Genomic DNA, 105,218 nt, shown 5'->3' with positions numbered 1-105,218 from the left:
CGTTGAGCATCCAGGGACAAAGTTGAAAGTTAAAGCACAAATGGACTTGATTCTGGCTCAGGATGTCAAAAACTACAAGAAGAGCTTCCATATGTACATAGAAGACAAAAGGATGACTAGGGAAAATGCGCACCCACTGGTCAGTGAGGTGGGAGACCCAGTGACCCAGGCCATGGAAAAGGCTGAGGTACCAAATACCTTCTCTGCCTCAGCCTTTACTAGCAAGATGAGCCTTCAGGAATCCCAGAGACCAGGGGGAAGGTCAGAGCAAGGAAGATGTACCCTTGGTGGAGGAGCATCAGGTCAGAGAATACTTAGACAAACTGAACATCTGGAAGTTCATGGGCCTTGATGGGATGCACTCGTGTGCTGATGTCATTGTGAGGCCACTCTTGGATAATCTTTGATCAATTGTGGTTGGGAGAAGTGCCTGAAGACTAAAGGAAAGCAAATGTCACTGCTATTTTCGAGAAGCGTGAGAAGGAGCACCCAGGGACCTACAGGCCAGTCAGCCTCACCTGGATCTCTGAGAAGGTGATGGAGCAGCTAATCCTGGAGAACATTTCCAGGCACATTAAGGACAAATAAATATCAGTAGTCAGCATGACTTCATCAAGGGGAAGTCGTGCTTGGCCAACTTGGTAAACTCCTGTGATGAAGTGACTGACCTGTTAGATGAGGGGAGAGCAGTGAATATTATCTACCTGGACTTCATTAAGACCCTTTTATACTGTCTCCTGTAAGATCCTTATAGACAAGCTGTTGATGCACGGGCTGGGTAAGCAGACAGTGAGATCAGTTGAAAACTGGCTGAATGGCTGGGCCCAGAGCGTAGTGATCAGTGGCATGAAGTAGTGTTGGAGGCCCTTAACTAGTGGTATACCCCAGCGGTCAATACTGAGTCCAGTCCTGTTCAACATCTTCATTAATGATCTGTATGATGGAGCAGAAGGTACCCTCAGCAAGTTTGCAGATGACACCAAACCAGGAGGAGTAGCTGATAGACCAGAGGGTCATGCTGCCACCCAGAGAGACCACAACAGCCTGGAGAAATGGGCTGACAGGGACATTATAGAGTTCAATGAGGAAAAGTGCAAAGTCCTGCACCTGGGAGGAACAACCCGAGGCACCAGTACATGCTGAGGGCCAACGAGCTGGAAAGCAGCTTGGCAGAAAAGATCCTGGTGGGCGCCAGGTTAAACATGACCCAGCAACGTGCCCTTGCAGAAAAGAAAGTGAATGGGATCATGGGCTGCATTGGACAAAATATGGACAGCAGGTTGAGGGAGGTGATCCTCCTCCTCTGCTCTACCTGGAGTGCTGTGTCCAGTGCTGGGCTGCCCAGTACAAGAGAGACGTGGACATGCTGGAGAGAGTCTAAAGAAGGGCCATGAAGATGATGAAGGGACTGGAGCATCTTTCCTCTGAGGAAAGGCTGGGAGAGCTGGGACTCTTCAGCAGAGAAGGCTCAGGGGGAATCTGGTCGATGTATACACATACCTGAAGGGAGGCTGCAAAGAGGAGGGAGCCAGGCCTTTCCAGTGGTGCCCGTTGACAGGACCAGAGGCAACGGGCACAAGCTGATACACAGGAGGTTCTCTCTGAACATGAGGAAAAACTTTTTTACTGTGAGGTCACCCAAGCGTCGGCCCAGGTTGCTCAGGGCATCCTTGGAGATTTCAAAAGCTGTCTGGACACGGTTCTGGGCAACAGGCTCTAGGTGGCCCTGCTTGGGCAGGGGGAATGGACCAGATGACCTTTGGAGGTCCCTTCCAGCCTCAACCATTCTGTGATTCTTCCTTGAGGTGATGTTGCTATACCAGTTGACACATACCATAACGTTTCTGTAATCAAGTTTGTCAGCTCTTCAAACTTGAAATGATTATATACGTATACATATATATATATATAAAAGGAGAAGGACATCATTTTGATGTGTTTCAACCGTGCCTTCATCGGTGGTTCTTTGCCATGAAAGACTACTGAGATGAAAGTGCTTCTTGTGGAATTATATTTCTTATGTTCCTGGGGGAAGGAGGAAGTATTTAAAGAAATTCTTATCACTTCATCTAACTGCATCCAGTAAACAACTTTTTTTTAAGTTTGCTGTGTTTAAGAATATTGAACAGTAAAAGCTGCTACCTTGAGCTTAATGTAGGCTTGTTTTAAAATACAGAGAAGGCTATTTTCTTCAAAGCTGGTGTTCGAAATGGAAAACATTTTGGTAAATATAAGATATTCAAAACAGCTGCTAAATTCACCAAAAAATAGGAAAAGAGCCTGCTTTTATAGCTCAAGGTTGTTCATTTCTCGTCTTAAACAGAGTAAGATGCATTTGTAATACTGTGCAATGTAACTACACCTCTTATGATAAAAATCAGAAAACTTCTTGCTCTGTAACTGGTGACACAGGGAAACTGTATAAAATAAGGGGGAGAGGGATGTGTGAATAAAATATTATTACCATCTATTTATCAAAATGGAAAGAAAGCACTGTTTTCACCTGAAAATAAGTTCCGCAGCGATAGCTCATAAGAGGAGCATGGGTACAGGTAAGAAGATGGGCCACAGAAACAGAATGTGAATTAACTTGTGTCCCATGTCATTTTGACATCAGGCAACAAACCCAGATGTTTTCCCAGATGTGTTCCCAGTCCCAGCTTTGCCCAGAGAACTGAGATGCAATACCTGTTTCTAAAAGTTGCACTAAAATGTAATTTTCAGTTAAGGTTTAGCTATATACTTACTAGTGGCAAATTCGTTTTAGTAAGAGTGAATCATGCCTCCCAGTGAAATGGTTCAGGTATTTCCACTAATTGTTTGTACCCAAATGTTTTCTTAATCTTTGAATGTTATGATTTAGACACCCTATATCTTTGAGTGCAAAACTTTGTATTGACTAATCCTGTATGTTTACTGAGCCCGTTTGAGATTATACCATGGCAGCAAGATACAAAGTCTGAACTAGACTTCATTTGCACATCCGTGAATCAATAGAACTGAAAGGGCACGTAACGGAGGTTACATATAGATCAGTCGTGCTGTTATTTTTATAATACTGGAAAGGTTTATGGTGCTTCAGGGGTAGATGAAGTCAGCTAGTACTACTCCAAGGAGCTTAGAATCCTAATTAGATACTATGAAGCTAGAAATACCTGTCAAGAATTGCCTGAAGAGGTCCTCTTCCATAAAAGAATCATGCCAGGATGCAGTAACAGACATGCTCTGCAAAGAGAAACTTTGTCATGTGCATTGGGTGCCTTAAATCCCAGTGAGAGCAGTTCCGCTCCTGGGCCGACAAAGAGCGTTCAGAGATGGCAGGACTTGCTATTCAGGTGCAAAAGTTCACAAGAATACAGACTTGTTGGAGTATTCAGGCTGGTTTTTTTGGGGGAGGATGCACTACTGTGCATACAGCTGTGTGCAAAAACCAAAAAGTAGAAGGAACAGGATCCTAGTAATTGACATGAATTTCTTGACCTTCCCTGAGTGCATTCTTAGATTATTTTTGCAGTATTCGCTCATCGTCTTTGTCAGTTTGTGTTGATGTTGCTTTGTACACTGACAACCGATCGAGCTCGTGGCTGAGGTAACGTCTCACAAAGGTCCACAAGCAAATCAGCGAAACACAGATTCTTGTGTGTCCCTCAGAATCCAGGCTTTGAGGCCCAAGGATCCCTCAAGATACCTCATGTGTTAAGAGCCAATGTTGCTTTTGGAAAGGGCGTTAATGGTTACCTCTTGCTGTAGTGAAGGATCTGGTTGCATAAATATGTCCAGAAGTAATGCTGCTAAGGTATTTGCAGGAAGCCTACGACAGAAGATTTGGAATAAATCTAAGTGCCTTTTCACTGTTCCTTCCCTTGCCTAGTTCCACGACAAAATACATTTCAGGTTATCAACAACTTGGACCTGGATTTCTAGACAAAAGCTCAAAGGGTTAGGGAGGGCTCTCAGATGTACAGTGGCAGACCTTTGATTTTCTTGAGTGCTTCATGTAACCTCTCTGTTGAGACAGATCTTGGTGGCTTGAACGTTGACATTTTGTGTGTTAAATATTTGCAAGAACAAAGAGTTGTTAGGACCAATTCCTTCCTGAACCGCCTTGTATGAGAGGCCTTTTTTCCCTTTTTTTCCCCCCCATCCAGATATTTTAGCTTTTCCTAGCCCCTTTTCCGGCCCTGTGTTGGACCTAAGGAAGCCCACCTGATGTGGCTGCCAAGATGAGTCAGCAGAAGAGCTCTTTATCTCCCCACATGGTCCGAACGTCTGACACTTCCAGGGAAGAGGAATAGTTGCTTAGACATTGGAATTTCCTTTGCTGCAGTCAAGAGAGGTGAGCTGGGGATTAGATAAGATTGAAAGAACATTCTTGTGGGGAGTCATCTGCTAAAATGCCAGAAATTCAGTGTGAAGAGAAGAGCATAAATAAAACTAGGGTCACTTTTCCCTAATTCCAGAACATGTCAAGAAAAGAATTTATACCTTTGTGTATATGTATTTAGGCTGCACTGTGTCTGCAATCTAATTCAAGATAATACAGAGAGAGCAAAAATAGAAGCCAAGTCACATCCATGAAAAACTCTGGCACGTTTAGCAGACAAGACAGTTCCTAGCTTCAAGAAACATGAAGACTTGAGTAATATTTTTTGCATGCACTCACTATATTGGCAAGCAGTACATGTGAAAATCCCCATTGTTGAGAAATCTAAATTCCCTCTTGCCTTAAAATATCTGTGCTCAGTATAAGATGGCTTATGACCTTTTCATAAGAGAAAAAAAGCATTATACTGAATAATAATTGCAGTAGTTCAGTGAGGGTTTTGTCTGGAAAAAGCACAGCTCTAGGCCAAAGTAAACTCCGGCAAAATCAAGATAAGCTGGTGGAAGTGGCTTTTTTTCATGTAAATTGGTAGCATGCTCCAGACAAAGCCATCTTTTCCTGTATGTAGGATGGAAATAGTGCTTCCCACTTTGGGGGGATGTCAGGAGAACGAATCCAGGGAGTGTGAGGCAGCCAGGGCCATGTTCAGACGGCTTGTACCTGTCACAACTCCATCTCTCCATTGTCTGAGGAATCACGTCTGAGCAGTGTGAATCACTCATGACTAATTTGAGTGCAGTAGTTATAACTCCTAAATTAAGCTCCCTGAGTAGGGAGTGTGAACACACCTTCAGACGTTACAGTAACGGGAGGGCCGTCTAATTATCTTAAGAGCCTGTATTTCGCCAGAGATTTCTTTAGGAGAGGACTGGGCTGCTTATAGCCCGTTTTCTTGCTTCTCTTCTAATTCATCATCTTGTTTTCATCCGCTCTAAAGGCCCATTTTCCCACTAGTATTAAAAAAAGTGACACACCAGCCATATATTTGTTGCAGGCTGACAATTCCCAAATTCTGGGAAACTTTGTCCATACATAAAAAGCAATGGTTAACATAACCCTACCAGCTAAACCCCTGGCAGGAGACACATGTCATGCAGCAAAAGAGTTCTGCTGTTGCAGCTTGAATAATTTCCTCAAATGGAGTGAGCAGTAGTAACATATGGCCTTTTTTTCCAGTGTAACTCCATGTATTGCTGAAGTTTTTCTTTGCAGAGCCATGCTGGTCAGGATAAGGAAGCAAACCGAACTGCCTGGAGGCTTCTCAGTGGCATCAGCACACCGAAAGTTGGGGCTCCAGGGAGAGGAGCCAGAGCTGGACCAAATGGTGAGGGCAAACCCCAAATCCCCTGCATGTTCTGCATTTGCTGCCGCTGCTGTCCTGGTGGGGTGGCAAGAGTCAGTGACAGTCACTGGTGGGAAAGCACACCTCTCTGGCAGGGCTCCGGTAGAGCTCTACCTTAAATATTTTGTCCCAGGTCCCACAGAATGCCTGAATCAGGTGAACCACTCTTATCGGTGAGGAGAGGGAAGGGCTGGTATTTCCAGCTAACACAGCCATGCAAGCAGGAAGGAGCTTCTGGGCTAGCGAGCGTTAAACTGTCAAAAACGTTGCTTGTAGCTGCATCGCTGCTCACTGCATGCAGGAGGGTGCTACTCTGCAAAAAAAAAGAAAAAAAATCCAGTTTTACTGAAATAGCTCCGTCCTCGCTAGACGTGCTTTGCAGGATGGCACACTGCTATTCCGGTACTGATAAAGCCATCCTGTCGTGCAGACAGCCTTAATGCTGCTGCTATTCATTCTCTTCTGTAGAAGGGCAATCACAATATTTCTGTTCCCTCACCCTTTATCTTCATCCTGAGAGCCAGAGATGTCAGATCCAACCTGGGGAAGCTGCCGGATCCCCCAGGTTTGCCTGTCAATTCGGCTCTGCATCCGTCGCTCCACAATGAGCCTCCCACTGAGGGCGGCTGTGGGGGAAGGTAGACTGTGACCTTGTGTAGCGAGGAACGGCTTAGCCGTGCTTTATTGTTTAGTACCTTATTGTTGCTTTCAGGATTGCTCTGTAAGAAAGTAAGTTCCCTTTTAGGGCCATCTCTGCTTCTGCCCTTTGTTTCTCTTCCTTCCTTATTTTCCTGTCTCTGAATGTAGCGACATGCGTGATTTATACCAGTGCAAATCCTATTGCGTTGACGTAGAAGGATCTGCAGCTGCTGGTGTTACCCTGACTGGTGAACTGCTCAATGGCTTGGACTCCTCCTAGAGCCTGGAGTTATTTTGCACTAGAGTAAGTTACTCAGCAGCGGTCGCTGCCCTGTTCCTCTCTCAGTGTCCATGATTTTGTTGTCATGTGGAGTCATGCTCGCTTGCAGCCAGGCTCCACTCCTTTGTGTCCATGTGCTCCAGAAAATATATCTAACATAGTTTTCTAGTTAGTTCAATGCCCTTCTTAGCCACACTGCTTTCATCTGGTCCTGGTTTCCTTATCCTCTGAGGAGAGGAATAAGCACAAGCCCTTATTTCTCAGCAAAATCGCTTTGACCATGTACAAAGATGCTACTATAGCAATAACTGAGCAGAGCTATAAGCAGGATGGCACTTAGAGAAGAACAGGCAGGAGGAGTCAAAGCTGGCCTGCAAGAAGGCTGAAAACAACCCTGATTCAGGCGCAGCTGCTCTCCCCGCCAGTCAGACCCCTGCCCAGTGTGGGCTTCCCTTCCCTGTGCTGCACACACATTCCCAGTCGCATCAGGTTAAAACGCAGACAGCTTGCTCTGGAAATGGGGTTACACAAATCCAGGCGTGCCATGGCTGCATTACAAAACATGTGATGTATTCTGATCCCGTGAAGAACACATTTAGACAACAGAGTAAATCAGTAATCAATAAAAATTCTAGACACATTTTCTGTTCAGTATGTCTCATCAAGGCCTTTTGTTGTTGTTTTAATCAGGAGAACTTTAGCAAGGCTTTTTATTTTTGGTCTGTATGAGTTTGGAAAAGGTGCCTTTTTTCAGCAACCTTTATCTGTGCTCTCTCCCAATCTGTTACCAAAACCCATATTCCAGCAATATACAAATTCCTGAAAGCAGTGCCCGGCACAGTACAACGTTCGGGCACTAAAAATTAACTTGAAAATGGCTTCAAATGCATTGCAAACCAGCATTAATTGCACAATGAACCTGGAGGGTGCCATGAGGCAATGGTTGGTTGATGCCAGCTAGAGTCAGCAGCAAACAAGTGACAGCAAGACTGCCTTTTCCCCTTTCCCAAGTTGGAAAACTTGGAAAAGGCACCTGAAGTGTCAGGGGGTGCTGCTCCCGCGACTAGGGGTAACGTGTATTTGTTGGGTTGCTCTTAGCCTGCTGTGTTGAAGGGCCTGCAAAAGTTAAAACACTCACATTGGCTTATTCACATTGACGGCAGCATGTAAATCATGCCTTCTACCAGGATGTCAAGGGGACAGGATCTGGAATATACTTGTGCACTTACTATACCTCTTGCCCAGAGCATTGGTGGTTCTTGCTTAGGACATGATGCCTGAAGGTGGCTGAGGGCATCTCAGACTGCTCTGACTCTCCTTTTAACTACCAGTAGCCACCTCATGTTCTTTTAAATGCTAGGAAGATGACATCTTTTTGGAAAATAAAATGTCCATATTGGATGAAGCTGAAAGTCTGCTCAGCCCAGCGTGCAGACTCCAACACAACGTCCAATAGGAGCCATAAACGCAGCAGCCAAAAGTGGGTTTGTAGGGAAGACCACAGCAGACAGCAGGCGTGTGATGATGCTTTCCTGAATACCCTGTAATTATCCAGCCCTTGTGTAGTGCAAATCACAAAGTGCTTCTCAGCACAAGACCTGAGATGTTAAGTCACAACCTCACCCAAGGAAGGAGCCTCTTGTTAATGGATTGTCCTGGAGGTGAGTGGTTTGAAACTCTGCAAGCTGGGGAGGAGCCCGGTTACCCCATGTTCTGGCCAAAAACTGCAAGTGCAGAGCCAAAGCATAAATAAATAAACCGTGCGGGCAACACAGAAGAGGCATCACCACAGCATTTCCACCTCAAAGCAGTAGCGGTCAGCTGTGACCTGTGCAGCTTTCCAGAAAACATCGTTCACTCTGCAGTCCATTCCCAAGGGAATCTTTGGAAAAAGGTATTTAATAATAGCAGAGAGAATAACTGTTTTGATCCCCATTCCTGGAAAACAGGCAAAGGCATATAGCACTTGTGCAGTAATTTCAGAGTCTTTGGAAAGACTTGAGAAATATTCACGTAATTGACTGAAAAGTCCAGATTGGCACCAAGAAGGGGCTTATCCTCTTCCTCATGCTGGCAGTAGGCTTCATAAAGTGTCATGAGCAATTCATACCAGAAACACAGCTGCAAAACACCAAGGAAAAAGTATGTTCAGCAGTTATGTTGGTTCTGAGGGGAATGAGGGAAGAAAATATGCCTTTTTTTCTTTTTTTCTTTTTTTCTAGATAGAGCCTAAGCCCAGTGTGCACACTGCTTTTTTGTTGTTCAAGAAAAAGACTACAGGATTTGGGAGAAGACTAGAGTTTTCCTCTGAAACACAGAGGTGGAATTCAGGGTAGCATGCATGTGTGTTTTGGCATGATAACATATTTCCCCCTTTTTGATGAATATAAGTTTTTGGCTATAATATCTGCTTCCATGCTTGGTGAGGAGAGAGGCATAGGGATTATAGAGTACTAGAAGAATGAAAGTGAAACAACTTTTGTGTTTGGATGGGGCCTGAGTGTCTGTCAGGAGCAGCAGTACAATTTGGGAACAGTTTTGCAGAGTTGCATGTTTCAGACTCATTCCAGGCTGCAAATCCGTGGCAGAGGTAGCTTTTTTAATTTTTGGTAATTCCTTTTCTAATGCTTTTTGATGGAGCAAGGTCCTACAATTGAAGGCATTTTGCTTTTCAATCTGTTGAGAAAGTAAAACATTCCTAATTCCTGTTCCGAGAAGCTTCGTTGTATGGCCACATCTTTCATGTCAAAAAGGAGCAGGGACAAGAGCCTGCCTTGCAGATTTGCAGAGTGACTGTGGTAGGACACGTAATGCATCCATCTGTCTTGCAAGCCACATAAAACCATCCCTCCTTCACTGACAAGTACCTGTTTTTTTCAATGCATAAGTGAAAACAAACCAAAAACCATGCAAAAAAGAGGGACTTAAATGCAGATACATTTGCATCCTTTTAAAGACATTCATTAGTTGTAGCTAAAAGCTTGTTAAAACTTGGAACCAAAACTGATTATGGCTTTTTTTCCAGTGCAGTCTGAACATGGGCCGCGCAAGGCAAGGGAGGATTCAGCTCCATGGAGCACCTTCTTTCCTGCAGCTGGGAAGGAGCTCATCTTGGTAATGAGTTTCTGGACCCAACATAGAGAACGGTCCCCAGAGAATTGCCTGTACAATGATGCTGAGCCTTCCCCCTGCGGTGCAGGCAGAGGCCAGCCTGGGAGTCAGCTGGAAGTCCGAGTCCTCCTGCCAGCTTCACAAGGGGATGACAAGGGACACCAGCGAGCAGGGACTTACTCCTTCTCCACCACTTTGCTACTATGTGAGGCTGCAGCAGTCAAATTGCGTACGGCACCAGCTTCATTCATTCCCCAAGTGCCGCTCCTCCTGCTCACACCTCCCTCCACAGCAGCTCCTGGGGGGGCCACAGCAATATGCCCAACCACTCATAAAGGCATTATTCTAAACAATGTTTAATAGTCATAAATAGTATTGCATATAAATCCACGGTACCATTTGAATACATTGCTGTTGAAATCTGATTTCTAATGCCTTTAGTGATGTTAATGAAGAAGAAAAAACTGGGTTTTGTAATTGCAGAAAACAAATAGCAATTCTGTCTGCTTTCAGACCTGGGAAAATAGCTACTAGCAACACTATTTGCATTTGCAAGAAGCATTCCTATTTTTTCCAGTATATTCTAATGATTTTTTCTAATCATGGTAACCCCTTCGTAAATATCCTACAGTGTGCCAGCATCATTTTAATCAGCAGGCTTTGGCGGAAGATGAAATATCCAAATTAAGTGGTAAATTTGAGTATCAGGTGTTCTGGGGAATAGGCTGGTTTGGGACAGGGTGACCTTCACAACCACTTTCTGAGATGAGCCCCATAAAAACATTTTTAAAAACCTCTGCAGATGAAAAGAGCTAATGTAGCAGTTCACAGGAGAGGACAAACTCACATGAGATGAAACACAACTTAGCAGATGCTAATTCGCACCTATAAACTACTGTGCACAAAAGCAGCTGGGATTGAATTCCCCGTTCCTTTTTGGCCGTAAAATACAAGACAAAAAATTTGCAGCAATAATGGCTTAATCACCCTTTGAGAAAGGCTCTCAGGAGGAACTGAGCAGGGGCAGGGAGAGGAGACCCAGGATTTAAGTTTAGCAGCAGCACCAAGAGGTCTGGCTACAGATGCCCAGAAAGGTGCTACTGATTCTGCTCTTGTCTCCACCAATATTATGGTAGTGCAAGAGCGTGGTGGAGCACGCTTCTGCTTCAGCAACGAAATGGCATATTATCAGTGAGGAATCTTGCTAAAACCTCGGTCTACTATTATTATTATTGTGTTTGCTCTCTGAGAAACCTATTTTAAGCTTGCCAGCCTCTCCAATGTGCACGCCCAGTGAACGCACTCGACGTTAATCTTAAGTGATGCGTTCCTGGGTGTGCTTTGAGTCTTCACACCCATTTTTACTTGGAAAAGAGCAGGACACTTGAGAGGGTCGAGTTGCAGCCTGCCCCAACCCTTCGCAAAGTTCAGAGGAGTTGCGGTGCTGGGGTTCTTACCTCTGACATGTAGATTGGCTCACCAGCTTCTCCTCCCTCCTGAAATCTGGCTGATTCTGGGCAGCAATCAGTCCTTTCCATTTTTCCTTGTCAAATTCCCTGTAACAGCTTCAGAGCTTAGATGCAAACACCTTTGTTTGAAATGCAAAATGACAGCAGCAGATGCCTTTGTAGACAACAAAAGGCTTGAAGAAGGGCAGAGTAAATAAACAGCAAAAATGAAATATATAATATTGCCACACAGAGAGGAGGTTTCTCTTCAAAACGAAGCAATTAACATGTATGGACTCATTCTATCGGGCTGGGAGGAAGCAGGAGGCACGTTATTTAAATGAATTGCCATGTAGCCCGTGATTATCATTAGGATTCATTCAAACCCAGGCATTCAATAAAGCTTCTGCTCTGCGGCTGGCTCCGGGCTGCCTCTCTATCAGTACCTATTGTTTCATAATCTCGCCATACTCAACTCTTTTTTTATCCCAACCAAGTCTGCCTTGTTTATTACCCACCCCAGTGACTAAGCCGAAGCGTGTTAACAATGCGTGGTTTCATTCGGCTCTTTTTCCTGTGTTAGCTGAAAGAGAGATGTCTTCTCCCCTAACTGCGGAGGATCTCTTCAGCTTTGCGATTTCTGTATTGAAAGCTCGTTTAGGGGAAGGCGCGGGGTTATACATAAATCTGAGAACTCACTGACAGAGCAGATAATTGCTCTTTCCCTCCAAGCATGGCAGAGCCCTCCAAAGCAGCTCTGCACGGGCAAGTTTCCGCACGACAGACGGGAACCTCACACGAGGCTCCGCAGCCACAGGCTCTCTTCCTCCGTCCCAGCCAGATGGTTTCCCTTTGCCAACAGCAGCCCAGCTCAGATGGGCTCTCTGGAGCCAGATCTGGCCATTCCTGGCCATACTCTGCCCAGGCAGCCCCCGCGTGGGGTCTGCAGTCGAGGGGGACGGGGACACGCAGCCGAGGGCAGAGCTTGCCCCTTGCGCAGGCACCACCATCGCATGATTCCCACGGGGGGGAATCACTGTGGGGTGATTCCCCCTCTCCCTTGCAAGAAGATGGGTCTTGTCACAAATATTTCCAGGTTTTTAATTTTTTTTTTTTCTCCCTCTGTTAGGATTCAGAACAAAACTGACGTCTTGTTGTTGCTTTGGGAGCATCGGCCTGACTGAGGGGGAATCTGCCTTCCCAATTGTCAGGGGGAGCAGCCTGGTCATCTCCAAGCAGCCCCAAAGCTTGCATGGCCACCCTGCCTGTGGCACCTCGGTGATGCCCCCCGCATCCACAGCATCCTGTGGCAGGTGAGTTGCAGCACCAGGAATCCCGTCCTTGCCCAAGCCCCGACATGTTTAAATCTTCCTCAGCACCTTCCCTCACCCTTTCTCCTCTTCCATGAATGTCCGTGCATCCCAGCATGGGCTGACAACATCCAGCAGCCAGGCCACCCCACTGCATGGATACACAGACTCACCATTGCTCACCTGTCTCCTTTTGCCAGGAACATGCTGCAAAACCACTCATCCCTCCTGCAGAAAGCAGGCTGCATCATGATAGAATCATAGAATAGTTTGGGTTGGAAGGGACCTTCAAAGGTCGTCTAGTCCAGTCCCCATCTTCCTCATCTTCATCTCTGTGTCCCTCCTAGTGAAACCTCAAAATGGCATTTTCAGGAGGAAATTTGGAGCAACCGTCGGGGTGGATTAAACCGACTGGAGCTGGGTTGTGTTCTGCCTTTCTGCACATTGCGCTTCAAAGATGCACTTTTCACAGGTCAAAACCTCTCCACCCACAACTGAAAGGACAGCACAGCACTAGGTATATCAAATACAAAATGTAACATAAACAAATACATATTTCATGTATGTCTACATAAACAAAAATTATATAGATTATATAAATCTGTATATACACATGTAGAGAATTTATATATGAAACATATTTATACTACATTATAACAAACACAAATACTTCTATACTATGTTCATATATTTACATTTATAAAGATATATTATGGCAACGCAATGTACTTAAGTCACTGCTTTTAGCTCAAATAAGACATTTTTCAGAGTAACCTTTTCCCACATGTCCGAGAAGCCTGTGCCCAGAGGTGGATGACTGTGGTTCCCATAACACTGATGGGGATGGGTCTCAGAGGAGCTTTGACGTGGTGAGTGGGGAGACCTTTAGCAATTGCAGGCCCAGGGCTTTGCTTTAGATCACATCATTTACGTGAGGGGAGAAGGCGCTTCCTCAGCTCAGCCCACTTGCTGGTGCCTGAAGCTGTCCCTCTGCCGATTAGGGTAGCCTTGCGGTAGCTCAGATCTGACCAAGACAGGAGGGAGGACCATGTCCAGTGGGACAAGGAGCTGTGCTCAGCATGATGAACTATTACCCAAAGCAGGTGTTCTGCCCCAGGCCCTCCAGGGTGGGCTTGTCTGGGCTCTTGTCACTGGCTCTTGCTGCTTCTGCTTTCTAAACATGAGGTGCATCGATGCTGTGGCCCAAAGTCTGAACCATCTCCAAGCTTCAGCGGGAGCTTGGGCAGGATTTTGAGGTTCAAAACTCTGGGTTTAGGCTCAGGAGCTGTGGCCTGAGCTAATCACAGCCACTAAATCTTTCTCCGGAGCAGGACTTCGGTGTGGTGCACCTCAAAAGGCACCTTCTACAGCAAAACAACCACTGGGTGCTATGGGACCCCAAAGGGACCTGGGATCATGTGCCATGTGTCATCTGCCCAGATATGCTCGCCTGTGTTAAATCAGCAAAAATGCTGAGTCGTGAGAATCAAAAATAAACCCGGGTACCTAAGAAGGCATTTTACCTTCAGTTTGAGTTACGAGTGGCAGCCAGCTGTGCTAACCCAGCCTTCCCGTCCTAAGGCTGCTAGGGTTAATACAGGCAGATGAACTCCTAAAGAGAGAATGAGAGAGGAAAATACAAGAACCAAAATACCAGTGGTTTGCAATTTCTGTTTTCTGAAGCAAGCAGACATACTAACAATGATGTCTTACGTCTGTACTCCTTTCAGAAGGGAAAAGCCACAATCGAATACTAACAGAAGTGTCTTATCTTCATTGAATGTCGATTTACCCACTCCTCATTTTTTAATCTTTATGCCTTGCTGGTTTTTAAGTTCATATTTTCTGTCATTTCTATGTATAAGCTGTAACTGAATTTCATAGCAGTTAATTCCCCAGGGCATGCAAATTGTGGAAGGGAAGCCCAAGAAATAAGTTCAGGGCATTCCTGAAGATGGGCATTGCACGGCTAATGATTAACCATAATATGTATAATAAGCATGGTGATGGCTATGTTAAGAGTAACATGGCAAACGATAGTGTAAATATTCTTCACTTGGCCTTTTTGCTTTTTGTCTTGATAATCGTTTTGCTCCTTGGAATGTCAGTATTAGAGAAAGAATTAACTAACACAGTAAATTACAAATCCATCAGTGCAAAAGTATTGTGTTCCTGCAATCAGGATGTTAAAAAGATACTAACAACTTCCTAGTTAGTTATTTTAAAAATATTTAAAGTTGCGAATAGGCATTAAATCAAACACTTCAGTGCTAATCAATTGATGTTAGCTTATCCAGGCTTGAAGAGAATTTTCTTCATCAGATGAAACCAGCACTAAGATGCGGCACAGCCAAAGCAGGGGCTGACTGTGGTTTCCGATGCATAACTGATGCCACCGGAGTTCAGCTTTCAGCTTCCCAAATTATTTGCACAATCCCAGCTCCTGTAAGGGCTGAACCTGCCACTCCATGTCCCAACGTTTTTCTTGGGGCTGGCTGGCTCTTGGTGTGAGATCCACAGCCCCACACGCTGCGGCGATGCTCCTGCTGCCTGCACGGACCTGTTGGAGCTCACCTGACCCGGCGTCTTGCGACCTGGCGTGACCCAGCACACCAGCTCAGGCCGTCCGTGCTTCCCCTTCAGACCTGAGCGTTCCCCATTGCCTCCCTTTGCAGTGGGCCACAGCAGTGCCCTTTGGGGACAGGCATGCGGCACCTCACAGCCAACATAGAATCATAAAATCATTTTGGTTGGAAGAGACCCTCAAGATCGTCGAGTCCAACCATTAACCTAACCCAAACCATGTCCCCAAGCACCACGTCTACACACCTTTTAAACTTCTCCAGGGATGGTGACTCCACCACTTCCCTGGGCAGCCTGTTCCAATGCCTGACAACCCTTTCTGTGAAGAATTTTTTCCTAATATTCAATCTAAACCTCCCCTGGTGCAACTTGAGGCCATTTCTTCTCATCCTATCGCTTATTACGTGGGAGAAGAGACCAACACCCTCCATGCTACACCCTCCTTTCAGGTAGTTGCAGACAGCGATCAGGTCTCCCCTCAGCCTCCTTTTGTCCAGGCTGAACAGCCCCAGTTCCCTCAGCTGCTCCTCATAAGACATGATACATCCCAGGCCACCACGCTGGCCCAAAACTGGCTGCCCCAGAGGTCAGCCCTTGTCCTTGGCATGCTGGAGAGGACAGATGGCACCATAAATCCTTGGGGTGGAGATGCCCAGCTCTGGGCTCCAGGGTGCAATGTTCTGTTGCATCCAAGCAACTGTGAATGGGAAGGGACTGGGAGGGCCAGGCACAGGAACAACTAGGACAGCGTGGGGAGGTAGCTGCCACCCCATCAAGAACCAGGTGTTCTCCATAAGCATCAGCCAGGCAAGAGTTGCTCCAGGCTCCCTGTGACAGCAGAAGCTATGGAGACCCTCCTCCAGCTTAAACCAGACTTGCCTCTTCAGTGCAAGCCTGACGGGGATGTAAGGGGTTAAATCCCTGTGACTTGCTCAGACAGAGCATGATTTTTTTTACAGCCCTGCTCTCTCCTCCTCCTTTCTACCCCACAGCCTTAAGATCGCACAGTTTTCTTTCATTTCAACTTGGGTTTATTCAAAATAAACACAATTACTCTCTAGCCAATTTAAACAATTGTCAAATAACCTGCTGTGACCAGGCAGAAAGGAAAAATGTGGGGGAAAAATACCCTGCCCTCCCCTGCCAAGTGGCCTTCCAAAGCAGTATCTGCTCCTCCAGCTGATTACAGGTGTCAGGTTGCCTCAGGATCCCTTGGAGATTTTATAGCATGATCCATCAAGGAAACACATTACACAACCCTGAGCTCATAGATTTATCTGGGCGGCTGCCAGACACATGCACGCAGACGCACAGCCCGGGCCATGGGCGAGGTGACTTTGCTGGAGACCTGGGGTGGGTTTCGTGGTCCTCACCCTGCACAGACCTGCACAGCTGGAGCCTCTGCCCAGACAGAGCTCCTGGCCCTCACAGGGATAAAACCCTGGGCGTTACTTCGGAAGAGGAGGTGACGCTTTTTAGGGCAGCATCTGAGGAAAGATGTTAATCCACAGCAGCGTGGAAGTTCTGGAGAAACCTGGAGATGTTCTCAGCATATAAGAGATAGCATATAGTTATCAGATTTTCTTCTTTTGAGGAGCAGGTATAAAGCCCAAAATGTGATAAAACCATGTTATTTTTGTATAACTTCATTTTTTGCCACCCAGAAGAGGCACAAAAGTGCAACAACTTTTCACCCACGTTTTCTCCCAGAGACACTGATGTTTGCTGTGCAGCAGAAACAACCCTTGTGCTTCAGTGTCTTCCTTGTAAGCCCACCTAAAGTCCAACATTGTCAGCAGTTTACCATGCTCATCGCCAGGAGACAGTGCACTGAAAGTCATGCTGTTGTGAAATCGCTTTGGCACATAATTCAACAAGTGTTGCTGCTCATTTAACCTTTTCATCCTGCATTGCGCCAAGAGCCATGAATGCTTTTAAGATGGTGACTCGCATCCCTCAGCAATTTCCAAGGACACCGTCTTCTCTTTAAAATAATGAATACGTGATTCATGGCAAATAATTTCACCGTTTATATGTGCTTCTTTGCTGGGCTAAGGATATTTTAAAAGTCTTTGGCCCCAGAGTATGTGCATTTGTGCTAAGAGGATGAAGGTGATGGGCACAGCCTGTACCACCCACACTCATTACTCAGGCAGGCTGGTGTGTGGCGGCTAAAGAAGGCAATTTATCTTTAATCTTCCTACTTTCTCCCCAGTTAAAATCAATACCAAAAGCAGAGGGGATGCGCTTGTGATTTGGCTTAAATCTGCTTCTGATCTGGGTAAGCTGAGTCGAGATCAGGCATTTTTATGCCATCGCATGTGGTTTCTTACGTACAACTCTATCATTTCAAGGACAAGTTGAGGAAAGGAAGGTGAGGGAAAATGACATCCCTGCAGTGACAAAGACTGTGTTTCCTGGGAAAACCTGCTATGGGAACCCACCAGAGTTGTCAAAAAAACCCCCATGCCAGCCAAACTCACCATGAAGAAACCAAATGCAACAAAACCAGCCACCAGTGCCCTGAACCTGTTAAATCTAAAGATAAAAGACGATGCTTGAAAAGCAAATTTGGTTCTTTGTTCTCCCCTGTGTTGGATCCCTGCTGCTCAAAAAGAGATTTGTAGGACCAGGGCATGAGTTTTGCTGAATGCCATACTCAAAATACAGTAGATTAGAATGGCAAGCACGTGGGATCTGCCAAGGTGACAAAGAAGGGTCCTGGTGCCACCAAGTGCAGGGCAGATCATGGAGCAGAGCAGACACTCTGCCTTTGGAGCAAAAGTGTAGTTAAAACTCATGGGGCAGCATTTGAAAAGGGATTGACATGACGTTACCCATTATTTTGAGGGGTACATAGGAGAGGAAAGGTGGCAACCAATCTAGGTCTGAAGCAATCTGACTTGCGGCCCCTCCCTCTCTAGCAGCAAGCATCTGCTGTGGGTCCACTCCCAATTTTTGTCTTCCCACAGGTGGGTTAAAAAGCCAATTCCTTGAGCTGTGACAGGGCTGGCACCTTGGGAAGTCACTGCTGTAACAGTCTGGTTCAGACGTACACTTGTGACAGTTATCCAGGATGCTGCTGATGTTTCCCATGCCCATCACCATGGCATCACCATGACTGGTCTTTGCAGAGGTCTTCTGCCAATCTGCCAGAAATGCAACCTGGGCAGCAATTAAGGAGAGATGATGAAAGGCATCTGCCCTCTAATTCATTGTTTCACTTCTTGGCATCCTTTTGGGGAATGAAGTGTAGACACTAAATAAATACTCACTATGAGGGATTCATTGCTGATTTAATGCTATAAGGAACTGTGAAAAACTACAGCTCCAAATAACATGTGTATATTGGTCAAATATATCTAAGACGTGAAGTTTCAATAGCTGCATTCATCTTCCTGAATTGCATTTCTACTAGATTTACGAAATGCATTCGTATTTCATTCTCTCCCTACCAATATGGGTTTCCAATGATCTGCACAGAAATCTTATCATTTCTACCTTAACTGTTAATTGTAAAAGCTAAATGTAAAGGGAAGGCGAAGACTGAGTGGCCTTCTTCCCTCTTCATTATCCACAAGGATTTCCCCTCCAGCTTCAGGACCCCAATGTACATTCCCAGTGCTTGATACTACTAAAAAATGTAACTGTAATTTTTAGCAAATCACCACAAGTACCTTTGTTTGGGACAAACCCCCAAACCTACCTGCTATCAAATCAGATATTTGCATCCAACTGCATCTCAGCCTTCTGAGCCTCTGTGGTAAGCAGAGATGTTTATTCTGGCAGTTTCCCCACAGCAGCCTACGAGGTTTCAGATATAGCAGCCATCAGTCAATGCAGGTTGAGCATATTTGGAGCAGAGAGACCTCCGGCAACTGCTGTCATGGCTGTAAGATTCAATTAAAAAGCACAGTTATCTTTTGTAGCCTGCAGCACTGTTATCTCTTCAAATACAAGGAAGCCCTATTCCTTTTACATTGATGGCAACACTAGGGACTCATCAAGCACGCTCTATACAATATTTTTTTAAAAAATAAAATCTGTAGGACCGACATAATTATCTGAGCTCTCACTTATTACCTGGAATGACAGGAATGAGCTGGTGCCGATTTTCTGCCAGGGAAGGAATTCCCCGCAGCCAGGAGGGCGGCTTTCGGTTTCTCTTCCACTTGGCCTCCCTCTTGTTTCAATCCCGGCTTGCTGAGTGCTGGCAAGGGACGTGGTGATGTGCAGAGTGGAGGGGGACGGCAGCTCAGCGTTTCACAAAGCGAGCAGCACTCCCGACCAGGGGCAAGAGGGAGCAGAGGGCAAGGGTCTGCCCAGGGGCTCTCTGAAGGGGACCCACCCTGGAGTCCCTCCAAATGGTGGCCCCTGCCGCTACTGTTTTTCAAAGTTGACCAAGAAGTCTCACAGGGTTTTGGGGTTTACCACTGTTGTTTTTCCTCCCTGCTTGGTTTTACCTTGGCAGCAGGGGAATACTGAGTTGCGTTGCTGCAGGTTTGCTGGAGGGCTTCTGGGAGGCCCTGGTGGTGTCTTGCTTAGTAGCTGGCTGTGGGCAGGAAAAATAGCCTGGCAAAATTTAAAAAACAAAATAAAACAAAACAAACCCAAAAAACACCTCTCTCCCTTTCTCTCTTTTCCCCCCGGATCAGTTCTCTGACCTGGCTCAGCACCAGTCTGCCAACCACCTGTACTGGTTAGTGGTGGGGACTCTCAGCGAAGCAGAACCAGCCCTTGCGGCTGGGCTGGTAGGGGGGATGCTGCCCTCCCAAAAGGCAGCACCTCCCTCCCCATTGAAATAAATTGGTATAAAACACCAACTTCAGCTAAATTTTAGTAGCCACACCAGGCTGGCTGACACCCAGTTCAACTCAGCCAGATTTTACATCGACTGTGTTGAATCATCATAAAACTATCTGCAACCAAATGCTTACAAAAAGCTCCCTCCTCTCTCAATTACTCCACACTCATATTTTTTATCCATGTTATGTTGTCATCGTCATGCCTTAGCTTAGATAGAGTGTTGCCAACACTCATGCTGTTTGAGGTTGCACTTTAAATCCACTGCAGCTTGACAAGCAGTGAAGTAGGAATTACAGCACTCATTAGTTTTCTTTTGTCCTTCTTCCCCCTCTTTTCTTTCACTTCTTTCTCCTCTCCTCTCCTCTCCTCTCCTTTCCTCTCCTCAAATCTCTCTCCTTTCCTTGACATTTTCCTGCCTCTTCTTGCCTCTGTTTGCTTTTTCTTCTTTCTCCCTTGTCTTGCCTTGCCTTTCTTTGCCTTGCCTTGCCTTTTTCTTGCCTTTCCCTCTTTTCTTTTGCATTGCCTTGCCTTGCCCTTCAGTCCTGTGCCTTGCTTTGCCTTTTTCTTGCCTTGCCCTCTTTTCTTTTGCCTTGCCTTGCCCTTCTGTCCTTTTTCTTGCCTTGCCCTTCTGTCCTTTTTCTTGCCTTGCCCTTTTCCTTGCACGGATGAAGAAAAGCTGAGAAATCCCTGAAGACAAAGTCAAACTCAGGTCTGGCTGAGATCCACATCTGCTGCTGGACACCAGCAGTTGGTGAGTTCACCAGCAGGTGGTTTGGTTGTCCCTGCCCTGGGATGAACATCCATCAGTGGATGCCGGGGACAGGAACAGCAGCCAACTGCAGCCGTGCCTCTGGGATGCAGCTGGACACCCCACGCCAAGCTTGGAGGTGATGGATCCTGATCTCCTCTGGCAGGGCCCCAGCAAGTCCAGCGCAGAGTGTGGCATCACTCCATCCTTGCCACTGAGCCGTGAGGCCTTGGTCACCTCGGCCAAATCTCCTGGGGATGCACCTGGGTGCCCTTGTGCCAGCCAGCCCACGAGAGCAGGGCAAGGAGCTGAAGACACTCGCGTTTCAGCAAGCTCACTCGCAGCTGGTGGGATGCCATTGTAGCAAGTGGTTGTCGTCACTCGCTCTGCTGGTTGCAATAATAAAAAGAGACAATTTAGAGCTGTACAGCTCTGACTGGGAGCGTTTCCCAGCTCCTGGCTCTGCGTGTGCTTCTCAGCCATGCACTGGCTTTGCTCTGTGTCGTGCAAAGCCTGAAGTGCCTCAACCTGTGCGATGTTAAGGGCTCCTGTCTGCAGCTCTGCAGCCTCCTCACTGCTCTGTGTTTCCCTCCATGCTGCTGGGTTCTCTCTAGGCCCTGGGCAGTGGTTTTCCCTTGTCAAACCATGTTGTTCTTGTCTTATTCTTATGGCCCTGTATCTGCAAGCCCTGTTACGACAGGCTCCTGTGAGAAGTGATGGTCATCAGCACAGGAATCCCCTTTCTTTCTCTCCTCTCTTCCTATTCCTGTGTTGTCTTTCTTGGTTTACATTAGGGGACACGACAAAATGTACACACAAAGCTTCACAAGCAACCAGTGTGCCCCATCAGTGTGTACTCCCATCAGCACTAACAGCTTTGAAAGCAGGAACAACAACAGGAAGTCTGAGTGGGTCAAAAAAAAAAAGAAAAATACATGTAGTTACCATGGGAAATTGCGGGGAGGGCACCCATACCACCAGAGAGGATGCCCAGGGGAAGACACTCCTCTGGGGACCTCCTGTTCTTTCTCCTCCCAGCTGGCCACGGGGCCGAGTTTTCCTTTCCCTTCTGTTTCTCTCTTTTTATTTTTGTATCTTTGTCCAAAAGCAGCTATTACCTCTGGAGTCAATGCACGTCACCAGCTCCAGACCCCATGAATAAATCTTCGCATGGGTCCAGGTATCTCAACATCCTCCACACAACATCCTGGGAGAGGCCGTGGGCAGCTGAGCACCAGCCAGCAGGAGAGCACCGCTGGCAAATGGTGCCCATCTTCCCATGGGACATGGTGCCCACCCGCCTCTGACACTCCTGCGTTGGGATCACACAGGGGTGAGCTCCAAGTGTGATGCAGAGCTGAGCAACCAGCATGCGAGGTCCACGTGATACCTGGTGGCCTGTGAGAAGAGGTCTATCCAGGTACAGCCCTGCTGGAGCACCCTTGCCGAACAAAGTCCAGGTCCATCAGAAAGGCAGAGCTGTGAGCAAAGACACTGCCCGTGTAGTTGATTCTTCCTTCATCCTACATTATCTTCAAATACTTAAAGCGGCATCAAAGATGAAAACGAATTCCTGTTCTTAACCAAAACAACTCACAAGGCTTCCTGTTTTGATTAACAGCTCCAGTCCAAAGGGAGGATGCAGGAATATAGAAAACAAGGCTAGGATACATTTTCCTGCCTCCTTCTTCTGTGATGCCATTTCAGTGGTATTTTGCTGGGAAGAGCGATGTCTAATGGGTTCCTGGCGCACGTATCATTAGAAAGCTGTTCAAAAGGATGGATGCAGGACACCCGCTTTAAAAAGTGACAGTGTAAAAATAGCATTCCCTCACTTGACACACCTGACCAAGTAGAGCAGATCTTTACCTGTGTCCAGAAAACAGCCATTTACCTTCATGAGCAAAGCCAAATCCCCGCTCTTCAAGCACGCACCCATATGCTTAGCCTTACACGTGTGTGGTGTCTGGTTTATTCAGTCAAAATAGCAACGCACATCGTTATTTTCAGGATTTGAGAAGCTATTGCCATGGGGACTGATGATCCAAATAGATCCTGAGATCAGATCACAGGAGGTTTTAAAATAAAATTGCCATTTCTGCCAATAATCACGTGAAACCGGCTTCAATGTGTAAGTATAGGCACTCACCGTTTTGATGATTTCTTACAAACTGAAGTTACTGAAACAAGAATATGATATATTTTTCATAACAGCCTGGCGTCAAACGTATAATTATTTGCAGGCTTTAAATATGTAGAACATTTCCTCAAATGAGCAGGAGATAGTGGCAAGAGCCAGCTGTACTTGGTACCAGAAGCATAAATACACATGAATTTTCTTCCATCAAGGCACACAAAGGGAAGTGTCTCTTGTTCCAGATTCACATAGCACCGCATCTGGGACTTTCTTATCTCTACAGCAAAACAAACTATTATATGCATATATATAAACTTATACTGGAGTGGAAATTAAAACTTGTTTCGTGGAACAGAAGTTATTAGAATCTGCCTCTACTTCTGCGTAATCTCTGCAGCAAACTGGTCTCAGGCTGTGCTATTAGCTCTCACAAAGGAAGCAATGTCAGGGCAGGTTAATACTTGGATGTGAGAGCACAAAAGAAAATCCGCCTTTCTAAGGATGCTGTAATCAGAGCTGCATTAACCAGGGACGGAGACAGCCTGCTCTGGGTGGGTGCAGGGAGGTGCCGGTTGCACAACATGCACACAGCGTGGAAATGCACTTTGTATTGCTGGGACTGAGGGGAGTGGTGGGGACCAGAAGCCCCCTCAGATCCACCTCCGTAAATCTTTGCTGTGTCTGTCAAAATTATTTGCATTAAATTGTCTTATACAAAAAGTTCTTAATCTGAGTTGGTGAAATCAGATCAAATCCAAGTGAAGGCTCCCGACAACCTTTAACAATGTGAGCATCAAATACTTTGGTGTCACTGCAATTCCGCTTTGAGATAACTTCTGCTCAACTAATGCCTATATTCTGCAGTGCAGTTGTAAGTCCTGCAGCTCTCAGCGACTGTGTTTGGGAGAAAAAGTGTATTGCTAACACATGCAAAATCTGAAACGGGGCATCATGCTCTGTGATGGTAACGTGCTGGCTATTCACATCTGTACTGGCTAAATACATCTTGCTAATGTGGATTAAACCACCATTTCCCCATCCCTCCATGGATGTTAACGTGTGTCAGTTAATGTGTATCACTCAGTTCCTGTTCAAAACAGCAGCCTCACAGCACCGTGGTGTTTAGGAAGCTGGCAGTACATGGGGCTTCACATTATGACTTAGAGGTGATGAAGGTCACTCCAAACCTGCTCCCAGAGCTCCAAACCTGCAGTTTGGTTACTTCAGAAGTGATCCTCCAGCGCCACCACACCGGAGGCTACAAGAGAAAAGCCGTCTTCTTCCCTCATGTTGCTGGAGTACAGAGATACGTCTGATGTGCATCAAAACTCTCATTGCTTGGGGCTATCAACACAAGGGAGTTTGTGAGCTCAAGCCTGACCCAGCAAACTACCAGTGCTCCAGAGATATTTTAAGTGTTCACTAGAATGAGGTTGTCCTGTATGGATTGCTTTTGGGAGACCAACCAGAGCCCACCAGGTCTCTCCTGGTCCAGTTGTAGCCCTGAGCTGGGTATGCAGGCTGGTTTGCAGAACCTTCAAAGGAGCTTCAATATCTCTGGGGTGGACGGGCCATGGACACGCATCCTGGCAGCCAGCAGGAGTGGGCTGTGACAGCAGAGCTGCACACCCACTGCTGAATCTCACCAACATCAGGCCTGGCCGACATACCCAGCTCTGCATTATCCGTCTCGTGCAAACACTGTGACCACACCGAAATGCTCAGTACCATCACCCCGCTGCAAGTGATGTTGATGAGGTCTGACCACAGAGGATTGCCCCACACTCACCTGCAGTCTTCAAGAAGAGGCCAGAGGCTTCATAGCAGGTGGATCCTCCTCATGCTAGAGCTTACAGGCTGAAATATGTACTGTGGCTGATGACAGTTGTCCCCATGGGCCCAATGGCCATCTCCCCATAGATGGAGAGCAGCAGCCTTCAGCTGGGCCCATGACTCTTGCGAGATGGAGTACAGGGCATTTCGAGTGTCTGACTCTGAGTCCCAGGGCTCTAAAGACAGGCTTTCCCTCGCCTGCTGGGATGCTCTCCACCTTGCTGCAGTCTCCACAGCTTGCACGAAGGCTTTGAGGACTCCTTTTGCTTAGAGGATGCATCGAGACAGGGTTGCCCCAGCAGTGTAATCACAGCCTGGCACTGCTGTGGCTGATGGGCCAGGAGGGACACCTGGGAAGCCACGCACAATCACACAGCCGGCACAAGGCTACCTGCACCTTGCCCCCAGGGTCCTAACATATGGGCTTGCACCACCAAGGATATCACCCAGGAAGATGGACTTTCCCCTTCTCTTTGTCATGACACAGAAGTAAACCTCTCCTGCTCCAGAGGGTGAGGAATGTGGTACCCCAGACCCTGTGACTGGCAAGTTTAAAGGAGATCTTTATTAGCCCTGCAGTTTCCCAAATAAGATGACATTATTTACCTGGTTACAGACTACTTCTGCAGTTATCTCCCTCCCAGACATGCTTGCTTCTCATTGTCTCTGCTACCACATTCTGTGCATCCATAATGAAGAGAAGAAAAAAGCCTCCCAATTATGCCAATTAAATTATCCGCTTTGAAATATAAATTAAGAGAGCCATCCTGCAGACAGTCACTCCCAGGTCCTCAGGGACCTTTCCTGTAACCTGCATTCCTTTGCTTCTGCTTCAGGCACAGCGTAGTCTGTGTCAGAGGCTTCCTGGCCCTTTTTGGCTCTGGACCTGGGCTTCAACTGCTGCATCTCCAGGCTGCCTGTGGTGAAGGCTCTGGGACATGGAGCAGACTGCCTGGAGCTGTTCCCACCAGGAGAACCAGCAAGCCCATCAGGTTTTGTTGTTCATGGCACAGCCCAGCCCAGCCCAACCTCCTGAGCACTTGCATCCCAAGGCAAAAGCCCAGGAGTCTGGTGGACCCATAGCTATGCAAACAGTATCTCAGCAGCTTTACCTGGATCAAAGCTCTGGGCAGGACGATATTCTGGTTCCTGATCACCATCTGACTTAAAATTGGGAAAGCCATCCAGGCCCTGGTGTAAGTCTCTGCGACCCCTCTGGTTCTGCGGCATCCTGGAGCTCAGACTTCGCAGAAAGCGATGTCTTCAGCTCCAGGTGGGTTCCCAGGCCCTGAGCACATCCCCCTCCTCCCGAGGCTTGGGCTGCCTGGGCCCAGGGCCAGCTCTGACAGCGCAGCTGGCTGGCCTTGAATCAAAGAGCTGTTTGGGAACACACTGTGAGGAGCGTCGGTGGGAACTCGCTCCCCTTATCTCGGGAACTGCTCTTAAGCAAGGCTTTTACCCTTTAGTCTCTGCCTGAGCTACATTGCAGCTACGCCTGTACCCGGCCATATAACTTACCAGTCTGGACCCTGACGTGACCCGGGACCTGCCTCATCACTATGGTCTTGTCTGGTGATCGTGCTTTTGGCTGACCTCAGCTACCATCACCCAACCAAGCTCTTCTTGCTTGGGTACTGTGGCAGCGAGCCCTTGACCATGAAGCCCCTACCCCATGCCCACCTTGCTGTCACCCTCAACCCCAGCTCACCTTCTTGTGTGGTGCTGCCCGACAGCAGGAAACAGCAGAAGATGAGGAACTGGTGTGTACTTACAAAGGGGTTTCTTGTGAGAATAGTGGAGGAAGAAAGTGATGCTCTATCCCAGGAGAAGCTTCCCCTAATTCTACTCCCAGTCAAAGTGTGGACAAAAATGCTGAGATAGCAACTTGGCTCAGACTGAACGCAGAAGGCCTATGAATAACCAGAAGTTTTACAGTTCCTCCTTCACTAACAACACCCCCCAGATTCTGGAATTGCTAGCAGACCAGCCAGCTTCTCCCTCAGTGCTTCTGTTCCTGGTCTGCAGATAACGAGGCATTTATAAATCCCAACCCTGGGCTGTTCACTGGTTCTTCCATGGCCAGCCTCACACCAGCTCCTTCACCAGCTCTTTGTGTTGCCCTCAGAAGCGACTTCTCCCAGCAGCAAGGGCAGACCTCTGGGACTGGTCCTGGCACAGACATACTGAGGAGGGTCCTCATTTTGCTGAGCCCCCCACCAGCCTACCCACCTCCTGGCAACCCAGTGCAGCTGTCTGTTTTTGCAAAGTGCCATTGACTGTGCTGCCTATGGGTAGCAGGATATGGTGCACCGCTGCAGAGAGGTATTTAAGACTGCCAGGTCCATTGAGACACTGTTGAAGGACTGAGAAAAGACATCGGAGAGCCAAATTTGATGAGGTACATATCCCCACTGTAGCCAGGGCAGGGTTTCCTTGTGTAGACTATCCTAGCCTGTTGCTGGAGTTTTCTGCCAAAAGAGCAGCTGTTTTCACCCCAGGCTGAAGTCTGACACAAGGCAAACCGCCTCCAGGGTGGGTGACTGGAGAACCCAGACCCTGGCATGGAAGGGACCAAGCAGTAACAGGACAGCCTGGTGACACTCATAACGTACTGCTTTGAAACTGGAAGACCACACTGTAGCCTGAGAGTATTCAGGTGCCAAGTTCGTAGGGATGTGGTTCACTGAGTACTCACTTTCTGCTGTAAATCTCAGGACTATTGTGGGTCTGATCAGAAGCCTGTCTTATTCAGCATTGCATGTCCAAAAGACACCAGCAAATGGATGTTTTAAGAAAAGCATAAGAACAGGAAAAAAAGTGATGCTTTCCCCAGCACTTTTTCAATTTCCAACCATTTTCAGATTAGGAGTTTCCTGACCTGGGGATGTGGATCTTTGTACACAGCAACTTTCCATGGGCTTCTCTTTGACAGACCTAGATTATGTCTCCTTGAGTGCATGTTACCTCTTAGCATTCACGGCATTTGATGTCAGCCTTTGACAAAGCTGGAGTCTTTACCAGGATTTACCTCACATTCATTACTAAGCCTTCATTACCATTTCCTATGAAGACCAATTTTTACTTCAGTGATGGGAGAGAACTGCAAATGTGCATTAATAACTCACCAAAATGATACATGTATCTTAAGGGAAAATGGGTGGCGAGGGCATTGTTTGTAGGGGACTTTGCCTCAGTTTACTTCATGCGTTACTCATCCTTTTTTGTCACAGAGCAATGTCCGATGAGATGCTGGTTGCTGGAGAGCTATACATACAGCAGGAACAGCTGAAGATGATCCAAGCAGGGACCCTGGCTGCGCATGTGTCTGAGCCTGTGCCAGTCACGCTGCCTCTAACAGACACAAGAAAACAAGGTGTGAAAGTTAATGTCTGCTGGAAGTTAGAGAGCATACAAACAGTGGAAAATTTTGTAGGAAAAAGCTTTCTCTCGGTCTGCCATGCCAATGGTAATACATGGTTAAAGCTGCCATGCAAACCAAGCCAGAGATGCTTGGGCATCCCATTTTGAGATGGGCAAGGAAGACACGAGACTCACGAGTGGTTTAGGTTAACTTAATGGCTTGAGTGACAATCCTTGTACCTTTCTATGACGACAAGTCGCACGATTTTACAGTGTGTTCTTGACAGATGGTTTGTAGCCAAGTCAGCAGCAGTGGTTTAAGACGATACCACCTCACCAGCTGCCCCACTCCTCTGCTGGGGAGGTACCCACACCTCCTCCACCCCACAGGTCTTGGCTTCAGCTGCTCGTGGCTGTGAACAGAGAGACTGAGGAGCTGACGTTTTATTTGCCTCTCCTGCCTCGCCTTCTAACATCTGCTAGCAGGGTGGGACTGACAACAGGTAGCATCTTGAAGCACTGCATGTAAATCTCCACAGTCCTTCTTGGAGAGACTGCCAGCAAGAATATGGCTCAGGTTCTTTACATTTCTTTTACATACTGGTTTTCTTGCAGCTGTATTGACTGGTGGATATAGACAAAATCACTGACTGCAGAAGAACAAATGACTGCCTACTACAGGGTGAGTGGCCTCTGACTCTGGAGCTGCAGGTGGTTCCTGAGCTGACCACGTGCACTTCCCAAAATATGGCAATATCACCTGCTGGGTTCATTTTGTCTTGCTGAAGCCAACAGGTCATCCCAAAACCAAGCACGGCTCAATGCTGTTCAGAAATGAGACACCCGAAGAGTTGTTATTGCCTCACATTTTGAAGTATGAAAGATCTCTCCCCCCTATAGCTCTTTAAGCTACGAAGTTTATGTTATTGGGGCACTGAAGGCACCCACTGACCTCGCTGGCTCTAACCAGACTCTTTTTCTCCCCTTCTCTCTTCCCATCACCCAGGAGCCCCATTTCAGCCCAGCCAGTACATGAGCCTGCACATCTGGGCCAGGGCTGCGGTGGAGCTGGAGACCGGCACTGCTGCAGCCTCGCTGGGGCAGGGGGCTGAAATGGAGTACGGGGAGGCTGCGCAGGGTCAGTAAATTCTCCTAGTGGTCTCATGGCCCAAACATATACCTTGCAGGTCTTGATGTGAAGCTCATATAGTGAGGAAGAATGACCACAGTGAACCACATTGTTCGTTCAGTTTTCAAAGCAGTAAAGTACTCATTCCTTATATTTTAATAGTGTCTGTTAATTAAAGTGCCAAAAAGTAGTATTTGCTTAACTACATCAAAACGTTTTCTCTCTGAGTACATGCAAGTTGAATTATCCAGTCAAGAGCTCCACCAAGAAACTTCCATGTTGCTCTAAGAGGTGTTCAGTTCCTGAGTATCTACTAAGACCAAAGAAATGCAATATAGAAACTCTGAAAGGCTTTTACATGGATAGGAAGAAATGGGAAAGAAAAGACATCACCACCGTGGTATCTTTAAATACTATCTAGTGGAATGGGTATAGATTTATGGATTGGTAAATGGAGTTGTCCCAGTCTGGAGACACTTCATTTTTTATTTGCAAGTTTTCCTTTTACCACACAGATTACAAGCTGAACAAACCTCTTTGGTTTGTGGTAATAGCAAGCAACTGCTCCAGAGGACAACTGCAACACCCCTGCCTGCAGGGATCACATCAGCATTGCTCTGGTGTCCTAGCAGGCCAGAGTAAGCCACAGCTGGCAGCTACAGCCACCTTCCCTGGCAGGTAAAGCAATCAGCTACTGAATCTGCTTTAGCAGCTCTCTTGAAGACAGCTGGATCCAATCCTCCTTCAAAAAAGCAAGTGCCAGAGCCTAGAAGCCATCTCTGACATTAATGATCTTGACAAACGCTGGTCACAATAGTCTGCCATTTGGGCTTTGCCTGCTCCTGGCTCCTTCTTCTCTTCCACTGCTAGCAATAATGGTGCAGCACACCCAGACAAAGCCGTTGAGAAAAGACACAGAGGAAAGTGCATTGGGAGCTGAAAATACTTGAATACGAGAGGGGTGGAAATGCTACATTGATCCCTCAGATAACAACATTTGGCACGCAGCTGAATGATAGTGAAGAAGAACATTAGTCTTCCAGATTTTTATTCATCTCCATCAGGCTGCAAGCCTTGTTTTGCCAGAACTGTGAGTTACAAGTTACAGTCATTTGAACGATATAAAGAGGGGCTGGGGGAAAGCAATCAAAAAGCCAAGCTGTCAATTAAAGGGAGTGACTCTGAAAGAGAAAGAGGTCTATGGAAAGCTTATATATAGCTATAAAGGCCTGTTGCAGAACCTGATGCGGTATGTGTTAGATATCAACATTACATGTTTTCATTATTTGGGGGCTTTGGTTTTCTTGGATACTTGTCTTCCAAAGGAATAATACTCTGCTTTATGGAAGGTGTTGGATCACTGCTTACCACTGTCTAGTTACCTCCCCTCCACACATCCTCTCTTCTAGCACGCAAATACCAGGTGCGACCTTGCCGTGCTGTATTTGACCGAACTTGCTGTGCGCAGGTGACTCTCGATCTGGAGGTCCTGGCTCTGTTTGCAGCATATACAACTCCCACCACAGCTGCACTGATGACCCGGGAGAGGGAGGGGTTGCAGTAATTTTGTCAGTTTGGGGACAATTTGTCGGGCTGGCAGAGACCATCCGCGCTCCGCGTTGCGGCAGGCGCGCCAGCCCGGGGACGCACAGGGCTGTCGTGCACACGTGTGGCGCGGCGGGCGCGCTCGCAAAGCGCGGGATTTTCTTCGCAGGTGGGCTCGCTGTTGCAGGGCGCGGGAGCTGAAGGAGGCCTGGGGCTGGATTTGCTGGGTGCTCGTTGTGCGGCGTCTCCCCGGCGCCAGCCAAGGGGCCGGGGAGCTTCCTGCAGGCCGGGGGTGCCGTGAACCCACCGCGGCCCCAGCAGGGTTGATCCCGACGGGGCACGCGAGGCCCCGGAGCCCCTCAGAAGCACGAGGCCGCGGAGGGCCGGCTGCGCGCCGCTGCCGGGGCCTCCCCGCCGCCCTCGGCGTTTCCCGGAGCCCCACAGGGTTCAGCGTTGAGCGGGAACCCCACGGCTCTCGGCCTGCCCGCCCGCCCGGCAGGGCGCGCTCCCGCCCGCTCCACGTGCGAGGCCGCCGCCTCCCGGGACTACACCCCCCAGAATGCAGTGCGGCACCGACATTCCCCCCCCCGGCCCCGCAGGGCTCCCTCCGCCGGTTACGCGGGGCGGGGCGAGGCGGCCGCGCCGCCATTGGCGGGGTCCGCCCGCCGCGTCACGTGGGCCCGCGGCCGCGCTCCCCGTCACTCAGCAACGGCGCGCGCGCTCGGCGCCCCCCCCCGCTTCGCTGCTCTCCCCCCTCCCTTCCCCCCCGCGCGCTCGTCACGGAGCGTCCCGCGTCCCCCCGCCCCCCTCTCCTCCCCCCGCGCCCGCCCCTCGCGCGAGCCGCCGGGAGCCGCCGCCGGAGCCGCCTCACAGGAGCCGCGAGCAGCCGCCGCCGGGAGCCGCCGCCGCCGCCGCCATGGCCGAGAACGCCGCCGCCGCTGCCGCCGGCCTGGAGAACCACCGCATCAAGAGCTTCAAGAACAAGGGCCGCGACGTGGAGGTAGGTGCGGGGCCCCCGGCCGGGCCCGGCCTCCGCCTCCGGCGGGCGAGAGGAGGGGCCGGGGCCTGGCCGCGCTCGCGTCGCCGCCGGCGGGCGGCGGGAAGGAGGGCGGGGAGCGGCCGCCCGGGGCGGGCGGCGGCGGGGAGAACGCCCGCGGGGGATTTTTCTCCTCCGTCATGCGGGCGCGGCCGGCGGGGGGCGAAGGAGGCGGCGGCGGCGGGGGGAAGGGTTGGCGCGGCCGGGCCAAGCGCAAACCCGGCGGGCGGCGGGCGGGCCTCGCCGCGCCCCCTTCACCGCCTCCCCGGCTTGCCGGGCTTCGGGAGGGCCCGCTGGGCCCCGCGCCGGCGGCGGTGCCCGGGCAGGGCCGGCAGGCGGGGGGATGCATCCCGCCCCCCCCCCCCGCGTCCCCTCCTGCCGCAGCGCTCCTCGCTCCCGGCCCAGCTGCCTCCTGTCCTGCCTCCTCCCCGGGCCCCCTCCCCCGTGCGCGGCGGGATCGGGGCTCGGGTGGGGTGGACAATGGTGTCGGCTGCCTTTTGTGCCAGTCCCTCGGGGCGGTAATAGCCCTTCCGCCGGGGCGAGGGGCTGCCCTGCCCGTCCTCCCGTGCCCCGCTGTGCCGCTGCCGCACACGGAGGCCTGTGCTGGTGGTAGGGGCCGCTCCCACACTCTGATCCGCCTTTTTACCGGGTACCGTGCTGGCCCATTTTGCTCCCTGTATTGCCTTAAATCAACCTTTTTTTTTTTTTTTCCTTTCTTTCTTTCTTTTTTAATGCTTGTAGGCACAAAAGTAATCGTCTGCTGGGCGTCTCCAGCTAAATCGGGAAGGAGTGTGGTGCTTATTAAGGCTAATGGAGTATTAGTTTACTCCCCCGAATTTGAGAGACGCTGAGTGATTGGAAGCTTATTCCCTGGAGGTATTCCGAAGGTCTTCTGAATCTGTGTGGCATTACCGGGAACATCTTCAGTTCTAGTCACAATTGAAAAGGGAGGCAATCCCAGATCTTGTGTTTAAGTTTCTGTAATAGGAAAGGAACGGGGAGGGAGTTGTTCTGAAATCAGACTAGGATTGAAAGCTGATTAGGATTCGCTAGGGTGAAAACCTAAATATGTGTCAGATTGCTTTGACTTCACCTGAGGGTGTTTTTCATGCCTCTCTTGATTTTATCACTTAAACTTATTTCTGTGGTCAGTAGGGCTTGATTTTTTGGTCCTTTGAAAGCATATTTTATATCTTAGCAGAAGTCACACCTCTGCTGCTATTGTTTGGGTGGAGACAATTTTATGCAGGTCAGGCTTAGCAGCAGCAGTGTCTTTAAGATGACATTCACGGTGTAAACTAATCTTTATCTTATTTTTTGTTTAACTTGGTGACAGTGAATCTTTCTCACAGAAAATATTGTCTGTAAAGTGTATGATAACTTCAACACTTCTGCCTAACATTAGGAAATGTTAGAAAGTAACTAAAAATTGCCCATCCTTCTGTTTAGCGGTTGCTTTTCAGGGTAAGGAGGAGACGTGGGGGTTTCTTTTTCACCTTCTCATCCAGTGAGGCTCTTCCTACTACTTCTCATTCATTTTGTCCTTGTCTCATCTCTCCATCTTGGTTACTGGCTTTGTTGCTGCTTTCTCAGTTGCTGGCCTGAATCCATCAGAGCTCTAAACAGGGAAAGGTTAGGTATGTACGTGCCTAGTGTGAACTGATCTACCATCCATACTTGCTTATATTATAGCATGCCCGAGATTAGGGGAATTAAATATCTGCCTCTACAGTGGGAAGAAGGGAATTGACTGCCTGAGCTTTACTGAAATTAGTTATACCAGACCAGCTAAGGTAGTTTAGCTCCTGAAGGGGATTAATTATTTTGGAATTGGGTGTTTGCTGTTAGGGAGAAGTATATCCTCTAGGGTTATGTTCCAGTGCGCTGACTGGCTTCTTTTTGTGGCTGAGCCTGAGATCGTTTAGTAGATAGCTCCAACAATGTTGATGTGGTGAAAGGTTTCATCCATGCTTTTGCAAAGGATTAAAATCTAAGCAGCATCTTTCTTTTGGGGGCAACAAACAGATGAAACACAGAACTATGTACAAGTTGTATACACATGGCGATAGGCTAAAATGAAATTTAGATTCATTTAAAGGACTGTACAAGATTAGAAGTGTGTCAGCGTCTTTCAAAATAGCATCATTTGTGTTAAATGTCTGAAGTGTTCTACCAGATCTCCTTTTTGCCTCTTTTCTGATCTGGTACTTATTTAAAAGTTCGTGTTAGAAGTACCCTTCCAGGTAAACTTTAGCTTAACTCTCTAGAAGTAAAACAATATAAGTTCGGTTTATAGTGGAGAATGAAGGAGCACAGCAGTGTTGTATAATTGCCATTACTTACTGTGCTTCTCTTGAGATACTGGTACAGAGACCGACCTACTGATTGGACAAATTGTCTGTATTTAGTGAAAGTTATCAGTTTTCCACAAAATGTTTCTTTTCTAAATCAAATATTATACATAATTCCCAATGGTCAGGAATTAAATACACTTGTTTTGGTCCTTGTGCTACAATAAGGAGTTTTTCATAGAGATCCTTCCTTCGATTTTCTCTGTTTGACTTTGGAAACCAGGAGGCATCAGCGCTATCATTGACATTGATCTACACATTTTGTCTAATTCCACCGAAGATAAAATAAATGGTTAGGATGATGGAGTAATAAATCATGGTCTAAAATATTCCAAGCTGTATGCTCTCAAGTTCAGCTTGAGAACAGTGGCATTTGAGTCACCTTCTGCCTGGAGACAGTCACTGCCTTTAAACTCATCAGGTTTGAATACATTCTTTAGTAATCTTCCTTTGGCTTCTTATAAATACTGATGAGTTATTACTGATCCCCTCTGGGTACAGACTCTTCTGGCAGACCAAAATACTTACTCCTTTAATTTGTAGTTAACTTGGATTTTATTACTAGGTTTCTTATGCCATATACTTGTCTTTGCTTTTTGTTAATACAGTTTTAAGGGAAAGAAAAGATGAGTAAGTATTTTTGGTTTATGTTGAGACAGATCTCAATACCCCATGCAACTTCTCACTATGCTCCTTTTCTGATAGCAAAGAAAAGGATCTGTTGAGCAGGAGTCAAAGCTTCTGAATCCTTGACCTGTGCATTTCATAGTTTCAGGTCTGGGTGTAAGTGTCTTACCTTTTTGTTGGCTTCCTCTCTTAGGGACGTAGGTTGTGTATGTAGAACTGGAATTCTGATTTTGAGGTTGTTAATAATTCCAAAAAGTATTTAGCCTCCAAAAGGGATAATAGGAAAATCAAATGCCAGAAATGAAGCATTACTCAGTTAATATGAGTTTGTGTTCTTGTTTTTATTAGTGAGACTCTTCTATTTTTATAGGTACTGACATGTGATTAACAGCAGACAGAGCTAACCTGAACCTGCAGAGCTGAGCGAAAAGGAGCCAAGACACTAGTGGCTTCATCTGGACAAACAACTGCCAGAACAGTTTCTCTGCGCAACCTTCTCAATTTTATATTCTCCAGAGATGAGAAAGGGCTTTTTAAATTGTCCCATATACGAAGAGAAGGCGTTCCTGTGTTGATCATAGGCATGTAGTCTTAAGTCTCAGTGTGTTTCTTCTAAGTGTATGGCACTGATTATTCCAATACAATTGAGTCTTTACAAGGCAAGACTGAAAAGTTGCAGTCACTTAATTTGTGATAACCCTTGTAACTGCTGTATTTGTTTATGTTGACATCTAAGCTAGACTAGCTTTTGAAAAGAAAGCCTAATTTGAGCCTTCTGATTTTTCTATTTCCAGTTCTTCAGCTTCATTCTTTGCCTAGTAACATCCTTCTTAGACTTTTTTACTCCTCCAACTTATTGGACTAGAAGTGTTGCTTATTCTTTATTGCAATAGCAGTCACCCATATGTTGGCTCATTGTTCTGATGTTTTAGGTGACAAATCAAACAATCCAGCCCATTTCTTTTTGTTGGGATTAGTCAGCATCCCTGACTAAAACTGAGGAAAAATTCTTGATGAATGGAGATGTTATAATTTGTAGGTCTGTCTGCATGACTGTTATTTTTGTGTGTAATGCAATGAGGCTATGTGGTCATATAATTAGCAAAATGCATACTGGATCAATAATAAAGCTCCATGTGCACTCATTTAAAAAAAAAAAAAAAAAGAAAAAAAAAAGCCAAACACCCTCCCCCCTCAAAACAAACACCACACACACACAAAGACCCAAACCAAACACCACCACTACCAAAAAAACTCCACAACCAAATACCAACCAAACAAAAAGACAAAGGCCCAAACCAACAAGAACTAGTGAGGATTTAGTGCATTATAGCCTAAATAACTTTCTGTAAAAACACTTTAATGATGGGGATTAAAATTTCTTTTTTGTCATACCCCTAATCATAAGTCAAGAACACAAGTCCTTGAACTTCTGTTGTTTAGGCCATAGGATTAACCTCCTGAAATTTGTTGAAGGCTATTTACCAAAAGGAGATGTTGCCATTATGTCATCTTTCATCTACTCTTGCTCTGTTTGATTTTAAGCTTCAGAGGTCCTGGCCACTCATGTCTTTTTCCCCAGTTAGAGTTTTTTGGGGGCAATTGGATCACCTTTTGCTCTGTATCACTTTTGGGTCCAGGGACTTTGAAGGATTCATTTTTATTCTGTATCTTTATTCTGACCCCAGATGAAGCAGAAGAAGAAACTGCACATAGCCCAGATCTCAATCATGAGCTCTGGCAGCTTCTGTGTATTTACTGTTGCTGCTTTGCTAACAGTGTGGATCTCGTTCTTGAGGATGCTTGAACTTATTCACATTTTTCTGTCATGCTGCCATGAATTTTTTTGCTAGCAGAAGAGTGTCATTCTGGGAAGCCCAAATCTGTGGTTTCTGGGCATCTGAGAAAGGTATAGGTTGTCTTACAGCCATGTTCCCATCAAAGGCTTATTGCAGTGGAGGTTCCATAGCTGCACAATGTTAAGAATGAGCAGATGTGCTGCTACCAGCTCATTGCCTGATACTGTTCTGTGCACTGACTGGTGTTTTTGCTGTACTCCCCTCAAACACTACATGAAGCAAATAAGGCTTGTAGCAATCCCAGAAAGCCTTTTACTTCCAGATACTTTACAACAACCCAGTTTCTTTCAGGGGCAGACTTTTACAAATTGATCAGCTTTCTGCCTTTCACTTTGTTGGCGCAGGAACTGATACTGGCAAAAGGAAGAGATGGGAGGGAATAGGGCTGGGACAGCTGATTTAGGTTGGTTTGAGCTACTGTAGGCCTGCTGTCTTAACCTCATGGACTCAGTGAATCTCAATAGTTTAAGTGAAAACACAGGTGTCAGGTAGCTTCCTGTTGGGAACTGGATTTAATATAAGATCCAGTACTTTGACACAGAGTTCTTAAGCTCTGACTCCTGCAGCTGCTTTATTGCCCTCTCAGGCCGGTATACTCTTGGGAGAATACAAGTGTATGTTTGTACCTTGGAAAAAATTACGTGGATAAGAAGTAAGAGGTAGATGAGGGAAGCCTCCTCGGTTGCTATTGCTACAGGATTCTCCAAACTTTAGTTAGCCTGCAAGTAGGTAGTACAATGCTGTGAAATGTTTCTGACTCTTGGCAGAAAGCAAACAACTAATAGCTCCACTTAGATATACTGTCTTGTATTTTCCTTGTGAGGTCAAAAATCAATTGAATGTGTTGCATTTTAAAATGTTTAAAGACACAGCTTAGGAAGCCATAGTTGATATCAGAAAACAATTTGGAGATTGCATCTCGTGATGAACATAATCTTCATAAGCTGATTGGTATCTGTGCTTGCTGTATTGAGGCCCAATTATTGCTATTTGTTGTTGTGATATACCGAGCCCTAGCTAATCTTCCTGTAGTTACAGAATCTGTTTTTCTTCATTCTTGTGTATTTGTAACACCACAGCAGTTGCACTGATATCTCTAAAGCTTCTTCTATTAAGGGATTGATTTCTAACTTGTAAACTGTCAAAGTTGGTAGCAGCATAACTGGCATACTAGTTTTGACAGCTCTTTAGCTATTTTCACATAAATTCTTTTAGGTTTTCATAATATTTTGCAATTCCAGCACAAATTCAAGCAGGACGTTTTATCCTCTAAAACTGTGTTATCTGACAAGGCAGCGATTAGGAGGATGTACCAGCTACAAGTGAGTGATCAAATCTATATTTATTGTGAGGTTGGAAGTGGAATTAGGCATCTAATTTATAAGGTTTGGCCAGAAGGAGCAACAAACTGATTGAAGCTGATGGGGCACGTCATCAAGTAGTTAAGACAAATTTCCAAATGAACTGACTTGAAATGAAAAAGAAATCTAAAACCTCTATGTTTTCCAACAGTAGGGTCTATCAGTTGCTTCCAAAATACCCAGCACTGTGATCTCTGATACTGAATTTGTATTCCTGATTAATTCTGTAACAGCAGAATCTCTGGGCTTTGCTTTCCATTTTGCAAAATTTGACATGGGTAGTCAAAAGAGCTAGTTTCTTCCAAGAAGTTAGTCCTGCATCAGAGCTGACAGTGCCTTGGAGTTAAGTAGTTACAAAGCTCTTCATATTTCCTTAATTTTCTGCTCCCTTAGCTTCCTCAGTCAGCCCTTCACATCTGGGGAAGACCAGCACTGGCTCATAGAGATCAGTGTGAAGGGGAGGAGGTACACCTTGTCTTGTGATATTTAACTGTTGGATTATTATCCCTTCGCAGTCAGGTTGACACCATTAAATCTATGGGGGAAGCTCCACATTGTTTCTTCTGGGTCAGCTGACACTCATCTCCTTTCTCAGGTCAAGCAAATGTTACAGTCAGTTTTAAGCTTTATTTTGTGTGTATCTTTAATAAATACAGCAAGTACAAAATAGGAACATATACTGTACAAATAGCAGCAGGAGACAAAATTAATATCTTCCCCATTCACGGACCTATTACTGAATTACTCTGTTCCCCATCTTCTGTCATGTCTGACCAGCTAATGATCTCTTCTTGTGTGTTTTTAACCTTGGTTATTTTCAAATTCAGTAACAGATGGACTTTGGAGGTAGTGATGGAACAGGTGATTTGCAAAATCAGCTTGGAGAAATGGCTTCCTCATTTGTTAGCCCTGAGAGATGTACAGGGTGTTTCAAAAAGGTGGACTCAATTTCAAAGCAGTGTAAGTAAAAAATCGGGTCTGTCTTTTTGAAACACCATGTATTTTAATGAGTGCTTGAGCGTCATTGCAAACCTGCTGGTGTGGAACGTAGTCAAAGCATGTTTGCAGGAGGAGAAGGTGGTCAGACAGGGTGCCAGGGCGAGTTCTGGCCGGGTTTTCAGAGATGCATTAAGGGATTCCTGGCCAGGTGCAGTGTGAGATTTCAGGTTTGCAGTTCTCAGGATGTCCTGGTCCTGGTGTTTTCCTAGTCAACTACAGTGCAAGTCAGAAAGTTGATGGAATTATGCAGAGAGACATTGTAGCTCTCACGCAGGTAAGCTAAGGTCACCCTAACCAGCAGATAATGTCTTTACATGAAGCTTTTTGACATCAGGGTCTCTTGCTTCTTTCCCTGCACACAACTGTTAGATGCAAAGTCAGTGGTAGTGATTTCTCTGCACCAAAAACCTGACTTGCAGCCAAATATAGAAGGCTTTCCACATCAAGAGAGAATCTTGAAATGAGAGAGCCCTGCTAGGAGTCAGCAGGATCCTGTTAACCACTGTTTGTCAGGCATGCAAGGAGAATGTAGGCTGGTAATGGGTAGTGTTCATAACACTGAACAAACAGCAGTGAAGAGCAACCTTCCAGACAAGAAGAGATGTTTAAGGAGCTCTGATACAGGCAGTCAAGGTGATGGCGCCTTCAAGGATCAGGAGCCACCAGTGGCAGTTCAGAATCTAGCAGTACCCTCTCTTCAAGCCCATTGCCGATAGGGATATGGCCCATTATACCTCTGTGGAACCTGTGTTTCAGTGGGCCCTATAGCTGTGAGGTTTGAAGGAGTTTTGTACTGGTTCTTGTCCATCAAAACCGGACTGCTTCTGGTGGTCTAAGTGACTTCATGAGGCTAGCTGATAGCCTTTCTATGGAAGGACATATAAATTGGAATTTTTAGAAACTGAAGGTATCCTCAAGGAGAGAAGTATGATACCCAAAATGTTCAAACAGCAGAAATATGTAATCAGGGCTTATATCATGTTAAAAAGTGAGGTAGAAGCACCTAGATTTCAGGATACTGAAATTATTATATCCGATGGGTTGCTGACAGGGTTCATAAGAGACTGTGGAATGTTGTTGGAGTGTATTTTCTAATTCCTAATGCTCCATCTTCTTCCTGGGTTGTCAGCTGGGTTTGTTGTTTTATCTTGCATCTTGAGCAGAATCATCTCGTCATAGATTTAATTAGACAGCTAGCACATGTTTAATCTTTTTTTGCCTTTTGATTTTATCTTTCAAAGAATAGAAAAAAATCTGATTTCATTTGAGCTGTGTAATATTATACCAAAAAAAACTTGCTGTGATTGAATATAGACTAACTCTGTAGGGACTTGGATTTGTTGTTTTTTCATGGCACCCTGTGAATATATGCAAATTGCAATTATTGTTTCCTATTTTATAGATGGAATAATAGGACTTTTTTCTCACTTCACAGGGAGGTGCTTATAAATACATCATAGAATCATAGAATAGTTATCAGGTACTTTGATACTACAGTTGAAGACTGTTCAAGTATCTGGAAAGGGAGTGTCTTTGTTCAAACATAAATTGCACAAGAAGGTATCTGGCTAGTATTTAGCCTAGAAGGTTTTCTTTTCTTTTTTTTTTTTTTCCTTCCTAGGGGAAACTAATATAAATATCTGGCAAGCTTAAGAGTGTCTGGTCTTCTGTGGCATTTGCCCCAGAAGTCTGTGAGACCTTTTTGACCAAACATTTGATTTCATAATTAGATTCTTGAAAGTGGTTATCTACTATTTTTATAAAAGTTTTTACATTTAAAAGAATTTAAATAAGTTTTTATGCTGATCTAAAAATCAAAATTTTAGTCTGATGTTTGCAGCTAGTTACCATGAATAGTCATTTTAATTTTGCTCTGCTTTTTTCTGGTTTTGTGTCCTGCACACAAGAAAAGACAGTATTTTGGCTCTGAAGTATGGCATTAAAAGTGTATGGTGCATTTGGTTTCTGGTAACATCCGTTAGAAAAAAACTGTACCTATACCTCTGAATTGGGGTATTCTAGACTATAAAAGAGGAAAGGGACTCCTGCTCTTTTGCAATGGCAATCAGCTGTTCTGCTTGAATAGACAGGTTGGTGTACTTTCCTCCCTCACTAAGGGAATGGGAGGGACGCTTGCTTAGAAATTCTAGAAGACAGAAGTGGTGTCATGTCTTAGAGGGACCCAGGAGTCTTATAGGTGCTTTGCTTGTTTTCTCTCAAGGACAGGATAAACTTCTATTTCCAGGAGATTCTAAAGCATCTGCTACACTGTGCAATATGGGAAAATAACTAATATCTTTTTAGTGTTCACACAACTTAATAGAAATTTGTGTACTGGCAAAAGCAGATTTCTGTGACAAAACTGTACCAAGTTTCAAATACTTGTACCTATTTAGAGTGTGTCAAGCCTTAATCTTCGAAGTTTTAAAAAAAGTGTGAATAGGAATCGCTTGTAATTAGGCTGTCTAGGTTATCCACTGTTCTTGGTGCTTATTGGGCATATCACAGTGCCCAGATAAGGCAGAGCTGGCATCATTGTAAAATTCAGTATGGTTTTCTGTTTCTGAAAAGTACAGGGGAAAACAAACAAACAAAACAAAACACCAAAACCAACTTGATAGATTTATCCTTCAGACCAATAGTTTCTTTTGGGCTGTTGCATAAATGACCAAACTCCACAGTGAAGTTCCTTATGGTGGGCCCTTGTCAAAGTGGAGATAGCAGTGGCTGCATTGCCACAGCTCTTTGGAACGCTACATGGACAGGTTCCTTGCCCTGTTAGGACCACAGGACAAATCAAATATTTTGAATTAGTTGGTGATCCTTGCTGCCTGCCTGTTGGTCTGCACAGACCAACTGTTGTGCAGTGATGAGTTAGCTTGGTGTGTTGTGGGATTACCTGGAGACTTCAGTTTGACTTCAGGTGGAGGCCATATGGCTGCATTGTGGTCTTTGGTCTGTTGTCAGTAAAGGTGATTAATGGTGTTAAGATCTACATCTGAATGGAAATGCTGTACAACTTTTGACTAGGTATAATGTCCTTGATTGACACAAGAGCAGTAACTGGAAATCTACTAGATTCTGTCATCCTTCCCCCAGTTGAGTTTTGATGTTGAATAGAGAATTCCAGCTCTTTTATTCTATATTAAAACAGCAGATAACACATTGATTATATCCTGGACTGCTTTGTGTCCTTCAGTATTGGTGCAACTTTTGTTGAATGCAGCCAACTAAATTGCTTCAGGTCTAGTCTCCTGAGGATTGTTTGATATGTCTGTACTTGTAAACTGGGTAATTGGTATACGGAAATTAAAACGTGTGCTCACATCTCACTTCTTAACTGGTAGTAGCTCAGTATGCAGGTTAAACAAATGCATAGAGGATATCAGGACCTAGAAGAATATGCTTACAAAAGAACTGGTATGAAATAAACTTAGCAATTGCTTTTCTGCCAAGATATTTTGGGGCAACAGAAGTAGATAACGTGGATGGGCAGCTTTGTTTGCTTCCATAGGGCTTTCAGATGAGTCAGCACCGTCAGCAACAATAATTGGAGGCTTGTGGCTTTCCATATTGACATGCATGTCTGACTTCAGTGAGTCATTACCCATCACCAAGTAAAAGAATCACAGTGGCTATCTCACGCATCCAGTTTGCTGAGACTAGCCAGGTTTACATAGATACTTGAATTATCTTGCCACAGATTGGCTAACAAAAAGCAGCTGGTATTAATTTCAGGGGCCCCAAACTGGGGATTAAAAAAAAAAAAAATCGTGTGGCAGCTTGAGCTGCAAAAGAACTAGTTTTCCGTCAGTGGCCTTTACTAACCCTGAGGAACACGAGTCCCAGACAGATTATGGCATAAAATACAGTAGCATAAATACTGCACTCTGCTCCTAATGTACTAGTGCTGCATTAAAGATTACAAGCCAGAAGGAAAATTTATAGTATTAAGGTTCTGCAGTACACAGAGAATCTGAACTGAGTCCTATTACTTTCTGCAAAATTATAGAATGTTTCCATAAAAGAGGAGCAAATACCTTTCAGGTCAACCAGTAATCAAATGAAATAACACTCTTGGAGTCTCAGATCAGGCACATTCTAAGTGTATTTGGCTGCTTTGGTAGATCTATGATTCTATGAACTGTTGCTTGTACTGTGGAATCCATGCCCTCTGCCTTCATTTCTAACTGGGTCAGCATAATTTAATATGGAGCTATGATAACAAAGCCAGAGGTGAAGTTGTTCTGACTTTGTAGTCTATATGACTGAAAAAAATCACTGTTTTTCTTAGAAAGCTCCATTTGGAGCTTTATGGGAGTACTTGGTAATTAGGTAAATCTCAGACTTCAGTGTGGGGTAGAAAGGTCTGCCTAGAACATATGCTGGGGGCAAAAAAGGCTGAGTAATAATCCATGATGCTTGTGACTGAAGGAGTAAACCTAGCAAGAAGGGTTAATTTTGGCTAAACATTTGGTTTAGTTTGGCATGGATGTCAAATCTTTTTGCACGTTCAAAAGAAATAGAGGGAATCAGCATGCACAGGATTGTTGATTTTAGTTCTTTCAGTTGTGATTAAGTAGTTGCATTCAGACCATCATGATGCTGCCCCAGAATTTTGATTTAGTAGTCCCAGAATTTTTCCTTCATGTATTGTGATTTGCTTGCAATTCTTGGACTAAGCTATATGCACTTTGAAAGTCTGAACAGGTAGAACATCAGTATCATCTTCTATCAGTGTCCCTTTGTCTCTTTGTTTTTGGCTGAAGCCAACTGTGCCAGAACAATTAGAACAGTGTCATCATTCTGAGCCTCAACTTTATACGTATTAACAAATTGTGTTCCTATGCAAATATGGAATATTTAATTTCTACTGTTAACCGAAGATAGGCAGCTGACAACCTTAATCATCTCAACTATTGTATACAAAAAAGCACTTGAGGGGTTTTTTTCTGCCCCAAACCAGCCCAGCTCCTGAGGCTTCTGCATTTTCATGTGCATTGCAGTATTTCATGCTCATTAAAAGGTGTCAGAGAAGGAATAAGGAAAAAAAGCTAGTAAAGCAATTTCTAGGGAAGAACGGTGTTTACTTCATCAATGCAAACACTTTCTCCTTTTGCTGTGTTGCACCCACACCTATGTTGTAAAGTATTTAAACTATACTCTAGGGAAGGAGGAGTAGTTAGATTTATACAGTCCTAAAATTACATTCGGCCCTTTGAAGGCAATTGTGATGCTGATGTGGCCCCCAGTGAAAATGAGTTTGACACCCTTGCTCTAGAGTATGCTCATATGCAAGAGGGGAGGTATTGGTTAAATCCAGTCCAGCTGTTGGAGCTGGGCCAGATTTTTCTTTCAGTTAGGCAGGTGGAAATAGTCTGGAATTGACTTGCAAATGCTAAGCTCTTTGGGTACTGTATGTGTTTAATCAAGCTACTTTGCTATCCCAGCTACGTATTCAGGGTAGCTCTTTCCTGTAAGCACGTATCATCTGATTTTCTGAGTCCAGTTCCTGTAATGTTGAGAGGCAAGAGCAGAAATAAAGAATTTAAATGACCAGGTATCTTTTAAAGAAGTTTGTAGATGCAGAGAAAGTAGAATCAGTCAGTGAATTTGTTTTCTTTTCCACTTTATAGCTTGTTGTTGTTTAACACCAGTGGGCAACTTAAGCACCACACAGCCGCTTGCTTGCCCCTCTGCCATCCCCCCGCCGTGGGATGGGGGATAGAATCAGAAGAGTAAAAGCAAGAAAACTCATGGGGTTGAGATAAAGACAGTTTAAAAGGTAAAACAAAAGCTGTGCACACAAGCAAAGCAAACCAAGGAATTCATTTACCACTTCCATGGGCATGTAGGTGTTCAACCATCTCCAGGAAAGCCGGGCTCCATCAGGCGTAATGGTTACTTAGGAAGACAAAACACCATCACTCCAAACTTCCCCTCTTCCTTCTTCTTACCTCAGCTTTACATACTGAACATGGCATCATGTGGTATGGAATGTCCCATTGGTCAGTTGGGTCAGCTGTCCCAGCTATGTCCATTTCCAACTTCTTGTGCACCCCCAGCCAACTCGCTGACAGGGCGGTGTGGGGAGCAAAAAAGGCCTTGACTCTGTGTCAGCATGGCTCGGCCAATAATTAAAACATCCCTGTATTATCGACACTGTTTCCAGTACAAATCCAAAACATTGCACTGTACTAGCTACTAGGAAGAAAATCAACTCTGTCCCAGGCAAAACCAGCACAGGAGCTGAACTTAAAAAAGCAACTAAGTGCACATTATAGCAAAGTTCCTGGAAACGTGTCTTGTGTATCCACAGAATAGCCAAAACTGACCTTGGTGTGTGGTGTTTGTCTTGTCAAGGTGAGCCTGGCTTTCCCACTTTGTGAACTGGCTGGAGACTGGTGTGTGCTGGTCGGCCTGCAGGAGAGCAGGGGCAGCCATCGAGCTGCTTGCGGGGCAGCTGGCAGGCCAGCTGTCCTGGCAATATTGGTGTGATGGTTGGCATAAAAACATCTGTTTCTTGTCTCTCCATCTCTGGTGTTATCTGGACTTGCTCCTGTTGCAACGGAAGGGGTGTAAATGTGTTAATTAAAAGATTACACTTCTCAGGTATCCCACTTAATGAGGTGGCTAGTTGGGATGAGCACCACACTGAGCTCCAGATCTCATTGTTACAATGGTAGATAGTTTTTTTTAGCCATTAGATTATGGTTATACTTTAATCTTCCATCTGATACAATTGGTATACCTAAAAATGGTTAAAATGTTTAAAACCTTTGCAGCATTTGGGTTTTTCTTCTGTGCAGAGAATGTACATTATTAAACACCTTGTACATGAAACTTCATTTTTAATTTCATTTAGGAAATCTTTATCCCAGCATAATAAAGGGAAAGTAATGACTTGAGCTTCTCACTAGTTCTATAAGTCACACATTTAAATAGTTTTGGTTTTCCAATTTGTACTGTAACTGGGTATGAAGTAATCTTATTGAGTATCCAGAATTTGTCTCTGAATGTGATATACTTAAGGGACTTTAAAGTGCTTATAATCAATTAAGACTGATTTTTAGATGTTGAGTAGAAATTTCAAATTAACAGAAACCCTAAGACTAGTTCAGATATTTCATTGTGAATGAGATCTAACCTGAATAAAGTAGTACCAGTGTTTTAAATTGTTCTTTCATAAATAGGATTATTCTGACTGCTTTGTCTCAGATAGGAGTTTGTCCTTTGGAATTAGCCTGAGTTTTGTTCTTGTAGTCTTGTATAGCTCTGGTAGGGTTTGTTGGTTTCCTTTGATTTTGTTGTTGTTGTGTCTCCCCTCAGGAAAAACGCTCTATGTTATGTATTGGCTACAGAGGGTTTTGAAAAATGTTATCTTGTTCTGGTGTATGTTAGACAGGTACAGCTGATTGGTTTTGGGATTCCTTGATTTTTTTTTTTTAGTTTAGTTTACAAAAGCTGTATGAGTTGCCTTCCTGGCAGTTAAATGTCTTATGCAGTTAAATGGTTTTTATGTTAAACAAAGGGTCAAGAAGCCAGAGAAGCTTGCTAGACTTAATTATCTCCTTAGAATCTCAGTGCTATTCAAAACTTCAGAGTAATCTTTTTGTTCATTTGCCAGGAAGGTGTGCATGGGCTGTCTTAAGACATAAAGTGGTAGTGTTACAGCAGTGATGCTTGCTCTTTAACATGTAGTGAGCATCTCCTGCACCTTGGTACAGGGTTTCACAAAGGATACTTGTGAAGTATGACATGGTTGAGCCAGAGGGTCCCAAATGTTTAATTACATCAAAACAATTCTTTGAATGTGCTGGCAGTAAGGCTTACTGTTATGCTGATAATTCGGAATTTCACAGGGTTATCTCGAGCCATTGCTTTTTGATATCGAGAGTTTTACGTACAGTTTTTTGTTCTGTCATAAACCAAAACATTTCCCTTCTCCACAGATGCCTTGAAATTGAGCTTTGAGTTTCTTGTCAGCTTCTTCTTGGAAGAGAGATACCAGAGCTGAAACATTGGTCTGATGAGGAAAGCTGTATTCTGTGTCACTTCTGCTCACTGAGAGTGTCAAAGGCAGTTTTACAGAGACTGTGGCATTCTTTGAAACCTTATTTTGGGCATTGACTTGAGGCTTGCTTTGTTTTCAAGGTCAAGTGTCTTTTTTGTCAGCTTAGCATTTTTGTGATTTGTATCACCATGAAAGAAGGTTCCCTTGCAGCCCTTAACACAACAGCCCTAATGTGTGTCGTGATTCTTTTTTTTTTTTTTATGGGCATATGAAATTAATTTCAGTTTTGATACTTTGAGGGAGCTAAGGATCCTTTTTCTTTCAACTGGAAGGCATTGGGGACAGATCTTGGCATGTAATACTTTGTATCTGGTTTTGGAAGAGTATTCAGAATTTCAAGGTAGAAGTGAGAACACTGATTTATCTAACAGCATCTGATAGATTTTTTTTTCTGTTTTATTATATAAAATAACAACATGCAGAGAAACTTGAAATTAGAAATACTGCTGAATACTTCTGACTTGTAACAAGACTTAGGGTACCTGGTGCATTACTGTGGTTATGTCAGCCTGTCAAACACACTGGTAAGTAATTGTTCTTCACAGATGGGGAACTGGGGAGAAGAAATCTCTTGTTACAAAAGCCTTATGAACTTAAGTCTGACTTGAGTCATGTGTAACAATTGAGATGTAATGTTGTAGCACAACTTGGTAGGTGTCGTATGTTCTTGTTTCTCAATAGTACATGCTGACTGATAGTTACTCATTTTTACTTTCTGCACCTTGTGTGTGGTGCAGTAGTACCCTTGTGTTTAGGTGTGGCCTCACAGTTCAGATTTTGCAAGAATAAACTGTCATAATTTTCTGTGATTTGTAGGGTTTTGTCTATGCCAAGTTTTCCCTCTCTGAGATTTGGAGTCTGATTTTTTAATTCAGTGAAACAGTTCAGATTTGTCTTGGGGAGGTAGTTTTGAGATGTGCTGTTTCGGTGTGATGTGAAGTTACTTGTTTGAGTATGTTAAGCTGAGAAGTGACCGCAGTCAGATGCTGTGCATGTCAAACACTCTATTAGATCCGTTGGTAACATCTTGTTAGGCTTCAACTAGTGTAGCATATATAGACTTTAGCAGATGGTTGTCCTCCCAGCCTGAAAGCTGATAATGAATCTGTGGGGTTAAGTTGCAGAATAATTTTGTCTCTTCTCTCTGTTTCAGCTGACCTGTGTTAGCTGGGGAAAATGTTTAACCTTTCTACTACTGTATAAATATCTTGTAAGCAAGCCTGTCAGTTCCCTGCGTGCTGGGGCTTGCAGGTAGTCTAAAAGTGCGGTATTCTGCTTAGAGTGGTAATGCTCCCTTAAAGGAAGGCTCGCAATGGTATTTAAGACTGCTTCCTTTATATACTGTTGGATTATAGTATGTTTACTTTTTCAGAGGCTGTAGGAAGGTCCTGATAACCTGTTGTATTTCTAAAATGCTTCATCTGAAACACAAGCTTTAAACAGCTACCTTTTAAGAAATGCCAAATCGGGACGAAAAATTACTTGGATCATTTTAAGTCTGTCTTTTGGGGAATAAAATTTGGGATTTGCCAGCCCTCCCTGCCCCCTCCCTCCCTCTTCCCCCAACAGATAAGATTAGAAATTGTGCCTATTGGTCTGCAGGTTTTAAAATAAAGCTTACAAAAGCTCAGCAGGAGAGTCCAATATATAGCATGGTGCTATACATATACCTTGATTTTGTGTAATGAAATGAGGTTGAAGCATGTTTTTGATCTTAAGAGTGTGGTCTCTCTAGGCAAAGAGAGCCAAATTGCAGAAATGCAGCAGTTCTTCACTAGTGTAGCAGCTCCTGTGGTAAAGAGAAGATCATGATGGGGAACAGCCTGAATAAATCCCAGTTAAGTAGCAGGCATAAAACTGAGAAATCAGGCCATTGTCAGGTGCATACATGTGTTTTGCATGTACAGTCTATAATTCCAACAATTTATATGTATGAAGTGGATTCCATGGTCTTAAATATATTGGTATGCAATGGTCATCTCATGTTGGGGACATGAAGTGGAACACAAGTATCATCAAGTTAGAAATAGTGTCAGCATACATTTAGCTGAGGGCACTGGTCATGATCCCACCACGGCAACCAAGTTTAACTGCCAGAATGCACCATAGGCTCTTTGGGAACTTCAGTCCCTATACTTGTAGGAAGACTTCGAGTAGTCCTAAGACTGTACTACTGATTATTGGATGATCCTGGTGACCCCGACATGCTGAGTTTTTAAAGATGTCATGCCAGCAGGAAGCTCTGCAAGACCGGGAGACCTTAGTTCAGTTGGGGGCCATACAAAACTCAGCACTTCTGTGAAGTTGAGGTTAAGTGATATCCCCAGTTATCAACCTGCTTGCTCTGTGAATAGAGAAGCAGCTCTGGACTTAATGGTAACTACTGCCTATTCTGTCTTTTAAAGGAGGAAGGAAGAAAAGCAAATGTACCAGAGCTGCTTTGAAAGAGAAACTACATATAAAAAGTTTAAAGGGAAATACAGAAGAACAGCTGAAAGGGTAAAGCCTAGGTAGTATGGAGATTGCCTTAAGATGCATATTAAAGCTCGGAAAATGTATGCTGCTAGTCAGCAAGAACATCCACGTATTTGATAACCTTTTTGAAGAATCTTTCTAAAGAGTGGTAGCTTTGTAAATGAGGAAAAGATGAGAGATTCTTGCACATTAAATTTAAAACCATTATGGAGTAGTCAAATATTTTGAAGAGCAGTTTGATAAAAGCGAAAAACTAGTAAAAAAAATTGAGACAGAATTGCAAGAGGGTAGTATTAGTGGGGCTGAAATAATGGAAGTATGAAACAAAGATAAAACCCTAACTGAGAAGCTGAGTGAATTATTTGCCTTTAGAAAGAAGCTTAGAGTCTTCCCAGAAGAGCCTTTATGGATGGATGACTCTGAGAAACTGTCTTTAGTCAAAGCATTGTTAGAGGAGGTTTTAGAGTAAATTGATGAAGTGAATAGTAATGCCTTGACTGGGACTGTGCTGTATTTGTCTTTTTGTAAATGAAAAATACTAAGCCGTTGAACTGTTGAACACAACATGTAATCTTTCTTAAATCTGCCTTGCTTCCAGAAGAATGGTAGTTGGCAAACGTTATGCTTGTCCCCTAAAAAGCTTCAGGTTTGGTCTGATTTTTCTGCTCAATAGAAAATACTCTAGAGTATTATTACCTAGATGAATGAAAAAATAAATTGTAACTAGGGAGGAAACTTAAAAGTAAATTGTGTCTTGCATCCATTAAATCACTGAGATTTCAAATCTGGCACATACAGTACTGGATTTTGGGGAGAAAATGCTGATAGACACTCAAGTTAACTAATTTGTCATGTATTTGGATACTCCTTAACATTTAAGGTAAGTAGGAATAAAAGATTAGATTTTAGAGTGGAGTGGGGGGGTTGTTCCTAGTGGGAAGTTCCATAAAGGACTTTTGGTGTCTAGCATGTTTGGAATGATCAAGAAAATGAGCTTTTATAGCAGAAATCTAGGACAGCCTTGCTTGGTTTTGCAAAATAACGAGGGGGAAGAAAAGTGTAGTTCTGTTAGATGCTGTAGTGCTAGTGTCCTCTTAATGCAATGAGGACTTGTTTTGTTTAAAGTAGTGTAGTTGATGCTTGTAGATGTAAAAATGAGAATTGTGTCTGTGTTTACTTGACCGAGTTGGTTAATCAAGCAGTGGACAGGAAAACAAGCCTTACATGTTCCTTACTCTCAAATCAAGGTAATAAAATGAATACTGCTATGCAAACTGATTGAGAACAGTGAAGTTAAGGTAGTGGTCTAAGCACTGAAACTACATTCTGTGTAGATTCATGGTATGAAGTTTGCTCATTTTATTTACCTGTGTTTGAGCTTTAGCATGTTTGGTATTTCTTTAGATGGCTGATGGGGAGTGGTGGTGTTTTCTGTGTTCTGCTGGTCTTCACTAAGACTTTATAGTTCAGGGAAGTTATTTGCCCAAACCCAAAAGGAACGTGATAGCAGCAGTGAAGGTCAGTAGCAAGGATAGGACACAGAACGTATTTTGAAGGCTAATTTTAGTTAGCGTGGGTGATCTTTGTAGGCTGCCAGCAGTCATCCAGTCCTGATTTTCTCTGAATTGCATTCTGATGGTACATGTCTTTTCCATTGATTGTGAAATGAATGCAGGGATATTGCCTTTACTAGGCTAAAATTGTTCTTTCTCAAACTTGTGATCTCTTTCAGCTAAGAGGTATAGAAGCACTGTAGGGGATGTGTCTTGAGTGCCCAGTATCTTTAAGAAGCTGAGATGTTTGTGGGCTGGTTTTCCTTTACAGTGTTCAGGCTATAGAACCTAAGTAGACTCAGTGTCACTGTACTTCATTTGCTTTTGCCACAGGCCTTATCGATCTTGTTTGCATTGAGCTTGCATCTTCTGTCACTCATGGTTGACTTTGGCCAGATAACTGGCATGGGTTACGTGTTTAGGTTGTAAAAGTGATCATATGTGAATGCGAGACTGTCTAACCTGTATTTACTGCTTCTTTTGGTGTGCACATATAAGTACTTGAAGAGTCATTCCAGTGAGGCTCCATGGGGAAGTCAGTGTTTTCTGCCTTTGGGATACTTATTGTGGTTGACCTGGAAACAACTGACTCTAAACCAAAACACTTCTTTCTTTACATGCAAATATTTTTTTATTTTTTATTTACAGACTATGAGAAGACACAGAAATGAAGTTACAATTGAATTGCGGAAGGTGAGTCTGCTTTTGTTTGTCAACTGTGTTACTTTGCTAATAGTGCTCTGATGTCCTAGCTAAATATTTTGCTGTAAGCTTTGCTTCATGGCCCCAAACTTATATAGAGAAATTGTAAATTTGTAGATTACTAATTGCAGATTCTAATGTTAGTTTTACTCTCCAAGTCCTTAAGCTCAGTACAGCAGAACAGTACTGCTGTACCCCAGTGTATCGCTTGGAAATAATCCATGTTCAGCTTCTGTACCAGTTCTCATATTATTACAGCGAAGGTGTCATCAGTTTGAATGTTTAAAGTCTCCAATTGGGAAAAGGGAGAGTTCTAGGATTTAGAAAGTGTGGATGTTCGTTTATTTTGTTTTCTGGACATTACTGCTTCTGTGCTGTAGAGGGGAGTTAATTTTAGGGCCAGATTTTGATTATATTGGGTAAATGCCAATATAGCTGGAAAGAACATGACTGCAAGAGGTGATCTAGTTCAGTGCTCTGCCTAAATACAAGATTCGTTACACCCTCACCTTTCATAACACTGCCAACGGCCTTTCTAAGCACCTTGAAGGATTGATTGCTGCTGGAGGATGTTTTCACAAGCTAAACCACTCTTGGGCTATGTGTGTAAAGAGAAAGGGTGAACTTTTATCTGCTTTTGGGTACCTTGAATATATTTGAGGACTGATACTGGCCCCTTCAGCTTTATCCTGTTGAGACAAATTCAGTTCTTCACCCTTTCCTTCGACAATCTGTTTCCTAGATTTGACTTGTTGCTGCTCCTCAGATCCAAATTGCCTGTATCTTTCTGGAAGTGTGGAGGTATGCAGGCCACAGCTGAGGTTTAAATGGGACAGTGAAAAACAATTCTTCACACAGTATTATTTATATTGAGTATGTTGACTTGCACTCAGTCTGTTGTCTGTTACATCCTTCGGACACTTCCTACAGTACTGCAAAGCAAGGGTAGTTGTTTATGTTCTCTATTTGCATAGCTAAATAAATGCAGAAGTTTTAAACATGATTGCTTCTTGTCTTTTGAATTGCCTCTGCTATTCCCAGACTTTCTTAACCTGAATTCTCATTCTGTTTCCCAGTATGCTTCAAGACTTCCCTACCTTGGTATCACCCATGTTTTCTAATAGTTTCGTTAATGACTTGATGGAAGCGTGTGCTTTCAGTATTCTAGTTGTAGGACACATCTCCTTTGGATCTCCCATGTGATGCATATCTCCAGTTTGCCATTTGAACCATTGACAGTCTGGGCCATACTTAGGAGTACACACCCACCCAATTCCATCTAAATTTTCTTTTCAGTACTTGCAAGCTGAGAGAGAAAATGAAAACCTCACTAAAATCAAGGTGAAGTGTTTCTGAATGGAAGTTATGTTGATAAAAATTAGCTTGACTTGTTTTTGAGAAATTTTGTCTGCACTTATCCCCTGATTGTGTAGGAGCTACCAAAAATGTTGTGCGAGTATGTTCTTGGGATCCTTCTGCTCTTCTTGAAAAAGAGACTTTTTTTTTTTTTTCCCAGGTCTTATAGAAAACTTTCTGTATCTCATTACAATAACTATCTGTAAGATTCATCCTGAGACTATAAGAATTAGTTGAGGAAACCTAATTGGACCCAAATGACTGGAAAAAAAATCATAATAACATGAGCATGATGTATCATCTAAAAATTGTTTAATGCTTTCATATTTTCCTAAGCAAAGAAACTGGATGAAGATGTCTGAATGTGTTGTGTAGCTTAAGCTGGCTATGGCCTTACCAGTACTGGCAGATAACCAAGGTGTGGAGAAAGCAACTTTTACATACAGTGGTAGGTGCCAAGTGAAAAAGGAAACTAGCCAGTTTTTTATTAAAATGAGATTCAGGTAATTTTGATCTGAATTATCAACAGCTGAAGTTTATGCTTACATGTTAAAGACCTTCTCTGTTCAGAACTAGTGTGTTGATTCAGTGTAAACTCGCTGTGTAACTGTGAAATCTGCACTGGGAATAATCATTCATAACACTTGGGCAGCCGATGCCTGCTAGCAAAGCCATGCTGTAAAAGATGGCTTAGCTAATGCAGCGTATCCACATACATCTTGTTAAATTGAGACTGCACGCAAGCATGCCAGTGCAGTCTTTGGAGACAGCTTTGCAGTGCAAAGTAAGAATTTTAATTTTAATTTAATTCTCATAATTGGTTTTTGTAACAGGTCACAGTTTCAAGGTCATTTTATTACAGAAGCATGGTGGGGAGCAAGTCATACACTTAAGGAAATGGATTGTTCTTTGTGCAAGGAGTCTTGTATGTGCCATGTGAAAGTGAGGAAGAGGAAGCCTGTGAGCTACTAGTGACTTTTCACTGAAAACTGCACGTGCAAACATCAGTTACACATTTAGAGAAGCCCAAGCACTGAATGTAGGTCAGACTGTAAATCAAGAGTGAACAGCAGCTGCAGAACATTTAAATGCAGGAAGTTGCGTTCTTCTGGAGCGGTTGCTGAACATCTTTCACTGCAGAGAGCAGAAGAAATCTGCTTTACTAAGAGATTCAGCATGCGTCTGAGTTGTTGGTTTGCAGCAGTTGAACTGGTCCTTGTGGGCAACTGGTTTGCTGTGGGAACTCTGTGTCAGATGTGAGGCTGTTGCTTCTGTTAAAGAATTGCGACTGAAATATAAAGGGATATATTTTATTAAGCTTCAGCAGTGGAAAGGATAAGCTGTAATATCATTGCTTCAGTCTTCATCTTCGTGGCTAATGCTGCTACCCTAGCAAGAGTATGCCAAACACAAGAAATGTTTGTGTTGGTGTGACTTTAGTAATCCACCAGTGCCTCTTCAAAACAAAGAGTTATCTTCCCTTTATCCCAGCTATCCAGATGCTGAGTGTGCACCCGGCTTTTGAAGAAACAGGAAAATTGAGCACATTCTCAATCTATTCTGGTGAAACAGTATATAGTAATGGGTTTGTCTTTTGAATATACTGAAGTATAAATATTAAATGAATGGATCTGATGAAGTTGCTTACATCTTTGTTTTGCAAGATGGAATAAATAAAAAAACTCACAGCTTTGAACAGTAGTAAACAATTTCTGCGTGCATTAGCGTGAGGTGTTTATTCTTTTGAGATTACAGACATCAAGGTGCATTTGAAACACATTCTGTGTTTCAAGAATGTATTATCTCTATTCACTATCTTCACACCACACTGCAGCTCTTATTCAGAAAGAAACCTTACTTTTTTTCCTTTTTTTTTGTTTTCCCACTTTTCTCACTATTTGATTAGGATTGAGCTAACAAAGCTATCTATGACATAAAAGGATAGCAGTTATCTGGCAGAATCCTGGCTGAGGCAGGGCTTGGCACTGCGAGCCAGTCAGATGATGCTCCTGGTGGTCAGGTGCCCTTTTCTGATTCAATATTGGCCTTGCTGAACATGTGTTTTACGCATTTTGGGAACAGACCTACTAAACTTCTGGAAAGATGGTCTCCGGCTATATTGTTAGTGCAGCAATGGGCCAAAGCACTTAAAAAGTAGCCATTTCTCTTGCCAGACAGACAAGATAATGATGTCAGTTCTGGTGATGGAGACTGTCTCAGGATTTAAAATTTAAGCTTCTTGGTATAGTGTCTTGGCAAAGTCTGATTTAGAATGTTTAACACTTAATTTTAGCATTACAGAAACCAAAAGGCTGATCTGTTAGCAACAGGGACTCTGGAATTAATTGGCTAACCTAGCTGGTTAGTCTCACTCTAAAGGAGGATGGGGTGAGTGAGTAATGGTTAGGATTCAGTTTAAGGTTCCATACCTAACAAAGCCTGTAACTCGCTTGCTGTGGGAGCCCCTTTTGTTCTGGGAGCTTGGCCTTCGGTGAGGAGGAAACTTGAGCTGGGCAGCTTGTGTGCTTTAAGAAAGGTGGTCAATGCTGTGGTCATTGAGTCAGATGCCACACTTCAAAGGAGGCCCTAACACTCCTAGCCTCAGCAGAAGCAGGGGATCCTGTCCTCCTTTAAGACCTGCTAACTAACTGGAATCCTAAAAACTTCCAGGATCTCTCACAAGGTTTATTTTTTTACTTTCTTGGCAAACTCCACTGCCTCTGAATGCTCATAGACATGAGCTCATGAAAGCTCTAATTGCCAATTAAGTTTGATGCAAGGCAAAGCAATTGTTTGCTAAACAAGTGGTGGATTAAGGAGCCGTGGGCATATGTCTTTTTTACCTGTTTCTGTGGCATACTGTACTTGTTGTCCTTACTCTGATCTTTCTTAAATAAGATGGCTTATATCCACAATAGCACCTAAATAAAGTATTGAGCCTTAAGGAAAGGAGTCTGTCTTCATCTTGCTGGGAGAGCTAGGGTGGGAAAAATATTTTTCTGATTCCCAGGAAGTCTGAAAATGCAAAAAAAAAATTTTAAAGAAGTCCACATTTTCAAGTTAAAAACAGTAAAACTTGCTTTGGTTATGTGTCTTTTGCAGTTGAATGTGAAAGTATAACTTTTCATTCACTGTAAAGTACATTTTTTAGGTCTAAGTCTATCAGCTTCAAAGAAACAGCTATAATCACAGGGAGACTGAAGCACTATTACTATTTTCTTCTGGAGGCTTCTCTATACAGTGTAAGTAGCACAAATTCTTGGGAAAGAGCTTGCATCTACCCTGCCTTGACTGATTCCTCAAAGAAAAAAAAAAAAGACCCTAGGAGGAAAATTTTGTCCTCAATGTATTCTTCTGGAGACTTGGTTGAAAAGGGCTATGAAGAAATTCCTTGGAGAATTGCTTGAATCCATTTTAGTAAGAGCTTGCTTTGGTTAACTTAACCAGCCTCAATCTTTGCAATCTCTGCTTGAGGCCACATACTGGTGTACGTGTACGTGTCTACTTATTTTTAGTCAACCTGCTCATCTTCTGAGAAAGATGTACACTGACCTAACAGGAACATTGTGACTGCTGTCTGTTGTCACAAAAGTGAGTTAGCAGAACTCAGATGTAGAGAACTAGCCCTTGTCTTCCAACTACATATCTGTAGCTGTGCTTTTATCTGAAGAACAGTCTTGGAATCACTTTGATTTGATTGCCTTTGGATGCAAGGGACATAGTTCACTGAGCATGTGGGATGTAATTTTGATATCCATGGATTGTAGGATCATCAGACTGACCTGTTCAGCCTTTTTACAGTTTGGAGGTTTTTTTTAAATCTCTGTAGGTGCTAATCAATTCTAAGACAGTGAGCAGAGACAACTAATAGTCCTTTCCCAACCATTAACGAAACAGAATCTTTCCCAAGGTTCATATCCAAAAGCTGTTACTAAATATACTCAGGCTAGATGGGCCACCTGTGAAAACTTTGATTCGGAGGATATTCAGCAGAGATTTTCAGAGCATCCCTTTACCATGATGAGGTTGGAGTGGTAGGCGTCTTCTTTTTCTTCATGATGGACTGTGGCAGGTGCTATCAGCCCCCAAAACCAAAATTGGACATTACGTGTAAGTGAAACCTAGAAGTTCAGCTCAGTCTGTCACAACCATGGTAGCCTAAAAGAGACATCTGGACAACCTGAATCTGCCTCCATCACTGGCCTGATCCTTTAGTCTTTCCTAGGATGTAAGAACAGATGAAAGAGCTGCTGCTTTTCACCTGTGAATAAAGCTAATGCTGGCTGACACTTCAGTTCCTAATGTTGAGATGTTCTTGAAGTTCTACTCTTTGTCCTCAGAGGACTCAAACGTAAATATCTTAACTTTCATATCAAAAGAACTTCATCCTACTGGTTTCTGAGTTCCTAAACCTCTCCCTAATCTGAAGAGGCATTTAATAATGGCGTTTGTTACCTGAAGGCAAACATTTTCATGCGTATTTCTGTTCTGTTGTGATCTTGAATCTTCCCGACAGAGTTGAGACTCTTCACAGTTATCCCATGTGTCAAATGCTGAAAACCATGTATAAATTTATGCTTAACACCTTTGACCACTCCATTAGCATATCCTATTGGTCATGTGCTGTAGTACTAAGTGGAATGCAGCACAGAGCCAATGGATATCCTCGTTGCCCACAAGGATTCTTCTTCTATTAATCATGTTGTCTTTGAAACTTGTTCGCATTGATAGGAACTTTTTTCAATCCTGTGGCCATCTTCCAAGAAGGTAAACAGGAAGTACCAGGATCTGCAGGATTTGCATATTTACTGTTCATGTAGCCTTACCTTCCCACTGCAAGTGAAGCAAACAATGGGTATCTGTCATCAAAAACTCTCAACAGATCATCACACTGGACAAGAAAGTGCACTCGTGGTATCATTCCTGTTGTTTCTAACCATTCAGCCTTTTTGCCTGGCAAATGTGTCCACATACCTTTTGTTCATACTGAAACCTCTGTAGACAGTTTTAGTAGGATCTCTACCAGAATGTTGACATGCTTATAATCAGCAGTCAGCTGCTGTTCATGAACTTTCAGACTTGGTTGTACATATCATGCATGGTTCAAGCAGTGGTTGAGGATCTTCCCTTTCGAAGGACACCTTCTTATTTTTGTTGGTGACAAGGTCTTAGCCTTCCTCAGGGATTCCAGTCTGAGACCTCTCCCTTTGAAAGGGCTCTCTCACCACGCTTTGAACAGGATGGCTGTATCCAGGTGTGCTCATTTGGTTTCATTTTCACCACAGGAGCCTGCAGAAGAGGCTGGTGCTGTGATTTAGGCAAAAACTTTTGAGTTTGTCACAGTATGGGCATGCCAAGCTGCAAATCGTATTCTGTTACCTCATGCAGGGGGGTGATTTGTCTATCAAATTACTGTATACAGTGGTTTAGCTGTCCAGGAATTGGATGCTTCTCCAAACGAACAGAACTGTTTCAAATAGCCTTAGGGCCACTTCTTAGGACTGGAAGGTTCCGTGAACATTTTGACTTTATAAGAAATGCTAATAAGAATAGCTTTTCCCTAGTAAGAAATTTTAGTGCTTTTCAATAAGTGCTAGCTTCTCTGCTTCAGGCTGCTGTGGAAGCTCCTCTAGGTGTGTTTCTGACAGTTGTTTTTCAGCCCAACCATCTGCAAACAGTGAGTAGCTACAGGAACATTCTTGCTTGCTCATACCTTCCCTGGCTAAGGTCATTTTTTGTGGCGCCACATGACTGACAGCCTGAAGATGTTGCCTGCATTCACAGAAATTCTAGCATCCACTTGTGGTCAATTATGTCCTGTGAAGTTCAGCTGTATCTCCTAAGGAGGGTAAAATATCTTGGTATTAGAATACACCTGCTTACTCATATTTATTTTGGTCAACATTAACATTAGGAAGCATCCTCCTAGGCATGCTCATGTTGCCAAAGGAATTGGATGGTTGTGTATGCAGGTATAAAGTCTCTCTAAGGAGCTATTAACTTGCTTGCTGGAACGAATGAGAACTGGGCTCTTGGTTGGATCAGTTTTGGTGTCTATTATGGCCATTGTTAACAATCAGCTGCAAATAGAAGGCTTTTCAGTGTTGCTGTCTTATGGTGCTGAGATTTCTAATTAGTCTGCAGTTTTCCTCTTGCCAACAGGCCCTGTCCCATAGTGGAATTTAAACCTAGATTATGTATGTTTGGTGGCCAGACTTTGAAACGTTGTTCCTTTGTTATGATTTTCACCCATCAGTGGCCTCCCAGTGGGATGTCTCCGTTCCTGATAGCTGCAGAACAGTTAGTTGGATCCCTGCTTTATTTCACCTCTCAGCATGCTGCTGCCATTAGGAGAACAGTCCTTCAGTATCTGTTCACTTGGGGATTCAAGGGACTCTCCTCCAGGGAAACCGAGTTTTTGTGAGGAATACTGTTTGGAGATACCCACTGCCTCAATGTACGTATGGACAGTTGCTTGAAGGAGAGAGGCAAGTTACTGTTCTCCTACTGTTCTTCTGTAAATATGTGTTCATTTACAACCTGCCCTCCTTTCCTCTTTGTCCAAGTTCCTGAGAGATTTCTGCCAAAAAAGAGTGTTCATCACCAATTCTGTAGCCCCAAGCAGAGGCAATTTGTGCATGCCCCTCTAAATACTACTCAAGCTAATTATTTCAGCTAACAGTACTTGAGTGATTAACTATGAAGTGTGTATCAGATAATGGTTACAGGCAGATAGTCTTTCTGAACATCTTTAGGTGAAGTGGCATGAAATAATCCAGTGCTTTGTCCACTGATATGCTCCAGACTTTCTGCCTGGTGTTTGTGAAAGGTGATTTTCTAACTATTTGGCTCTGAAGGTCATGCAGCTCATTCCTGTCATTCTGGGAGGATACTGTTCAGTCAGCCACAGTGAGACTCTTGATTTGTTCCAGCTATATTCCAGCCACTGCCATCCTGGTATTTTGGGATGTTTGAGAGAGGATCTCAAGATACACCTTCATTCTTGCTCTCTGGAGTAACTGGATACAATAGCCCTTATGTTACATTCTAGTAGAGGCACAACCCTGACAAACACTTATCACTCAGAATGATGTCCCTCGCTGAGGGTGTACTCAGTCTCTTCATCCAGGTCATTGATGAACAGGTCGAACAGGACTGTACCTAACACTGGCCCCTGGGGAACCCCACTAACTACAGGCCTCCAACTAGACTCTGCACCGTTGATCACAACCCTCTGAGCTCTGCCGTCCAGCCAGTTCACGATCCATGTGATTGTGCACTTGTCCAATCCACACTTCCTAAGCCTACCTATGAGTATGTTGTGAGTGACGTAATTCTCCCCAAATATGGAGACAGTTCTGTAAGGTCAGGGGATTCAGTGGTGGGGGAATCTGCTAATACAGTGATGTGAAACACCTAAATGGGAGAATCTACTGTTTGGGCACTTAAAAAGCTTTCTCTTTTTTTAATGACAGAAGAAATGTGAAAATAACAAATGAGATGTGACATTTCCTAACTAGAATTTTGTTTTCAGTAAGTTCAATAAAAATATTTAGTTTGGTCAATTCTTGACTAATCTGTTTCATCATCTGTTGAATCTAAGAATCTGCAAGAGGCCAGCATCTAAAAGACTTTTCTGCAGAAATTTAGAAGTAAAGATCACCTGTCCTTATTGCAAGTTCTTGCAAAACACATAGTTGAGTGCTGCTGATAACTGAAAAAATTATTTGGAAAACAAGTAAATATCACCAACTGAATCTGTGAATAACAATTCTTACAACAAGCATATTACCGAAAACTCTGCAAAGCTGTTCCCTGACTTTTATGAGCATGAGATGTATAAAATCCAACCAAGTACCTCAGGCAGAGCAGAACTGGGAAAACACAGAATCACAGAATGTTAGGGATTGGAAGGGACCTCGAAAGATCATCTAGTCCAATCCCCCTGCCAGAGCAGGAACACCTAGGTGAGGTTACAAAGGAAGGCGTCCAGGCGGGTTTTGAATGTCTCCAGAGAAGGAGACTCCACAACCTCCCTGGGCAGCCTGTTCCAGTGTTCCGTCACCCTCACTGAGAAGAAGTTTCTTCTCAAATTTAAGTGGAACCTCTTGTGTTCCAGCTTGAACCCATTACCCTTTGTCTTACTGTTGGTTGTCACCGAGAAGAGCCTGGCTCCATCCTCGTGACACCCACCCTTTATATATTTATAAACATTGATGAGGTCACCCCTCAGTCTCCTCTTCTCCAAGCTAAAGAGCCCCAGCTCCCTCAGCCTTTCCTCATACGGGAGATGCTCCACTCCCTTCATCATCTTCGTTGCCCTGCGCTGGACTCTCTCCAGCAGTTCCCTATCCTTCTTGAACTGAGGGGCCCAGAACTGGACACAATATTCCAGATGAGGTCTCACCAGGGCAGAGTAGCGGGGGAGGAGAACCTCTCTCGACCTACTAACCACCCCCCTTCTAATACACCCAGGATGCCATTGGCCTTCTTGGCCACAAGGGCACAGTGCTGGCTCATGGTCATCCTGCTGTCCACCAGGACCCCCAGGTCCCTTTCCCCTACACTGCGCTCTAATAGGTCATTCCCCAACCTGTACTGGAACCTGGGGTTGTTCCTGCCCAGATGCAAGACTCTACATTTTCCCTTGTTATATTTCATTAAATTTTTCCCCGCCCAACTCTCTAGCCTGTCCAGAAAACCCTGCCTTGTACCACAGTAGTTTACTGATAATGACAAAGAAACTTGACCCTTCCCAGTAGATGATTTAATACGGATCATTTGACTTGCTCCAGCAGACAACTGGTAATGGTTCTGCACTAAGACCCCAATTCCTTCAGGCCGCACCTTTTCAGTAGTCAGGGAACATCTGTGGGGCCAGTGTGTGCCATCCTCCTAAATAAATATGTACATTCTTGTACATTCATGCATATACTGACTTGCTCACCCCTGTGAACTGTGGTGACACCTCTGGGTGGGAAGAGAAGGACAGTTGACTCAAGACAGGACCTTCCTCTAGCTTCAGTCCCTTGTCCCAAGACTGGCTTGTTTTACCTTGACAGCACAGCTGATCCTGGGGGAGCTGTTCATCCGGGGCGGGCAGGAGGCCCTTCCTCCTTGGGGAGATGCGTGTAGTAGCCCTGCGCTGGAGAAAGCTGACCTGAGCATGAAGAAGGCCTCTGGAAATTTGGTCCAGTTGCTGTAGTTGCCGAAGTATAGGCTACCATTTAGACAAACAGTAGGAAAAGGAATTGTACTTGAGCAAAGCCAGATTGATTTGGTTTGAATGATGTTTCCTCATTAGGGATGTTCCTTTTCCCTAGGTTCCCCACAGCAGAGACTCAGGCACGGATTCCAGAAAATCTTCTAAAATAAATAATTTATTCACAAGGTACAGTGTAGAGCAGCTTGAGCTGGGGGCCTCCTGAAGAGGGACCCTCAACAAAACAAAAACTTGGATGGTTATACCCCCGCAATCCAAGCCCCCACCCCCCCGGCGTGGCACTCCAGGCCAATTGCAAAATTAGTCTGGGGTCTCCCTGTTCTTCATTTTCATCAGGTGGGCTGTCAGTCAAAGTCCTGACCTGCAGCTGAAGAAAAATAAGTTCTTGGCAAACCAAAACATTCTTCTGGTTTGTCTTCTGTTAGACACAGTTCTGTTCCTTTACTTTTTTCCAGGGATGCAGCTCCCCTCATCTTCTAGCCTGAAGACTCTGAGGCCTTTTTATTTAATGAAGCAAAAAGTTTCAAAGGTTCACAGCTTGCAGAAATTATGCAAAGCAAGCTTACCTATGCTAAGTGAATTCTATATAAGCAGTTTCTAAACAAGTTCCACAAGAAGCAGTATACCAAATAATTCATTAAGCTAAGGCAGTCTGTTCCCTAACACTTCTTTGCTTAAAATGGCAGTGCCAAGTACTTAGTGTGGAAAAATGAAATATATTCTAGGTCTTTATGGTGAAAGCATCCTTCAGTGTGTACCTGTCTGATGCAGTTTGTCTGCATAACACTAACTGCCTGCTCATTTCCATCTTCCTTCTCTCCTGTATGGATGTGCTCTGAGTATGCTGCCATTATTAATAAATTGCTTGAGAGGCTTTCAAACTGAGGCTGGAAAAGTTGTTTTAAATTATTTTTAAAATGTCTAAAAAGTAAGCAGGTCCTAGAAATTTTGGACCTCAGGTTGCTCTTTTTTTCTAAAATAAAATAAAATATTGGCAACTCCTTCAAAATGTGATTCTGTTTAGAGGCATTTTTATTTATTACAAGCAAGGCATGATATAGTATCGTCTCTATAATCAGTACTGTTTGGTTGTCAGATAATTGTTTGGAGACTGAAAAGCCTGTGTTTCCTTGCTAGTATATTTGTTTTAGGTGTTAACAGCTATTTTATACACCTTTTTCAATGCTTTTCTTCATTAGAGATTGAAATCTGAATGTGCTTATTAAAAACAGAAATAAAACCACAAAAAGGTGTTTAGCTATATATGTGCTGCATCATAATCTTCAATTGCTTGTTCAGTCTTTGATTGTACCTCTAGACATACCAAGCCAAAGATAAAGTCTAAAATTTAGAAAAGACTGTTTCATGCTTTTGGAATAATAGCTTTAGTGCATTTTAAATTTGTGAAAACATGCATTTGGTTGCACTTGATGATTTGATTCCTTTTTAAATTAGGGCTTTAAGTGTTCAAATATTCTAATTAAGCAAAGTAGAAATGTTAAATGGGTACTTTACCACTGAGAAGGTAGTTTTTTCTTCAGTAGTTCCTTAAAGGAGCTAAGGCTAGAGGATGCTTTATTTTGAGTCAGAAATCAGGCTAACAGTGTGAGTGAGAAATATTTATTACAAGTGTCAATGTACATGGATCGTGCTGCTTTACACACAAGATGAAAATACATGTAATCAGGGAACTTTGAAGTAGGTTTAGCTGAAAACTAATCTGACACTGAAAATAATTTCTGTTATGTGTGGCTAAATGTTATTGTCATGCAGATCTATGTGTATTGTAAATGTCTGTTACAAAATTGATCCCCAGACTGTAAGTTTTAATTGATTCAAATGTCATGGGTTGTCATAGCTCTGTGATTAACAAGCTGACAGATTCTTACAGCTGAAATACTGCAAATTCTATTTGCAGTTACAAATGTCTTTTAAAAAAAAGGCAGTCTTGTCTTAACTTTTATTTTGAAAGGGGCCGTTATATCATCACCCTGTAGTAATAAGCATTAAGTGTCTTTTTTGTCATTCCTTTACAGAACAAAAGAGATGAACATCTTTTGAAAAAAAGAAATGTTCCCCAAGAAGAAAGTTTAGAAGATTCTGATGTTGATGCTGACTTCAAAGCAGTAAGCTCCTTATTTTTAAAACTTTGGTAGCGTCTCAAAACAATGTAAAGTAAAATTATGAACTGATACACTGTTAGAATTAGTTTGGTTGTATTAAATGTTTAAAAATAATATAATTTAGCAACAAAATTACTAAAACTCCTTTTTTTTTCTTTTTAAGCAAAATGTAACACTAGAAGCTATATTGCAGGTATGTTATGTTTAGCTATTTTTTTTATTAGCAGTGTGTATTTTGTGCATTTGTAGGTTTTATTGATAATTTTTTTTTTTTTTTTTTTAGAACGCCACAAGTGACAACCCAGTGATCCAACTGAGTGCTGTCCAGGCTGCAAGGTAAAAATAAAGAATGGCACAGAGATATATTTCCCACATGTTTTTCATTATGAAAGTTACTTATTTACTTTATGTTTAATTTCACAGAAAACTCCTATCCAGTGACAGAAATCCACCTATTGATGACTTAATAAAATCAGGAATTTTACCTATTTTGGTAAAATGCCTAGAAAGGGATGATAAGTAAGTATACTTTTAAAAATGTTCATCTTTACTGAAAATCTGCATACAAAAAACCCCCCTCATTGTTTGAAATTAAACTGAGGATTCATAGCACCATATAATCTGACCCAGTTGATCGCATTCCATGATGATAAACCAGAAATTCTCCAGGAGTATTTATTCTGCCACAGAAATGTCAATTTCGGTTTTAGAGCTTGCATGAGCATATCCAGCTAATGGAGAAAACATTACTAAATTTCTCATTGGTTTCGAATATTTTTAAGAAACCTGTCTCAGACTTACTGCGTGTATTTGTGTGGAGGCAGAGAACATGGCTGGTTATGAACAGGGTACTACGCTTTTCCAGAGCACACTTGTCATCTTTTTCATTAAGGTTATTAGTTTAAGTTTCTAGTTGCTTTTGTTCTCACTGCAAGGTGGGTTTCCTGCTGGCTCTGTGCTGCTCCCTCCTGTGATGGTACAACACAGTGAAAATGCGCTCTCTCATGATTCTGTGTTGGAAAACAAGCTTCAGTAAAGGAGGTAGAGAACACTGAGCATGTAGTTGCAAGAATTTAATGACATGTAAGAAAAATGCCATATTCCACAATTTGTGAGCCCCTTATTCAGATAGATGGAGATTAACACATTTGAGGTAAATGTTTTAGCCTGTCTTTGGTATCAGGCAACCATAAATGTATTTACAGTATTTCCATTTTCAAGGTTATTTCTGCAGCCACAAGGGCTAGAAACTTAAGAATGCAAATTGGCATATTGGGTATAATTTGGTGGTTGCAAAAACATCAAGCGTGAGTAGCTTTTCTTCTAGGTTGTTTAACAAAACAGTTGCTTAGAAGGCAGCTGGCAATAATGTTCAAATCAGGATAGGATTTTAAAATGGATCGTGAATGCCCGTTTGCTCTAGAAGTAGATGGTTCAGTGCTGTGAAGAATTCTTTTAATTTGAATTCTGTCTAGTTTTTGGATGATTTATTGTTAAATAAGCCTTTCAGAATTGAACGCAACATTTTCTGAAGCAGTCTTTTTAATTGTGATTGCTATATAATATTTAGCAGAGGTAAATTCTGCAAAGACTTTGTATAACAGATTGTTAAAGCTGTTTTTCATGTTATAAGGGAAAGCTTATTGCAAGAGGCAGAAAAGAAGGACTGACCTAGAACTAGAATTTTAATGCATTTGATCGTAGAATCTAAAGGTTTATAGATAGCTGCTGACAGGTGCTATTTGTTTTCACAAATCCTTATTTACACATCTTGGGCCCTCCTGTCTATTTCTTTTCCAATTTCATCCCCAATAAAACCTTACAATGCTTTGGAAGCTAATGCACAAAAAAAAGCTTAAAGGAAACAGGTGCGATGGCTATATCCAAAACATAATTGTTAAGATCCAGAAAAGCATGCAAATGAAAAATAAGTCACCTAACAGTAAATATTCTGTGCTCCTCCCAGAGGCTGACACCTTACTGTTATGCTAACCACCATAAGCTGTAAACTCTTTTATAGCTTCTAGAACTTTTAACCTTGATCATGTGCTTGAACACCAGTTTTCATGCAGACTGTTTTACTAAACTGCTGTTGGTGTAGGCAACAGTTGACAGGCATCTTGGAAGAGATGTTCCCCCAGCTTTCGTAATATTTGTGACTGATTTTATCTGCATTTAATAAGTCAGTTTTTATACAGGTATCATGCTGCCTTTTGATACTGATGCTTGATGTTTCCCCTGTCTGTGATGGAGCAGAAAAATGTCTTTATCCCAGTATACCAGCTTACACTGGATGTAGTGGGCCAAGTTTTTAGTAGTTATGGTCAGACATGGTGAATTTATTGAGAAGCCCTAATGGCAGTGAGAGAGTTGCACTTTCTTCACTGAATATGAATGGTATTTGGATCAGTTGAATGTGAAGAGGTCTGTGTTACCCATTAGAGAGGCATAATTAAATTTTATGATGAGGGGTGCTAGAAGTCTTTCATACAGGAGGTAGTTAGTTGACTGGAGCAGTAGTCAGCTTCACTGGTTGATATGTGCTTCAACAAGTATTACTGCTTTTATTTTTTTTAACTACTAATAGGAAGTCAGAATGATGGGTGGTTTACAAAAGGTCATAAAATGTACCATCTTTTTTTTTTTTTCCCCCCCTTCACAGCTTTTCCTCTGAAATGTCCAGGCTTAGTGGGTTTTTTAAAAAAAAAAAAATTAGCCCAGCGGCACTGCTTAAATGTAGAGCGTCTCAGAGTGGATACAGCTATTAATACTGAAATGAACCGTAAAATAATCAGCAGATCATGTTTCAACTTATTACTATATAATTATTTCATTACAGTCCTTCATTACAATTTGAAGCTGCATGGGCATTGACTAACATAGCATCAGGCACTTCTGCACAGACTCAAGCTGTTGTACAGTCTAGTAAGTATTACAATTTGGTTTTTGGAGGGTGGTTGATATTGTGGGTAAAAGGGAAAAAGGGATATTTGGATAACGAATGTTATCCAAATGTTATCAAAACGTTATCAAAACTATTAAAATAAGAAATGCATGTCTGTTGTCTTTTTGAAAAAGTTTCTACGTTACTCTTAAACATTAATGTGTTTGTCACTGACAATTAATATTAAGGCTCCCAGACCTGATTTTCCCATAAAGAAGATAGAGAATGACAGATGATAGGAGTATGACAAAAAATTTTAGTCCTTTCTAATTCTTATTTCTGAAGTGTTGTACCATTAATTTCCCTATGGCTAAAACTTATGTTAGGAAGTAATTCTTTTCTACCCCAAAGGTATGTTCATAAATGTTGTTAAAGTTGTCAATACATATAGTTATGTAAGGCTGCTCATTTAAATACAGATTTAAGAAAATTACCATCCTTTCCTTGACCGTATGATTAATATCTCCTGTGCACACCATGTTTGTTGTGCTGCCTTTGTTTCTTGCATAACCAGCCAGTGAGATTTCCATTGTGAAAAGAGATAGGAAATAAACAGTAAAGTTAATTGAAGATAAATTATTCGAATTACTTCTTCAGGATTTTATATAGAGATTTTCTTTGTATCAGCACGCTTATCTTAAAACAATCACCTTTATGCTAAATACAACAGGAGACTATCTGTAAGCAGATATGTAATAAATCGTCTTGGCTTATTCGCATTCACTGTTTTTATATGAGAAAATGGTGACTTAGTTCGTTAATTTCTTTTTTTTAAGTGTATGAACCTACCTTTCAAATAAAAATGCTGTTTCGTACGTTTTAATAGCTAATGAATTACGTCACTAATTGTTAGATTCTGTATATTTAAAATACTGGAGCAATAGAATAAGAATGCTAATACAAATGATCTTTGAATAAAAATCCAAAACCTTTAAAAAAAAAAATCAACATCTTGAATTTGTTTAAAAAAATCCTGATGTGATTTGGGCAACTCTGGTTTTAGATAGTTTTTCTGGTGTCTAAATAACTTTGAAAATCTATTCCTGAGTTTTTTCATCCTTCCCAGCTTGTTCATTGGTTAGTCGTTATCTTCCTTTTTTAAGTTCCATAGTGTTATCATATTTGAATGAATGAATCTAATGAAAAAGTTTTAAAGATAAAATCTAGAAAAAAAATCTTGTAGTGAATATTAAAAATTAGAATGAAAATATGTACAGCACAGCCAAAAGCGTTGCTGTTACCTGAACAATTACTACAAGTTCAGGCTGGGGTATCTCTCTCCCCAAAATCTGTTTAGCTCATGCTTGAAAAAAAGAAAATATGATAAAATTACTTTAGAGAAGCAAAAAGCATTTTCCCAGCTTTACTCCTCCTAAAGACAAAATGGAAGGAGTTTAGTCTAAAAGTGTCGCTGCTTTGGCTGGGAGATGAGTAAGGGAAAGCGGCCTCTCAGTGCTACTCCCTTCAGATAAGGGATGGTTTGAGGAAACAAAGCAATGGGCCCTTGCAGCTGTAGAAGAGGCTGGTGTGGCCTAAATACAAAAGAAGAAAATAAAAAAATACAAAAGATTGCCTGCTGCAATCAAGAGGGACAGATGGCAATTGGAAGGCCCAGCGAAAGAGGGGAAGTACTATACACACAGAATAGATGTTGGCAGGAGCCAGTGTGGAGCAGAAGTAATTCATTTTTTGAGACAAGGAGATAACCTGCACCTCATGCTTTCTCCAACTGTCCTCCTGCCTGAGTGCTGGTGTGAAATAATTTCATTTGTACTTTTGAAAGCATACCAGGATTGCAATCTCATATAAACTACATACTTGACCCTCCTGTGTGAAATATGTTGAATAAAGGTATGGCTGAAGTGTAATCTCAGTAATCGCTGAGAAGGAAGCTGGAATATTCCACTTCAGCCAATAGAAGTGGGATGATTGTTACAAGAACATTGAGAGTGTTCTTAAGCAACGGTGTGTTGCCGTCACTCCCAACTTGTTATTTGTAGGCAATTGCTGAATTACTCATCTAGGGTGGGGAAGGAATTTTAGGTTGTCTTTATTCTTCATTGCTCTGTATTTTTCAGGAAAATACATGGGTTTTTGGCTCATTATCATGTGTTAAGTTATCAACAGAACATTGATTCGCAGTTGCTCACAAATTGTCTTGCAATTTTTAAAAATTTCTGAAGCTATTTCTGAAGCTATTTTTATGAGAAAAACTACTCTTTCCTTCAACAGTGTATAAAATGATCTATTTTACTTTGCTTAGAAAGGCTATAGGACGAGTATGATCATACATAGATTTTTAAAATTGCTGCAAGAATTACTGTCTTTCAAACAGTTGTCTGAAGGGAAGTAGTGCATGGGAATAGTAGAGGGATGGTTTCTTAGCTCTATTAAATTTATCGAATTCAGCAGAGACTGAGATCTAAAATCAGTACTGCTTCCTTAATCTGGTATGTTGCCTGCGTTGTATAAGAGCAAATTAAAACGTGTCTTAGGAGTGGCAGATGGATCTAAATCTTCACTGCATATGGAAACTAACTATAGCCACCTCTTGGGAGGAGGCTGTTTTCTTAAAGTCAAGATTTGAAGCACGTTTGCACGAGTAGGCATGTCATTCTGTTAGGTATGTATTGTGGTCATGGATAACTGGAAAATGTGAACTTCCAGGACACAAAACCCAGCACCTACATGCTTGAGGCTCTTGCATATCACTTTGAGGAATATGGGGAAATGTTTTAATGTGGGGACCGTTGTTGTTTAAGAGTTGCTTGTTCTCAAATCTATTTTTTCCCCTCTCTAGATAAGTGTAGAAATGTTTAACTGAGGTTTTTTTTATGCTCTTTATAATAGAAGCATGTATTAGGGGTGGTAGAGAAAGTGTTTTGTATTAATCAATTGAAAGTATTGTGCACATACTGCATTCTGGTAAAAACAAATCCAATCTTTGCATTCTGCAGATGCAGTACCCCTCTTCTTGAGACTACTTCATTCACCACACCAGAATGTTTGTGAGCAAGCCGTCTGGGCTCTCGGAAATATTATAGGTAACTCTTGTTGTTATAATGATTTGAATTCAGGGAGCGTTTCATTTTAGAATTTGACTTTTTGAACATTGGCATTATCATATGAGACTATGTTTCCTCTAAATTCTGTGGCTTAATATGATTTTTCACGTGGCTAGAATTACATATGTACATCCTATTTTTTCTAAAGAAATAGTGTCACTTCCTACACAAAATATTAACAGGATAAATTTTGTGGTTTGTAAAATATACATACATATCTGTGCGTATGTATGTTTAATTGAACACGACCTTTTAGTAGTAGAGTATTGGTGAGGAAACATAGAATTTCAGTATCCCAACATGTCATTGCATACATTTCAAGATTTTCCATTTTTAATGTAATTTCTTTTACAACAATTTTCATTTCTGTAGGTGATGGTCCTCAGTGTAGAGATTATGTCATATCACTGGGAGTTGTCAAACCTCTTCTGTCCTTCATCAATCCCTCCATTCCCATCACCTTCCTTCGGAACGTCACATGGGTCATTGTAAATCTCTGCAGGAATAAGGACCCCCCACCGCCTATGGAGACAGTTCAGGAGGTAAATAAAGAATTATGAGACAGATAATTTTTTATACTGTGGGCTAGAGGCCAAATGTTTTACATTGTCACACTATGAATTTATGCATGGTTTTTTTGCCAGTATCTCGTGCCACTTACCAGTTGTTAAATGAAGTAATTTGACCAATTTGATGCTGCTTACCAAGGTTGTAATAAAGATATTTGTAACATCTGAAATGGAGTAAGACTAAAGACTGATGAGCCATATATTTAAATGGACAAAACAAAACATTAACGCACTAGAAAGTGTTAACATACTCAACATTCCATGTTTTTTTTCAAAAAAAGGCTAAGAACATGATATAGAAGTATTCAAATATTATTTTCAGTAAGAGGAAATGTAAGTAAGCTAGTGAATATAGTTTGTTTTGACTAGCTGTGAACATGCAATGTCAAGTCCTCACTTAAGAAGAGAAGCATCTGAAAATCCTTTTAAACTGGTGAACAGAGCAAATGCAGTTTATCGAGTAGGCACAGCTAGTAGACAGACGCTGTTTGGCTAGAACTGTAGTTGTATGTTAAGTTCTTAATTTTTAAGATAAATTCCAAAATGTAGGTAGTTCTTGAAGCCATGTGAAGTATAGTATTGTTTGCAACTAAACTTCAATGAAATTTTAAAAATGAAGCAGAGAATGGGGAAACTTCTACAAATAATAATTACCAAATAAAAAGCCGTGTTCTAAGTAGTCTACTCATAGCTCAGTTTTGTATTTTCTCCATATGTGAATACAAAAAAAAATTTTGCTTTAATCCAGGAGAGTTTCATATATTGATATTAAGCTAATGATTTTTATTATATTGTGTGGTAACAAAGCTTTCAAAATAGCAGGGGGGATGTCTTATCTCAGTTGTTTGCTTGTTTTCCCTCAAAATATAATCTGCTCTCTGTGTGTGTTTGAAATATAGTACTGGCTTGTATTTTTATTAATATAATAGATATATTTTTATGTATACTTTGAGGGAATGGCCAGCTGCTGGGAAGTATGTGAATGCAATGTGCTAAAGCAGTCTCAAGCTAAGTTTTGTGGCTGCTGTACGTGGATTCATGATTGTACAGCCAATTTTATTCTACTGTAGTGACCGATTAACTTCTTTTCAGATTTTGCCAGCATTGTGTGTTCTCATTTACCATACAGATATAAACGTAAGTAATTTCTCAAGTTTTAGATATTTAGATTCTTTGTTTTCTCTAAAGAGAAAATACTTCAAGCTTGTGTTTAAGTGGCAAACTTGGTTTTGTGTGTCAATTTATGTATAATTAAGTAGTAAATGCACAATTAAATATGAAGACTAATATAATTGTAGTCATTCAGAGCATGAAAAAGTGCAAACACCATTCCTGAAATATCTTTTCTAGAAGTTTTTTTAATCGCATTTAAAAACCATATTTTAAAAAAGTTCTGTCTTGCGGAATTGAGCACTAGATATGTAAAGTGCCAACTTCACCATCAGCTTCACTTTAATTCTGCCCCACTTTATAATTTTGCATAGATGATATCTAATGCATATGTAGAAAAAAATATAATTCTACATATCAGTCCAATCAAAATTGTGATCATGTGGGTAAATCTGAGTTTCGTAACCTGTTGGGTGCCTGACTTTGCAACCTGTTTAACTAAGGAAATCACATACAAAAATGCACTTAAATAAACAGGAATAAACTATTGTTTTGTGGCACCTTTGACAACTTTTCTTCATGTTTTTAATACTAAACTTTCAGTACTTCTCACATTCCTGATCCATGGGCTTACATATATTTTCTGGGTGAAGCCCTAGAGGAGTGGATTTACCTCCTGAAGCCTTATATTGGGACTTCAGGAGCAAAGATCCATGTAACTGAGGGATACTGAGCTGCTCTCCTCCCGTCAGGACTTTGTGATGTCTTTACTCTTGCTCCTTGTAGTGATCCTCCAATTTAGGGAAGCAGGGATTGAACCCTTGTGGTGAGTCTGCGGATAGAGCAGAAGATTGGTGGAACTGTCTTTTGTTACTTCCACACTGTTGTAGTGGTGTTGCTGCTGCTTTTTTAATGGCGAAGTGGGCTTGGCTCCACAAAATATTTGCAAACAGTTTAATTTGGGATTTTGCCAGGATTTTCCCAGTGTAATATGAGTGGGAGACAGCACATGGTGATTCTCCAATTCGTAATTTGGACAAACTCGAACGGAAATTCATAGCAAACCCAAATATACTTCTAGTCTATAGGCTTTTTTTATTTCCTGACAAATTTGCCATCTCTTGCAAGCAGTGATTGTGTGAGAGCTTCGTGAAGTAGATACAAGACTATGTGATGCTAGGTTTTGACTGATCTCAGTTAGGGTGCCCGTCTTTTTCATCCTGAGGGTCAGGTGTAGTTTGGAGGTACCAGTCTCATCCCAGCCCCTCCGTACTGGAGCAGCAAGCCTGTGTTTGGAGATGAGTCAGTGATGGAGGTAGGTCAGCCAGCAGTCCTGTGAGCGCTTCTGGCAGCTGCTGCTCTCGTCAACAGCAGGGCTGTGGGGCAGCAAGCTGGTGAGGCACCATCTCTCACTGCTGCTGCGATACCAGCTCCACTGCAGCACCTTCTGCTGTCCTGTGGCATTGGCAGGTGAGGGCAGCAGCAGGCTGGGCCAGGGGAGCCTTGCATCTGTGCTGGGTGGAAGCAGCCTGTGGATCAGGACTTCAGTCATTCACACAGTTCAGTGCTATAGTATTTAGCTGTCTTAATAGCTGGAACTTTTAAATGGGTATCTTTGTTAGAAGTAGAGTAGATATAGATAATTCAACAGATGATGTCCTCAGTGGGATCCAGATGTCTCTTCCTGCAGTTCCTAATGCCACCTCTAAGTGATGGGATATCCCTCTTTCTGCCTGCTTTGTTTCTGCTTCAGATACTACCTTTCAGTGACTGTAACTTTTGTACCTTTCTGGTTTTGAGGGCTCTCAAATCATCCTTATGAAGTCATCAGTGACTTTGTCTTTCTTTAAGACACTAAGATGCATTATAGTAATTTCTCTGAATTTTCTCTTCGCTTGAACAGTTGCCACCTTACAATAGTTGCTAGTCCTTTAGTTGGTTTGGTATAATAATTCTGTTCCTTTGCTGTGGATTTCATTCTTAATTTGAAGGCAAAAAAAGGCAGACATCCAGAATAGTTTGCAGTTTCACTTCAGAACTGCATTATGGATCAGAAACGCTAAGGTGTAGATACATGGATTAGAGAATGAGGGGGCTCAGGTGTTCTGTAACCAAAAGACAGCACAGCTGACAAATTGTAGCAGTGCTAGGAGGCTGGGTTGGTATTTTCTTCAGAACTTACTAGCACGACTACTTAGCTGAGCTCGTTGTCTATCTTTGAGATGCAAATCAAACCCAACAGTTTACCTTTGTGAGATGATGTATACTGTCACTCTATGCACCAAAATGTGCTATTTATTTTTTAAAAAATGAGAGAGGGCATATATAAATTATTATTCTGGAATAAATGGCCCCAGTGTTCATAGTTGTGTGTAATAATCTATCATGTTACTAATAAGGTCTCATCATAATGTTTGAGTTTTCCCTGTAACTAAATTGCATGCCCTTTTTTTACCCCAGACGTGTGGAATGTTTATCACTAATTTAAGGCTCCATTATATGTATTTTACTGCTCAGTGTATAAACCACATTCTTTCCAATTTGTAGATTCTCGTGGACACTGTTTGGGCTTTGTCCTACTTAACAGACGGTGGAAATGAACAGATACAAATGGTGATTGATTCAGGAGTTGTACCTTTTCTAGTTCCCCTTCTGAGTCATCAGGAGGTTAAAGTTCAAGTAAGTCTGGTTGAGTTGCTATTGAATGGTTCTTTGTAAGCTGTTTTCTAAAAATGTGCCTTAGAGTGTTTTATTAGTGGAGTACTGAGATGAGTGTTTGTAGCTACATTTGTTGCAGGTAAAACTGAACAAAAAGTGTTACTTACACTGCTGAAAAAAACATTATTAGAATGAAAGAAAACTCGAGCAAAGCAGTTCTAATGTAGTTTTAAGTGAAGGTTAGACACTAACTTCCATTCTGTGATTATCGGGGGTGCCTTCCTTTTGTAGTCCAAAAATATTTCATTGCAACAGATTTTACATTTTCCAGAATTCAAGTTGTATGCACTCTTTCCTGTTGCTGCATACATGGTTGTGCATATTCCGTCTGAATAGCTCGTGGAAATCAATATTTTGGGACCATTTGAATGTTAAAATATTTGCAGATGTTGAGTCCTTTTAGTAAAGTAAATTTCTAATTGGCTACAAGAGGTAGGGTAACTGCACTCGTTTGATTAATTTCAAAGACAAAGGGAAACTAAAAGCTAGTTAACGTGTGCTTGGTTTTTCTAAACCAACCATCGCAATTGGGAGCGTTTTTACTGATCTATGCATTTGTCGTGCTTGTTTAGTCTGTACTTTGTATGAGACTGGGCTGTCTTGAAATTTGTCAGACCAGTTCACTTGATGAAAAGGAGATTTTCCAGTATTCTGTCCCTTGTTAAAGCATTTACTAACCAATACATAGAGATACAGAGTCCATTTCTGAAAGTCAGCTGAGAATAAATAAGAAAAGTAGTCATGGATTTTTTAATTCTGTAGTGGAGAGCTGAATGGAGAAGTAAGAAACCTTGGCAGACATAGTCAAAGCCTAGGAACAGATAGTGTAATTGTAGCTCAGATCAGATACATGATTAATTAACTCTTCTATTGTTTTACCATTATTTTAATTTTTAATCTTTATGCTTTTTGAGTCAAGCTGCAGTGTGTCTGTTCAGTAAAATCCTGTACTGCGTGTTTCTGTTTTGATGAAACAGTGCCCATTTTTAGGAAGTAGCTCAGAGGATAAAGTGCTAAAGTGTATTTTTCAAAGTGTTTTTATAAAGAAACATCTTAAAATGATCTTTGTTTTAGCGTAAGTAACAGCAATGTCTTTAACATGCAATTTTTTTTCCTTCCCACTTTGGATATTCAGACAGCAGCACTGAGAGCAGTAGGCAACATAGTAACTGGTACTGATGAACAGACACAAGTTGTTCTCAATTGTGATGTTTTGTCTTATTTCCCAAATCTCCTGACGCATCCAAAAGAGAAGATAAACAAGGTAAGAGCTCCTTTTGAATGCCAAGACTGGAATTATTTTTTTATAAGGGGAGTCTATAGATGCTTTGAGTTTTGTTTGAGGTGCGTGTTGTGAGGGGCAAATACAAGTAAAAGCCAAATATACATCCCTAAAAAAATGGGACTGATTATGGTTTTTTCCTGAAGAACTTCAAAATTGGCTGCTTGCCATATCTGGTTGTTTTTTACTTAAGATCAGAGCCTTTTTAAGATGTTCTGTATTGCCTTGCCAAGTATCCCGCTTTGTAACCAGGAATTTATAGCTGTCATCAGATAGATGTTAGCTGTGCCAGTGAACCCCTTGAAGGAGAAAAGAGCTGAGTAAAGTCTCAGGACTCAGAGTCCTGTCTGATCCTTGAGTGAGCTTTGGGAGCTCCACTTCATGTTTCAGGAAAAAAATGGAAGCCGGAGCTGTTTTGCCTTATATCAGCACAGAAAGATACTGCTGAGTGGCTAAGTCAAATATTGCTGGGTAAGTCCTTTTTATGAGGTTTTAGCAGTTTCCCTGTTTTCTTTGCAAAACTGATCTCAAGTTTAAAATATGGCTGTGACTCCAGCAGTGCAAAGCAGATGTAAGGTTTAAGTCTGTATTGCTCCCAGTGTATGGAGACACTCGTTGTGCAAGTAATAATCTGGCCCTGTTAATTAGTCCTATTGATATTACATTGATCCCCTGTGCGCTTGGCTTTCACAGTGCAATAAAAGTATGTGTGCTAAAAGTGCTATTGGGGAGGAAACCTGGAGGGTCTGTTTAGTGGTTGGTCATGGTGCGATTTTAGGTTTTGAGGTTGTTGGGTTTGGTTGAGTTTTTGGTTTTTATCTTTTGACTATCTTTTAAGAGTGTTTTGCTTTTTTGATTTTTTTTTTCCAATTGTAGGAAGCAGTTTGGTTCCTTTCCAATATCACAGCAGGAAACCAGCAACAAGTTCAGGCTGTAATAGATGCTGGGCTAATCCCTATGATCATACACCAGCTGGCTAAGGTCAGTCAAACTATCAGCTATGCAAGTTGTCATCCTCTTTTTATAAATCTGACACGAGGAGTCTGTGGTTTTTAATAATAAGCTTGACAGATGTTTCCATGCTGATTTTAATGAGCTATTAATTTTATTTTTCAGGGGGACTTTGGAACACAAAAAGAAGCTGCTTGGGCAATTAGCAATTTGACAATAAGTGGGAGAAAAGATCAGGTATGTGTATTGGGATTTCAGCTGCCACTAAAATGTTGCAGATGCAGCCATTTGTAAGAAGCAGAGCATTGAAAGCACCTTTTTCATTATTTAGGTTGAATACCTTGTACAGCAAAATGTAATCCCACCATTCTGCAATCTCCTCTCAGTAAAGGATTCTCAAGTGGTACAGGTGGTACTGGATGGTCTGAAAAACATCCTGATAATGGCTGGAGATGAGGCTAGCACAATAGCTGAAATTATAGAAGAGTGTGGAGGTAAGTGCTTATTTGGCTTTTACAAAAATTAATTTGGGGGATATTATTCTGTCTTCCCTTTGCTGCTTTTGATATTTACTACAGCATTTTTTTTTACCATGGGCTATTTTAATAAGCAACTGAGACTTCTGTAATGAGACAAATGACTTTTTTTTTCTGTTTAGTTTGGTTTAGAGATGCTCATGTTGGAGCCCATCATTGAATGAGCTTTCTGTAGCTTAGGGATTTTTTAGCTTGAAATGAGAATTGTATTTCTTTTCATTTGATTACTGAGTGTACTTTGTTCTATGGTAAAACACGCAATTCTTGCTTTAATTCATTGCCTTGGAAGCAGTTGTTAGGATCACAATTTCATTACAGGCCAAAGCGGGATGAGGAGTCTTTTGGATATTGCAATCCAAGTTTTAACACACGCTAATTACTGCATTATAGTAAGATAGCAGTAAAAGGATGTTGAAGAACATACTACACTGGAAGTTTTTCCCTTGTATTATTCCGTATCCAATCTGAAAATGGGACTAGTGTTTTAAGCTGCTTTTGGTGTGAGGCTTTGTCACTTTGTTGTTTTAAACTCATATGCAACACACAGATGTAGCCACTTCCTTTTGGTGATATACATAAAGCACAGTGGCTGAAACAAAAGCTATGTAGTAGACAGAAAAAGTCTTTAAAAAATGAAATACCGAGAGTTTTATCTAAAAAGGGAGACAATTCCATTATCCCTTCTTCATAAAATGGGATATTCCATGTCATGCAAAGGTTCACAAACTACTCCGCTTTCCTCTTAGAGACACAGATGGCTACTATTTACAGAATATTTGCAAACTGAGCTGCATCTTTTCTAGTACGTTTCAGAAGTGATGTTTCATTATTTTTCCTAGTTTTTCCAAAGTAGTCAGTAGGTCCAGTTTAAACTTACAAAACTCTTCTCCATTTTGTTTTATTCAGGGTTAGAGAAAATCGAAGCCTTGCAACAGCATGAGAACGAAGACATTTATAAGCTAGCATTTGAAATCATAGATCAGTATTTCTCTGGTGATGATGTAAGTATGCTAAATATTGCAGAGTATATGCGCTGTGTTTTTAGCTTAGAAAGTACTTCGTCATTGTTCCTCAGTTCCAATCGTCATGAACATATGTTACCTGGAAAGTTGGTTTTCCTGCTCCTTTCTCAGTACAGCTTCCCTTAATTGAAAGCCTTTGAAGAGTTTCTCAATGCCCAGAATTTTATTTAGCAACATGAAGATAACTACTCTGGTTTTACCTAATAAATGGATTGACACTGGCCTAATTCTGTCACACTGACACGTAAATTGACATGTAATTACTTGTGATTAGTATCTAAACAGTTCTCTGGCTCTCCTTTTTATTTTCTCATACATTGGGGGGCGGGGGAGGGTGGATCCTCACTTTCAGATAGATTGCTCTGCTTCAGCTCTGTAATTGTTCTGTCTGGATTCTGCATTGAAAAGAGTCATCAAAACTGTAACTGATTGATCTAGACCGTCTGACATTTTCTTGCACCCTGATTAGGTATTTTGACTCTCTGGGCTCTAGCTCTTTCTGCTACTGGCCGCTTGTGAGAGTGGCTCAGAGGCACTTCAACAAGAAATCTGAAGACAAATGATAATTATGTTTTCTAGGCCACCCAGGGTATCTGTAGTTCTGCAGCCGAGCAAAACTATGTTTTCAGTTCTTCTCTTAAATCGAACTCAGCAGATTCCAGCTCTGACTTTTAAGACTTTCCATTCACACGTTCATCATGTGACTGTGAAGTTAAAGTCACCAGAAGTTAAGATATGTAAAGTTCCCTGTGCTTGTAATGATTCTGTGAGCAGTGTCGAATAGTCTCCATAATGGCTCTGAGGCTTCCATAGCCAACTGAAGAGCACAGTCTAGTTGGTGCAGGGGGGAAATAACCCTTTTGAGGTTAGTACTCCTTTCTGTGCATTTACTTTTTACATAAACTAATGCAATTTATTCTTTGCCCGATATGCTGAATTTACCCCTTTTACTCAGGAGCAAAACTTCAGAATAGCAGGTTAGCATATACAACAATATTTATACTGTCCGAGTGCAAGGTCCTGCACCCGGGTAGGGGCAACCCCAGTATCAATACAGGCTGGGGGATGAAGGGATTGAGACCAGCCCTGTGAGAAGGACGTGGGGGTACTGGGGGATGAAAGATTGGACATGAGCTGGCAATGTGCACTTGCAGCCCAGAACGCCAGTCATGGGATGCATCAAAAGCAGCGTGGGCAGCAGGCCGAGGGAGGTGATTCTGCCCCCCTGCTCCGCTCTGGTGAGACCCCGCCTGGAGTCCTGTGTCCAGCTCTGGGGCCCTCAGTACAGGAAGGACATGGACCTGTTGGAGACAGGCCAGAGGAGGGACATGAAAATGGTCAGAGGGCTGGAACAGCTCTGCTGTGAGGACAGGCTGAGAGAGTTGGGGTTGTTCAGCCTGGAGAAGGCTCCAGGGAGACCTTATTGCAGCCTTTCAGTACTTAAAAGGGGCCTGTAAGAAAGATGGGGACAGACTTTTTAGCAGGGCAGGGATCACGACTTTAAACTAAAGGAGGGGAGATTCAGGCTAGACATGAGGAAGAAATTTTTTACAACACTGGCACAGGTTACCCAGAGAGGTGGTGGATGCCCCATCCCTGGAGACATCCCAGGCCAGGCTGGATGGGGCTCTGAGCAACCTGATCTAGTTGAAGATGTCCCTGCTCATTGCAGGGCGTTGGACTAGATGACCTTTGAAAGTCCCTTCCAACCCAAAATGATTCTATGATTCAGTTGCCATGTGTTTTGGGGGGGTTCTGAAACTTGACGTTGTAGAAATTCTATGATGGGGAGATAAGAGTTATAAACCTAGACGAATCTTCAGGTAGTAAATATAAGTAGGAAAATAGCCCATGTCATTTGAGAACTGGTGCAAAAACAAACACCCAGCAAAAAAATCCAAATTGTCCTAGGGAGACAAGTGACTGTTTACATTAGCCTGTTCAGCAGTGTTGAGATTGACTGCTCAGAAGTATTCCTGCCTTCTGTCAGTTCAGGATTTTCTGTATTCTCATGAGGTGTTGCTGGCAACTAGATATCCCTTCATCGTTAATCCTATCCACTCCTGTGCTGAGCCCTATCAAGTGCACAGGCCTGTACTTTAGGACCAGCACTAATGGCTTCCTGGCTTTAGGTTACTGTGTTAAAGGCGTGGGAATGTAGGTAATGTTGCTGTGTAGTACCCCTGCAGAAGGCTAATTTATCAACTGACAAACATTTTGCAAAGCATTCTGAAACCAGATTCGATCTTCATTTGGGTATGACGTGCCCCTACTCTTCCTCGCGAGGATTCTTGCTGTCACCAAAGGCCTTAATCTCTCCCTCCGATTTAGGTATTGTCACCCACAGTAAAGAGAAACAAAGATTTTAGGTGAGTCAGTTCTGGCGTCCGCACTGCTCCAAGGCTGGGTCTCAGAAAGCTGTTCAGACCCCAGACACAAGGGCTCTTACCTGCTTCAGAATGACACAGGGTTTGAAACGAGGCACTTGGATCCAGCAGCCTGGTTTGCAGAGGTGGCATGTTCAGAGAATAGGCGCAGCTGATGGTTTGGAGAAGGATGAGGAGGGTTTGAATTTGTGCATGTTGATGCTACTGACCGCATTACTCGCTGTTCCTAGAGGCAGTAAATACCTAAATTCTAACAGCTCTGGGGAAGCTGGGTGAAGATGGATACTGACACCTTTCATTCTATATCTGTAGAGTAAAGAAGTACTTCTGGTTTAAAAAAAATTCAGTTTGCACTCATGAGAGCTATATAAAACTGCTCTGATATGAGTAATTCTAAATCCTTCAGGTTCTGATAGGAGATACTGAGTACTCTTTTAAGCTTTATATAATTATTTCTATCAGCTGCTGATAAAAATTATTTTCATGTTGAAAAAATGGGAGAAAGTACAAAACTAATTTTGGAATTCACAACTAGTGATTAGCCACCTCCAGAAGTACTAAAAATTGGCACTGAAAAATTAAATCATCTAGCTAAAATAGCAACTGCCTTGACCAAGCAGCAACCCAGTCTCTAACCATTTCGGTTTTCTGTTTCCCTGGTGGTATTAGAGCAGAGTTGATGTGTTGTTCCTTTTAAATGTGTTTGAGGAATTGAATTGCGAAAATTGATCCAGTTTTATTGCAATAACATTTTAAAAAAGAAGAAAAGATGAGCATTTGTGAATCTCTTCTACGTGTACTGGACTGCGCAGGGAACTGGCCTCTCATGTATTTTTGTTGTTGTATTTTATAGATCGATGAAGATCCCAGTCTCATTCCTGAAGCCACTCAAGGAGGTACTTACAACTTTGACCCAACAGCCAACCTTCAAACGAAAGAATTTAATTTTTAAGTTCAGAAAAGTGCAGCTTCTCTGTCCCACACCAGTATGAAGCACCACCAGATGGCTACCAAGTGAAGAAACAAAAGGCTCCAAGACACACATGCCTCTTCGTTTTGATGCTTCTAAAGCAAGCCATGTATCGGTCACTTTGCAGTTGCCAAACGTCACTATCACATGGACTGTAAATGCATATGCATGATCTCTTAAACTGTTTCAGAATTCTTTTTAACAGTCCCAACTACCTTTTTTTGCCTTTTTCCTGGTGCCACATGCTGACAACCGCAATCTGCAGTTTTGTTAAGAATATTCCATAGTGGTGGCACATTGGCTTTCCACGGAAAAGTAGCTTCTTTGGAAAATGGTGCGCTGTGGATCAAGACACTTTGGTATGATGCGTACATTTTGGAAGACTTTACAGGGGCCCAGTTTGCTCTGAGCCTCCATCATCGTCCTCCACAAACATATTTTCATATACTTTATGTGGAAGAATAGATTCAAAAATACAAGCCAAATGAATTTCATTGGTGAAACTGAAATAAAAGTAACTTTAAAAAAACCCAACACTTGGCAATTGATTAAACACTTAAGTTTAAAACAAACAAAAAAAACCTACTTCAGCTATCAGTAATTGATGTGTGTTCATTAACTGCCTCAGAAACCAGGGTTGGAGAATGAACTATAGATTTGGACTGGTAAAGCTTTTGCCATTATACCTAATTTTTGAGAACAGCGAGCCCGATTTGACCACTCACTTCAGCCTGTGTGTTCCTGCTGTTTTGAAGTAATCAAATGCTGTGCATGGTATTTTACCTGAGCTACAACCTGTAATGGACTTGAACTTCTGTTTAAGCTGAAAGCAAGAGTCCCAGACCGTAGAAAAAAAATTCTGTCCAAAAAATGTATTAGTTAAAAAGAATCTTGCTTTCAACTTTCAGTAGTCAATATATTTTGTTTTAAATTGATAATTGGATATGGTTGATTTATATTGGGTTTAAACTGTGGAGCTTTCATGTTTACTGTAATTTAGTCTTAAACTATTTTTTACTTAGTAACCAGTGCTTATGATGATGTGGTTGGCAACAAACCAGCAACTACTTAGAAGCGTCATAAAAGCTTCATTCTTGGAGTATTGGAAGAGTAAGTCAGAAATTAGTCTCAAATCTTATTCACATGATTTTAAAAGATACAAACTGGTTGATGTGTGAGGCTGTATGGAAGCTGCCGTTATTCAGCATAAACCTGATGTGCAGCGCACATTAAATAACTTTACATAAAATATGTGAGGTCGTTGCTTTTGGAAAATCGTCTGACCCAGTAATTTTCAAAGGGATTTTGGTCTTGCTGGGGTGAAGATCGATACTTTCGGAATTCTGTAAGCTATCACACAAACTGGTTTTGTTGCTGTTGTTTACTGGGTGTAATTTCCCAATGCATTGATGTGAAGGGATAGAAAAATCTAAACTAATTTAGTTATTGGATGTGGGTTGTATTTACTGTGATGAAGATAAGGACAGATGCCATCAGAGCTTTGTGGATCAGCTGTTTTTCCACTGATGAACAACGCATAGCAGGTGTGCATTCATTAAATATATATCTGCCAAGGTGGAGCCACTTTAAAGAGTGAGTTGTCTTGTATCGCAACTGGATACAAGCGTATGTTTAAACTGCAAGATTTTTACTTGCTAGATAATCTGTTTTAATATAGTGGTTTGGCCTCTGATTATTTATAGGTTTTATAAATTTTAGAATCAATTTCTCTTTAAGGTGGCTCAGATTTTTCAACTCTTGTGCACATAAAATTGAGTTGAAGTTCATTGTGCCTTTTTTCTTTTCCCAAAAGTTGAGTTGAAGCTTCATATGGTAACTGCATCCTATTCACACACTATAGTCTAAAATCTTGAAACTGTGTGGTGTTCGCTAAAAAAACTAAACAATAAAGCGTCAAAGTTAGGTAAGGTCACAAAGTTTTTGTGAAATTAGAGTTCCAGCAGATGTTATTGTGAACAAATATTTCTAATTCAATTTAGTCTCCCTGTATGCCATATAGACTGACGGAAACCCTGGTCAGCCTGCACTCACTGTTATCCTGGAGATTCCATACAAATTGATACTGAAACAAGAGTTTTCCACTACTGTGAAGATTTGATCCTTTTCTTGCACTCAATGCATTACGTTAAAAGTGAACATGGGAGAACTGGGTAAGGCAGGACAACGCATTTGCTCAGTTCTTCATGTTGTGACCTTATCAGCTTTTGATTGGGATTGCACCATTTCATAGTTAATAAAGGAAACAAAGTATATTGCTGCACTTTTACGTTTTCAGAACAGTGTTTAAAATTGCATTGTTTTTATTATTTTTTTAAACTATCAGTTAAAATAGACTAAAACGTTCTTTCAAAGAGGCATCTAAATGTGTTCCTAATTTTGTATATGGGCTTAGGTTTTGTAACCAATAAAAAGCTGCTATCAAATACTATAAAAAAATTCAAGAACTTATTTTGAAGATTATGAAACTGCTTAGTCTTCACAGACTGACTTAGGGGTTTTTTGTCTTTGACAAGGTATTAGCAGAACTCCCTATCAAAGTTGGAAGTATGTTACAAGAATGAATAAAGTAAGCTAATGCAGTCATCTCTGAAACCTTGGATACTGTGCCGGTACGGAGTTTTCTGCTTTTTGAGGAGAAGTTTCCCAAACACGTTCTCTTGAACTGCTCGAGAGGTGCCTGCAGCTCTGCAGCTCTGGGTTTGCTGTCCCTGCTCCCTATCAGCTGGAGGAGTCACCTGGAGAAGCCCCTTCTCTCTGTGGGTGGGTTGATGATGGAGATGAGCTTCCTGTGCCTTATTTTAATCTTTGCAGATGCTCTTCCATGGGGATATAAAGGATAAAGATCTCAAAATAACCCAACAGCTATTTCCAAAAGCAGTTTAATCTCTGGTTCCTTCAGCTTTTAGTTGACAAAACGAAACTCTTGAATCTTGTGGGTTTTTTGCAACCCGTTAATTATCCAGCAGGTCCTACCTACATGACCTGAAAGACACTACGCTGGAATAAAGAACTCGTTAGTTTAGAAGACATCTTAATTATAAATAGTAAAACCTAGAGAATATCTTAATGTCCCCACGCTTCTGAAAATATAAACACTTTCATTTTGTTTGCTTGATCTGCTAAACAGTGAAATGACTAAGAAGATCCACTAACAGGCATATTTTTAAAAAGTCTCAGTAGTCTGAATGATAGTTCAGGCCCATTTTGTTATTTTAGTCTCATCTATAATGTCCTCTGGATTCTGAGTGTGTTTTGAACTAGCCTTTTCTATCAAGGCAGTCTAGTTACGTTGTGTTCCTTCTGTTTCGTTGCATAAAAAAGACTCCCTTTTGTGGCATAATTATGCTTCTATTCAAACATATGTAGGACAACAAATTATGCCAAGCCATTAGAAAGTACTTTTCAGGAAGAAAAGAATAGAAAACCGTGGGCTCCAATAGGCAAAACCTTGGGAGATTTTGCCGCAGGGGTTTGTCACGATCGCCACCGTCCCTCCGCGGCAGCATGGGCAGAGTGAGCTGGAACCTGCTCGGATCTGCTTCAAGGCGCTATGTTACTTCAGGCTGCTCAGGAAAATTGCCTCGTGGTAAGACACGGAGTTACGAACTAGAGCAGCTTCGCACTTTCCTGATTCTGGTGTGTGTGTGTGCGCGTTACCCCGCTGCAGAAGCGGTCGTGGGCAGGTCTGACGTGTGCTGCAGAGATCTCCAGCTGCCACTGCAGCAGCACAAGCAGCTTCCTTGTCAAACGCATTCATGAGAAACCTTTTTTCAGCAGCACACGGGCTTATAAAGGAGTTGAGGGGTTGTTTTTTCCCAACCTTAATTTTAAAAAAGTGTGTTGGGGACATTACAGCCTTGTGCATCACACCTAAAAAGATTAAAACCATGATTCTTGTGGTTTAAAATGAAGGCTGGAGTCTTGACTGCTCTCCGCCTTCACCTATCAGCAGTAAAATAGGGTGAACGTCACCACACAACCTCGGCAGAAAAATTTTGTGAAGGATTAGATACCCCATGGGAAGGCTTTTCCCTGGACACAGTGAGGGGACTGCAGGAGTTTTCAGTTTGCTCAATGTACATTGAGTCCAGGGATGCCTGAAGATGGGGAGGATGGATTAACTGTCCTCTTTAAATGGGGTCCTGCAGCAGATGGTGGTGGTTGGATCTTCCTCATGTGCTGAAATGAAACATAAAGGAGGGAGCTGTTGTGGTTTAACCCCAGCTGGCAACTAAGCCCCACGCAGCCGCTCGCTCACTCCTCCACCTGCAATACCTGCAATGCAATGGGGAAGAGGATTGGAAGGGTAAATGTGAGAAAACTTGTGGGTTCAGTTTAATAGATAAAGACAGTTTAACAGGTAAAGCAAAAGCTGTGCGCACAAGCAAAGCAAAACGAGGGATTCATTCACTGCTTCCCATGAGCCCACAGGTGTTCAGCCTTCTCCAGGAAAGTCGGGCTCCATCACAGCTATGCCATCACTCCAAATGTCCCCTGCCTTGCTCCTTCTTCCCCCAGCTTTATATACCGAGCATGACATCATATGGTATGGAATGTCCCTTTGGTCAGTTGTGTCCCAGCTGTGTCCCCTCCCAACATCTTGTGCACCCCCAGCCCATCCACTGGTGGGGTGGTGTGAGGTGCAGAAGAGGCCTTGACTCTGTAAACGTGGCTCAGCAGTAACTAAAACATCCCCGTGTTGTGTTATCAACATCCCTGTGTTATCAACACTGTTCTCAGCACAAATCCAAAACACAGCCCCACACTGGCTACTATGAAGAAAATTCACTGTATCCCAGCCAAAACCAGCACAGGAGTTCATGTCTTCATCCTGATTATTTGCAAGCTGATCATCTTTAGTGACTTCTTTCCTTTTTTTCTTGTTTTGAACCCTACCTCATGAAGCTAGATAATCCCCCGTACAAATTCTCTGTACATTAAAAGGGAGGATGAAATTAAAATACTTTGCCAGTGGCTTCAGCAAGTTCAGTTCCAGGACTGTGCAAGGAGACACTTAAGGAAGCTGCCCCTCCTGCCCTGGGATTAGATCCATCACTCTTCCTTTCTGTTCGATGCAGTTTACAGCTGTTTCACCCTGCGTTTCATACTTCTACATCCCGGTGGGGCTCCCTGAATTACAGATACTGCCTGCATTTTATAACATTGAAAATAAAGGATGAAGTCTTCCTGTTTTGCCGTGCTGACTCTAGGTTACAGGAGAAGTGACTGCAGCGAAGTCTGTCCCCGGAATTGCAAAAGAGGGTCTCTGACATTATTTCTTTGGGAATGGTTTGTGTGGTCTTGGTTTTTGCTCTTTAGAGCATGGCAGCACATAAGAAAACTCAGGGAATGGAATGTGTGTAGGAGCCGTCTTTGGACTTGTCAAATTCTCCTGTTTAAGTCAAAGACATCCAAACTCTTCCAAAAATGCATAGCTTCCTCAAAAACATAGTCTTCCAGCCTCTGCATACCTTGACACCTGTCATTTTCCACATCTCTGAGCTGTTGCCTTTACTGCTTTAGAACAAATATTAAAAATAAACATTTTTTAAAAAAAAGAGAGTTTAAAAAAATTACCTTTTTTCTGCTTGTTTGGAAGTGGGGGAAAAAAAAAAAAAAAATTAAAAAAGTTCAACTGCTGCTAAAACACATTTTGGTGCCTGCATCTTGCATGGAAAAATTTCCATCCAAAGGGCTCATTTGTGAACACTTACAAGGAGCTGGATGTCCAGACACTCGGACGTTTAGTGATAATACTCATTTCCAGCTCTGTCTGTAATCTCAGTGTTTCAGGGCTCTGTGCTGAAATGTTTAAGCTTTTGCTGAGAAAAAGGCAGAGTCCAAGGGGAGTATTTAGCAAGGCAGCATCTTGTGTTTGTGCTGAGCTTTGCACAGCTATCGATATCCCGGGAGGTGTTTTTAGAGGAGCTCAACCAGAGGTCTGAGCACGAAATTTTAAAAACTGATGGAAAAGGAAGAAATCACTGCTTGTAGCAGTCACGGTTTTCTCCGCATTGAGTGTTTCAGTCAATGTCTGAGCTCTTGGAATACTCCAGGGGTTTTACTGCCCTAAGCAGTTGCATATTAGCCTAAATTAAATAGAAGAAAGATTTGGCCCTTAAAGATGAGAGAGAAAATTTGAAAATGTGACTCCTACAGGTTTAGGAATGGAAATTTATTAAACTTCTGTGATTCTTCCTGACATAACCCCGGGACTGCTTCTCATGCTTCTGGTTGCAGGAATACTGCTACAAAGATTCCTCGGAACCCTTGAGTCCCTCGGTTTTTTGCTCTTACCCCAACTCCAATTACCTACTCAAAGAGAAATGCTGCAAGCATTAAAGTGTTAACACTGAGGACTTGGGGGATCTTTTCTTCTCCCCTCTCACTTGGAAATTGTCAAAAGAAGAGGCTGCTAAACTGCACCAATGTTCCTTCCAAGGTAAGTTTGTGTGAGCGCTAAAAGTGGTGGCCTAGCGGCAAAAGCTCGGCAGGTTTCAGTGCCAGCTGCAGGCTCCATGCCCAGGGACTGACCTCCCGAGTCAGGCTTTTCCTCTCCATTACACCTGAGAAGCTCAGTGTGCACGTACCTTGCTCCTGACTTACTCGCTGTGTAGCTGCTCGGAGCTGCGAAGCAGACGGCTGCATGGAGCGGGGCTGGCTGCTTATCTCTGGGAACCAAACAACAGACTCGAGGCAGTTTGCTGTTTGAGGCTTTTGGTGCTGGTTTGCATCTTGGGCAAGGTGACTGCTAACAAATAAGAGGTTAAAAACTGCCCTTTTGCAACATCTTATGTGGGCGCGCCAGTGCATTAGGAGTTTAAGTTACCGTCACCAGGTTTAGTCCTGCGATAAAAGCCAAGTCGGGAGGTTAGCTGGTCTCAGCTCATGCAGGGCTGCTATAGTGAGAGCTCTGGTGTCCAGTTCTGCTTCATTTCACAGATGAAAACGCACCTGGGAGAAGTAGCTCAATGACCAGCTGCGTGCGGCTGGGACAGGAGCTCTGGCCGGCAGCTGCCTCCCTGTGACCCGGCTCCTCCGCTTCTGCTAAAAACCAGGGAATAAACTGTTTTGCCTCTGCTGGGAGTAAAGGTGGCCACTTGGCAGCAATGGACTGTAAATTGAAATCAAGCTTCCCTTTCTGTAACCTGCTGCCTGCTAATTAGCAGGTATTGGATCAAGGCATCTCATCCCCAGGGTGTCTTGGAAATCATGGTCTCCATTGCAGCAGCCTGGGCAGATTGGGGAAAACTCGCTCCTCCGATGTACTTTATTTGAGTACATTTGGGGTTGTTTCTCGTGCTCCCAGCAGGAGGGAGGTGAAGAAATCATTTTGGGAAGCTTCATCCAGTCGGGCTCTGGGTTTGAAGGTCACAGGTGAGGTTTGGAGCTTCCCCGAGACTCCTCAGCAGGGGAAGCCTCCTGGTGGCATCTCCATACACGTTTGAGAGACCCCCTGTCCTGGCAGCTTGCAGCTTCATGACAAATGCCCCCGCATGGGGCAACAGCAGCTCAAGACACTTGCCGATGAAGTCCTTGGCCTTGAAGACCGTGTGGTGCGTTGCCCCAGCACCAAGGACCTGCCGCCTTCTGAAGAGCCCAGAATTCTGTCTCAAGGTGCAACAGCTTTCCTCCAGCTCTGCAGGGATCACCATGGTTATCAACGCAGCTTCTGGAGGACATCTTCAGCTTTCCAGCACTGCCAGCTCTCTCTGAAAGCATCTTTCCCATCGGCTGGGTGATGAGGTCAGAACAAACTCCCACAAGGGCCATGTCCTAGCCTAGACCTCACCTTCTACCTAAACTCAGAGTTTAAAACCTCCTCAAGTATAATGTCAGAGTAAAATGCTGAGGGGAGGCTTAACGTTTTAAATATATGACAGGCAAAGCTGAACGGAATAGGTTGGTGTCCATGCCCACTGGAAATAAGACACACAACCTTGATCTTCCACTCTGTTTAAGGACATAAGGACAAGTCGGTGAAGTTCCATAGGAGGCAGCAGGGGAGTGACCAGCAGACGTAAAGCAGGGTGAAGGCACAGTGAGATTCCCACTGGCTGTTCCTGCAGCTGACTCAGGTGAGCATCATCCGCACATCACTGAACTTGGAATGACAAAGTCTGCTAGAAAAATTACTGTAGCTTTAAAAAAATTATCTTCGTTTCACTGCTTCTAAGCCTTTAAAAATTAATATGAAACTTTTATTGGAGCACTGATGGCTCCTGTTTCTGGGAAGGTTTTTGTCCTGAAGCTGCAGTGCAGAGCGTGTCCTGCAGTATCGGCTGCAGCTTATTCCCTTGGACTGAATGTGCTGGGTTCAGTCGCTGAATGCAGAGATTGTGCAGTGCTGGGAATACACGATGCCGTGCCCCCAACTAGGTATAAATAAACCAAAATCCAGGCAGGACATGACAAAATCAAACAGTCTGACCCCCACTTCTTAATTTTCTCAACTCCATAGTTGATGACTTTAATGAGACAGCCTCGTTTGGGTGTAGCTTTTGTTTTGCATCTGAAACTTCCTGCACTGTCCCTGGTTTTTAGGGTTTGGGGCTTTGCTTTGCATTTTGTTTCTTTTTTTTATTATTTTTTCCCCCAGATGTATTATCTACATTGCTACTTTATCTTTTTTCCTTTTCAAAAGGCTGACGTGACTTTTAGTGCAGCACTTTTATTAGCATCACAAGTATAACATGCAGTCTTGAAATCCACAGCGTGTTCTCAAAAGTTCTTCCCTTGAGCCCATTTCCTTTCCTGTGGCACATCACCTCCAAGAAAATGGCAAGAAGCTCCATGAAGTCCAAACGAAACTGAAATCATTTAATCAGGATGCATCTCCCATGAAGAAGACGGCAGGGACTGTGAGATGCTCCTGTGTGGCTGGAGAGCTGGTGGCCATGAACCAGGAGGTCGGGGGGCCACGTCTCAGCAGACTGCTGGTGATGAAATCAAATGACAGGCAAAAGCAGGATGAGCTGGGGCCAGCCCCAAGGACGCAGGGAGCTGCAGCCTGCCATGAACGCATCTGTGGCATTTTCAGCTTCTCCCTCCGCCGAGGCCATGACCTTCCCTGGAGAGTCAACACTCACGGCTACGGGGGTCTTCAGCTCTGCAAGGGGAGGGAATAGCAAGGCCATTTGTTGCCTCTGCTGATGGTGCTGAGGGGATAGATGGCAATGTGAGTGATTTTTTTTTTTGTATGGGATGAAGATACCAGGGAGAAAATAACAACAAAAATATTGAGGCTGTTTTCTTTACCAAAGACTGAGTGGCATCTGATTGAAGTAAGTCACAAGTGCTTCTTCCCAGGGAGGAAATACAGGACAATAAAGGTCTCTCTAAGGGAGAAAGCCCAGGGGGAACCATGTGGCCAAACCAGCACCTCCTGCCGGGCCATGGTGCCCACATCACCCAAAGCCCTGGGGTTGCCTGCAGCCACCTACACCAGGACATGTCCACTGCCTTCCCGCTTGTTCCCACGTGCTGCCTTTGAAGAGCTGCTTTTTCCCCAGGGACATGGCGAACATTGTCCCCATTGCTCCTGGGGCAGCTCTGGAGCCTCGGGACCACATTCCCATGGTTGCAGCCCAAAATCTGCTCTTCCTTGCTGAGCTTCCCTTGCTTTGCTGGTGATGGGCCCACTCCATCTTGTAGAAATGGGGCATCCTCGAGGATGCTCAGTTATATTTTCCCTCTGTATTGACCTTCCCCAGGAGCAGGGGGAAGCTCCTTCTCCACTCCTGTGGAAGCTCAACCCTGAGGAACACTGTGTGGATACCTTGCAACTGGTGCCGTGCTGGACTCCCGCTCCAGCCCCGTACTGACCCGAACCTCGTGTTTCTGGAAACGCTGCCTGTGTTGAGGGATGGACTTGTAGCATTGGTCTGCATTTACGCTGTTATCAAAGAGAAGGACTACTGTTTGGTGCTGTCAAAAGCCAGAAGATAATGAGGTGTAAAGTGCCCGTCTTTATGAGCAGAACAGATCCTTGCCTGATCAGATGCCCCCAGAAAATGAAGGCCCTAGCTCTGCTCTCAGCTGGTGTTCTACCCAAGGAAATCTCCAGTTTGGTCTTTCCGAAGTCCTCTCCCTCCATTATCGAACCTCACGTAGACCTCTGTGGCTTTGTCCTCTCACTGCACAAGACGGTGGCTTCATAACCTCGCTGTGGTTTGGTTTAAAAGCAAATATTGCTCCTACGTCCAAGGCAAAGCGGAGCATTACCACAGAGCTGCCGATTGCCAAGTGGTTTTTGCTTGTGCAAGCAGTTGTGGCCTGTTGAAAAAAAAAAAAAAACGTGTTGCCACATTCAAGTGTGGTTAGCCAGCACAGGCCAAAAAAATATTACTAAAAATCTGAGGCCTAAGGGAGAATTTCAGAACAGTTCATCAGCTCCAGGGGGATTGTTTCCCACAGCAATTAGCAGACTAGACATCGACAGTGCAGGACTGATTTAAAGCATTAGGGCTTTGGAGGTGACAAGCGTTGGATTGGGTTTATACCTCTGGTCTGACCACAGAGAGGCAGACAGGGGCATGGGCAGAGGGGGACATGCTTTCCATGTCTGGGTTGGCATCACCTTTCTCAGCAGTTGGCTAATTTATCCTTTTTTTCTTTTTCCTTTTTGCGGGAATGTTATACAAATCGCACTGTGTGAAGCACGAGTTGGGGGGATGATGCAGTCCTAGCCAAGGATACATTGCTGAGGCCCAAACACAGACACCAGCCTTCATCTGATGTTTTTACGATATCCAGACAGCAAGCTCAGGGCTGCAACTCAAGCAAATGCTTCACAAAAAAATCAAGTATCGGGAAGTTTGGATGAAGCCCATTTAATTAACTCTTTGAGGGCTGTAATGTTTTGAACTGTCATTTGTCTTAGTCATAATTACATGACCGGCTTTTAATACCATTTGGCAAGGGTATGAATTTTTTTTAAGAAGTGGCGTCACACATGGTTTTACTCCTTGTTTTTTCTTGGTGAGTTATACATGACTTATCTTTATAGGTATTTCAGGGTTTCTTTAAGAGGAGGAAATTAACTTACAGCTGTTAGGTGTATTAAAGTGATAATTAAGACATTCCACTGCACTATACAGCCTTTTCCTTGCAATCTTTTTTATGTTATATTTGAAAAGAAAGCTCCTCTTAGCTTTTTAAAAAATTATTATTGACCTTTCTTCCCCCAGGTGTTTCCCAGGTCTCTGGCTGCTGCCCTGAAATTCTTCTCCCAGCGCCACAGCTGGTCACAGCTCCCGGTGGCTGCCTGTTCCCCCTTTTAATAGTTCATTGTCAACCGTTCCTGCCCTCGCCCCACAGCCCTGGGGTTGCGTGGTTCCCCTCTGATCTCAGGCCCTCCAGAAAGACCGTGGTGAAACCCATCAGAGAAGCCCCATTAGTAACCTTGGGGCAAATGTGATGTAGGTCCCTCCAAAACCAAAGAAACGGTGCCAAGAGCAGAAATCGGCTAATGCGCAAGTAGAAAACGTTTTGTGTCACGGACTGGCTGAAATATGGAAGTCGTAAAGAGACCGGGGAAAAAGTGAATTGTCCTTCCTGTAGTGGTGAAGAGAAGAGGAAAAGGTGACTCGTTCTTCCTGTACCGGTTTTTAATATTGTTTGGTTGGGTTTTGGTTTTTTTCCAGCTCGCTGTTTCCTTCTGTCTGGGGGTGAATGGAAAACTCCTTGTCAGAAATCAAAAAATAAATCTGTGCTGGGTTCATAGTCATGAAAAGGGTTTGTTGAAGCTGGTTTAAAAAACCAGTCCCACAGAAAGTTTAGTAAATCAGCGAGTAATTAGCTGTGTCCTTTCATAAAGAGTGTGAAGGATGACCCAAGTGTCTCGGTGCTCTTGAAAGAGGCAGCAGGACCCAGAGGAAGCTCCCACTGCAGTGATCCCTGGAAAGCAGAGAAGGAATGGGAGGTCCCAGAGCTGGAGGAGCTGATGGTCATGGTCAAGGAGGCTGCTCTGACAGCTCCAAGCAAAGGCAGATACTGACCAGTATGGCTTTTCTCAGTGAAATGGTGATTAATGCAAAATGATGGTTTCCAGCTAAGTGACTGTAAAAGTTAATACATACCAAAATGCCTCTGAAGGTGTCAGCCTGTTGAACCTTCATCCTTAGAGATGTTCAAACTTGCTGCACCAGGCCTCAAGCAACCTGACTGAAGAAGGGTTTTGGATCAGATGTCCCTTCCAAACCTTGCTATCCTATGAGCTGGCCACTTTCGCAGATACATTTAGCTCGTAGCCACCAGATTCAAGATCACGGAAAAGCAGACCATGTCAACAACCAAACACCGACCGGCTCAATTAAAGAGAGCTGATGAAGCTGTCGGAAGCTACTAGCAGAGTCCAAAGGTGGGATGCAAGTTATAACAAGGGTGGTTTGAGAGGGGAAAAATATCAGTGAAACTATTCCCAAGCAATACTTTCCACTATCATGGAATGGCTGGGCTTGGAAGGGACCTCTGGAGATCATCTAGGCCAACGTACCTCCCAAACCAGGTTCACCAGACCAGATCACACAGGAATGTGTCCAGGTGGGTCTTGAATGTCTCCAGAGAAGGAGACTCCACAATCTCTCCGGGCAGCCTGTTCCAGTGCTCTGGCACCCTCAAAGTAAAGAAGTTTCTCCTCATATTCAGGTGGAACCTCCTATGTTTCAGTCTGTGCCCATTGCTCCTCATCCTATTGTTGGGCACCACCGAATAAAGAGAGCCAAATAAATACCTGTTGCTGAAGAAAACCAAAAAGGAAATAAAAGAAAAACATCCTGCTGTTCTAAACATCTCCTTTTAACTTTGAGATAGACAGTGTCAGGGATAGCAACTGGATAAACTTAATATCCAGAAAAGCTGCTAAAAAGGGATCTTGACCTCTTGACCAGCCAGTGTGGGCTCTGGGACGAATAACCCAAAGAATACTTCAAATTTGTGAGGAACTGAACCAAGAGTGTTCTGAGGATTTTTATTTTGCCTGTTACTAAGAAAGAAGCTGTGATATTTTAGAAATCAGCACAGAGGCTGTGACATCTATCACACACCCAGGAAGATGGAAACTGTCAGTTTGAGGATGCCCTCCTGGCTGGCGTCCATAAGTGCAGATGTTTAAGAGATTAATACTACCCCGTGTGTCAGAAGGTCTCCTGCAGAATTACCAAGAAAAGGAGGCAAGAAACTTTCCTCCCTAGAGCTGGCTTCTTCCTGCAGTCTTCCACGCTTCTTCCTTTGAACCAGGCAGGAGTTTTGACAGTGAAGCATTCAAGTGCTGTTGGGTGAGCATCCCGTACATGTTTGGTTAGAGCAGTGCAGGGCTCATTAGATTGACTTGTTTTAACGTGCTTTCCAATGCAGGAGAAAAGAGAAAATAATTATAAATTGCTGTTTCAAACTTTTTGACCCAGCATCATTTTGACAGTCTCTAACAAAGGCATAAATGAGCTGAGTAATGTGACCGAGCATCTAGAAAAGCCTTATTCCAGAAAACAAGGATGGTAAATCACATGGTACCCCATGAGACGGGGTATTTTGCCAAATTACCGCTTCAGGGGAAGTGAGAACACTTTCAGTAACTGGGATGTTACTTCATCAGTTTCAGGCATTTAGGGTTCCTGCTGCCAAGAACAACCCCTTCTCCACCGCCTCCTACCTTGCTATTTAGATTTTTAATTGGTGGTATCTAGCAAAGGCTGGTGGTTATTTGCTGCCAGAGGAGCCTATTTTTTCTCTTTAAAGGGTTTAAAAAACACTCATGGTGGAATGGGAAGGCTTCAGTGCCACTTTTAACCACCAGCAGACAATCCTATAGAGTCAAATGCAAGCATCAAGAGCCAATTAAGAGTAAATCATCATGAGGACTTCAGTCTGTGTTGAGTTTAAAATATTGCTGATCCCCCACCCTAATGTACAATACTTTGCTTTGTACCACATAAGATGAAAGACCAAAATACCAGCGAACTCAATAAGGAGAATGTTTTTTGGCATGGCAATACAACACAGAGCCTTTTGCATTGTGCCTCTAGGACTGATGTTCAAAATGGCCAAAAGGCCCCCGAGAAGATGCAGCTTTTTCATGTACTGGCGACCAGGCCGCATAGATGACCTGAGTCTGTTCAGCTCTGTCTAGATATGAGCACTTGTGCTGTCTCACAAAAACTGCTCAGTCTGGCTCTGACGGGTGTTCCACATGCATTAGAGACAACTTGTGTGTGAGAAGCCAACAATGACCACCACCAACAACGCAAAGGCAGATCAACCTCCTCATGTTAACTGCAAAGATGCAAAGACGTTATTTTTGTCCTCCTTACCATGCACACAGGTTTGTCATATAATTAATTATACGATTTAGTGCTGTTTAAGTATGCTCGTAACCATGATCACGTAGGTCAGATCAACACTGGAGCACTATTTTATAGCATATAGCGCCCTGGTGAGACCTCATCTGCCCTGGTGAGACCTCATCTGGAATATTGTGTCCAGTTCTGGGCCCCTCAGTTCCAGAAGGACAGGGAACTGCTGGAGAGAGTCCAGCGCAGGGTCACAAAGATGATTAAGGGAGTGGAGCATCTCCCTTGTGAGGAAAGGCTGAGGGAGCTGGGGCTCTTTAGCTTGGAGAAGAGGAGACTGAGGGGTGACCTCATCAATGTTTATAAATATATAAAGGGTGGGTGTCACGAGGCTGGAGCCAGGCTCTTCTTGGTGACAACCAACAGTAAGACAAGGGGTAATGGGTTCAAGCTGGAACACAAGAGGTTCCACTTAAATTTGAGAAGAAACTTCTTCTCAGTGAGGGTGACAGAACACTGGAACAGGCTGCCCAGGGAGGTTGTGGATTCTCCTTCTCTGGAGACATTCAAACCCGCCTGGACACCTTCCTGTGTAACCTCACCTAGGTGTTCCTGCTCTGGCAGGGGGATTGGACTAGATGATCTTTCGAGGTCCCTTCCAATCCCTAACATTCTGTGATTCTGTGATTCTGTGATATAATAGTTCTTCTACAGTAATGCAGCTTAAAAAAAAAGTGACTTTTTCCATTGCAAAGGATTTATTTTATTGAGACCTTCCTGTAAATGTCAGATTCTTTCTTCATGACTGTTTAAGCTCTCTATTCCAGCTGCTGCCCCCCGTGAAGTGAGGCTAAGAACAGCACTAGTAACAGCTGGAAGATAATTCCTTAACAACTGTAAAATGCTCTGGTATGAAGAGAAGATTTTGCTGTGTATTTCTCCTTGGTGTTTCTAGGCTGAAGAAATTCTTCCTTGAAAGCAGCTGACTTCTGCTGCTTGAAAATTTTGTGTCCTTCCTCACCGCTTCCCTCACCACTTTCATTAATTTTATAATAAAGCAGGTACTGCTGTGAAATTTCTTAATTTTAACCCTGAATAACAGAACTTTGGGTACAGGGAGGTCTCATGCACACATTTTATAGGCCTTTCCAATGGCAGGCTGAGCAGGATTGGACAAAAACCATCACTGCAACAAGGGAGCTGGCCCCATCATGAGGTGCCAGGGGCCTCTCGGCTGCCCTGGATGCAGTGGAGACCCCTTTGGTTACCAACCTGCCTATGCCCAGAGGTGCCCAGAGTTACCAACCATTGCCTGTAGAGTGGTCTCACCGGTTTCAAAAGTCTGAGAAACAGGGCTTCATGTCAGCTGTTAAGGCCACCATGAAGATATTTACAGGTTGACTGGTCATGCAGATGTGTTTCCAAGCATCTAGGAGTCAGGTTTTATTTCTTTATATTTAAATATAATCCAAGGAAAATGAGGTACAACTTTCATTAAATCAATATTTGATAAATATAACAATTGAACAGAAGGACCCAAACCAAGAAATACAGAAATTTATATATACACATCCTTGAACAGCATTATGCCATCCAATCCCGACTCACATCCATGGCTCGAAGATTATATCCGTAGATGTCTCATTAAAACCAATTAGCTGTCGGTTGTTCAAAGTCCTTTGCTTACGCTGCTCCAGTTCAGCCATTCCCTTTTAGCAGCTGCTGATTTTCTAGCGGATGAACGTGTGATTCGAGCTGACCAAGAAGCACCATGGAGCATGTTCAAACCCCACCCTGTGGGTATCAGCCCATCAGGATAGCTGCACTGGGGCTGAGAGCCACGGAAAGAAAATAACGCCCCCGTCTCTTGTGCACATTTCTGGTGTAATTTATATTGCTCTGGCAAAAAACATCCCTGCTGAAGCACTGGACACAAACACGGTGGATGAGCAGAGCCTGGTGACTGTGAGAAAAGCTGTGGCCAGTGATGGAAGTCCAAGAGACGGAACAAAAAATGCTCCAAGATGGGAGTTCTGCTCAGAGGTCTTCCTGGTGGCAAGAGGTTTTGGTGGCAAGCGGATGGGTGTTTCTCTGCGTGGCATGTGCCAAGTGCAGGTGTGCCCAGTTTAGGGGGCACATGGAAGCTAGGATCATCTACGGCAAACCTGCGGGCAGCAACGAGTGGGAAAACTCTGCCTGAGGTTCAGGTTTGCCCCAAGCCTCAGGGTTGCTCTCAGGACGAGGACGTCTGCTCCAGACCCCGCAGCAGCTCTCCCAGGACGGCCAGGGCTTCCTGCAGGCCCTGCCCAGTGCGGGCGCTGCACCCCCGCAGCACCCAGCGGTGCCCCACCAGCCGCCCCTGCTGCAGCCTCTCCCCCAGCTTGGCGGGAGCCAGCGCTCCCGGCACCTCCTGCTTGTTGGCCAGGAGGAGGATGGGGACACCAGCCATGCTGGGGTAGCTCAGCACTTCCTCCAGTGCCGCCACTGCTTCGGGCAGCCGGGCTGTGTCCGTGCTGTCAAGCACAAAGATGAGGGCGTTGGTGTCCTCCAGGTAGTCAGGCCAGCTTGCCCGCAGGCTGCCTTGTCCACCGATGTCCCAGAGGGTGAAGGAGACGCGACAGGGTGTTTGCAGAGACTCCACGTTGAAGCCCACCGTTGGGCTAGTCTCCACAGCCCAGCTGCTCTTCAGTTTGTATAGAAGGGTGGATTTGCCAGCAAAGTCGAGCCCTAGCATGACAACTCGAGCATCTCTTTCGTGACGGTCTTTGGAGATCAGCTTCCCCATCAAGATGCTGTCACAAGCCTGGCAAAAAAATTGCAGCCAAAAAAATAAAGCAAGCGTATTTCCTTGATAATATCAGTTAACGACAGTGCTCAGTTCTGCCTCTCCAAGAGAGCACCTTAGGTTTGCTGAAGAAAGACACAGGCAGCTTGCTTTTGCTTCTCTTCGTAGCTAAAACGAGGTGAGAGTTATTATTTATGAGGTGTGGAGCAGAGCCAGGGAGTGCCTTTGGAAACAACTATTTCTATATCCCAGCTCCGCTGCCACCAACTTCCATTTTCATTTGCGACCTGAAGTGATCAGTGCAGAAGGGAGCCAACATCCTGCAGGAAGAGGTGGGGAAATGGTGGAGCAAGTTTCTTCCTCATTGCATACAGAAATAAATGAGCTTTTGTTCATTGGCTTCTCTAGGGGAAATCCACCCCTGGCAGGACAGAACAAGGAGGAACCCGGGTTTCAGACCAGAGTTGCTCTCGGAATTTGCTGAATCACAGCTCAAGGGTGTGGATTTAAACATGAGCAATAAGACAACTGACAGTTTTTCTGCCAGTCTTATGGTAGAAGGTATAGAACTGATCTCCGTAGCATCAGCTTTCACTACCTGTAATGCAGATGGTAAAACCAGCAATTTAAAATATTGCACACAAGCAGGGGTTTTTTAATGTCTCATTGAAATATGACCAGTCAGAGCGCTTCCCCTGGGGTGAAAAGCTATAAAATTCTTTACATCAAGGTATTTACTGAAGCAAAGACTTTTATCTGTGGCTGAGGGGGTAAAAAAATCTCTTGAAAGAAAGGAAAAATGTTTAGCAAGACAGCACCACTTGAACTTTACACGCTAGAGGCAAAAATGTGCTGCTGAAACAGCTCCCAGAGTCGCTTGTGCAAGAGCGGCTGTGGCAGCCAGGCAGGGGCCCAGCAAAGCCAGTATTTACCTTCTTTATTGGTTGGGTTTTGCTCAGAGGTGCACAGAACTGAAAGCAGCTGTAAATGTCACATTGGGGCTTTAACGTTGAGCTGCTCTCCAGCCACCTTTGTTTGAGGATGAAGAAAGAAATGTGATTCATCTATGCTTCTCCGGGACCACGGGGGACTTCCACGTGTCTGTGGGAGATGTGGTTTCCCCAGCTATGGTCTCCACACGACGTCTCCATGTCGCAAGTCACCATCGCTGGGGATGAAGTTCAGGGTGTGGAAGGGACTGTCTGGTCAGTGACGAAGCCACTGGTGGCCAACCAGAAGCATATTTCTTACCCTGGGGGCAAGATGTGTCAGTTTTCCGCCTTTTAAAGAAAGGAAAGATGAATTGAGAAACAAAAGAGAATGAGGAGTCCAGCCCAGACAGGCCGCTTGGGATTACAAGGGGTCCTACAGACCATGTTTTGCAAGATATTTCTGTGACACATGTCCTTCCCATAGTTAACCCATGGAGCTGGGTGGCACCTCCATGAACTTTGTGCAGCTTGTGTACAGGTAAGGTGTGTTGCTAGGGCCAGGCTTTAGGTTAATTCAAAAGCTAATGCTTATTTACAGCAGTTGCTGCAGAGTTATTAAATGGTATAAATGCGCCAGCATGCATGTGATAAATCACGCAGTATAGGTTCATGTGTGAACTTTTCTGAAACCAGTCTATAAATGGAAAAAGGCCAAGAAGAACTCTAGCTGAAAATAAAAAAAGAGAACTACTATGTGCAGCGGATCCTGATCCTTCAGGGAACTGTGTGCACGCTCTGCAGTGCATGTTGCTGCCCGAGGGTTACCCATTTGTCTGAGTTCTTCATTTTTAAAAAATAAGTTAAATTGTTTTCTGGCTACTTAATCTGCTTGTTCTCCATTTGGGGAAAACTTTATTCCCCATATTGCATTGTACTTTAAGATCAATGTAGTTGGTATTTTTTGATCTATCGCTGGGTCGAGTGAATTGTCTCTATCTTTTCATGTTTCTCTTGCATTTGCTACTGCTCATCTTCTCTAAGGCTTGATAGGAGGCTGTGGTACGCACCTGTTTCACCTAATCAGACATTTATAGCACTGAAATTTCTTTTAAGTAAACTAAAATATAGATACAGGGAGCAAGGGTGGAGATTCTACCATCTGATCAATAACAGAGTATTTGAAATATGATGTGATGAAGTCTTTATTGCATCACTCTCTGACGTTACAGAAGTAGGCTGCTTCTGTAAAAAAAAAAAAAAAAAAAAGAAAAGCATGCAACTAGGCTACAGTTTTACTGAGGATTGCTTTCAGGTGTTCTATGGCACAGAACAGAGTAATTCATGGGCAAACAGAGGGAAGTCTTTTTTCTTTTTTTTTTTACATTCTCATACCCTGCGTATTGAACTGCAGCCTGTTTTCTTTCTTCCTGACAATTAGTCCAAATATGGGGTACAAACTGTGCCCACAGAGTCTGTTCCACCCACAGCTATGTTCTAAAAGCATAGTATTTCCAATAAATAATACATGGGAGCAATTGCAAGTCTGTTTAAGAATGAAAGAAAAGAAAGTAAAAGCAGATGAGATGAGCTCTGAGTGAATCTATTGCCAGAGCAGAAAGGCCGTAAGCTAAATAATTCAGAAATTGTGTTCAGAGATGAGGACAGCCCCTACCCCAGCTATGTCTTACATGGGCAGTACAAATGTTCTTGCCTCGTGTTTCTTGTCTCCAAATTCACAGAAGCAAAGCCAGTAGCCACTAATTCCATTTATAATTTCATAGAATTTCAGTTCTTTCTTCTTTTTTTTTTTTTCCTGTTTGCTAGGCATGCAATCGCCTGTTGCCTAGATATTCACCACCAAGAGTAATAATCAGGACTAGTACTGCAGAACAGAATCCCCCCTCCTCCCCATGCCCTAAATATTCCAGTAACTGGAATTTTGTTCCAAACACTATATTCACTGTCAAAGCATTTTGCCCTCACTCCATGGGCCACAGATGGGAGGAAGAAAGAGACTTTAAACTGAAAGAGGGTAGAATTCGATTGGACATAAGGAGGACTTTTTTTACAATAAGGGTGGTGAGACACTGCCACGGGTTACCCAGAAAAATTGTGGATGCCCCATTCCTGGAAGCATTCAAGGCCAGGGTGGATGGGGCTTTGAGAAACCTGGTCTAGTGGAAGGTACCCCCTGCACATGGCAGGGGGATTGGACTAGATGATCTTTAAAGGTCCCTTTCAACCCATACCATTCTATGATTCTATTAATCTGATTCTGTGACCTGCAGTAGGACATGAGACACAGGCTTTGGAGAACAAGCCAATAGCTGATGGTTCCACAGGGAGACCATGACAACTCAGGGTTAGACCGTGACACTGTTAGCATGGTTGTCAAGATAGTCTTCATGGCTGTGATGCCATACACCAAACCAGGCTGAGCTCTGAAGCAGGTGGGTCTAATTCTAACCAATTCACTGGAAATCAGTGTTAATCGTGTGGCAAAGGTGCAGCTGAGTCCACCAGAAATGCTGCTTGAGAAGGCAGCGCCCCATATTACACATTACCAAACTACCAAAAGTATCCCCAAAAGCAAGGCAGAAACTTCCAAGCAAGTTGCACCTCTATCCTCTTTTATTAGTGCAAAGCACTTTCCATTAGTGGCCTCACAGGCATTGCCCAGCCACTGCTGCTCTGCCTCTTCCATTAGACATGCAGTGGCCAAAGACGTGATCAGAGGCATGTGAAAGCCGCAGATCATCCCCTTTCTCAGGGAGGTGCCTGATGCCTAGGGCTGGGGGCAATGAGGTGGGTCCTGGCTGCCAGACCCTGCCCTGATGCCCTGCTGGGAGCCCTCACTGCACCCTGAGAGTGATGCAGATGTGGAGAAACACAACACAGAGCAAAGACTTTGCCCTCATCCCTTAGCTGGCAGGTGTTGCAACAGCTAATGAGGAAAGGAAAACTTCCCACTTTGCTTTGATGTGTGAACTACTACATCTTGTGTATACGACTGTATTTTTCATAAATATTTTTACTCCAGTCTCTGAATTTATAATTTCCAAAGATATTTAGAACTTCCCTAGGATGCACGTCCTCTCTGGAGGCTCATTTATTCAAGTGCTACCCAAATTCTTTTAGTTTTTCCCATATAAAATGGCAATACTCTGTACTCCTCTGTCTCTACCACCGGAACTCTCATTCTGGGTCCTTCTTCTTATGTCTTAAATTTACAGATCTCTTCCTCTTTGACTCTTGACATTTCAGATTTGTCTCCTCCTCAGGGTAATTCAAAACTGAGCTTCTTTGGCTTCCTTACCTACCCTAACACGATCACTCCCTTTTCCAAGACTATTCATTAGCTCTTACTCTTATGGTTGGTTTCTGTCCCAGTTTAGGTCATACATGAATCTAAGCTACATACTGCATACACGCTGTTTTCACTGTAGAAACTAGTTAAAACACAGCTCTATCTTGAATGCCTTCATTTCAATTCTTCCATTATTCTTTATGTTTCTAATTGAAAAGGAAAAAAAAAAGATAAAAAAATGGGTACACACAAAAATATAAATTTTATGTGTGCCAAAAAGGCTTTTACTCCATCCCCTTTGTACAACTTGTCAAGTTCCAGATCAACAGTGGAGTCTCCCTCTCAGTGCGCCTCAGATGCAGGGGTTTTGCATGATCATTTGCTCTTAGTTTTTGTCTTCGTTTAGGATATTTTAAAACACTAAAGGAAATGTCTTGAAAAGATACTGGAAATTATCAACAAGAATGAAAGCTACAAACTGATCTTTACTACCTTTCTGCCTGGAAAAACGGATGAAAGCAAAGTTAAGTTGTGAAAATTCGGAAATTGCACTTTATCTGGCTGGCCACAGGGTGTCACTGTTATCCCACACATTACTCAGTGGAAAGCTACTCCAGGGGAATCAGCTCCTGCCAAACCGCAGATGTCAGAGCTCCCGCTTTGATTAGGGGACGACTTAGCGCCCTCAGGCCTTTGGCATCCTTTTGCAGCAGGATCACTTTGAAACAGGTTTTGCTGAACAACGGCTGTACATATTTTTGTGTACTTGTTCTTTCACATCCATAGAAAGCTGACGGTAAGACTGCAGAAGAGAGTTGGAATAAGACGCCAGTTCCGTGAAGGTGACATTTAGCTCCAGATTGTTTTCCTGTCGGATTTAGCTGGCATAGTATCCTAGGACTCTGCAGTTCGAATTAGAAGTTAATCAACTGATGGAAAAAATAACACTGAATGAGGAGAAGAGAAACACTTTGAAGAGCTTTCTTCTTTTAATGTCCTTTGACAGGTCACTGACAGTTGCCACCGTGATTCTTCACTGTGGTGACTTACAGAGCTGCAGAAAAAGAGACTCTTTAATCTGCAACTGACAAGTTTATAAATTCTCCTAAACTTGGATTTATCTATGACTATGCACACCTTTGTAATCTCCAGTTTCAACAACATATACTTAGGAATGAAACCACTGGTTCAGGTTGCATTAGGGTTTGGGGTGTAATTCCAAGCCATGTTATTGTTCATTTTGAATCCCAAATGTTGCCAGTTTGGTCACATGAGAAAAGCACTTCAGAGTCACCTGCTACTGTTATCAGATGTAAACTGAGACTATCAGTTTAAGAGAGGGATCAGCATCTGAGCTAACCCACTGAAGCCAGCAACAAGTTACACACGTTATCTGTATACTATCTTAAGCAGTCTGATGAGGAGCGGCTGAGGGAACTGGGGCTGTTCAGCCTGGAGAAAAGGAGGCTGAGGGGAGACCTGATCGCTGTCTACAACTGTCTGAAAGGAGGGTGGAGCATCGAGGGTGTCGGTCTCTTCTCCCAGGTAACAAGTGATAGGACGAGAGGAAATGGCCTCAAGTTGCACCAGGGGAGGTTTAGATTGGTTATTGGGAAAAACTTCTTCACAGAAAGGGTTGTCAGGCATTGGAACAGGCTGCCCAGGGAAGTGGTGGAGTCGCCATCCCTGGAGGTGTTTAAAAGGTGTTTAGATGAGGTCCTTACAGACATGGTTTAGAGACAGTGTTGGGTTAGGTTATGGTTGAACTCTGATCCTGAGGGTCTCTTCCAACCAAAATGATTCTACGATTCTATAATAATTCCTTTTATTCTACAAAACTTGTCTCTGAATATCATGGCTTTGCCTGGTTGGCCTATATAATGCTTTCATAACATTTCCAATCTGTTATAACTTTCCCAGGATGGATATAAGGTTTC

At 43.2% G+C, this 105,218-nt stretch overlaps 2 protein-coding genes across 2 annotated transcripts; one reads left to right on the top strand and one right to left on the bottom strand.

Annotated features, from left to right (window-relative positions):
- Positions 1 to 31,474: 31,474 nt before the first annotated feature.
- Positions 31,475 to 83,871, top strand: KPNA3 (karyopherin subunit alpha 3). The gene is made up of 17 exons (XM_065630521.1): positions 31,475 to 31,655; positions 51,639 to 51,683; positions 64,308 to 64,397; positions 64,558 to 64,587; positions 64,678 to 64,730; positions 64,818 to 64,913; positions 67,234 to 67,319; positions 70,296 to 70,382; positions 70,776 to 70,945; positions 72,065 to 72,109; positions 74,630 to 74,761; positions 75,936 to 76,064; positions 76,959 to 77,063; positions 77,199 to 77,270; positions 77,365 to 77,527; positions 78,476 to 78,570; positions 81,832 to 83,871. Exons 1-17 carry the CDS (start codon positions 31,572 to 31,574, stop codon positions 81,928 to 81,930), a joined length of 1,581 nt encoding a protein of 526 aa, XP_065486593.1. The 5' UTR covers positions 31,475 to 31,571; the 3' UTR covers positions 81,931 to 83,871.
- Positions 83,872 to 98,490: 14,619 nt separating this feature from the next.
- ARL11 (ADP ribosylation factor like GTPase 11) lies at positions 98,491 to 99,042 on the bottom strand. The gene has a single exon (XM_065658499.1). The coding sequence runs from the start codon at positions 99,040 to 99,042 to the stop codon at positions 98,491 to 98,493; it is 552 nt and encodes a 183-aa protein (XP_065514571.1).
- Between the last annotated feature and the right edge of the window lie 6,176 nt (positions 99,043 to 105,218).

This window comes from Caloenas nicobarica, chromosome 1 (genome assembly GCF_036013445.1).
Source record: "Caloenas nicobarica isolate bCalNic1 chromosome 1, bCalNic1.hap1, whole genome shotgun sequence".
Taxonomy (NCBI): domain Eukaryota; kingdom Metazoa; phylum Chordata; class Aves; order Columbiformes; family Columbidae; genus Caloenas; species Caloenas nicobarica.
Note: the sequence above shows the minus strand (reverse complement) of the source record. Positions and strands in the feature narration are given on the sequence as shown.

What these genes read in the sequence shown, in the direction of transcription:
- KPNA3 (XM_065630521.1), top strand. Translation starts at nt 31,572, where the DNA reads ATGGCCGAGAACGCCGCCGCCGCTGCCGCCGGCCTGGAGAACCACCGC. An exon ending in TTGATGCTGACTTCAAAGCA is followed by an intron (nt 64,398 to 64,557) that starts GTAAGCTCCTTA and finishes TTTCTTTTTAAG; the next exon opens with CAAAATGTAACACTAGAAGC. An exon ending in GGCTCTCGGAAATATTATAG is followed by an intron (nt 70,383 to 70,775) that starts GTAACTCTTGTT and finishes TCATTTCTGTAG; the next exon opens with GTGATGGTCCTCAGTGTAGA.
- ARL11 (XM_065658499.1), bottom strand. Translation starts at nt 99,042, where the DNA reads ATGGGGAAGCTGATCTCCAAAGACCGTCACGAAAGAGATGCTCGAGTT.